Source organism: Podarcis erhardii (genome assembly GCF_964252035.2).
Source record: "Podarcis erhardii genome assembly, chromosome: 10".
Taxonomy (NCBI): Eukaryota; Metazoa; Chordata; class Lepidosauria; order Squamata; family Lacertidae; genus Podarcis; species Podarcis erhardii.
In genome coordinates, this window is record NC_138500.1 from 29,862,401 (window position 1) to 29,989,054 (window position 126,654).

Genomic DNA, 126,654 nt, shown 5'->3' on the forward strand with positions numbered 1-126,654 from the left:
TTGTAGAAGTCGGCCTTTGCCAAGCTGGTGCCCTCCAGATGTTCCAGACTACACATTTCAGAATCTGGTAACGGGCTCTGCAGGATTTATGCCAGCCTTTGCCAAGCTAGTGCCTTCCAGATGTTTTAGATTATGACTTCCATCAGCACCTGGATCCAGTGAGCCTGGCAGAAACGAAACACAACGGTCAGGCTCATATAGGCTGTGAGAAAAGCTCTGGGGAAGCCTTTGTGCGGTGATGCTAAGTCCAAGGGGAGCTGGTGGCTTTCAATGCCACGTGCAGAAGCATAGAACAAGAAGAAGTACTCAGAAACTTAGATGTCCCCAGTGCCTGCTAGCAGCCTGATCCTTGGCATGCCTGCATTTTTTGTACAGCTTGGGAGAGACGGAGGGGGCAGAATATGCTCTTTCCCCATTGGCTATCAAGATGGTTTTGTAAATACGTTCTTTGGCTGTAGCTGCAAAAGTGATCTTGCCACTTAAAAGCCGGCGGTAAAATATGCAGCGCTCGTAGAGAGGGTGTGGAGGGCAACCCATGATATATGGATATATATTCGCATCTTCATGCCCCTGGATCCCTGAAGAATAGAACCAGCTGTGTCAGGAAAGGAGGCTAGCAGAGAGATCAGATAGATAGACAGATAGGCAGATAGATAGGCAGATAAAATAGATTAGGTAGGTAGATAAGCAGATAGACATTTCGATTAGGAAGGTAAGTAGGTGGATTGATAGGCAGCTAGATAGTACTGGAGATCTGGCCATAGGAGGGTTAACACCCAACCAAACCTCAAGGAAAGAAAAAAAGGATCAATGGGCTTGGCACAGCAAGAGCAGGAGAGGGGGAGCAGAGATCTAGAGAGAGACATCAAGGGAGGAGAGAGAGAGAAAGAAGAAATCAGATGCAGCAAGGTGGATGCACTGAGAAGTAGCTAAGAGGAAGAGGCACAGGGAAGACCTACTGAGCACCTCAACTTGCAGAGTCCCCTCCGGGCAGTTTCTTTTCCCTTGGCACTGGAGAGAAGCAGGGCAAGGGCTTCTTCGTGTTGCCCAAGCATCGGTGCCGGATAGTGAAGACTCGAAGGAGGCCAGGAGGATCTCGCCTCTTTCCTAACAAGTGAGTACACAGCTTTTGAGAAGTAAAACAAAAAATAGAAATGGTATCGAAACAAGGGGAGGGTTCCCTGTCTCCCCCCAGTGTGGCTCAAAGGGAGTTTTTCAGGAGGGTGTGTGTGTGTGGAGTTCCTCCTAGAGTGGCCAAATTCAGTAGGCAAGGCTCCTGCCTGCTTTTAATTGCTGTACCGAAGGAAGAATTTCAGCAGATGCTGCTTCACTCTCTTGTATTCTTCAGAGGCAGGGAAGTAAGAGATCGGAAAGGGCTGCGTCTTTATTCCAGCTCAGAGACAGTTCTGTTCAGTGTGAGGCAGATGGGCTGGAACGGGAAGCGGGGGGGGGGGGGGAATGGCACCTTCCACAATGGGACAGGTGAACAGTCAGAGTCTGAGCATCTTCTCTTTGGGCAAGCGATGAGCAGCCGTGGATATGTTATGGCTTTACTTTAATGATGTATTTGAATGTTGGGTGTTCTGTAGCTATATTGTAGCTTCTATCTTATAAGCTCTGCCATATGATTTATAAATATACAGTTTCTTCATTGTGATACTTGGCTTACAAGGGTTATTATGTACGCAACCCTTTGCAATAAGGAAATGACTATTCTTTTAAAGAAAGAATGATCTTGTGGAGAGAACGAGTGCAGTCTGGAAGCAAGCGGGGGTGGGGGGCTCAAGAGAATTATGGGAAGGAGGGGCAAAGGCACAAACCTTGCTCACACAGCAATCTTTCTGGTATACATGCGGAAAGGCTTAAAGGCTAAAGAGGCAAATCACAGCTGAAACAAAACAGCATTCTTCCTCCTGTAGCAATGATCTATCCTTTCCCCCTACCCACTCTCAGTTTTGTAGAGGTTGCTAATGTTTTATATTTTAATTATGAGTGTAGCTGATGCATGACACAAACATTACAGTAGAAATTAAAAGCCATGTTCAATGTTAATCTTCAGCATGCTATAAAACCATGTGAGTTCCACCCAACCCCAGCTCTGAGTGATTCCCACCACCTCCCAAATTCCGAAAATGGCATCTTAACATTGCAAAGTCTTTCTGATTCTGAATCCTCTACTAAACCATATGTGATTTTATTGGCTGCTCGGATGGATCAAACTTCACATCTCCAAGCTGTGTGTGTTCTGTTGAAGAAAGCTGCCATACTCAACCCAGCTAGGGACAGGGCACACATTTGTGTGCAATCCCACATTCGCAACAAATGGGGTGGTTGGACTCATTTTGTCACAAGCAGCACCTGGAATATTGTACGCCACCATAAGCCACTTACATGTAGGTTGATTGGTAGTGTTCAAAAAATTCGCTTCCGCTTCCAGCAAATAAAATTATTCATTCAGCATGTGCAGGGAAAAGCAATATAAAAGCAGCTGCTACAGGCAAGGCAGTTGTGTGCATCAGATCATACTGCAGCCTTTGCCAAACTTGTTCCTTCCAGGTGTTTTGGACTAGAATTCCCATCAGCCCCTGCTGGCACGGGGTGCAGCTTTAGTCCCAAAACTAGTATAGAGTAAATGATTTACTACCACAGCCTAATGATGCTAAGATCGGAAATAGATTATGACTTTTTGTTTTTTTGTTTATTATTTATTAATTTTATATCCTGCCCAGGACAGCAAACTATAGGTAGGGGGAAGAGTAAAAATATCTTTAAAACAATTCCAATACAGAGGCAGACTGGGAAAGATTTCAACTTAAAAATCTTGCTGAAAAGGGAAGGTCTATAGGCATCAAAAAGACAACAGAAATGGTGCCAATCTAGTATTCTATTGCAAATATTAATATTATGCAGCTTGAAGCAATAGGATGAATCAAAACTCTTGGAATAAAAATTGTCCAGACCCAAAATATGGTTTTAAAGCTTTACTAACAGAACTTTGTTCAAACAGTCACAAAAACAAATAATGATACATCCGAATAGTTACATAAAATCATATGTTTGTCCAAGGACAGTTTCAGCTTCTTACAAATATGAAATACTATTTATAATCAGAGCTGATGCACAGAGCTCTCTCTCTCCCACATCCATTAACCTGGAGGCTGTTTTCTTTCCAGGGGAGACATTAGAACACCTTTGTCTTCACCTTTGGCTTGAGAACACAGACTCCCTCAAAATGGTGATTTGTAACTGAATAAACCTCCCATGTGATTTACAGTTAAACACCACGTGAGAGAGCAGCAGAGATACATCCTAAGTTAATGATCAACCTATTGCTCAGAAAGCTCTTCAGTGGAATTTCTCCAGTGTTCCCTTTAGCAATACATATTCAGAGTCATTTTCCATTTCAATGTACAATTAAACAATTCTACTTAACATATTCAAAAGGAAGGAATTCCAAAGGGTAGGTGCTACCATGCTAAAGTCCCAATTCCTACTTTGTGTGGGATAGTTCTCCTGATAAGATGGTATCTGCAGGAGGCTTCCTGTTTCCAGTGCGCCAGGAACAGAGTCTCCCAACACTGTGGCAGCGAGACAGACCAAGATAATCAGATAATGATGGGGGAATTTCATTATCTGCATTCCTCTTTGGTTGGAAGAGGAACCAGGCTCTCATCGCAGTTTGCCTGGCAGTCTGGCACTCGCTTCCCCATGGAATGTGAGGGCAGGCAAAGGCACTAGGTGCACGGAGCACTTCTGCTGCCATGACCCCCGCCCCACCAATCCCATTCCTGGAAGCACAGGTTACCCTGCAGGAATTCAGCAGGTTCAGATTTCCTGGATGAAGATACAGTCTGCAGGTGGGAAAAGTTGCATCTGTTCAACATGCCACTGTTAAAAGTGCAGAGGGAGGAAATACAACCTTAAAAGAGATACTTCAACTCCAGTCTATGATTAATCAACAACCTCAAAATGCAATCCAGGCCTGCCCTCCCTTTTCACCACCATTCTCTTTAAATGTTCTATTCCCTCCTTCCAGCTTTTTCCAGGCTGGTTGCAGCAGCTGAGTCCTGTCAAACAAAGGTGGGCATTTTAATTCACCAAAACAAGAGGCTTAAGAGCTTTGGGGACGTAATGAACTAAAGAGGGTCAAGTGGTGCTTGGCAGAGGCTTTCTCCACGATGGATTGGCGCTCAGGGTTAAGGCTTGTGCCTGCTGAAGGAGAAAGGGGTCTTGACCCCAGACACCCAGAGTGACCTAGAGTTAATCCAGTCTCATGCCAATGTAATCTGAGCCATTTACATCACAGAGGAGCTTTACAGATCCTGATGTCACTGTTAAATTAACTTGTTTCATGCTGGTACCCAACAGAGTCTGAAAAGTGCAAGTTGCCTGCCATAACCCATTCCTGAACATTCCGCTTTTGAATGCTCAGAATTTGACCAATCCAGGCTAATGGGCAAGTAAGGAACTGGGAACCAACTCTAGTATCTTGCCCTCACTGGAATTGCATTGGTGTTTGTGTGTGTGAGGGGATATTCGTTGTGTTTGATGCATCATGATCTAATGTAATCTTTCCTGCTTATTGGAGCTGTGGCTGGCATATGAATTCAGTTCTCAAGACACCATACAGAAGTTCTTAGGCAGAATAATAGCAGACTCTTCACTTGAGCACGGTACATTAAGGCTTGAATCCATTGTGTCTAAAATATGCTCAGATTGTCAATCCAGTGCATGCTTTCTGAAATGGCTATTTGTACAAGATTTGGTTGATAAAGAGATTCTTAGGAGTAAATCGCATACCCGATATATAAATTATCATATGAATGACAGAAGTATTTTGATACCTCTTATTATGATCCATGAAAAAAGTACAAGACCCCTATAAATCTCACAGTTCAGTCTGTATTAAGTTAATGGCATCAACTGATACTGGCCTCCCATTCTTAAAATTCTGAAAACTTTGGGCAATTAGCTTCGGGAATTTTAGTCCTTAATGTGAATGGTCTATTTGCCATGTACCTGCCAGGGTTTGGGAGAACCATTTTAAGGCCGTCTTTAACCATCATCAAAAGGTTCCTATAAAATGGTTCCTATAACTTGCAGTTATATCTGCCTCCTGGTATTCCTGAAGGGGCAATCAACAGGTCCAGATGATATATGAAACAACAACAACCTCTTGGTTGGCTACTCTTTTTTCACATCTTGATAAATCTGGGCTATTTCCCCACTTGTTAATAAAACGTGACTGAAAGCAATCCTGTGTGTGGTACAATTTTATGATGGTATATGATGGTGTCTTTATGAGTGTGTGTTTCTGTGTGCGCGCACGCACACGAGAGAAAAATGGAATTATGTGTATGTTTGCTGTGTGTGTGCTGGTGAAGAAGGTAGAGCTGGAGGAGTGAATATCCTGCGCAGGGATAAATTGGGATACAAGAGACAATGGAAGACAAGGCCCTGGAGAGCTTTGAAGGGACAAGAAGCATGTGCAGGATCCGGGCTCGGACAGGAAACTAGTGCAGGGATCTGAGGCAGGGCTTGTCCCATGATTTCCTACTTTTACCTCTGTTCATTTCATCTCTTCCTCTTTCGCCAGGCCCCTTTCTCTCAGATGGGGAGATGCCAGACAGCTGGAACACATCTTCAGACAGCGTAGAAGCTCGAACTGCAGGCATTATTGTGCCGGTGGTCTTCTCCCTCATCTTCTTCGTGGGCACAGTAGGGAACGGCTTGGTGCTGGCTGTGCTGTTGCGCAATGGACAGGTGAAATACAACACCACCAACCTGTTCATCCTTAACCTGGCGGTGGCAGACCTGTGCTTCATTGTCTTCTGTGTCCCCTTCCAGGCCACCATCTACACGCTGGATGGGTGGCTCTTTGGTGCCTTTGCCTGCAAGGCAGTGCACTTTCTCATCTACCTCACCATGTATGCCAGCAGTTTCACCCTGGCAGCTGTCTCTGTGGACAGGTAAATACAAGCACTCCTCCTCTCTGGCATGTCTCCCTCTCTGTCCTCCAAACCAATATATTGCTTGATCAGTAGAAGGATCCTACTTCTTCCATAGGAAGGAGTAGAGGACAAAGGACCTTGCTCCTTTGAATACCTTTCAGGGATGGGAGAGAAATTTGATCCACTTTGCATTTAAAGGTCAACCTACCAAATCTGCGCTTGGGAACAGAAACACAGCTCTGTTTCCAAAGTCACGCTTTTCTGAATTTTGCAGTCAGTTTTCCAGCGTACAAAGATGCATATACTAAAGTAAAGTGTGTATTAAAATGCACACATCACCAAAAATAGCATTGTGTTAGGGAAGATTGGTTATAAGAAAAGATTGCATGGAAAAATATTTATAGCAGGAGAAATTTTCACTAAAATGCTGACGAATTTCCATGATGATTTAAAATAAATGAATGAATCTTAAATTGCTGCAAACTGTGGAGAGCTGAATTTGATACCAGAAAAATGAAAGATCCTTCCAAACCTGCTCCACATACATTTTCTCAATACCCTTTCTCAAGTTTTCTCCATTCCTTTGTCCTTAACAACCTAATCCCACTTAGCACCTCTTGCTGTTTCTGCATAGGGGGCACCTTAATAAATTTGTGCCTGAACATGCAATCTCCCAGTTCACTTGGATTCTTGGCATTCCTCAGGCATATGTGTTTCTGCACTCAGTTTTCTGTATTGAAGGAGGAAGGAAACACATTGAAGGAGGAAGGAAACGCATTGTACACATATGAAAAGCTTTGTGAATTATGGAAGCTCTTCCTAGATCTGCATAAGTTGTTGTGGGCCCCAATTTGGAGTTTTCGTTGGCAGTTTAAGCTTAAGGAGTTTTGGGAAGAGCCTAGAAAATAACTCTGTTGGCTTGTCACCAAGGTCACATCCTCACCAGGCATTTAAAGCACATAGCCTCCCTCAAAGAATCATGGGAACCGTAGTTTACCCCCTCACAGAGCTACCATTCCCAACACACTCAATAAACAACACTTCCCAGGATTCTTTGGGGGAAGTCATGTGCTTTTTCAACATATGGTATGGCTGCGACCTGAGATAATATGTGGAAATGAGAATAAGGTGGTGAGGCACTGAAGCAACCATAGGAAAGGGAAGGTGATGTTTTGGGGGCTTCTCAAAATTTATTGTGTTCAAGAAACTAACCCCTTTACCCCACACCCACTCTGCTTCCAGGTATCTGGCTATCCGTTACCCCCTGAAATCCCGGGATCTCCGGACCTCTCGCAATGCAGCTCTTGCCATTGTAATGATCTGGACGCTGTCGCTGCTTTTTGCAGGACCGTATCTCAGCTACTACCAAATAGTCCACTACCAGGAGGTGCCCATCTGTGTCCCTATTTGGGAGGACCAGCGCCGAAAGATCTTGGACATCCTCACCTTCGTATTTGGCTATGTCCTCCCAGTCTTTGTTGTCAGCCTGGCTTATGCTAGGACCATTAAGTTTTTGTGGACCGCTGTAGATCCCATTGAGAGGATCTCGGAGTCCCGTAAAGCCAAGCGCAGGGTCACCAAGATGATCATAGCAGTGGCCGTCCTCTTCTGCCTGTGCTGGCTGCCCCACCACCTAGTGATCTTGTGCTTCTGGTTTGGCTATTTCCCCTTTAACCGGGCCACCTACGCCTGCCGCTTGGCTTCCCATTGCCTGTCCTACGCCAATTCTTGCCTCAACCCAATTGTCTACGCTCTCATCTCCAAGCACTTCCGCAAGAGATTCAAGCAGGTCTTCACCTGCCTCCTCATCCAGGACAAGAACAAGAAGAGGCGAGCAGGCAACAAGGTCCACGTAGCCAATGTCAACAATGGTTTAGCCAACCATACGGCAGGCTTCTGTGGAGGGAACACTGAGGTAACCCAACTCCATGAGGAAAATATCCGATGCTACCAAGGCCTGTTGCTGAAAGAAACTGAAGGAGGGGTGCCTGAGGCATGGTCTCATCAGTTAGAAGACACGGCCATCTCAGATCAGAGAGAGCTAATGAATGAAGAAGGTTCTGGGGCAACTGACAACAATCAACTGGCTGTGACAACACACGAGGGACTGTAACCTACTAATTATCCAAGGCAGATTATTGAAATGGAGGGCAGTGCCTCTTGGCATCACAGTCCTATCCCCATCAGCATCAGATGTGGAATGGGTTGGCTTTAGAAAGCTTTTCTCAAAACATGCAAACTACCCAGAATTTCTCAGTGAGAATGTCAACGTTTCCCAGCTGAGACTGCATTTTAATGGTTCCATTTACACCCTGTCCTTGGGTAATGGCTACAAAAACTATTAATGAAGCCACCAAATGGTTGTAGAAATAAGGGGTGCATAGGGATGTACCCAGCAGTGAAGGGATGGTCAGTTGGGTCAGAGAATTTATTAATGTCTCTTGACAAGAGTGGGTGGTCCCAGACGAGCTAATGGCGATGGCAGTAAAACATGAAAATGCCGTCCCTAGATCTGGAAGATCTAGCTGAATAATTACAAACTGGTGGCAAACAACCTCTTTCTCGGCAAAGTTCTTCAGTGGGTAGTTGCTGACCAGATACAGGCATGCTTGGGTGAGACTGCTTTTCTGGATCCAATTCAGTCAGGTTTCAGGCACTGAAACAACACTGGGCACCCTGTATGATTATCTTTATCAGGAGAGAGATGGGAGAAGGGTGATGCTGTTGTTCCCCTTGAACTCTGGTTTGCTTTTGATACCATTGAGCATGGTATCCTTCTGGACCTTCTGTCAGAATGAAAAGTGGGTGTCACTGTTTTGCGGCGGTTCCTCTCCTGTTTGGGTGGTCCACTCCAAAAAGTGATGCTTAGAATTATTGTTCAGTCCTGTGGAGCCTTCACTGTGGGCTCTCACAGGGATTCATCATATCCCCCCATGGATTTACTGAATCAGTGCCTGACTGCAGTAAACAACTGGATGAGGGAAAACAACTGAAACTCAATCCAGCTAAAACAAAATAATCCCCCCCCCCTTACAGTAGCACCTTAGAGACCAACTAAGTTTGTTATTGGTATGAGCTTTCGTGTGCATGCACACTTCTTCACAAAAGCTTATACCAATAACAAACTTAGTTGATCTCTAAGGTGCTACTGGAAGGATTTTTTTTTATTTTGTTTCGACTATGGCAGACTAACATGGCTACCTACCTGTAACTCAATCCAGCTAAGTCAGAGATACGGCTACTAGGTGGTTCCTTGGTCCAGGTAGGTGATGTGCAACTGTATCTCCCCACTGTATAATCAGATGCACAGATTGGGGATACTCCTTGTTCCATTGCTGTCACCGGAGACGCAAATGGCATAGAATGCCTTCTTTCAGCTCTACCTGTTGCCCCAGCTATGACCTATCTGGACTGGGATAACCTGGTGTCAACAGGCTATGCCCTAGTATGCTTATGCTTGGATTACTGCAATGCATTGTATGTGGAGCTGCCTTTGACAATGGTTTGGGGAAACTACAGCTGGGGCAAAATTCAGCAGCCAGTTTATTGGTGGAGACCAGGTGCTTTGAACACGTAACACCAATTCTGGCTTGATTACAGAGGCTACCAATGTGTTTCTTGGTCCAATTCAAAGTGCTGATTCTGACTTGTAAAGCCTTATACAGACTGGGATCCCATTTTCTACAAGACCCCTCTTCCCATACGAGCCTGACTGGAGCCTGAGGTCATCATCAGAGGCCTTATTCTGTGTTGTCCAGAACGTGGTAAGAACAGGTCTTCTCAGTACTGGTTCCCACGTCTGTGAGGTGCTTTCCCCAGAGTGGCTTGCCTGGCATCAACGTATTTTCATTGCCAGATGAAGGTGTCTTTCTTCTCCTGGGCAGTATTAATTTCTGCAGCAGTTGATGGTATTTTAGCTAGTTAATTCTTTGGTGGTCAGCCTTATATTGGGAAGCATGGAGTGGGGGGGGATTTGTTATTTTGGGGTGGTTGTTGTTGTTGAGGAACATCAACACTTTTTGATGTTGCTACAAGTATTTTAACTGGTTTAAAACATTTTTGTACTGTGGGCTGCTATTTTTGTAAGTTGCTTTTGAGATGTTCTGTGGAAAGTGACTGATAAATGCAATGAATAATGATAATAAAAACAAAAATACCTGGAAAGAGAAGTGGCTGTTGGGGTTTTTGTTTTCCTGCCCTGATACATGTACATCCTGTGGATTGCTGCTTCCTCTTCGCCCCACCACCTCTCTCTTCAGACATGTCTGCTTTGTTTCCTCCCCTCCCCACAAGAGACCACATGTCTATTGAACCAAACATTTGTTCAGTGCTTTTATTTTATATTTTTAAAGACTCTCTGCACTGTTTTTAAACACCAGGTTTGTGCTGTTCTGAGAAGCGAGGAAGTTGGCTTTCAGAGTGACATGGGAGACGGCTGATAGCACAAATCTTGTTCCTGCTGAAAGCCAGAACACAGATCCACAAAAAAATGCCATTGCGTGCATCCCCCAGTCCCTTACAGGACTATGCCTACTATGGGCTCCATATGCCCTTTTTCTTGTGCATTTGTGATTATTTGTGCTCATGACAGAATCAATGTGGTTATATGCGATCCCACTGCCTGGCTGTTTACGCTTGCAAAAGTTTTGAGGCGGGCACACTGCTTCATTTCCAAATGATTTGTGTCCCATAGTTTCCTGCTGAAATCCTGTAACTTTTCATACTGCAACCATTCTGGGTTTGTGTGCCCTGCTTTTGCAGCACTATAGTGTAAGAATGTCAGGTTGGCAAGAATGCAATAACATGGGGAAAGCATCACCGAAGAACTATGAAAGCAGAATGATGGATGGATGGTCCAGTATAAACCCACCACTAATGTACTTATTATCTTATGCATTGCAGCCTGCGTGAAAGACACCAATCAGGAGGGACCCAGAGGTGCTGAAGGGCTCAGGCTCAGAGCTTGAACATTTGAGGGGGGCGAGGAGAAATTTATGGGGAATAGGAAAGGAAAGTGTGTCTTCCCCACTCTTGCTTCTCTGTGTGTGCATGTACCATGCTGAGCATGTCTGCTTGGGAGTAGAGTCTTTTATCAGATTCAGTAGTATGCACTTAGGTAAGCATGTTTAGAATCATGCTTTGGGTTCAGATCAATGCAGCTGGCTTCCAAGTAGACATGGTTAGAACAAGTTTGGTAGATCAGGGGAAAGCTGTGGTCATAGCGTATCTTGACTTTTGACAAAGTCTCCCATGGCATTCTTGTGAGGAAGCTGGTAAAATGTGGGTTGAACAAGGTAACTGTTAGGTGGATTTGACTTACCGAACCCAAAGAGTACTCACTTGTCATGGTTCCTTGACATCCTGGGAAAAAGTGATAAGTGGGGTGCCGCAGGGTTCTGTCCTGGGCCTGTTGTTCAACGTCTTTATAAATGACTTGGAGGAAGGAATTGAGGGGATGCTCATCAAATTTGCAGATGACACCAAACTAGGAGGGGTAGCTAATGCTGCAGAAGACAGAATCAGAATTCAAAATGACATCAACAGATTGGAGAATTGGACCCAAGCTAACAAAATGAATTTCAATAGGGACAAATGTAAGGTTGTGCACTTAAGCAAGAAGAACCAGATGCACAAATATAAGATGGGGGACACCTGGCTTACTAGCAGTACCTGTGAAAAGGATCTAGGGGTCTTAGTGGACCGTAAGCTTGTCATGAGTCAGCAGTGTGATGCAGCAGCAAAAAAAGCTAATGCTATTCTATGCTGCATCAACAGAAGTATAGCGTCCAGAATCCAGATCAAGGAAAGTAACAGTACCACTCTGTTCTGCCTTGGTCAGACCAAATCTGGAATGCTGTGTCCAGTTCTGGGCACCACGATTTAAGAAGGATGTTCTTAAAGGATATTCCACAAGCTGGAATGTGTACAGAGGAGGACAACCAAGATAATCAAGGGTCTGGAAACCAAGGCTTATGAGGAACAGTTGAAGGAGCTGGGTATGTTTAGCCTGGAAAAGAGGAGGCAGAGAGATATAATAAAGGTAAAGGTAAAGGTAAAGGTAAAGGTAAAGGGACCCCTGACCATTAAGTCCAGTCGCAGACGATTCTAGGGTTGCGGCACTCATCTCGCTTTATTGGCCGAGGGAGCCGGTGTACAGCTTCCGGTCATGTGGCCAGCATGACTAAAATGCTTCTGGCAAACCAGAGCAGCGCACGGAAACACCATTTACCTTCCCACTGGAGCAGTACCTATTTATGTACTTGTTACAGATAGGTAGCCGTGTTGGTCTGCCATAGTCAAAACAAAACAAATTCCTTCCAGTAGCACCTTAAAGACCAACTAAGTCAGTTCTTGGTATGAGCTTTCGTGTGCATGCACACTTCTTCAGATACCTGAAGTGTCTGAAGAAGTGAGGTATCTGAAGAAGTGTGCATGCACACGAAAGCTCATACCAAGAACTGACTTAGTTGGTCTTTAAGGTGCTACTGGAAGGAATTTGTTTTGTTTTTATTTATGTACTTGTACTTCATGCTTTCGAACTGCTAGGTTGGCAGGAGCAGGGACTGAACAACGGGAGCTCACCCCGTCGCGGGGATTCGAACCGCCGACCTTCTGATCGGCCAGCCCTAGGCTCTGTGGTTTAACCCACAACGCCACCCGCGTCCCAAGAGATTTAATAACCATCTTCAAAAATATCTTAAGGGTAGTCACATGGAAGATGGAGGAAGCTTCTTTTCTCCTGCTCAAGAGGGTAAGACACAAACCAATGGCTTCAAGTTACAAGAAAGGAGATTCCAACATCAGGAAGAACTTTCTGACTGTAAGAGCTGTTCGATAGTGGGAGAGACTCCCTTGGGAGGTGGTGGACTCGCCCTTCCTTGGAGGTTTTCATGTACAGGTTCGATGACCATCTGTCATGGATGCTTTAGTTGAGATTCCTGCATAGCAGGTGGTTGGACTGATGACCCTTGGCATCCCTTCCAGCTATGATATTATTATTCTAATAATATCCAGTATATCTAAGTCCAGTATATCTGAAGGAGCATCTCCTCCCCCATCGTTCTGCCCGGACACTGAGGTCCAGCTCCAAGGGCCTTCTGGCGGTTCCTTCACTGCGAGAGGCCAAGTTACAGGGAACCAGGCAGAGGGCCTTCTTGGTAGTGGCGCCCGCCCAGTGGAACGCCCTCCCATCAGATGTCAAAGCGATAGACATCTACCTGACATTCAGAAGACATCTGAAGGCAGCCCTGTTCAGGGAAGTTTTTAATATGTGACATTTTAGTGTATCTTTCATCTTTGTTGGAAGCCGCCCAGAGTGGCTGGGGAAACCCAACCAGATGGGCGGGGTACAAATAATAAATTATTATTATTATTATTATTATTATTACTACTACTACTACTACTACTACTATTATTTCATATATGCAAGTGATACGCATTGCAATTCATTTCCTGCCTCCTCTCTCTTCTCTCTGAAAACTGCAGCATGATCGGGCCGCATTTGGAGGTTAATCCTTCACCTCTTCCATTTTGCTGCTTTGTATTGGAGGGCCTCATTTTCAATCCTGTTCCTACTAAGCCCTAACCAGAAGGAAAGCTGGCAGCTCATATAAATAGCATATTATTCCAATTTCACCCCGGGAGCTATGGCTCAACAGAATAACTGTGAAGCTTGAAGGGAAGGGGGGATATGGAAACCTTCCTGCTTTTCTTACATTTTGTTGTTGCCATTCCAACTCTCTGCTGGTTGATGGAAACAGAAGCTACAGACGGAAAAGGTCTAATCACTCATCAGGCTGACCTTTCCGCCAGCCATCTCCTCGCTCAGATTCGTTCTGAAGGCCGCATTGAACGCTTGGCTCACAGGCTAGAAAGAGGCAGGCAAGATTTTTATGACAGATGAAAGTTGTTTGAGACTTTGGTTCCTGAAGTTGCACACGTCTAGTTCTTTCATCCCACTGCTGAAGACATTCAAATAGGTTGTCCGGGTTTTGGAAACAACGCAAAAGCTTTTCAAATCTGCTGTGGCAAAAGCAGGATGAAAAGTAATCCCTTTTCCAAATCGCCTTCAGTTTGCTGAAAACGCAATCATCTGTCCTCTGCCTACAATTTAATGTCCCCAGCCTGTTCCTGTGCACACAATATTGCTTACTCCACATCCCGGTGTGTTCCCAGTGCTAGTTTTTGGAGTTGAATTCACAATCCATGTCAAACCTATTCTTCCTGTTGTTGTTGGCATCTGTCTTCAGAGACAATGGAGTGCACCTCCACAGGTGAAGTCAAACTGCTGCATTAGTAGCACTGAAGTGACCTCCCTGGGACACAAACCTGGACGGTGTATATGGAGGTCCTGGGCTGCCCAGATGACAAGAACTGCCCCTCTCCCTCGGCCTCACTGATGTGGTCCAAAGGAAAGCAGAGCAATACATTTGGCACCAGCTTGGCTTATAGGAATTGCTGGAAGGAGGCGTACAAAGCACCATCCAACCATCTTAGGGACCCCACTTTGGATTTGTGTAGTGTTTGCTCCTTAGCCTTTTCATCTCCCAAAGATACCCTGCAAGGCAGTGGAGGTTTAGGATTAAAGTTTTCCTTCTCCTAAATGGGCTACCTTCCCATGTTGACAAGCCACATCTGCCCCTGTAGTTTCTTGACAAATACGGCTGTTTGATGCATCCCCCCCACCGCAAAACCAGCATCAGTCTGCCTAGAAAAGTTAATCCTCTTTTGCTTTGTATTTGAGCTAGGTGTGCACATTTAAGATAGCTGTTGCAAATGCGCAGATAAACACAAATGCGCAGGTGACAACTTTGTGAATAGGAGTTTGGTGGGAGGTGTTCAGGAGCAGGGAAACCAAATAAGTCAGTTAGATATACTGAGGAGCTTCCTCTATGACCCTCATTCACACTATACTCTGAAAGCACTATGATACCACTTTAAACACTCGTGGCTTCCCCCAAAGAATTGTGGGAGTTGTTCTTTGTTAAGGGTGCTGGGAGCTGTTGGGAGACTACAATTCCCAGAATTCCTTGTAAAGAGCAATTGATTGATAAACCCCCTCAGGGACCCCAATAGGGGAATAGGGGTTCCCTAACAGCTCCCAGCACCCTTAACAAAGAACAGCCCCCATAATTCTTTGAAGGAAGCCATGAGTGTTTAAAGTGGTATCATAGTGCTTTAAATATACAGTGCAGGTGGGTTCTAGGTGAGGGATAACTCATGCTTCTATCCCAGGGGTCAGCAACCTAAGGCCCATGGGGGTCGTTTAACTGGCCCATGGACCCCCGCCACCTGATTGGGGAGTCCCAACACCCGCTCACTCGCCTCCTGTGCGCCGTGCTAAACCGGAGTGGAGCAGAGTGGGGACTGCCTTCCACGATGCTGGCTGGCTTCCCATTGGCGGCAAGAAGCTCCTGCAGCCAATGGGAAGCTGCGCACGCCTCCTCTGCGCCAAAAGGAGCACAAGAAACAGCATTTGTGCATGCATGCGCACACACTCTGGCCCACTGTGGCGTCTGCGGGACCGTGAACCGGCCCAAGCCACAAAAACTTCACCTATCCCTGTTCTATCCTCTGCCTATGTGGAGTGGGAGGTGGGCAAGCCAGCCTGCCATCTGGGATTCAGAGTTATAACTGGAACTGAGAGACACAGAGGCTTAGCTTGTTCTCCGTGATAAACCAAAGCTATCGCTTGGGTTTCTCCCCACCTTCACCCCCCCCCAATGATTAGGAGCAAGACCTCTTGGATGGAGCCTTCCACCTCACACTAAGGCTATATGTCTGTGTAAACAAACATTACATCTTAAGAAATGGTATTGGTGTTCACTGCAGCGACCTTAATTCCAGGGAAACAAAAACCAAGATAGACACTGGATCAGATCCCCAAGACCTCTTGTCATCAGAGAACAGTATGTGCACAACCATATGAAGGTAACAGGCTCTGTGCAGTTCTTCAAACAGCATTTTGTAGGCAAGCACGCTAAAGAAAAATGTAGCATATTTTTTATATTTGGGTGGCCATGTACAGTGGTACCTCAGGTTAAGAACTTAATTTGTTCCGGAGATCCATTCTTAACCTGAAACTGTTCTTAACCTGAAGCACCACTTTAGCTAATGGGGTCTCCTCCTGCTGCTGTGCCGCCAGAGCATGATTTCTGTTCTCATCCTGAAGCAAAGTGCTTAACCTGAGGTATTATTTCTGGGTTAGCGGAGTCTGTAACCTGAAGCGTCTGTAACCCGAGGTACCACTGTATATATCACCAAAAATAACAAATTAATCATCATAAAAGGACACAAATTCGCCTAAAATTTGCATATGCTAAGATACAGATTTTGAAACAGAAGTAAAGAAGAGGAATGCATGGTTTTAAAAAGAACAAAAGAAGACTCAGATTTGCATACCATTTCTATGTTCCTATCTGCATATACCACATTTGCATATATGCATATTTAGAAATAATTACTGTCAGGAGTAGGAGTAGGAGTAGCAATAAAACCACCAGTGTCAGTGAAGTTAACACTTTATTCAAAGAAACCAAACCAGCATAGGCCTAGTGAGAACAGCAACTCTTCCTAATAGGCCTTGGCCCCAATGAGACAGTTGTGAGGACTCAAGGTCCCCGCCTTCCCACTGGTCTCTAAGGCTCCTCTCCTGGGACTCAGCTATACACCTGCAAATAAAGCATTTAAAATGTGTTTTAAAGTGTGATATACAAATGTGGCACTAGATGGTGATAGTGAGCTATGCAAAATTCAATGTATTTTTCAAAAAAAATAAAAATAAAAAAGCATTTTCACATCGTTTTTTTTTATATATGTGTGTAGATTCCATCTCGGTTCCTTTCCAAGCAACCCAAAGCTCTGCTGCCTTGTATCTTGTTGCTCTGCCCTCTTCAAACCCCTTTGGATTCTGGGAGACCAGGGGGAGAGGGCAGCTGGTTACAGCAAGAGGGAGAGACTCCCTGGATTCTTCAGCAGCCTGCTGCATCTCTGTCTCCTAGCCCTCCTCCTGTCCTGCCTGTGTCTGCCTCTCATTCCAGATGGCTGTCACTGTAGTGGGCTGTGACCAGATGATGGATTTACCTCTGTCTGTTGTCCAGGCTCTGACTGCTGATAAGCAATTCCAAGGCTTCTTGGTGCTCTTTATCTTCATATTGGACAGCTGTTCAAACAGAGGTCTGTACTCTGCAAAATAAGATACAGTGCAACCCTATTGTATATATTTCCCCCCTGCTCTTCCTTGCTGTTGTTTAGGCATTTAGTCATGTCCGACTCTTCGTGACCTCATGGACCAGAGCACACCAGGCACTCCTGTCTTCCTCTGCCTCCCGCAGTTTGGTCAGACTCATGCTGGTAGCTTCGAGAACACTGTCCAACCATCTCGTCCTCTGGCGTCCCCTTCTTCTTGTGCCCTCCATCTTTCCCAACATCAGGGTCTTTTCCAGGGAGTCTTCTCTTCTCATGAGGTGACCAAAGTATTGGAGCCTCAGCTTCACGATCTGTCCTTCCAGTGAGCACTCAGGGCTGATTTCCTTCAGAATGGAGAGATTGGATCTTCGTGTAGTCCATGGGACTCTCAAGAGTCTCCTCCAACACCATAATTCAAAATTATGAATTATGAATCTTCCTTACTCATCCCCAATTTTCCTCTGTCAGTATACAGCTCCTTTGTGCATAAGGGTGTTACTCCAAATACATAATTATGAATTTATGTTTATTTTGATGATTGAGGGGCTTTGATGGTTTTGGTTTGGCTTCTGAATACTTCTTGTACAGTCTTCCCTTTTAATAATCAGACCTATGTGCAATAGACTTTCATCTTCTCCCATAATAAATAATTTCCTCTAGTCTTCCTCTGAATTGCAGCCAATTTTTTCAACATCCTGTGGCCAATATGATTCACACAGCCCTGTATATTGTATGTTTACTTGGAAATAAGTCCCACTGAGTTCCATGGGGTGTCCTCCCAAGTTATCATCCACAGTGTTTTGGTCTTAGATCTAGACGTGATTTTGCAGGTGATGGTTCCACCATAGAAAGATGTGTTCCTCCCTGCTCTGTGAAGTCTTCAGTGATGATATGCAGCCTCCCAGCTAGAGAACGCAAAACAAAAATCCTGGCTCCTGTTCATGTGCAAATGTCAGTTCATTTCAATGTATGCTGTTTTTCTTTCTGTATAAAAATAAAAATCAGCATGGGTTAGCATTTGGATAGAACTAAGGCGAAAACTGGAAAACGGACCAATTTAAATCTATCCGGCTGCCAGTCTAAAGAGATGCCCTTTTGTATCATCAATTCCTAATGATCTTGCCTAATCAAAGCAGTTGCTGAATGTTGCTTACATTCTCCAAATGGAATTCTTTGGGGAGGAACATGTCTCAGAACTGCAAAGTAGCTAGTTGTCACCATGGTGAAGCATTTTCAGATTGCAAGGGGAGAAGCAGAAAGTATCTTATTACAGGTATTATCCATGACTCATGGCTATTGCCAGGATGGTCAAAGATATGCACAGCAGCCCTTTGAATAAACGAGCCCTTTTTCATTTATTATTTTTTGCAATTTACAATTTTCTATCGTGCTTTTCCTCCCTAAGGAGATAAGTGTGGCGCACCAAAAAACAAAAACAAAACCCAACCCATTTTGGATGGCCACCTCTCATGGATGCTTCAGCTGATATTCCTGCATTGCAGGGGGTTGGATCACATGATCCCTGGGCTCCCTTTCAACTCTACAACTACCGTATTTTTTGCTCTATAGGACACACTTTTCCCCCTCCAAAAATGAAGGGGAAATGTGTGTGCGCCCTACGGAGCGAATGCAGGCTTTTGCTGAAGCCTGGAGAGCGAGAGGGGTCGGTGCGCACCGACCCCTTTCGCTCTCCAGGCTTCAGGAAGCTATCCGCAAGCCTTGGGAGCCCGGCGGGAGTTCCTGCCGGGCTCCCAAGGCTTGCGGATAGCAGCCTGCATCCCGAAGCCCAGGGAGCACTGCACAGCGCACCCCGGGCTTCGGACAGATATCTGCAAGCCCTGGGAGCCCAACGGGAGTTCCCGCCGGGCTCCCAAGGCTTGCGGATAGCAGCCTGCAACCCGAAGCTCGGGGAGCGCTGCACAGCACACCCTGGGCTTTGAGCAGATATCCGCAAGCCCTGGACCCGTTCTCGGGGCTGGGGTCGGGGGAAGCTGGGCTGGCCCCCAGCTAAAAAGGAACCAAGACAGCGAGCGGGATCCATTCCGCTCGCTGTCTTGGCTTCTGCCAAAGCCACGCGCAGCCTCTCCCGGCTGGAGAGGTTGTATGTGGCTAAAGAGGAAGCCAAGACAGCCAGCGGGATGGATCCTGCTGGCTGTCTTGGCTTCTTTGCTCTTTGGGGCTGGGGGAAGAAATATTTTTTTTTCTTTATTCCCCCCCAAAGAAACTAGGTGCGCCCTATGGTCCGGTGTGCCCTATAGAGCGAAAAATATGGTATATGGTTCTATATAAAATTACAAATGGTATTACCTGATTTTTTGACCTCCTGAATTTCAAAACATATATATGTTATATGCATGCAGTGCCAGATTTATGTATAAGCTAAACAAGCTATAGCTTAGGGCCTCACTCTCTTGGGAGCCCCCAAAAAATGCAAAGGAAAAAAAACCTTGATGCACATTTCCAAAATATAAGCTAGAAACAAATAAAATAAAACCTACATACAGCAACAGTGTTTTGTATCATGTAGGCTCCTATGATGTAAGTAATGGGCCCCACCTGCTAGCCTGCTCCCTAAAATATCACTGGTTTGCTCATTTCTATATATAGGGTACCTACATTCTGCATGGACTGGTTGCATGGCAGCATGTGCAAATGGCTTTAGATACCTATTAGGTCCATAAATTACCATATAGCATACATTCAACACAAAAAAGTGACAATTTGTTGTTGACAAAGGACAGCTGGACATATAAAGGGCCCCATTACCTCCAGTAGCTTAGGGCCTCATCAAACCTAAATCCGGCCCTGTATGTGTGACTGCATTTAACATGTTTGCCTCCCCCCCCCCCCCTGGTCAGTCCTGAAGTTCATCGGGTGGCCAGGAGCAAGGGAGCGCAGATGCAGTGATAAGTCTTCCCACATTGGTGTCGCTGATGTTCGCCAGGAGGTGGAGGGATGGAGTGTGGCAGAAAGTCAGGGATGTGCAGGCACAGCAGTGGAAATGTTGGATTGGCTCTGCTGGGGCAGCCCCAACCTCACGCTGCCTCGCCCCACAGCTTCCTTGGTAAGCAGCAGTGGCGTCCCTGGCAGGAGCCTGTTGCTGCAGCTCTTCTCCACTCGTTCAGCCCCTCCTGATCCAGGGTCACTGAGTGAGCTTCAGGGTTGGTTGGGCTGTGAACTGGCCTAAGTCCAATGTGCAAACCCTGACACCTCCAGAGATGGGGGCAAAATCCAATTCAGTTCATACCTAAAGGCAAACTTGCTTTCCAAAGCAAGATGTGAACCTAAACACCACCCTCCTCCAAAATTCATGCTAATTTGGAGTTTGCAGTACAGTGGTACCTTGGGTTACATATGCTTCAGGTTACATACGCTTCAGTTTACAGACTCTGCTAACCCAGAAATAGTGCTTCAGGTTAAGAACTTTGCTTCAGGATGAGAACAGAAATCGTGCTCCAGCGGTGCGGCAGCAGCAGGAGGCCCCATTAGCTAAAGTGGTGATTCAGGTTAAGAACAGTTTCAGGTTAAGAACAAACCTCCGGAACGAATTAAGTACTTAACCTGAGGTACCACTGTACAGTTAAGTCTGCAACTTACATGCATTCAATTTGTGTGCATTGTGTGTATAGCACACATATATATATGGGGGTGGAAAGGGGGCAGGCATCTGGGGAAAATAACTTTGGCAATCCCAGCCACTGTTGAGTCCAATGGGTTTTGACGATACATGATTTAGGTTTAGGTGTGATCCCTGGAATGTAACTCCTGCAGGCTTACTGTATATGAATGAGTGTGTGTGTTTATTAGTGTTAAGTGTACATATAAATGCACATATTAGTGAAAAGAATTAGTGTAAATAACATGCAAAAATGCTTTATAGTTGGGGAAATTGCATATGTTTATTAGGAGAAATTTGCACTAAAATTGCTGATGAATTTTCATGAGAACTTCTTTTTTCGCAAAAATTGCAAACTGGATTGGAAAAATGAGAAACTGAGAGTAACAAAGGTTGACATGTTTGCCCATCCCTACAAATCACCCTTTGCCAGCTCATAATTCTGTAACTGTCAGCTGAGCCTAATAAAATGGGTAATATGCTATATACTACTGGAGGGGTTTTTTTTTGGGGGGGGTATTAGTATAAATAATGTATCAACAGAACTGCCGACATTTTTGGACACACCTTGGGGGTATAACTATGGACTCCGCAGTGTTCAGCCCCTGGACTTTTTTACCAGGTACATCACTGGTTAAAATAAAATTGTACATTTTTTGAGAACCAAAGAAAATGACTGTGAAGAATTCAGTAGCTGCAGAACTGCAAAAGTTCATGCACTGTTCTGGGTTTTATGTAAAGATGACACACCAGTCAGCTAATTAACTGAGTATCAGAGAGGAGAACAAAGCTGACATCAGAATCCCTGGGGTGTGTGTGGATATTATAGGCTTTCTTTAAAGCCTACCCCGGGACTAGGACTGGGATTTGGGATCACACACATTGTACTGCCAGCCTTGATATGAATAATGCCAAAGACAAGGAGTAAGCAAACAGAAGCATGGGGAACCAAATGAAGGGGGGGAAACATGTGAATAATTCATTGATCCTGCAGGCTAGAATCTATAATTCCAGCTAATGCAATAGAGAGCAGAAGCAGTGACTGTAATTAGAAAGAGAAGAAAATGATATTCCGTACGGGAGTCTGAAAGAGAGTGTACTCCAGGCCCTTGCTGCTTTAAAGAGGGAAAAGATATTGAGGGAGGGATGTCACAATACGTTTACAACAGGATGCTAAACCAGTCGCCGTTGATGGCTCTATTCACACATACATGCTACCAGCATGGAGGCTTGTGGCTGCAGCTCTTGAGAAAGGAAGGAAGGACAGAAGGACTTTTATCAAGCTTCCTGAAGCCTCCTGTGTACCTGAAGGAGCATCTCCACCCCCATTGTTCAGCCCGGACACTGGGGTCCAGCTCTGAGGGCCTTTTGGCAGTTCCCTCACTGCGAGAAGTGAGGTTGCAGGGAACCAGGCAGAGGGCTTTCTTGGCAGTGGCTCCCGCCCTGTGGCTCCTGCCTTCCCATCAGATGTCAAGGAAATAAATATCTGACTTTTAGAAGACATCTGAAGGCAACCCTGTGTTGGGAAGTTGTTAAAGCTTGATGTGTTACTGTGTTTGGTGTTTTAATTTGTTGGAAGTTGTCCAGAGTGCCCAGGGAACGCAGTCAGATGGGCCACATATGAAACCCATTGTTGTTATTATTCCAACAGTGCAATTCTTTATGTGTCTAGATCCATTGGGTTCAATGGGACTTGTTCCCAGGTAAATGATTATAGAATTGCAGCCCACATCATTGTCTCCCATAGTCAGCTCTTGACTGCTGAGCACCATCCTTTCAGTCATAGAGCAGACTGGTAGGAAGGAGGTGGCCTGAATTTAATGTTCTGAACGGCTCCCCTGCAGCCTCAATTGTTTTTTTTGCACTTTCACAAAAGCCACTAATAAGTTGGTTACGCAACTGATGACAGGAGCAGCAGCATCTGAGCTGAAGAGCCATGGTCTGAAGTTTGCATTACAACTGAAGAATATTGGTGCTTTCACTATAATTACGGTATTTTTGTTTAAAGTGCAATCCTATACATATCTACTCAGAAGTGCACTTAATGAGACTTACTCCCAACTAAGTTAAGGTGTCCACACTTATGCACTGCCAAAAAAAAGAAGAAATGTAAAAAAGTACTCTGGTTTCACGTGCTAATTAATAAGTACAGATGCCAATTTATAAATAAATACTATAATTTAAACATAAATACAATGTATCTCACCAAAGTGGGGAAGACTATGGGCACTTTTAGAATATCACTACAGTGGTACCTTGGTTTAAGAACAGCTTAGTTTGTGAACAACTTGGATTAAGAATGCTGCAAACCCGGAAGTAGGTGTTTTGGTTTGTGAACTTTGCCTTGGAAGCAGAACATGTTCTGCTTCCTGTTGAGTGTGTTCCATTTGTAAATTGAGTCCCCCACTGCTATGGGAAAGCATGCCTTGGTTTAAGAATGCTTCGGTTTAAGAACAGACTTCCGGAACAGATTAAGTTCGTAAACCAAGGTACCACTGTATTTACAGGTGGGAGTCAATTGCAGCCTGTCAAGTAGGGATGCCATTCTCTATCGGGTACCTGTTTGTTCACTGTTCGTTTGAACTTTTGTTGACCCTGTTCTGTAGCTGCTTGCTTTTTTTGTAACTTCAGGGCTGTTTTGTTCCTGTTTGCTGCAGCTTCTGGGAGCTTCATAATTGGGTTTCGCCTTCTGTAATTATGTTTGTATTGTCTTGCAGTGGACACCAATGCTTCTTATGGAACCAATACCATCATCCGTTCTCTGTTTATGGTCTTTAACTAATCTTCTAGTTCCCACTGCACACTGTTTGCCTAGTCTTGGCAGCTGCAGCAGTGTTGACAATCCTACTCTGAGAAGCAATGCAGTGTAATGGGTATAGTCCCAGGCAACAGTTTTTGACTACAACTCCCATCAATCCCAGTCACAGTGGGGAAGGCTCCTCTTGGGCCTCTGAATACTTCTTGTTATCACCCAGCACCATCTCCCATGTACTCCAGGTTTTCCGACACTGCTTGCCCTAGGCCTGGGATAGTCAATGTGGTGCTCTCCAGACGCTGTTGGACTCCAACTCCCATCGGTCCCAGCAAGCATGACCAATAGTCAGGGGTGATAGGAGTTGTAGTCCAACAACATCTGGAGGCCCACAGGATCCCCGTCCCTGCACTGGCAAATTAAGACAGTCACTTCAGGCAGCAGATGTGGCAGGAAGTGACAGAGATGTACTGAAGAAGATCTCTTATAGCCTGTGATATAGCCTGCTTGCAGGTGTAGTGAGAGGAGGGCACAGTCCTGTTGCCAGCATCCAAGTAACCTGCCAGTTTAGCTGGCTTCTGTATGTGGAAGAGGAAGGGGAAGGGGAAGCCATTTTGTCCCTCGCTTCAGGCAACAAAATATATTGGGCTGTCACTAGAAGATGGGGTCGCAGTGGAGAAAAAGGAGCTGGACCACTGGAGTGAAAAGGAAAACGGTGGATGCCTTTCCCCCCCTTCCTGCAAATGCAACCTGCTCCCCTCTCCCACAGGCCTCTAGCTAGTAATACAATAAATTTTTGAGGAGAATCAATATTAGCGAGCAAAGGGCAGCCATGTTCCTGAGCTGCTGATAGTTTCTTTGGAAGAGGAGCAAAAAAGCACCACAAGGGTATTTTGTTGTTGTTGCCTTTGCCACAGCTGCTCACAGGGAAAAGAACATTTCTAATATTTCCTTTGGCTTCTGGAGAACTCTGCTGCTTCCTCTGAATGAATTAAAATGATGACGTTTCAGCTCTTGGGCACTGCCTTTAATTAAAATCATTTACTTTGTGGGTTGAGGTTTGCTGTTCTCCCGTCTCACTTACTAGATGAATGCAAGGAGTTCTTAATGCATTGTTTTACCTTGCTTTTCTGCTGAATCTGTTTGAATGGAAAATTTCACTCAGGAAAGTCATAGCAGAGCTTAACAGGCTTTATAAATCTTATTTTTAAGCCTGCAAACCTTGGGGATTTCCCTGAGGCTGCTGATACCTCTCTTTTGTGTGTGTGGGTGATGCTGTTTTGGTTGCATTAAAGTCTGGCACTGAGAGAATTGAATTCACTATTAGCATATACAAAAGGGACCTGCAACAAAACGCGGCAGTGCAGAGTCCTCTGGTGCCAGGGTTACATAGGAGCAGAAGACAAGATTGTTGGATCAGGCCAATGGTCCACCGTAATCCAGGATCCTGTTCTCACAGTGGCCAACCAGATGCCTATGGGAAACTCTGAAGTAGGACCAGAGCACCACATAACTCTGCCCAGCTGGGAGTCCCAACAAGTGGCAAAAGGAGGAATAATGCCTTCAACCATGAAGACAGAGCAAAACAATCATGGCTAGTAGTTCTTGATAGCATTGTCCTCCATGAATCTGCCAAACCCTCTTTTAAAGTCATCTAAGTTGGTGGCCATTGCTGGCTCCTGTGGAAGCAAGTTCCCTAGTGTCACCATGTGGTGTGCGAATAATAACTTTATTTTCTCCGTCCTGAATCTCCCAACATTCGGCTTCATTGGACGTCCATCAGTGCCAGTGTTCTGAGGGACAAAAACTTTCTCCATGCTGTTCATCACTTCAAAAACTTCTACCTTGCGTTTTCTCTCAACTAAAAAGCCTTAAATGCTGCAACCTTTTCGTATAAGTTCATAGAATCACAGAATTGTAGAGTTGGAAGGGACCGTGAGGTTCATCTCGTCCAACCCCCTGCAATGCAGGAATCTTTTGCCCAACGTGGGGCTCAAACCCATGGCCCTGAGGTGAAGAGTCTCGTGCTCGACGAACTGAGCTATATAGATTATTGTCGTCGTTATTTTATTTATATCCTGCTGGCCTGGGAGTACGTCCCACTGAACTCAGTGGATCTTGCTTCTGAGTAGACATGGAAAGGATCATGCTAATAACTACAAACAGTTCTAAACAGTGAAAATAGATTACTTTGACTATTTTCACAATCCAATGCCAGGCAGTGAGGACACTGGGTGAAACATTTTTCTGGGACGTCATGTTTTGCCAGTGCGCCTTACCTCTTTTCGCTGCTGGAAGTCCTTTGCAGTCTTTGTTCTCTGGTTCATCACTGTAACATCATGAGGAAATGGACCACCACCACCACTGCCATATTCGATGCAGAGTATTCACACTCTCTGAATAATTCTCCATTTCCTAGTACCCCCACCCTGCCCTTTGTTACCAGAGGATGCTTTAAACAAGAACAGCAAGAATCTGGGTCAAGCTGACCCGTTTGTCAACCTAACATAGCGCCATTAGGACTGTGAAAATGTACTGTGTGTAATAACTACGGATGATAACTTGCGTTTGTTCTGAGTCAGCCAGAAAGAAGGACCACGTAGTCGTAATACAATTCTTATCAGAAAAACTGTTGATTCACATGGCTTGCAATTCAGTTAATAGAATATCCTGCAGTTTCACCATCCAACTTGAGTCCAGCTTGCAATGAAAGATGTTTATTATTTCTTAGGCTCTTGTTTCCCCTCTTCCAAAGAGCTCAGAATGCAAAACTCTTCACCTCTGATACATATTTTATCCTCACAACCCTTTGTGAGTGACCCAAGATCATGCAGCAAACTTGAGGACTGAGAAGGGATTTGAATCCAGGGCTTCTTGGCCCGAACTGAAAACAGTTATCATTATACCACCAATTAAAGCTGTTTGTAATAAAGACACCTTTTTATTTTGTTCAGTTTCATTGGCCATTAGTATCAGTTCTTCAGTTCTTATTCTCTCTTCCAGTAGTTACTAAAACCATTAGGGATGTGATGAGCAATACATTCTGCCTCTTCCTTTACTCCACTGCCTCCAAGAATGTGTATGTATACTGTATATGTATCAGCATTTTTCAGTCTTCGGTGTTTTTGTAATACCTTCCCAGTTGGCTGCTTGGTGAACCCTTTGCTGACAGCATCATTGTAAGGGGCCTTAAAAATAATAAAAAAAGATGTTCTGAAAGCCTACTTTGTCAGTTCTTCCTTATCCACATGTTCATCAAATGCTTCTCCTCCACAGACTGGCTGCTCTCTCCCCGCAGTGTCCTTGCACATTGCAGTGAATAAGAACCTTGTTTTACAAACATGTTCTGCAATAAACAAAGAAGAGAGTTCAAAGAAAGGGTAGTGAGAAACGTGTCATCCCAAAAGTCGGACCAAAGGTCCAATGAGGGATAATGAATACAAATGATTGGAGTATGAAATTAACAGGAGGGGAAGACAAAGGTATATTTTGATTCTAGAAATGCCAGTTGTCTCAAAGCCTAGCTTAAATATTTCAGTAGCTGAGGAGCTGGTGGTGCTCATTTTAGGTTGTGTGGCTACATCTGCCGCAGTATCTGGAATTTATGAATTCTTCATGATAGCAGATGCACCCCAGATGAAGATAAACAGTGCGGCAGAGCTGGATTTTTTTAGTTATCTCTATGCTGATGGCCTATAGCAAGGGGTGGAGAATCTGTGGCCCTGTAGGGTCAGTGGTCCTCTTTGTATCATCATTGCCCAGCACAGAGTGTGAAGTTCACACAGGTGTCCTCTAAATCCCTGGGAATAGATTACACCACAGAACTACAATCCCTGCTCTCATTTGCTAGCTCTTAAGAAATGCATGCCCCACACTAACAAAGCAACCTGCAAATAACTGTGGGGAAATGCTGTGCTAGGGAAAGGGGAGATCTGTGGCCTTTGCTGCAGCTCTTGCAAAGCCAATGCTCAGGGAGGACAGGAGCTATAGCCTGGGGTTAGGAAATGGCTTTTCAGTCTGACAACTGCACTCCCCTTCTGGGTGATCCTCAGGAGGTAGGAGAGGCCAGAGGTGAAAGTGGGTGGAACAATGGATGTAAATTTGGCCTTGCTGCAGTAGGGCTACTTTCTACAGATATTCTGTCCTCCATCCAAGCAAGCAAGCAAGTCATAATCAGAGTTCAAAGGCACATTTCAGCCAGGCAAAAATAAAGGAGGATGCAAAGCATGGGGTGGTGGGTGTGGCTGGGAAGCATTCCAAGGGCCAGACTGGGGGCTGTATTTGGCCCCCAGGCCTGTTGGTTTCTGTGTGTTGCCACTGTGCTCTTGGAGTCACAAGACTCTGCTTACATTCCAGAGACATTCCAGGCTGTTGGAAGTCTCATGGAAGGCAGGAGACGGATGTGATGTTACTGGTTTCCTGTTCCTTTGCTGTTCAGTTGCTCTCTGCTCTCACAGAGAGAGCATTCTTATTTCTTTTCTGTCTGTGTAGTTAGGAATAAAACTCTTTGCGATGTAGCTCATACTATCTCGTCCTTCCACATGCATGAAACTCTGCGTAATAGGGAATGTGCCTGAAGCCTTATCAGAGGCTCAGGTCGTTAATCACTCTGGAGGCGATTCCGGAGGAGCTGGGTCAAACGCAGGTTCCAACAAGGCCTGAGGTTTCCAGACCCTGCACAGTCCAATAGCATGAGGGCTACTAACATTAAGTATTAAGTGCTATCAACTACCCCAATTTCCAGCTTATTTCAAGGTTGCAATCCTATGCCGTTATGTGGGAGAGATCTGAACACAGTGAAACTTGCTTCTGAGCAGACTCTCTCCCATCCCCATCATTATGTGTCCCCTGGTATTTGTTAACACTACATGCCAAACTGCCTTTATTATACCATGGTATATAGGATGTCCATACTATCTTTGAATCGGGAAACAGATCTACCTAGGAAAGGTGAAGCTTTCAGGCCCATGATACTAGAGATTCAGGTAGGTAGCCAAGTTGGTGTGACGCAATCAAAAGTAAATTAAAAAATTGTCCAGCAGCACCTTAGAGACCAACTCAGTTTGTTCTGGGCATAAGCTTTCGTGTGCATGCACACTTCTTCAGGCCCATGTTATGAATAAACAAACAAACATGGTAACTATGTCTATTCAAAGGACAATGGTGAAGTATGAAGCACCTGACATTTTCTGTGATGTCTATATAGTTTGGACTACTTCTGAAATGGAAGCGGTAACAAGGGCAAGAGCCTGAAATAGCATGCATGAACGTAGAACTTTTTAGTCTGTGCATTAAGTCAAGGATGGTGCAAATATACGATGTTGGAGCACTACAAGCCTCCCAGCATTCACACTGGAGGTGAACTTTTTAGTTGATCAGGTCCCCTGCATGCATGCCTGCCTGAGCTGAAGCCTGGATTTCATTACCCCTCCCCAACCCTTTTTCTTGGGAGTAAACAGTTGGTGAGGAGGGCCCAGTTCACAGCAGAGGCTAACTACACGGCAGAGGAAAGAGGTTGTTGCTCTCCTACACAAGGGTGTTTCAGTTTGCCTTGCCAACGAACCAGTTCGCCTTGCCAACGAACCAGGCTGCTTCCACTGGAGAGGGACTGTCCTCTGCTTTGTGGGTGGAAAGTTCCAGGTTCAATTTCCAGCAGGTTTCACACAAGGCTGGGGACGTACACTTCTCTGAAACCCTCAAGAGCCACTGCCAACCGCCTGACTTTGTGTGAGGCAGCTTCTTATGTCTTACGCAGCTCCTGTTCTTCCAAAGGGCTTGCACCGGAGAACTTCCCATGGAATTGTTCCCCATTTTCAATTTTCAAGTACGGATGGGTATCTTAAGCAGAAAGGCATGGTCATTTATTGCTTCCTTTACCCACATGGTGAGAACTTGCAGCGACCTTTCCTCGTTTTTATTTTATTTTATTATTTACAACATAAATCCACCACAACTCATATAAACAAATCCACCACCATTAGACATAAACATAACAAAAAATAAACATAACATAAAATATAACAAACAACAAAAGAAAAGACATGGCCGCCTTGTTTACTTCTTATGAACTGTTTCTTTTATGAGCTGTTATTACAATTTTTCAAATTATGACTTAAAAACAAACAAACCACGAAGTCTCCTACAGACATTAATCAAAACAAGTCCAGGTGTGTATTTTAGGGCACTGTTTTGTAAAGTATTCTTTACATTTCCCCCATTCTTTTTGAAATTCTTGTCTGGAGAGTCCCCTAATTGCCTCTGTTAAACTAGCCAATTTGATATAGTTTAGTAATTTATCCTGCCATTCCGTTTTTGTTGGCACAATTTTTTTCCCCAATTTCTGGCAATTAAGACCCTTGCCATGCTTGTGGCATAGAGGGATATTTTCTGATCCTCTCTTGTTATACCTGTGTCCGTTATCCCCAATAGGAAATCTTCTGTATTTTTCATAGTTATACTTAAAACTTTTTTTTAAGTTCATCATACACCATGTCCCAGCAGCTTTTGATTTTCTCACAGGTCTGCCAAATATGTATAAATGTCCCCTCTGCTTTACCGCACCTCCAACATAGACCTTTCCTCGTTTTAAAACAGGTGAACTACACCTCACACCACACTGAATGACAAGAGGTATAGTTTAGCAACACCTGTCTTAAAATGTGGCTAATGAGATGTTCTCAGAAACGAAGAGTAGGTTATGCTTCTTGTACTACACACTTTTCCTATCACCAGAACGGCCCTTTGTATGTGCTGCCCTTTCCTACTTGTCCTCCTGTTGAAAAAAACCGCCCACGTTTCCTACAACCTGGTGAATTGCTTTAAATATAAGGACATTCTGCACCCTCCTCTCAGCTATTCCCCTCCCCCAAACTGTGATTAATGTTTTCGCCGGCTGCACACTAAAGGAGCTCAATATGAAAATGTGATTCAGTTAGACAGCCTCGCTGTTTCCCAGGTACAGTGCACGTAAGTGACTGCCAGGAAACTAGCAGGGGGTAGCAGAGACATTGATTTTCATGGAGTCCTCAGCAAGTCTATTAAGAGTTAGGAGGCCGCAACCGTGGGATCAGAGCTGCAAACACAAGACGGAGGCAGCAAATTACATCAGGTCTACAGACTGCCTCAGCCTTTGAGCTTAAGGCAATGAGACACTGTCAGCTTTCATTTCAATGCAGTTTGCTCAAGTGAAGAAACTACCGAGTCCACCTCCAGGCCCCAGGCAGAGAAGACAACAGGGCGGTGAGGGAGAAAGAGGAAAAGTAGGCAGGCAGAAATGTGCAAAGCCACCCTGAAAGCAGACAGCACTTTATTGAAGTTTACAATGGAAAAGTTCAAATCACCTCCCACCCTCCTTGCACATTGTATTAAAGTTCTCCGTATTCACAGTGACAGCTCTGGCAAGGTCAGAGTCAAGTCAGTCCCCGACTTTCCTCCCCTGAGCATTCAGGATTTCTCCTATCAAAGCTGCTTAGCTTGTGAAATCGAAAACGTGGACTTCTGTCGAAAGATACGAATCCCATTAAATCTTGTGTTTCACAAAAGCAGCACACTTTTTAAAGCAACAACAAAAGACAGTCATAATAGCCTACTAGGCTCAAGGTTCAGAAGCAGCCTTGGAATTTCAATGATGCAGGAATCAGACCACAATAATGGATTTGCTACAAATGCCCCCTGCCTCCTCCGATTAAAAAATGTGGGTTGGCTGAAATAAAAAAATGCTGTTATGTGGCAGCAACATCCTTGAATCCGATGAGTTGGCACGTATCAGGCAAAACGAGTTCTTCTCTCATTGTGAGCATAAGGGCTGCTAAGTCTTTTTGTCTTTTTTAATTTTAGCGGCAGAATGAGAAGTCAAGCTTCCCTCGCTTCAGTGACAGGCAACTACTGCAAATGGGAAGACATACATTTCCAAGGCCCATTCAGCCAAAGCAACGTACAGCATTGTCATCAAGAAAGTATCTGTCCTAGGCATGTGCCCACACACTGAGAAAGCAACCTCTCTCTTCCCTTTATGGCAATATCCACATTGGGAGTACTGCCTTGGTTTGCTGCTGTGATCACAAACCTTGGGCTCACGCTCTTCCCTCTCTCTTTCGTGTGTGTGTGTGTGTGTGTGTGTGTGTGTGTGTGTGTGTAGGGATTTAAAGCTTCTGTTCCTGTTTCAGAACAAATTGTGATTTGTCACTGCGTCTAAACTCGCCAAACTGTGGTTTTCTGTTACTTCCAAATCAGTCCTGTCTTTGAAGGAAGAAAAGTAGTGTATGAAGCAGCCCTGAGAGACACCATTACTTCCAGCTCAGATTTTTGAGGACTGATATAGATTATGTTAACTGGCACAGAGAGCAAAAGAAAGTCCAAGGAACAGTAACAAGCAGGAGTAGGCAATGGGTAGCCTGGCGACTCATTATAGCTCCCTATTAGGCCTGAATCCCAGGCAGCCCATAACTATGCAAAAAAAAATCGGTGCAAGCTGACAGATGCAAGCAAGGAATTCTTTAAGTCTCTTACTCGCCCTCTCAGACAAGAGATTTTGGCAGAATTCTTCTCTTGCACACCTCAGCTACCGATGCAGGTACATGAGAAAGGCAGGAAATGATAATGATATGGTTCATAAGAGAGGAGCATAAGCAAAGAACCCTGTAAAAATCTTCCACTGCTATTCTGGAGGATAGGACAGAGGAGGGAATTAAATAGCATTTTAGTGGGCAAAGCTAGCATTGCTGGCCCTTTAGCCCTTTCTCAGTTTAAAATAGCCCTCCTTTAAAACTTAGTTGCCCAACAGGGTGTAGTTTCTCACTGTTTATGCAATTGCTCAACAATTCATGTCCTTAGAAGTCAGACCACTCGTGTGGGATGCTGTGCCCAACAGCTTCAGTTTCCCCAAATGTTCTCAAAGCACGTTGGATTTGTCACTTGTAGGACCATGGAGATGCTTCTGAAATGGGGCAACTCCCCTGTACAAGGTGACCGCATTTACTGAAACAGTTGTCACTGATGCATTAAAAAAAAAAAGAGTGGTTCATTGTTCTGAAAGTCAGGGCCTCAGTATGAACCTCTTGTCCTGAAGGAAGCTTCCACGGCAGTAATAGTGGCCCAACAAGTCTTGGGCAGCTGAGCAAATATATCCAATAGGAAAAGCATGCCTGGTACCAGCAGCAGCAAGTTTGAAGTCTTGCTGAGGAGCTCCAGTTGCTTTCTCCCAAGGCTTGTCCGTTTGATTGAGGAAACAGTGGGAAATCCCGTTACCTCTTCTCGACCTTCTGCTTCTGCAAGCTGAGGGAGGTGAAGCTGGCCAGGAGGTCAGTAACCTCGTCCACCTTCCAGAGGGGAAGGAAAAAAGCATAAAAAACATGTTACAGAAGTCAGATAAGAATATGATGAAGGAAATGAAATTTGTGAGGTGACAGAATTCATTAATTCACGGAGAATGGGACTTGGTATTGTCCTGTTGAGCAAGAGAAATTTCTGCTATGAAGGACAGAGAGTAAAGAGAAGTATGTCCACAAAAGTACAAGACCTTGAAGAATGGGCCAGAGGGTAAGGTCAGGAAAAGAGATTTTTTTTTAAAAAAAAAAATCATTTTTCAACAATGACCATTTCAAGCTTTGAAAATGGTGCAATTCATCGACAAAAGCCACAGTTTAAAATTTGGTCCCCAATTCATGAGGGCTGACAGTGAAACTTGGGACTGTTAAGAGGATCTGCTGCCATGCAGAAGCAGAGTTGCACAGGCTTCCTCCTGTACCAGATCTGATGAAAAAGAAATCAGGACAATGGCTTTTCCTTCTAAGTGGAGCCACAGCTACTAAATAATTTTATTTTCACAGCAAAGCTATTGCGACATTGCTTCTAGCAGTAAGAACCACGTGCATGTGGAGTGGGTAATGCTCTGTTGAAATCAGGATAGCCTTTAAAATTTAAACTTCTCCAACTGTACTGATGGATCTTGAACTTTTCATCCTTATGTTTCTAATAACAGAAATTAATGTACTGTTTGATAAAGTATTATTAAACTAAAGCTTTACCCTCACAATGTCTTGTAACTAAATAGTGTATCATTTAATAAATATATTTTTCTCTACCCTTCAGGAGTCTCAAAAAGGCACTGTCATTTTGCAACACTGAAATATATTTAAACTCTGTTAAGTCAGATTTTAATTAAATATACAAAATTCCCCCTGTCATTCATTCACCTGCTCTTTTGTACTAGTCCTCTGTAGCCTGGAGCAAAGATCATCCAGCTGTTCCCGATGTTCGTGGCGCCCGAGGCGTTCAAGGTATTCCCGCAACATCTGGATGATCTGAAACAAGCAGCATAGGAGAGATGGGATTTACTATGAGCAATGGAGAGGGTTCACACTTCTAAGTACCAGGTCAAAATTTAAGTACTGTAATTCTGCTATAGGTTTTGATGAATTCTGAAATAAAATGGAAGCACATTTGAAATAAATAAAACAGAACAAATGAGAACTAAATGGGGGCAAACACCATGGCTTTTCCACTGGCACAGAAACAAACTAAATATACTTTTCAGATCAGCAGACTGCTTTGCTACTATTAAGATTGGACTTTCCCCCTATTTTATATGCATATTAAATCTGACAGTAGATGGCAGGAGCCTATTTTCCTCAAGGGTTCCTGGGGGGGGGAAATGGCTTTTATGGAAAAGGTTCCATAAGAAACTTATTTGCACAGAAGATCAACATTTTGCAACCAGGCTCTATTATACTGTATTATGTATTGGATTCCTTGCCCACCCATTCTCCTTATCCTTATTACCTGCTTTACTTCCAGGCACACAGCTTCCAGACTCTGTGAGAGGCCCTCCTGCAAGATGTTCAGCTTCGACCTGGCCAAGTGCAGAGGGGTCCGTCCAGCTCGATCTAAGGCGTCCACTCGAGCTCCTGGAAGATGCACATGCAGAAGAAGAAAGGGTGTTTTAAGGATGAAGATAGCCCCCTCTGGATATCTATAAACAGAGAAGGCAGCTTTCTAATTGGCATTACCTCCACGAAGCAGTGTGGTGATGATGGGTACATGGTTCGTGCAGGCAGCTGGGGAGGGAAAACACGAGACACACAACTAAGTAGTTACAGTAACTTGGTGGGGGACAGACTCTGCTTAATGGGGTAAAGGTTGGAGCATGGCACTCTCACAAAGGTGCCAAGAAATCCTCAATTCAAATCTCAACTTTGAATTCCTAGGCGACCTTAAACAAGCCAATACTGCCTCAGCCTCAGCAATCACTTTCAGCAGTATGGAGATAAGGATTCTAGAGAGAATTGGCATGTAACCTAAACCATGGCTTTTAGTGCTACACCCAGAAGCCGGAACAATTCGGAGCAAAACCTCGTGCACACATCTTTCGTCCTCCTGCACAGCCAGGAGGAAGTCTTCACCTGCATTTACTTTCAGTTCCTCCTAATGTGTTTTGTGTCTTTTATATTGTCGTTTTATGTTGCGAACCGCCCTGAGATCTATGGGTATAGGGCAGTATACAAATCTAGTCTCATTTTGGCTTCAAACTCCCTAAGGCAGAACAGTTTCTTTTAACTCTCTCCTTGTAGTGCTGAAGAAAATCCAAATATCCTTAAGCACACAAGTTGCTACAGTGAGGCAAAGGAAGGAAAGAAGATATAAAGGAAAGAAATAGGCAGGTCAAAGGTAAGGCCAAATGTGACAACATTGCTGCAGTCCGGTGGGTGTGAGAGACGCTTACCCAAATGCAGGGGGGTGTTCCCCAGCCCATCGCGCTGGTTTGGGTTGGCTCCATGGTCCAAAAGCAAGTGCACTAAAACACAAACAGACCCATCCTAAGTGTGTCTTGAACTTGATGGGCAAAGAAAACCCACCAGATCTGAACTATTTGCCTCTACAATCAATAAGACTGGCTATTCAACAGAGCTGACTCATTAATGTTACAAATATGTTACCATTCAAAATTTAAAAGCATATATAACATAAAACAATGCTCTAATCATAGCAGCAGTGAAACATTTCACTTTTTAATGATTGGTTTCTTGCATTTAAACCCCACCCTTTAGCCAAAAAGGCTCTTGGACTGACTTACAAATATCAATACTACTTCTACTTCAATTCCATCAGCCATCCATAAAAAACCAAGAGCCCCCTAGCTCTTATATATGCTCACTAAAAGCAGACATTAAGAAGAACATTTTTAGAGCCCTTCTAAATGATAACAAGAAGGGGAGCAATCATATCTCTTATGGCAAAAGTACCCTTGCCTGAATCTCTCCAAATCCATCCCTCACAAAGTGCTCCACAGGAACTAGGATCTCCTGTAATAAAATGCCTATTTTATGTCCCCTGAAACTCTTTTTAAGTTTGCACACAGAGTATTAAGAAGCCATCATATGCACCAATGTGCCATTCTTCCTTGGAAGGAGCTTCTGGTGTTTTCAAAGTTCCTTCCTATTCCTGCTTTCTAAGATTCTTTTAACTAAACATTTCAGGACTCATAACACAAAACTTCAGCTCCTCTTGAAGTTGTTCAGAAATATTCTGACAATCTTGCGTGACACCACAATATTTTAGGAAGAATATTCCAAAATTTTATCAGTGTGCATAACATCACTCCTCAGTCTCCTTGCACATGCTGGGTGGGATGTTTGCAAAAAGGATAAGGGTGTTTTTTTGTCTTCTTAAGCTCAGCTTTTAAAGATAGAAAGAAAATGATTAGCAATCTATCCTGGAGAAATGGGGCCAGAAGCTGACAGGCCCACCTCATTTCAATGTGACTCACCAATGCTGTCATTTCCATTGCAGGAAGCAAAGTGCAGGGCCGTTCGACCTTTGTCGTCAGCTGCACAGGGGTCCACCCCATCTTCCAGAAGCTGCTGCACTGGTGCCACCAAGGAAGACAAGACAGCAGTCAGAGAGCTGTTCTGTTGGTGATTCATCATTCATATTCCAACTTCTGTGTCCGGGCTGTGGAACTGAATCTAGCTGGTGGGCTAGATTGTTATTCCCCCCCCCGCCACCCCAACTAAGTCCCCTTGAGCCAAATCTGATAGCTGGGCAGGACAAATGCACACTTCACGAAGTGCCTTTCAAGCACTTTACAGGATCTGTCAAAGATCCAAGTCTTTTGAAGCCCTTTGCATGAGGTTTTGCCTGCAAACCCCTTTCACCTGCCCCACACAGGATGTCAGATTTGGCAGCAGGTACAGGGCAGGTGGGCATGGCCAAAATGAGGCGGCAGGCCTTGTTAGGTGCAATGGCCAGAGGTTTCTCATCTCTTTTCTGCACAATGGATTCTGGCTTGAGGGCACTGGCCTCCTTAAGAGGGACTGTTGTAAGCTACTCTGAAGGCATTTGACAGGTGAAGAGTGGGTAAAAATGCTTTAAATAAGTGAAGCTTATAGCTTGGTCACTAGATACTTCCTCAGTTCACTAATTTCCTTCAAGCTATTGACAAGAGTCTTTTAAAGGTGTTCCTTCCAAGGGGATTTTGAAACCACCGAAATCCACAGTTCAAAGCATTCTCCTTACCATGCAGGAAATCACATTCTTGCTGGCCACATTTCTAGTTTACAAGATGCACATCACCAGAACTGATGTAGAAGACAACCACACACGAAGATATATACACTAGGGCCCAAATCATGTGACCGTACCTGTTTCTAAATCATTAGAATTGGCAGCTTCTCTCAAGCGTTTCAAAGCTGTGGAAAAAGAGAGGGTGAGTTTTTTGGAAAGCAAAGAGGACAAGAAGAACTGCTTAATTCCTGACTCCTAGGCTTGTTCTAAAAAAATCAATAATTTGGGTTTTGCAAAACAGATGCTTATTCATTTCTCATTTCCTGTACACAAGCCATACCTTTTCACAAGGCTGAACTTATTTTATGGCATACAACCTTTTAAAGTTAGCAGGAACTATATGTTAATTAACTGCTCTAATACTGACGGGGGAAATCTGGAAATGTCAGAAAAACTGGAAAAGTCAACAATCTCCATTATTAGAGGAATGGAATAGAAACTTTCTGAGCATGGTGTTGATGACCAAATTAAATTATAAGAAAACCTAGAGAGGGCTTTGGACTTGTTTTATTTGTAGTATAATTTTATATAATATTAGAAACAAAGAAGAAACTACAAAAAATGGAATGGCATTTGTAATTGTTTAAGGGTAAGAACTTAACATAATGCTACGTTATATGCATGATAAAAGTTAGGACTGATTATACAAATAATATTTCTAATTTATGTCTGCATTTAAGATTTTTACATAATGCAATTTATTTTACCCAGCTAAATGCAGTTTTTGTCTAGCTAATCTTCATTGTGACTGCCATGCAGAAGTTGCTTGTTCAATTCCCATTGACACTAAACTGGGTATTTCCTGCATTTCAACACTATTCTACTTTCATATGCACTCCTTTAAAAAAATATCTAAAGGCCATCTGCTTCCCCATCATATAATTCCTGTGCAAGAGTGCTCATCTGTTAAGAAAAAAAACTACAGGTGCAAACAGCAGCAAGGCCTCCCCTACCCTGTCTGATAGTCTCATTATTTGTAAAGTTTTACAAAGGATTTTGAAGGTTTTGCACTGCCCCATCTTGTACAGGGGAGTGTAAATTTGCCCACAGCCTGGCTGCATTCATGTAGCCAGTCTACCTGCAAACTGTTTTCTCTCTCAAATCACTTCCTCATTTTGCACCCTCTCATACAAGTGCACTCTGAAGAAACTCTTCAAGTGATCTGTATTTGTATAAAGAGACAAGTATGACTCGACAGGGTATTCCCATCTCTTTTCTTCCCATGCAGTGACCCAGAAGAGAGCATCTTTCCCCCTTCTCTTTTGCTTGCTATTTCTCCAGGTTCTGCAAAGCCAAAACTGACTTCACTTGGGCTGCAGTCCTATGCACACTTACCCAGGAGCAAGCTCCAGTGGACTTTCCACTGCTTAAGCATGCTTAATAGTCTTGCTCTTGTAAGGCTGCATACTCAGAATTATTCAAAACAGACCAATTACTCCTTCACAGGCTTCAGGTACCCTTTTTACTCCCAATCAAGACAGCAACATGCCCCAAACCTTCAATAGGTAAAACAGGTAAAATGAAGGTTCCAGTTACTATAAAACCAAGCCACTATAGTTAATTCATATTTGAGTATCACAATTGCATCCCACCCTTTTTCTGGGGAGCTCAGCATGGTTCTTTGTGCCCCATAAGCACACGCTGGTCGCTACACTACAGTGGGTCCTCAATAGAGCAACAGAAGAGCTGAGGCACAGTGGATCACAACTTCCAGGCAGTGTAGCTGAAATACCTGACCATGTGACCAAGCATGAAAGCCCAGTCGTGTGGCTGTTTATTCAGTGCACAACAGGCCTCACTTCCTAGAAAGCACATTTGGGATGAAAGCCCAACTCTGTGCGTGTTTATTGGGGCACAGCTACCCGGGAATCCCCACTGAAGTTACACTCCCCTAATGCATATTTGCATGGGTGCAAGCCTTGCTGAACCCATTAGGATTTCCTCCCAGTAAAGCATGCCACAGGTTGGGCTTGAAGAAGTGTGCATGCACACGAAAGCTCATACCAAGAACTAACTTAGTTGGTCTTTAAGGTGCTACTGGAAGGAATTTTTTTATTTTGTTTTGACTATGGCAGACCAACACGGCTACCTATCTGTAACAGGTTGGGCTTGTTAGTCGTGCAATAATAATAAAAAATAATAAATGTATTATTTATACCCTGCCCATCTGACTGGGTTGCCCCTGCTACACTGGACTATTACTACCAATTAATATGAAGTTTATTATTTCTACCCCGCCCATCTGACTGGGTTGCCCCAGCCACTCTGGGCTACCAATAATAAATAGTAATATTAAAAATATTCTTATTTCTACCCCGCCCATCTTGCCCCAGCCACTCTGGGCTACCAATAATAAATAGTAATATTAAAAATATTCTTATTTCTACCCCGCCCATCTTGCCCCAGCCACTCTGGGCTACCAATAATAAATAGTAATATTAAAAATATTCTTATTTCTACCCCGCCCATCTTGCCCCAGCCACTCTGGGCTACCAATAATAAATAGTAATATTAAAAATATTCTTATTTCTACCCCGCCCATCTTGCCCCAGCCACTCTGGGCTACCAATAATAAATAGTAATACTAAAAATATTCTTATTTCTACCCCGCCCATCTTGCCCCAGCCACTCTGGGCTACCAATAATAAATAGTAATATTAAAAATATTCTTATTTCTACCCCGCCCATCTTGCCCCAGCCACTCTGGGCTACCAATAATAAATAGTAATATTAAAAATATTCTTATTTCTACCCCGCCCATCTTGCCCCAGCCACTCTGGGCTACCACCGTCCCCCCCATCTCCTGGACCAATCTTTCCAAGCACAGGCCCGGCGGCGGCCTGGAGGTTCCCTCGCGCGGCGCGCCGACAAGGCGGACGGGGGCAGCCCCCTTCCGCGCCCAGCCCCTCACCGTGGATCTCCTTGCCGGTAGGCCCCACCTTGCGGTGCAGCCGGGCGGCCTTGCGGCGGCGGCCGACGAGCTTGCACACGCGGTGCTCGCACTGCCACGGCAGCTGCAGGTAGTGCAGCGAGGCGGGATCCGGCGCCTCGGGGACGGCCCGCAACGCGGCGCCGAGGCCCGTCAGGGAGAACATGTTGGCCGAGGCCGGACTCGGGTCTCCCGCGCTGCCGCCGCCGCCACCTTCCATCCCCGCCGTCGAGGCGCCACTGCGCGTCCGGATCTCAAGCGAAGCGGGCCCAGGCTCAGAGCGCGAAGGCGGGGGCGAACTCGCGTAACCATAGGAACAATAGAACGTGGGGCGGGGAGGTGGGGGAGGAGGAAGAGGGAAGAGGAGCGAGTCCGGCCGCCGCCGCCGCAAACATCCACTCAGGAGCTCCGCAGAAGCCGCCGCGTAGCCAATGGCAGAAGGCGGGCGACTCTAAGAGGCGGGGCAAATGACGTCAGAAGAGGGGTCGTGCGCCAAAGAGATGTTTTATTTGCAGATAGGTAGCCGTGTTGGTCTGCCATGGTCAAAACAAAATAAAAAAATTCCTTCCAGTAGCACCTTAAAGACCAACTGAGTTAGTTTTAGGTATGAGCTTTCGTGTGCATGCACACTTCTTCAGATACACTGAAACAGAAGTCACCAGACCCTTCTATATAGTGAGAAGGTGGGGAGGGGTATTACTCAGAAGGGTGGTGGGAATGGGTGATTGGCAGATAGCTGTGATGAGCCTGTTGACGACTCTTAACGACTGCAATAGGTCTAACAGGAAAAAGCAAGGGGTGAGAAGGTGAAAAATGGCTTTGTCATGTATAATGAGATAAGAATCCAATGTCTTTATTCAAACCAGGTCTCTCCATAGTTTTAAGTTTGGTGATAAGTTGCAATTCAGCAGCTTCTCTTTCCAGTCTATTTCTGAAATTCCTTTGTAATAGAACAGCTACTTTGAGATCTTGTATAGAATGTCCTGGGAGATTGAAGTGTTCTCCTACTGGTTTTTCTGTCTTGTGGTTCCTGATGTCGGATTTATGTCCATTTATTCTTTGGCGTAAGGTCTGGCCTGTTTGTCCAATATAGAGAGCTGAAGGACACTGTTGGCATTTTATGGCATACACAATGTTAGACGATGAGCAATTAAATAGTCCCGAGATGGTATGTGTGATGTTGTTGGGGCCAGTAATGGTGTTGTCCGGGTGTATGTGGCAGCAAAGTTGGCATCTGGGTTTATTGCAGGCTCTGGTGCCAGTGTCCGTGTTAAGTCTGGTTATAGTATTATTGTGGGTTAGGAGTTGTTTAAGATTGGGGGGCTGTCTGGAGGCAATGAAAGGTCTTCCTCCCAGAGCTTGAGAAAGAGAACTGTCATTGTCCAGGAGAGGTTGTAGATCTCTGATGATGCGTTGTACTGTTTTAACTTGGGAGCTGTATGTGATGACTAGAGGTGTTCTGTTATTTTCTTTTTTGGGTCTGTCTTGCAGCAAGTTCTCTCTGGGTATCAGTCTGGCTCTGTTGATCTGTTGTCTAACTTCATCTGCTGGGTATTTTAGTTCTAAAAAGGTTTGCTGTAGATCTCTTAGGTGAGAGTCTCTGTCTGTAGAATTGGAGCAGATGCGGCTGTAACGTAGTGCCTGGCTATATACAATGGACTGTTTGGTATGTTTGGGATGGTAGCTAGAGGCATGTAGATATGTTTGTCGGTCAGTTGGTTTACGGTATAAGGTGGTGTCTATGCGCCCATCCTGTATTTTTATAGTAGTGTCCAAAAAATGTATTTCTTGCATAGATTGATTCATTGTTAGGTTGATGGTGGGGTGAAAATCATTGAATTTCTGGTGGAAGGTGTCCAGGGTCTGTTGACCATGTGTCCAGATGATAAAAATATCATCAATGTATCGCAGGTACAAGAGAGGTTTGAGTGGGTAGGAGTTTAGGAAACGTTGTTCTAAATCCGCCATGAAGATGTTGGCATACTGTGGGGCCATGCGGGTGCCCATTGCTGTGCCGCTGATCTGAAGGAACAGGTCATCACCGAATTTGAAGTTGTTGTGGGTAAGGACAAATTGGCAGAGTTTGGTAGCAAAGTCCGCTGTGGTTTTATCTGAAATGGTATTCCTTATAGCTTGTAAACCATCGTTGTGTGGGATATTGGTATACAGAGATTCCACATCCATAGTAGCTAGTATAGTATTGTTGGGAAGATTATTTAAAGATTGTATTTTCCTCAGAAAATCTGTGGTGTCACGTACATAGCTGGGAGCACTGATGGCATATGGTTTCAGAACAGAGTCCATATAACCGGAGACACCCACTGTAATAGTGCCAATACCTGAAATGATGGGGCGTCCTGGATTTCCTGGTTTGTGTATTTTAGGTAGAAGATAGAAAGTTCCTGGTCGAGGTTCTGTTGGTGTGTTTGTGAGGATCTGTTCTTGGATGTGTGGGGGTAGCTCCTTAACAATCTTGTTCAGTTCTTTTTTGTATTCTTGTGTGGGGTCTGAGTCCAATTTTATGTAAAAGGCGGTATTGGAAAGTTGTCTGTGAGCCTCCTGAATGTAGTCAGTTTTGTTCATGATGACGACCGCTCCACCTTTGTCCGCTTCTTTAATTATAATGTCTGGGTTGTTTCTGAGATTATCTATGGCTCTCCTTTCGGCATGGTTTAGATTTTGTTGTAAGCGATGGTGTTTTCTGGTCACATCTGTTTGGATTCTGTGGCGGAAGCAGTCAATGTACAAGTCCAGTGTGGTGTTGCGTCCATCAGGAGGGGTCCATGTGGAGTCCCTTTATGTGTAACACTTTTTCGGTGGTAGTTGGTGGTCAGTGTTCTGTTGGGAGGGTGGTTGTTGTTCTGCAGTGGGTTGTGAAGTTGTTGCTTGTTCTGCTTTGTCTTGTTGTTGTGTGTGTTGAAAATACTCCTTCAGGCGTAAACGGCGGAAAAATGCTTCCAAGTCCCCACAGAAATAGACTGGAAAGAGAAGCTGCTGAATTGCAACTTATCACCAAACTTAAAACTATGGAGAGACCTGGTTTGAATAAAGACATTGGATTCTTATCTCATTATACATGACAAAGCCATTTTTCACCTTCTCACCCCTTGCTTTTTCCTGTTAGACCTATTGCAGTCGTTAAGAGTCGTCAACAGGCTCATCACAGCTATCTGCCAATCACCCATTCCCACCACCCTTCTGAGTAATACCCCTCCCCACCTTCTCACTATATAGAAAGGTCCGGTGACTTCTGTTTCAGTGTATCTGAAGAAGTGTGCATGCACACGAAAGCTCATACCTAAAACTAACTCAGTTGGTCTTTAAGGTGCCACTGGAAGGAATTTTTTTATTTTGTTTTGACCATGGCAGACCAACACGGCTACCTATCTGTAACTGGAACTATGGAAGGCACCACATTGAGCCGCATGAAATGGAAGTCCATCAACCTCACCAAGAAACTTGCACAGGTACAGACTGATATCTTCTTTCTTACTAAATGCAAGAACCTGGACATTATACCCAAGGGTCTTAGAATTAAGAACCCTCTACAATCCACGTATCCCACTGAATATGCAAGAAAACTATGCAGCACTTTCTCTAAGAAGCTGCTCAAACATCTGATCAGCGTTCTCTACTCTAAACAGAAGCTAATAAAGGAGGAACTCCTTGTATTGGACAACTCTATCAGGAACCACCAAGCTTGGCAAGAGTTCCAAAAGGAAAAACAGAACATTTACCACTCTCAACTGGAGCTACTGAAAAAACAGAAAAACAAGAAACTCTCTAACCTTTCCAACCTACAGGCTACTAATCAAAACAAGATCAACAATATTGTCAATCTCTCACAGCAAGCACTCAGCCCAGCTGAGGAATCAGTCCTTTCACGTGGACTGTCATTCTGCCCTGCCAAATCCCCAGACATGATTCAGTTCTGTGGGGACTTGGAAGCATTTTTCCGCCGTTTACGCCTGAAGGAGTATTTTCAACACACACAACAACAAGACAAAGCAGAACAAGCAACAACTTCACAACCCACTGCAGAACAACAACCACCCTCCCAACAGAACACTGACTCAGACCCCACACAAGAATACAAAAAAGAACTGAACAAGATTGTTAAGGAGCTACCCCCACACATCCAAGAACAGATCCTCACAAACACACCAACAGAACCTCGACCAGGAACTTTCTATCTTCTACCTAAAATACACAAACCAGGAAATCCAGGACGCCCCATCATTTCAGGTATTGGCACTATTACAGTGGGTGTCTCCGGTTATATGGACTCTGTTCTGAAACCATATGCCATCAGTGCTCCCAGCTATGTACGTGACACCACAGATTTTCTGAGGAAAATACAATCTTTAAATAATCTTCCCAACAATACTATACTAGCTACTATGGATGTGGAATCTCTGTATACCAATATCCCACACAACGATGGTTTACAAGCTATAAGGAATACCATTTCAGATAAAACCACAGCGGACTTTGCTACCAAACTCTGCCAATTTGTCCTTACCCACAACAACTTCAAATTCGGTGATGACCTGTTCCTTCAGATCAGCGGCACAGCAATGGGCACCCGCATGGCCCCACAGTATGCCAACATCTTCATGGCGGATTTAGAACAACGTTTCCTAAACTCCTACCCACTCAAACCTCTCTTGTACCTGCGATACATTGATGATATTTTTATCATCTGGACACATGGTCAACAGACCCTGGACACCTTCCACCAGAAATTCAATGATTTTCACCCCACCATCAACCTAACAATGAATCAATCTATGCAAGAAATACATTTTTTGGACACTACTATAAAAATACAGGATGGGCGCATAGACACCACCTTATACCGTAAACCAACTGACCGACAAACATATCTACATGCCTCTAGCTACCATCCCAAACATACCAAACAGTCCATTGTATATAGCCAGGCACTACGTTACAGCCGCATCTGCTCCAATTCTACAGACAGAGACTCTCACCTAAGAGATCTACAGCAAACCTTTTTAGAACTAAAATACCCAGCAGATGAAGTTAGACAACAGATCAACAGAGCCAGACTGATACCCAGAGAGAACTTGCTGCAAGACAGACCCAAAAAAGAAAATAACAGAACACCTCTAGTCATCACATACAGCTCCCAAGTTAAAACAGTACAACGCATCATCAGAGATCTACAACCTCTCCTGGACAATGACAGTTCTCTTTCTCAAGCTCTGGGAGGAAGACCTTTCATTGCCTCCAGACAGCCCCCCAATCTTAAACAACTCCTAACCCACAATAATACTATAACCAGACTTAACACGGACACTGGCACCAGAGCCTGCAATAAACCCAGATGCCAACTTTGCTGCCACATACACCCGGACAACACCATTACTGGCCCCAACAACATCACACATACCATCTCGGGACTATTTAATTGCTCATCGTCTAACATTGTGTATGCCATAAAATGCCAACAGTGTCCTTCAGCTCTCTATATTGGACAAACAGGCCAGACCTTACGCCAAAGAATAAATGGACATAAATCCGACATCAGGAACCACAAGACAGAAAAACCAGTAGGAGAACACTTCAATCTCCCAGGACATTCTATACAAGATCTCAAAGTAGCTGTTCTATTACAAAGGAATTTCAGAAATAGACTGGAAAGAGAAGCTGCTGAATTGCAACTTATCACCAAACTTAAAACTATGGAGAGACCTGGTTTGAATAAAGACATTGGATTCTTATCTCATTATACATGACAAAGCCATTTTTCACCTTCTCACCCCTTGCTTTTTCCTGTTAGACCTATTGCAGTCGTTAAGAGTCGTCAACAGGCTCATCACAGCTATCTGCCAATCACCCATTCCCACCACCCTTCTGAGTAATACCCCTCCCCACCTTCTCACTATATAGAAAGGTCCGGTGACTTCTGTTTCAGTGTATCTGAAGAAGTGTGCATGCACACGAAAGCTCATACCTAAAACTAACTCATGTTTTATTTGAGAAAGGAGCCACCACGCAGGAATCTGCCATATGCGGGGCTACATCGACGGGCCAAGCTGTTAACGTTAATAATAGTTTTCTTTTCTTTTAATAAAAAAGCTTGATGTGGCTGGGTGGGAATGCTAACTGTGGAAGGGAAGTAAAATGGAGTATCTTGGGAGGATGGGATAGCCGGCTGGAGCTCCAGACATGTGCAAAGTGCTCCTTTTGTTGCACTTTTCACATGTAGGAATCCACAATGATTTGCATTATACAGCAAGGTTAAAATACCCTTTCGCTTTCTCCCTTAAAAAAACCTATTTTTGCCCCATTTCAGAAATGCTTTCAAAGCAATTGCAGCAGAAAGAAGCCGTAAGGTACATTCCTGGGCCTTTGCTTGTGCAAATTCAACCGGTAAAGTTTTTAACATTGCGGCATTTCTATCTGCAGAATTGCTGCCTGCCATGATGTATTTAAAAACGCCATCAGGGGGTGGGGGAAGTGATATTCTTGTCAAGTTTCTTTCATACTGTGACAGGAATTTTGAGGTCTTCGATATATGTTAAATGTTCATAAGTGTACCAACCAAGCACGTACATAGATCAGCACAGGAAGACTGACCTGAAACCATTTTGATTACCAAAATGACCAAATGTTTTCCCTGCAAGCAGGGAAGGGGGGGGGGGCAGGGAGCCTTTCCATTGTCTCAGGAATTGAGTAATCAGCATTTTAATGGGAGACAGACTATCAGGAAATGCAATCAGATAACCTGGCAAACAGGAAAAACAACATTCAAATTTCTGTTTTAGACCACCTTTTCTGTGATGTAGGCATGTGGGGGGTGGCCCTGGGTTACACCCCTTCTGTGCTGTATGTATGATGTATGGAGCGGTGCTCTTGAGCTCCAGGGCAGGGAATTTTAAATGCCTTGTGCGCCATTGTTCTGGGTTCCTCCTCCCTCCTGCGTGTGGTGAGTGAGGACCCTGTTGCAACAGATCAATAAAGATCAGGCTTACTGGCTGCTTTGCTTCTCAATATTCTCTGGCTGGCCTCTCTTATTTTCTCCTCCAAATGGGGAACCTACGTAAGGACTCTATATGGACTCTTGGATACCCCATATGGGGAAAAGGGCAGATTTTTGTTTTACAGCAATACTTTTTAGTGATAAAGAACATGGCTATTTGAAAATACTAGAACGAAAATGAACCGTAAACCAAGGGGTGGCTAACACCGGAACCTCCAAGAGGTTTTTGTGGTCTCCAATACCTTCCAAAATTTGTTTTTTGGTGTGTTTTTTTAAAGTATCTTGTGGGTCCCAGCACTATGATCACCATGTTGCAAAAAGGATTTTTGTGGCCATTCCAGTGACCCCAATAGATTCCCTGCTGTAATAACGTTTAACCTGATTTGCTTTCTTTCTTTACATTAATTTTTCTTTCTAGAGTAACTATGTTAACTCGGCACCTTGATACTAAATTTAATTGTCATGTTGTCATTAATAAATGCATTATTCTTTTAAGATGTCACGGGACTCTCTTCTTTCATATTGTTACGGTAAAATCTGGGTGCGAGGCTGCTCTGCCACCCAGCTCGTCGGACTAAGTCCGCAGATCCCTGCGGAGGAAAATGAGCTCAGCCGGAGACAGGAGCAAGCTGCAGAAGATCCAAGTTTATTGCGCAACAGGTTCAAGGCGAGATTGAACAGTGAGAAAGGGGTGACATGAACTTTTGAAACTTCCCTCCATGTCCCAGAATACAGTGCAAAATACATCCCAGTTACATCATGAATACATTAAGAAGAGGTTGGGTTACACAGGATGTGCTTATCTGCCCATATCTCCAGCTCTGCATATTCCCCCCTCCCTCCTACACAGGATTAACATATGGAGGAGGGAGGGGGGAATATGCAGAGCTGGAGATATGCGCAGATAAGCACATCCTGAGTACTGGTGATGAGAAGACAATGGTCCATGTACTGGCATTGCCCGGAGGAAAGGCTTGCCAGAGTGATTTGACAGGATTAGGGTCTTGACACCTTGCTTGAGGGATTATGGAGGACAGGGGCGGTGTCATGGAGTCCTAGAGAAATTGAGCAAACTGGCACGTTGATTTCCTATGAATTTTATAGATTTTAGTCCCTTTTGACATTGACAGTTGGAAATAAATGGATATATTGTAGCGAAGAAGGTGAAGAAGACATGCCCCCCCTTCCGTATCAATATTTATACTGCTCTTGTCCTGCACATGGCGGGTCTTGCCAGCTGCCATTGGAAACTAGAAGTTTGATCAGAGAACTATTTTGACTAGGCCGGGAGTCGGACGGTGCTCAACCAAAGTAGATTTCCTTTACGCGTGAGGCCTTCGCTTGACCACTCCCAAAATGACGAGAAAACAAGGAGAGGATTGACACCTGCAACAGCCAATGGTGATCCAAATAAATTTTAGTCCATTCTTTTATAATTGCCCTGCAAGAATGGCGCTACTGAAAAGTCGGGGTGACAACTAGGATCCCACGACATAATCAGACAGCATCGTTTGCCTGTTTTATAACCACTCAATTAGATGGCTTTAAATGGGGATGGGCCAAATCTATGCTGGATGAGTAAATTTATGGCCATCTTTACAACAAGGCAATGGAGCCTCCAGCTTCAGAGACAGTGTACCTCTAAATGTCTGTGAAATAAATAAATTAAGGTCCTATGTATATAATAAAGGTTCATAAATGTACCAAGCAAACACATACATAGATATATGGGCCAAATGTCTGAAGCTGCACAGGAGAGCAGCCATGGAGCCATTTTGACTCCCAGGCTGACCAGGTGTTTTCTCTGCAAGGTCAAATGGAGGAGCCTCCCCATTGTCTTTTCCTTCACAAATCCTGTCTTAAGGGTATGTCTCTGTATGAATAGGGTGACCCTGTGACTTGGCTCAGGAACTAAGTACTTATCATTACAAAAGACTGGCCAGGTTCCCCAGGGTATCAATCCAGTAAACATTTAACAGGTAAATTGCCAGACAGGAGGTAAACAACCCACTCAGATTATGAGATAAACAACCCACTCATATTTCTGCTTTAGACCACCCTTTCTGTGATGTAGGTATGATGTTTCTGGAGGTGGTCTTTGACTCCAAGGTGGGCAATTTACCTTGGTTCTGGGTCCTCCTCCTTCTCCTGTGTGTGAAGGGGGCACCCTGTTGTAACAGTTCAAAAGAGATCAGGCTTAGAAGCTGCTTTGCTTTTCAATATTCTCTGGTTGGCCTGTTTTTTCCTCCGACCGATGGAGAACCTACAAAGGACTCTATAAGAGCAGATTTTTCGTTTATTACATCTGATACCTTGTGAGAGACAAGATGTTTCTCACCAGTATTCCTGGATCTGGTTGGTGGCCACTGGGAATAGGATACCGCGCTAAATGCGCCTTTCGGTCTTTTCCAATAGCACTCTCCTCATTCTTTTAACCCCTCTCGTGCCAAATATGCGCCAGCGGGGCTCATCCTCAGTCGTGCTGCGCCACAACAATCTGCGTCAACAAACCGCGCTTAAACCGAACCGCTTCTTGCGTTTCCGTCCCCCCCCCAGCCAATATTCAGCGAACACCCGGAGTACTTCCGTCGACGGTTTCCGGTCGGCACCGGAAGTAGCGCGGGTTGCTGACCGGAGCTCTTTCTCTGCCGCAACGCTGCCTACCTGACGGTGTGCGTTCCTCTCGCCTTCGCTCCGAAAGCCTCGCCATGTCCTACCCGGCGGAGGATTACGAAGAGGTACCGGCCTCGCCTGCTCACTCCCCACCCGGGGTCTTGGTCGGCGGGTGGAAATAACTCGCCTGGCCGGCCTTGGGGGTGCGAGGGCAGCCTAGCTGGCCTTGGGAGGCGGCGAGGGTGGTTTTTGACGGGCGGCCGAGCAGCCCCAGGAAGGCGAGGCCGTGGTGTGTCGCCTTCTGGTTAGCTGGCCGTCCGCATCTGAGTAGGGAAAGGGCAAAGCATCTTATGGGTGTGTCGGGTGCAGGGCTGGATTTAGGTTTGATGAGGCCCTGAGCTACTGAAGGTAATGGGGGCCCCTTATATGTCCGGCTGTCCTTTGTTAACAACAAATTGTCGCTGTTTTTTTGTGTTGAATGTATGCTATATGGTAATTTATGGACCTAATAGGTCCACACACAAAACAAAACACTGTTGTTGTATGTAGGTTTGATTTGATTTTATCTTATATTTTGGAAATGTACATCCAGGTTTTTTTCACTTTTAAGACCACCCCCCCCCCGAGAGTGAGGCCCCAAGCTATAGCTTGTTTAGCTTATACATAAATCCGACAGTGGTCAGGTGTGTTGATATTCTGGTCTTTCTCTGTTTTCAGGGCTCATATGATCCCTATACTTATCCAGGGGAGTATGATATGCACACAGGTGAGTCCTTTCGTTCTTATTTTATTTGTTTAAAATATGGTGGTCTGCTCTTCATCAGTACTGATGCTAAATTGTAAGATCTTTTGGGGTTAACCCCCCCTTTTAAAGAAAGTTTTTGTTATTTTCTCATCTCAGACTGTAGTACGACAACCACCAAAATCTGGGATTTTTAAACACCAGGAAACACTAGACTAGAAACAAATAAGCAGAGGAGAAGGTTAACCCACCACCCAATCCTTTCTTAAAAATCCTGAGTAGACAGATATATGTCTTCACTTGGTGCCAAAATGGAAATGTAACAGGAGGGTAGTCCACAAACAGGGTGCTGCTTTTGAAAAAGTGTCAATATGGAATGAGCCCTGCCCCCCCCCCCCAGTGCCTGGAGTACCAAGAAGACACATGGACCTTGCCCACTCCCAATGCAAAATGGATGCACTACACAAGATGTTTCCATGATACATTAGGGACATTGTGGTATATGCACAGGCCAGAACTTTAATAAAAGAAGGGAGTGCTGTACAAAAGTTGCTAAGCGAATTTTACCAGCAGCAAGTGCTGCATCATAATTCTACAACATTGTTTGGAATTTTCTGTTTTGGGCCACTATTAAAAGAACCAAACTTTTTCCTTGGTTGAATTTGACAACCCCGTGGGAAGATTAGATAAAGCACTTTTCTGATTAAGATTTGTATTATCCCTGACTATTGTCAGGGATAATTCCCTGATGGAAATTGTAACCCAACATCTGGAGCACCATTAATTCCTCATCCCTGAGGTTATTGATGGAGGGTCTTCTTCCTACTTTGCTACCCTCAATGTTGTCCTCCTCTATTAGTAGTAATTAATAGGAAAATCTTGACAGAGCAAAGTAACTATTAAACTTTTACTGAATTTGTATTCTCATATTTTATTTGGGATGAGAGGGATTAACTTGAGTTATATCTATTTACCAAATTAATGTATTGAGACATAATTTTTTTCTTTTTAGTAAACTTTTTTTTGTTTGTTACTTGTATTTCTTGGGTTAAAAACGATCTTGCTGTTCCTGGGTTCCAGTATTCTTTTATGTAATGTGTATGGATGTTTGGAAATTAAGCATGTAAAGTAATTATGAAGGGAAGTGGGTTTCTAAGTGCCAAGTGCTTTTGAAAGTTGGAGTACTGTTTCCTATTAATCTACATCAAAAGTGGGGAAACTGTAGCCCTCCATGTGTTGTTGGACTCCAATTTCCATCAGCCCCAGCTAGCATGACGATTGGCAGAGATTATGGGACTCACATCTGGAATGCCACCTTGTTCTACATTTTCCTGTTCTCTTTTAATATTCTTTCATCTCTTCTGTCTCACAGGAGATCCAAAACAGGATCTTGCCTATGAAAGACAGTATGAGCAGCAAACCTATCAAGTGATTCCTGAGGTGATAAAAAACTTTATTCAGTACTTTCACAAGACTGTGTCTGACTTGATTGACCAGAAAGTGTATGAGCTTCAGGCCAGTCGTGTATCTAGTGATGTTATTGATCAGAAGGTTTATGAGATCCAAGACATCTATGAAAACAGGTAAGATTCAGTTTTCTCAGGGAAGTATGAAGTTTGCAAATATATATGTCTTGTGGTATCATCAAGTCCCTCACATCAACACCTGTAAGAGAATGAATAATTCATGGGACAAAAATGCACAGCAGTTGCCTTGTTTATAAATTCTGGGAAGTTAGCTGAGGAAGTTATGAATTCTGGGAAGTTTGTGTAGGAAGTTGGTTTATATTGTTGGTCCAATCATGCAACTAGCCTAGTTCTGTTTATTTTGGCAAAACATCTCAGGGAGTGGCTGTCCAAGACCTCTGGCAGATTGTTTTCTAAGCCATAATACTGAGGATCTTTTTAAGCAGAGATGCTTGGGGTTGAACCTGGGGGTTTCTGTGCTGCAGAGCTATAGTCCTTACAGAAGAAGACTTTTTTTCATTCCATTCTGAAGGGGGTCCTTCAGGTCTCACCAGCAGACATGTGTAAATGAAAAGTCTTGCTATTGCTGTCTATAGATGGTAGATTTCTTTCTCACAGCAAATCAGTAATCCATTTTTACATATGCTTGATTTTAAAAATTTGAAAAAGCAATGCGAGTTGCAGCAGCAATGACTTAATGACTATTGACCATGTTACGTCTTGGTTTCTTTAGTACTGATGAGTGAGGCACTTGATTTACTAAACATTTCTGTGTGTTGCAGTTGGACCAAACTGACAGAAAGATTCTTTAAAAACACACCATGGCCAGAGGCAGAGGCTATTGCGCCGCAGGTTGGAAATGGTAAGTATTTTCATTTCCCTTGGTCAGCTTAATAAGGAAAAGTAATGGGGAGCTTGTGGCCCTCCAGAACTGATGGAGCTCTGGAGGGCTGCAGGTTCTATTATCACTTCTTTAAGGTAAAGACTCATTGTGGCCTTTGTCATACATTGGAATAGTTAACCTATTATTAAAAATAAATAGAAATGGAACCATGACAGTTTGGGCATTTGCAGTGAGCTGAAGCAAGCTTTACTTACTCTGTGCTGCATTTTCACCTCGGCCCCCCACTTATGCTTGGAAATGCTTAGTTGTGTTTGACATCTGTGATACTGTTATTCTGTATTGTAATGGCCAATTGGCCGACAATTTAACTGCAAAAAGTTAGATTGGGGAGGTGGCAGGAAAAGAGACCAAAGGCATCTGCACTATGTAATCTAGATACTTAGACCACCATTGTGTGGGTTCTAAGAAACTTGTTTCTGCTTGGTTACAAAGGAGCCTTTAGATTATGTCTAGATCCTTTAGTATTGCAGATTCCTACTTCTTTCATAAATGTATGAGCGCAGAGAAGAGAGTTTTTAATAGATGGTAATTTTGAGAGAAACACTTTCCTCTCATTTTCATCATGATACTTTATTTCCCCAAGCTTTATTCTGTTACGTTCCTACTGCACCTTTTCAGTCGTATTACTGCTGTTGATTGGAAAGGTTTATGCATCTAGATGTGGTTTTGATCTTGTTTGGTTGTTCTGTATCAGCCTTCACCAACTTGGAGTCCTCCAAATATTTTGGATTTTTTGTTGTTGTTTTGTTGTTACTATCGTTATCATTATTATCACCTTTTTCCCCCAATGGGACCCGTCTGCCATCAGCCCCAGCCAAGTTGGTGAGCAGCAGGTTGGCAAAAGCTGTCTGAAATTGAATCAATTCTTTGGGTGAAAAAAATAGGATGCAAATATTTTAAATAAGATAATATATCTATTTTTTCTTGAAGATGCTGTCTTCCTGATTTTGTACAAGGAGCTGTATTATAGACACATCTATGCTAAAGTCAGTGTAAGTACCGTGATGAAAAGTGAATTGACTTATTCAGTTGCTTATCCACTTTGAATCCCTGGGTTGTCTTGATTTGGGCATATCATTAGGTGAGATGCTCTGCTAGTATTTGAAGCCCAGAAAATTAAAGTTCTAAGCTATATACCATCTCAACTCTGATTCTTTTTTTAATTACAGGGTGGTCCATCTTTGGAACAGAGATTTGAGTCATATTACAACTACTGCAATCTATTCAACTATATTCTCAGTGAGTTCCTAGAATCTGTATATATAACTTCTTTCTTCTACTGTAAAAGAGAAAACAAGGATAATTTATATACCAGGGTGTGTTTAATCAACCTAGAATGCTATTCTGCCCACGCACAAAATAATGTTGGTGGCTGTTTAGCTGAACTTTTCTGTCCAGCAGATCCTTTTATGTTTAATCCCCCTCACCCACTCACACATACTGAAAGCAATGGGGGCAATTAGCTATGTCACCTCAAGTCAGGTACAACTAAGGACCTAAATTGGGCCCCTCTTGGGGGAACAGAGCAGCTGTGGATCCATAGCCAGCTCTGCTGCGCCCCAGAACGCCCTGTTGTGAAGCACCATTCTTTCTACCACTTGTGGGAATACCACCGACGGTAGCTTTTCATCTGCCAGTCTCTCTGTGCATGCAGGTTGCTCCCTCCAGCAGACAACATCAAGGGGGTTTGATTGCTCTTTCAGTCTCTGAAGCGCTATAAATTCTTTGTGAATGTTCTACTCTAGATGCAGATGGACCAGCTCCCTTGGAACTGCCCAACCAGTGGCTCTGGGATATCATAGATGAATTCATCTATCAGGTGCAGTAGCTTCAAGTTTGAAAGTCACAAGAAATAGAAACCTGGCTATAGTCAACTGGAAAGTGTGTGCACTAGGCAATATGGGCTCAGGACTTCTCAATGAGGGTTATGTACTTTCTTACTTTGCTTGGCTCTTAATACTTCCGAGACATCTGATTGAAGCTGCAATCTTATATACACTTTCCCTGGGAGTAAGTTCTGCTGGACTCAAGAAGCCTACTTCTAAACAGACATAGGCTTGGACAGACTCTTGCATGGCTTACATGTTTTCTGTATCTAGAATCTGATTTTCTTTGATACAGAATGTGAATATATTGAACAGAAAATGACTTAAGTGAATTTCTAGCTGCTTTGGGTGAGATTTTTACTTAAAGCTGGAATTTGATTCCATGCTGTTTTCCCCAATCCTCCATTATTGTAGCCACCATTTGATTTCTGGGTAAAGAAACCTCAGGGAGTTTTTTTTCTTGCTCAAATTGCTCATCTTTAAAATACCATTTAGTTAGAGACCTCTGCTATTTGGGCATGCATGTTAATAAATTGCCTTACCTCCAGCCTTGCTCTGGGAAACTCCTTTATTTATTTGGGATTTGTATTCTGTCTCTATGCACAAACTATTGGAGGTGAACATAAATAATGACCCAGTTTTCTTCAACATTGTTCTCTGTATTCCTTCACAGTTCCAGTCCTTCAGTCAGTACCGCTGCAAGACAGCCAAGAAGTCAGATGAAGAAATTGATTTCTTGCGTTCAAACCCCAAGATCTGGAATGTCCACAGCGTTCTCAATGTGCTGCATTCCCTGGTGGACAAATCCAACATCAATCGGCAACTAGAGGTCTACACTAGTGGAGGTAAGAAGGAATCAAAGGTGCATGTTAGAGAGAATAGAAGTGGTTCCACGTTGTGGTGTGAAGGCACATGAAGAACCATGTATTCACCACAATGTGTTGGTTTCCATGATCAAGGAAAGGCAAGATATAAATAGATTAAATAATAAAACAAAGCCTTATTCCCTGAGTCCCTGCCTGACTGGAAACCTGCAGAGGCTGTAAGTTCTCTTGTATAAACTCACTTGTATAAAACCAGCTCTGCATGTGTGTAGTTCTCTACAAGTAACATAATTTGTTGTGGTTTTAACCTCCAATACCTTTATTAGTATTCTTTCTGCAGAATCCTATCACTGAGAGGCTTTGAGCTATAGCTCTCCTTATCTATGTGATAGGTGCAGTTTAATCCGCAAGCCTGTTAAGCTAATTCTATCCTGCTCACTTTATTTACATGAAGCTAAATAGTCTTAAATCTAATGCTTGGGTTTAGCCAGTGTGTAGATTAGCCAGGAAGGAAACTGCAGTTTGAATATACAGTGGTACCTCGGGTTACATGCGCTTCAGGTTGCATACGCTTCAGGTTACAGACTCCGCTAACCCAGAAATATTATCTCGGGTTAAGAACTTTGCTTCAGGATGAGAACAGAAATCGTGCCCCGGCAGCAGGAGGCCCCATTAGCTAAAGTGGTGCTTCAGGTTAATAACAGTTTCACGTTAAGAACGGACCTCCGGAACGAATTAAGTACTTAACCCGAGGTACCACTGTATTTGTTTTGTTTTGTAGGTCGTTTAATCAAACATGAGTCTTAGCAGTTTACATAATTGTATAAGATACTCATTTTTTAAAAAAACAAAAAAGCAGACTATAAATGATAAGATGAAAAAAAATATACATAAAACAATCAACAGTTCATAAAAACAATTTACTAGTGGTAAATTACTTCAGTTGAATTGGTGAACTGCATGCTTGAGATTGCATAATATGGATTATTTTCATTCCAATGCATTTATAGTGCAGTTTTAAGCAGGTTTACTCAGAAGTAAGTCTTGCTGAGTTCAGTGAGCTTACTGAATGCCTAACCATGTCTTCTCAGAAGTAGTTGGATTGAATTTAATGAGGTTTACTTCCAAGTAAGTGAGGTTAGGGCTGCAGCCTTAGGTTGTAATTCAAGGTGGGGAAGCTGTGACCTTCCAGATGCTGTGGGACTCTGGTCCATCCACCCTTGTCTACATGGTCAGTGATCAAGGATGATGGGATTTTTAGTCCATCAACACCTGGAAGCCCACCGGTTTCCCACTCCTGACATTATACTTGAAAGTAATCCCAACTGAAACCATTGGTTTTATTTCTGAATAAAAATAAATCAGGCTCTTTGTTCCTTACTCTTACATTTTTATATATGTTGAAACTGAATTTTTTTTACTCCATTTGTGTATACTGATGCAGTAGTGACTGTAAGTACAAAACCAGAGGATGGTACTTATTTCGGATAGATTAATGTGCACAATAGGGATGTTTGTTCAGACGGGTGGATCTGATTCTTCTAACGTCTCAGTGGAACTAGTAAATTCTCAAACTCCTGTAAGAGTTCTTAAAACACTTTCAGGTCTTGATCTAGCCTCTACTACCATAGATGAATCCAAATTATTTCTGTATGGAAAGTCTGATCAAGCTGATTATAAAACAACATGTTGAAGGTTGCATTTGGTCTCTTCTCCCCTGTCCTGCTATAGAACGCACAGTAGTACTTTCAAATTCCTATTAAATATGCAAATACTATTTTCCTCCCCTAGGTGACCCTGAGAGTGTAGCTGGAGAGTATGGCCGCCATTCTCTCTATAAGATGTTGGGCTATTTCAGTCTTGTGGGCTTGCTGCGCCTCCATTCACTCCTTGGAGATTACTATCAAGCCATCAAGGTTCTGGAGAACATTGAACTTAACAAGAAGGTAACGGAGCACAGGACTCAAATCCTGCCAGATGCTAGAGCATTAAAATAGAACATTCCTTTTCTCTTGGGTGTTACATTCATTTTTGTTGTTGAGGAATCCTCTGGATTTCATTAGGTTTGAATGCTCTTCTCTCCTATGCTGTCATGTGTGTCAAATATAAATCTCTATTGCCCCATTTAAGTTCTGTGTGTAGAGCCATTTTGTGTAAAATGGAGGGCACTGTGAAAAATCTTTCGTTTTCAGTTCCATGCACAGTCAAAATTTTGAGTTTTTGAGAATCCAGCTCTTCTTAAAAAACCCTTTTCCCCTCTCTAAATTAGAGGTGTATATTTGAAAATATGCAAGGAATCTCCTTCAAAGCATCTGTTTTGTCATTTTCTTTCATTCCCTGAGTTAATATTCTGAAGTACCTGAGTGCTAGGTGTCCTGTTATCTTGGATGTCGTATCCTTTGCACCATGATACTATTTCTGTACTTCTCCAATATTATTCAGAGGACCAAGAGCATGTTTCAGAGAAGGCAAGCTACAAATATGACCTGCCCATTTCTCTATGTTGCCAGTCCTGTTTTCCACCTCAGGAATTACCTGCACTCTCTCATATATATATATATATATATATATATATATATATATATATATATATATCATGCATGTTGTGTACACACAAACATGCTGGTCTCAATAAAAGCAGATAAATCTATCAAAGTGCTAATTGCATTGTCAGCCGTTGTGACCAAGTACAATGAATTGAGAACACAACATGGGATCTTAGCACATGGGATCTAACATAAGGAACTTGAGCAGAATCCCTCCACCATATCCTTTGGAAGAAAGCTGTCCTCAGTAGTGCTTGAAAATTATTTTTTTCCTGGCATCTCACTTGAATCTTTTCCCTTCCCAGAGTATGTATTCACGAGTACCAGAGTGCCAGGTCACGACCTATTATTACGTCGGCTTTGCATACCTCATGATGCGACGCTACCAAGATGCCATCCGTGTCTTTGCAAATATCCTCCTGTATATTCAGAGGACCAAGAGCATGTTCCAGAGGACAACCTACAAGTATGAGATGGTAAGGTACCCTGAAGCCATGTGGAAAACAGTTGCTTGTTGCTTCTGTTCCGAGCGCCTTTTCTTGATGCTGTTGATTATTTCCTCCCAGGCATAGACCTTTTTCTTGATGCTGTTGATTATTTCCTCCCAGGCATAGACCAGATTTGTACACAATGCTAAACTATTATTTGTTTGAACTTCCATTTGTCCAATTAACCGCAAGTTGTCTCACAAACAAGCAGACAAGTCATGACTTGTTTTTCTAAAGTATGGTTTGTTTTCCAGCTGCCCTTTTGTAGCATGGTAAGCTGGTGAGGTGGCACCGGATGGCACTGTGGTCTAAACCACAGAGCCTAGGGCTTGCCGATCAGAAGGTCAGCTGTTCAAATCCCTGCGACGGGGTGAGCTCCTGTTGCTCGGCCCCTGCTCCTGCCAACCTAGTAGTTTGAAAGCATGTCAACGTGCAAGTAGATAAATAGATACTGCCCCGGCGGGAAGGTAAATGCGTTTCCATGCGCTGCTCTGGTTCACCAGAAGCAACTTAGTCATGCTGGCCACATGACCCGGAAGCTGTCTGCGGACAAATGCTGGCTCCCTCGGCCAGTAAAGCGAGATGAGCACCGCAACCCCAGAGTCGTCCGCAACTGGACTTAACGGTCAAGGGTCCCTTTACCTTTACCTTTTTAAGCTGCTGAGGTAGCCAAACATAGCAGGGTGGGGGAAGGCATATTTTTTGCCAACAAACCATGATGGTTTGTTTACACGTAGCGCTAAGACATAGTTTATTTAGCTGGGCTGGGTGTGCACATTCAGGCAACCATAGTTAGGCTAAATAAACTATGTCTTAGCGCTACGTGTAAAACAAACTATGCTCCTCTACGTCGAGAGTAATTTAATGCATTGTCTACCCAGACGTAACTCCCATTGTATTTAATTGGACTACACCAAGATCACTGCTTTATTGTTCTTTCTAACCAGATTATCAAGTTTTCTCCCCCCCCCCTTTTTTTTAAAAAAACACCATTTTATATTACCTGCAGTTAAGCCTGATTTGGCCACAGACTTACTGGCCTTCCTGGGGACCTATATCTTCATCCAGAAGGCAACTGATTAAATCTTTCAGGAGCCAGTTTCTCCCTGGCTCCTTTCTGTCTGCCCCAAATACATCAAAATTAGTCTTCACCTTCAAGGCTTTCTTCTGCTAATCTGACCTTGTCTCTTGTTACATTGCTCACACACTTTCCCCTGCCATTAATACCAGCTGTGATGTTCTCTCTCTGTGTATTCGCGCGCGCCCCCCATCCCCACCCCTTCACTGTATTAATCCTCCTTGCAATAGTAGGAGCCAACTTTGAAACCGCTTCATCATTTTGATCTGCCAAAACCGTTGCTCTCTTTATTAATTGTTGAGTTTGTTCTCTGGATCCCTAAAACCAGTAAGTCAGTATTGAGTATCACGCATGATGAATTTTTGGGTGTAATTGTCCCACTAGGGCTTATTTGCAGTGTTTCAGTCAGCTAGCAATGTGTGAGTACAATGGCCTTAAACCTCACTGCTTTACACACACTCTTGCTGCTTCACTCTATAGTATTTTAGAAGATTTTATAGTACCTGCAGGACTCACATCTTCTGCCAAACTCCTCCAGAATGCAGCTGATTAAATCTTTCAGGAGTCAGGGTGCAACTCAACACAGGCCATTCCACTTCTGGTTATTACCTGTCTCATTGTAGCGGGAAGAGTCTGTTTGGGATGCTATTATCATATCCGTAGGTACTCCAGGTTCTCTATCCAGAATAAACTGTACAAATTAAACTTGTTTACCAAAATTGCATGTATCAGTAACTTTTGTTTTGAGTGGGGAACTGAAGGGTGAGGAGAGAAGTAATAGAGAGTAAGAATAGGTGGGAAATAGCCAGAGGAAGCTTTCTTGACATCCTCCCCCCTCGGACAACCTATTTCTAGGCTTCTTTCTGTGGGTTAGTAACATGCTTGTCTTTTATAATAATGCACCATTATATTTGCTTAGGTTCACATAGTAATACTTGTAGAAAATGTTTCATGTACATTATCTCAGTAATTTTTACAACAGCCCTGTAGATCAGTATCATTATTCCTGTTTTGCAGCTGGGAGGAAGAGACTCAAAGATTGATTTATTACATTTCTATTCTGGGGAAGAGAGGAATAACAAATTTGCAAAATAATACACTTTATTCTGTGTATTTTATACTAGCAGCCTCATATCCAGCATTGCCCAGAAATTCAAAGAAACCAAAAAAAAGTGCAGTTTTGAAAGGTTCGGTCTGCCATATAGATTCAAAACTGCATCCAATTGTATCCAAACATAAATGCAAATGTGCACTTGGATCTTGGGAACAATCATGCAAAATTTAGTTTCTTAAAATATATGGCAGCTAAGACATATTGAAAACATTTTAAAAACATTAATAACACCTAGAAATCTCTAAATAGTAGCTTACCTAAGGCCACCAAGAGGGTATGATCCTAAGGCGCTCCTAATTGGCATTTCTGAAGTTGGCACTCTTCAGTTACCAGTGCAAGGGCACATAGGCCTTACTATGGAAATGCAGGGTAAGAGTGACTCCATTGCCTGAATCCATGTAGCGAAATGGCCAATGGCAGCTTTCAGTTTAATCCTGGCAGTTCAGGCTGTGTGCCTTTCTATTCTGTTTTGGTCTCCATGAAAGTTACCTGTCAACTCAAAGCAGGGGTGAGATTTGACTGGAGGCTTCTGTCACTCAGACTTTTGGCCACTGTGCTGCACGAGTCCTTACGTGGAAATTTGAAAATACAGAGCGGAGTGTTTCTATCGAGCTTTCTTTGTGTCGCAGATCAACAAACAAAACGAGCAGATGCACGCCCTGCTGGCCATTGCGCTCACCATGTACCCTATGCGCATTGACGAAAGCATCCACCTGCAGCTCCGAGAGAAATACGGGGACAAGATGCTGCGCATGCAGAAAGGCGACCCTCAAGTGTACGAAGAGCTCTTCAGCTATGCCTGCCCCAAGTTCCTCTCCCCTGTGGTCCCCAACTATGACAACGTTCACCCCAACTACCACAAGGAGCCTTTCCTGCAGCAGCTGAAGGTCTTTGCCGATGAGGTCCAGCAGCAGGCCCAGCTTTCTACCATCCGCAGCTTCCTGAAGCTCTACACCACTATGCCGGTTGCCAAGCTAGCCGGCTTCCTGGACCTGACAGAGCAGGAGTTCCGTATCCAGTTGCTCGTCTTCAAACACAAAATGAAGAACCTGGTCTGGACAAGCGGCATCTCTGCCCTGGATGGCGAGTTCCAGTCTGCTTCTGAGGTGGACTTCTACATTGACAAGGTCTGTACGTTCCCGCCAGTCTGTTCACGTCTCCCCATCCCTTACGAGAAGCTTTCCGGGTTGGTCAGATTGCATAGGTGACGTGGGGAAGGACCATAACTCAGTGCTAGAGCATCTACCTTGCATGCGAAAGGGCTCTTGTTCCATCTCTGGGGTCTCCAGGTAGGGCTGAGAAAAGCTCTTGTCTGAAAGCCTGGGTTCGCTGCCACTAAGAGTAGGCAAGACAGAGCTAGATGAACTAGTCGTCTAACTTGGTAGAAAGCAGCTTCCTGCAGAGTTCCTAGAGTGCCCATCTCCAGGCAGACAGAGGTACCTGCTAGGAATGAGCTCTTCACTGCAGAGTTCCTGGAGTGGAAATGAGCTTTAAGCCAGGAGAGGCAGAGGTTAGAGGGTCTCCCAAGAATAGATGCATGCTTTTTAAAAATTCATAGTGCCACCTACTATAGGAGGTACTTTGTTTTTCAGTACCATCAGCCCCCCCGCATTTCATTCTAAAAGGGACAAAGCTATGAATCTTGTCCCAAAGAGTTCCATTCACTCCCACCTTTAGAAATCAACTACCCTTACTCACCCAGTTTTCTCCATCAGTTCACCTTCTGCAAATGCATCAGATTAAAGGTATATACATTAGTGATTATACACCAGGGTTGGGAACCCTGTGGCTCTCCAGATGTTGTTCAACTTTCAGCTCCCATGAACATCTGGAGGGCTATATCCTGATACACTATCACCAAATCAGTTCCCATTCTCATATGCTTGGATAAAGTTTCCTAGGGAGAGGGGTGAATACAAGGACAGTTTTCAATGGAGAGAGTATTGGTTGAAGCATCCTGTCTTAATACCTGACAGGCTTATCCTTTTCTTCTTTATAAGTATGGAGTAGTATTATGTTTATTTGTGGCATCATGAAACAGTCCGTAGGCAACTTGCAGAAAGTGGGGAATATAGTTATAGATATAGATATAGAAACAAATCATTGATAGCCACTTGGAATTAATAACACATCAATAATGCATCAACAAAAAATAAACATCACAGTGCTTATGGACCAAGATAGCCAAGTAATCAGATTATTTCAAATGCCTGGGAAAAGATGTAGATCTTATCTGGCACCAAGAAGACGTTAATGTTGGCCTCACTCCTTCAGGAATGAAGGAGCCTATCTGAAAAAATATCCCTAGTTCCAGGCTAGAGTGAACTTCATACGGAACTGTTGCCTGTTAGCACCCCTGGGCTGTTCCTTACTGTTGCCTATCTCTTGGCAGGACATGATCCACATCGCAGACACAAAGGTTGCTCGTCGCTATGGGGATTTCTTCATTCGCCAGATCCATAAGTTTGAAGAGGTAAGCTACTTGCTGAATGAGCAGGCGAAATATACTTTCGAAACCGTTTGCAAAATTTGATGGGGTGACCTATCTGCACGCTTTCAGCCAGGGTTTGAGGAAGAGCTGTGTCTGTGTGTCTATCTGTACAGGAGAGAGTGAAATCTAAACAGCATTGCCATGAATGCCAGAAATGAAAACGTAGGTGGCAGCAGTGCCATCTATCTGTGAGTGGAAGGAGTTCTCCCAATGTCACCTACCCTCTTCTGTCTCCTGCTGCTTGCAAGGGGGAACACAGTGTAGTTGTTCCAGCTCTCCCACAGAGGGCACTGCATCACCAGGAGTCCCACCTGAAGGAATGAAAGCTCTATGAAGGGGAAATAGCCATTGTGTTGTTTTGACTCACATGGAGAATGCCACTTTGAACCGAAAGCACTGAGCACAGCACCACAGATGGAAGGGTGCCCTTCTTGGTAACAGATGGGCATCCTCTGCTGTACTGTGCATTACTTAAACATATAAGAATAAGGATAAATACAAGATTTGCAGGTGAGCAGTAAGTTAAGGGTTGAGTTTTTTAAGATTGCTAGGTTAGGGATTAGGGAAAGAACTGGAATATGTAGCACAGAATGTCGGAGAGGCAGAGATAGTAGTAGAGTGGTATTTGGCATTCTAAAATGCAGTCCAACAAAGCAAAAATACGTTGAAGGAAGATTCTGGAGCCATGGGTACAGGTTTTATGCAGCCTACTTCAGTCTGGCTGGCTGCTTCCCAACTGCAAGAATATGGACAGGGCATGATTTTGTTTAAGACTGGGCATATGAACGCTAGGGTAGGGGTGGGGAGCCTATGGCCCTCCAAATTTTTGGATAATAACTGAGTATCCCTGTCTGCCGGCTCGGGCTGATGGGAATTAAAAATCCAACAGCACTGGAGGGCCACAAGTTAGCTTAGGGGAGCCTTTTGCTGCCTGTTACTAAATACTAAATTACTCAATATCCTTGCAATCCTTTGCAACTTACGCAGTTATGCAAACTTCTATTTGATGTTCAACTCTTCTGTGTTCTGACCTCAAATCTCTCCATCTTGGTAGGGTCTAAGTGGTTTAATTTTCCCCATGTCTGCACTTGGGATTCTTGCATGGTGCCCAAATCCTTGAGTGAACAATGCATAATTTGGACAGTACCGTGTGTGTGTGTGTGTGTGTGTGTGTGTGTGTGTGTGTGTGTTTTTTTTCTACCCTGCCCCCAAGAATTCCTTTGTAATTAGATGTCTGTCTCTTTCAGCTGAATCGCACTCTGAAAAAGATGGGCCAAAGACCTTGAAAGTCGTCTTGAACTCGTCATCAACCGCCTGGTTCTTTCTGTTAAGTGGGCAAGCGGGGGGCGGGGAGAGAGAATGAGCTAAGAATTTTGGAATTTTCTGTAGGGTTCTGCAGTTTTTACTTGGATAGCAGACAGATGAGCTCATATAAAAGGACTAAGAAATCTAATTAAATGAGTGAAATATCTCTTGTGTCTCTGGAGTTCTAGTTCATTTGTCCCTTCAGGGGGAGGTGACCAATTTCCTAGCTTCTTTTGATATCTTAACTAAGCCTGTTGAGAGCACCCACTTCCACTCTGTGGGAGGTGTGTTGGGATAGCTGACAGACAGAGCACACATGAGGACACTAAGACAGCTGTCCACTACTTTGAAAAGTGATCTGTAGATGCTGTCCTTTTTTCTTTTTCTTTCTTTTTTTTTAAGAAACAACCTACAATGAAAAGCTTGCACCTGCCCTTTCCCCTGTTGCTTTGTTTCCTAACATAGGAAGGAGACCTGACATGCTGTATACTGTTAAAAGAAAGAGAGGGCTTGGCTATATCTCTCCTAGGCATTTCTAGGCTGTCATGTGAGTTCCATCCAATTTGCTAGAGAGTATTATCCCGATCTCAAGCTATTCACTGCTTACCTTTCAGGGGTGTTACTATCACTAGGTGTCCTTTTGGTAAATGTACGCTAAGCACTGTAACAGTGGACTGTTATGAGTTCTACAATATCAAAAGGTTTTCAGACTTCCTTGTGTTGTATAGTTCATGCTGAAACTGAGTTTTTACTGGTCCTTCTTTAAAGAAGTCTTTTACAGCAGAAAATATAGCAGCAAAGGTCTAAATGGGCCTTTCAGTTTCCCTTTGTATAAAATAAAAGAACCTGTGGCTGGGGTGCTGTCGATGCATACGTGGCAGTAACTCCCATTAAACTCATTGGGGTTGATTTCAGAGTACTCATGCGCAGGATCAAGCTGCACAAAGCACAAATCTATCTTATTTATATTTGAATCCAATGTCAGGATAGCTTTCAGAGTGTAAGTGAGGGCAACAGGTGTTGGGGAAGGCTTATTGCAGTGATGGAACAATGTGCTGAAAGAACCATGAGCACATTGTTCAAGTTAGACTCCTTCCTAATTTCCCCAGCAGGAGCAAGTATGTGAAACTGACTGCAAATAGCTTTCATCCATCGTCTCAGTGTGAGGTTAGCACCTGTTGGAAACCTTGTTTGCATCCTGTAAGAGGCGTCTTATAATGAGCTCTGTTAATGTATATGCTGCAGCCTCCCAAGGATTTGCTTAAGAGAACTATAAGTAGGCCTATGTTTATCTCTCACTTCAGAGGTTGCCACAGAAGAGCAAAGTTGGATCCTTCTTACAATTTGACATCCAAAGAACCTGCATCTGCTCTCTGTTCCTTTTTTTAAACCTTTTTCATTCCTGGCTGCGGAATAAGGCTTGGTAATGAATGGGTGATGCTTGAAGGCTTTGAAAGCAATTTTGGACAGAACACAATTGTCTGTTTCTAGTTTCTGCCTCCTGTTGAGGGTTTCCTTGTACTGTTTGCTCACCTCCAAAATGGAGGGAGATATCAGAGCCATATAAAACCAGAGTCCTGCAAACACTGTATTTCACAACTTTGCTGAACACATTTCATATAACTGCTTCTTGCTGCTGTGTGATATTTATTTGGAATGCATGCAGCAACTTTGTACAGTCAGAGAAGACTTAAACCTTCTAGCGTTCTGCATAAGCTTAAATGGTATTAATGGGTGGTTGATGTACGTATTTGCAATGTATAATGACTCTTGACTGAAGGTCCTGTTCATTAGTCTGGGAAGATCTGTTTATATGAACGGTGTCGACCGTTAACAAACTGGTTCTCCAACTTTGTTGTAGTGAGCTTTCCAAAGAAAAAAAGAGAGAGAGAAAAGAGAAAAGCCAATGTAACAGTTGGCTGTAGTCATGCACATACCCTCATGATGACAGAGGGAATAGGACTACATACACATATATGATCAGGCCAAAGGCCCGTCTAGTCCTGCATCTTGTTCTCACAGTAGCCAGCCCAATGCCCATGGGAATTCTGCAATCTGAACCTGAGCAGAACAGCACCCTCCTCACCCGTGATTCCCAGCAACACATTCAGAGACATACTGTTTCTCACAGTGGAGGGAGAATGTAGCTATTGATAGCCCATCCTCCATGAATGTCTAATCCTCTTGCGTGTCGAGACCCCACAGCCACCCCCTTGTTGGAAAATAACTCACACAAGGACACAGATATTAGGTTTATGTTATTGGGTAAATTTGGCCACAACTTTATTGAATTACAGAATGTGAGCGGTATTGGTTTAGGCATTGATTGGACCCGACTATATCTGACTCCTGCCCTCTGTGCAGGAAGTCCAGAAAGGGTAAGCCACCGGTAGGGGGAGTCCTGTTGATGCAAACCAACTCAAGCTCCCCCGGGTGTTCCCGTCGGGGTCGTATCAAGGCCCTAGCCCCTGACCAGGCTTCGGACAAGATGAACACCCCCGGATTCCTTTAACGGAATATTCTTAAGCATGGAGGGGTGGATGATGGTCACACCTCCCCTCCCCCACACAAGGTCAAACAATGCCTAACCGCAACCCTAACAAAGTTGTGACGATTGGTACGAGGTAGGTGAAAACCAAATGGCCAGTGCCAATTTGCCAAGTGGAAAAATTCCTACCAGGCCCCTCGGACAACCAAGGCGACCAACCGAAGTCCATAGCAAGGCCAGTGCCTAACCTGCAAATAGGGAGGGAGGGCGGGTGATTGAGGAAGCGAGCCAAGAGGAAGTCCTCCGGCTTGCTCCTCGGTTTAAACGGCCCCGGCCACGCCCCCCGGCCACGCCCCCCCGGCTCTGACATGGCCGGGATCCCCCAGGCAATGGGGGACAAAGTCCCCCACCCCTGGTGGGGAGTTGGTGACCACGCAGTCCACCACAACTTCTCCCCACTGGGAAGTGGAGCAGTTTTCTAATGCCGTTGAAGTGGCAATCACAACCTCTGGTGGGTGTGAATTTCCTTTTTCTTTCTGAGGTGAGGCGACCAGAACTCTACCCAATATTCCAAGAGCAGTTGCATCATAGATTTTTATAATGCCTTTACGGAATTGGCAATTTTTCAGTTCTTTTCCTAATGATCCTTACTTCTACGTGTTGCGTTTTCAACATGTGTGATAAAAAAAATACACAAAGCAGCCTTTGCTTGGGGCTTAAATATGGAACTTGTGCATCTTGCACCTGTTACGCATTCCCGGGAATTTAGTAGGGAATGGCTTATGTCATGCGTTGCACACTTAAGCCACTGTGATCCCCCCACAAGCTGCTAAAGGTTAGGAGAGATTCACTCCACTCACCACAGTTGACCTCCTGGAAAGAAATCAGGCCAGTTGCTCTTTGCTGCGAGAGGAAGGCTGGGCTCCGTCAAGAGTCTGTGCCTGGCACCGACAGAAGGCAAAAGGAATTTGGAGCACGCAGCCACATCAACAGAGTCCAATTGTTGAAATGCTGGTGAAGCCTTTGTGGAGCAACATTGTTGTTGCTTCTCCTCTCCAGGCTCAGCTGCTGTTATAGATTCTGAAAGTTGGTAGCCGTTGGGTAGGTAAAACACTCTTGTCAGATCAGATCATGAGATTTTGGAGTGAGGTGCAAAAAGCAAAGGTGTTAGTCCATTTAAAAAAAAAATCTCCAAAATCAATCAACCAAAGTATGACTAAATAGCGACGAGCTCTTCAAGACCTCTTGTGTCAGCAAGAGGTGACACAAAGGGGGGCGGGGACGAAGAGGTGCTGCAGAGCAACCATGATCCCAGATCAGGAAGAAGCACTTATCTCCACACCATGCCACACTGCTCCTGGCTTCATATTGTAAATGGAGCCATTGGCCAACTCTGCGTCCGGTATTAACATGCTAGCATGGTGCCTGTTCAGACATCTGATCCCTGGCATGCTAAAATTGCATGCACATACCGAAGCGACTCTGTCTGAACAAGACACGCTGTACGAAGTTCATTTATTTATTTGTTGCACATTTAGCATTGTGGTTTATTTTTCCGGGCGATGTAGAACAACAGGTATACAGCAATACTTAAGATGTAAAGCACCCTTAAAAACAATACAAAACAATCAGTTTTAAAATTCTGCATAGACCCATTGGCATTAAAAAGTGTTCAAGAGATGCTTGAAAGTCACAAGTGAGGATGCCTATCGAATCTCTGCTGGAAGAAGGTTTTCACAACATGGGACCTGTGAGGTTAGTCTGGCCTCTGTAACATGGGACAACTTAACAGTGCTTCTCCCAGCAGTCTCAGTGATAATTAGCTAAACACCGTAGGCCCGGTTTGCTTTCAGCAATCACTTCATAACTTTTGAAGTTGGAAGGGATTCCTGAGGGTCATCTAGTCCAGCCCCCTGCCATGCAGGACTCTCAATTAAAGCACTGTTTCTCTCATTTTTAATCCCTCACAGGAATCCAACTGAAGAAAAAAGAGCCAACAGCAAAGAAGCTATCTCTCCTCTTGCTTGCAGTCAAATGAAAAATAAATACTTTTGCTTTTATGTAAACCATTCTTAAATTCCACATACAGATCATCTTATGTGGCTGCTGAGTCCCTTATTTATAACAATAGAGTGTAGAACAAGTAAGTTGGCTGGAAATAAAGGTTCTCCTCAGGAGTGTTCTGTTCTCAGGTTAAGAGCAGCATAGAGAACGAGAAGAAAGGACCCTCTGTGAAGAGTTTGAGACATGTAAACCTCATTACCTGGATCAAGGAAGCCACAAAACTGTTTGAAAACATGTGAAGGGGGGCAGTCTGACTGCAGCAAAGGGGATCTTTTCTGGCTTAGCTAAGGCCATAGCATCTGCAGCTATCTGGAAGGAGCATGTCATATTCCGAATTGCTTGGCCTCCAGCCTTTCTGCTCGCCTACTCCTGCCCTTTCGGCTTTGGAGACCACAAAGAACTCATTGTATCCGCTGGTCTGAAAATGCCGCTGTTTTCCATAGCTCCTTGCAGCAGGGCTGGTTCAGGGCACCGCTGCCAGGTTACTGGCTGTTAAGAGCCCCAAATCCTCTTGTGTACCTGTAAAGGTGAAGTCACGGCTTTGCTTCGATGCAGGACACACCCTTCCACACCTACCTTGCTTAGCTCCTCATTCCAGTTCCCCTGGTCTGACCAGTTTTTGCATGTGTTTCTTGGGAGACGACTTGGACTAGCCGTGTTTGCTTTCCCAAACAACTGATCCAATATTATGTTATTTGAGGTTTTATTACCGTCAAGCAGAATATCAAACTTGTGGGGGGAAACAAACGGTATTGTTACTGTTTTTAATTATTCCTTTCTCACCACATCATCATCATTTTACCTAGCAATATGTATGGTGCTTTTAAAAAGAACCATGTATGACAGGTTTCTGCCCCAAAGGGCTTACAATCTAAAATAGACGCAGGGAAACTGAGGAAATGTTGGGAGGAAATGGGCAAGCAAGAGATAAATATGTGGTTCTTTCAATCACATATTCCTTAGCTTAATTCAGTGTGGAGAACCTTAGCCCTCCAGAGGTTTACACAATATTGTTTAGTTTATGCCTGGTTTTGATAATTCTGAATGAATGGCTAGTGACTTTTGATCACAAGAATGCTAATGCTCCTTAATAGCTGGGTCTCCCTCTCCAGCCCTTGGAATGGAATACTCCCAGCAGATACTGAGAAGGTGAAATGGTTTAGAGCCAGTTCTGCAGTATGAATTTCAGAGGCAGAGTATGTGTTGATTTGGCTGAAACATCCTTGGTGTACAGTTGCGCCTTTTGTAGAGTTCATGAAGGATTAGTAGCTCTCACCTCCACTATGCTTGGCTTGCCTATCTGTTTTAAAAGCAAATATTACCAAAAAAATTGCCACAATAGTCCTGTGCTCTCTCATTCAAAAGAAACTAATTCTGTTGTGCTGTCCCTGGAACTTCTCAACGCTTGGCAGCGGGGAACATGTAACAAAATGCACATTCATTAGTGTCACAGCGTGGGACCAAAATCTCCTTCTCTTTCATTCCCAGAGAGGATGGGCAATGACGTTTTGAAAGATGCCAACTGGAACTCACTAATGCCAAAATGTATGTGATTTATGTAGATTTATATAGTTGTTTAGAAGAGTCCTGGTTTTTCATCAGGGGGTCCAAAGCCACAAACAAAAAGCAATATATGCTAAATACGGCCTTCCTTTCGATGCTAAATTTCTGTCTTTCAGATGCATTCAAATGATCAAAAAACAGGCAGTACAAGCTCTGCATGTTCTAGTGAGGTAACTGTCTTGAGTGTTAATGGGAGGGTTGGAGTTAGAATTTTGAAAACTTTAGCCTGAGCCATCAGGCTAAAGTTTATTTGCTGCATCATTTTGGGGAAAACCAACTAGTGTAAGAATCAATGAATGGGTCCCCACTCCCTTGCCTCCTCTATTAGAGCCTTCCCTGAGAAACTGGGTCAGATATTCATTCTATCCTCTGAAGCAAGATCAGTGACAGATGTGGCCTGGGGAGAGTTCCAAGGGGCAGAGAGAGCCTTGGAAGTCTTCATTTGGCTCCCAGGCCAGAGGTTCTCCATTCTTGGCTTATATAGGCAAAAAGGCAACGGCACCACACATACACTTGCTGGAGGTTGGGGGAAACCCCAAGGTTTGCAGATTTTAAAAATACAAAAGGGGACGACGACACAAAGAGCACATTGAGGACCAAGTTGTGGAATGCTGACTTGACTATTTCATTGAAAAACTGGATTATCAGGTGAGAGTAGAATGGAGTCGTATTGCACTACTACAGCCGCCCTCTTTCCCCACTGGTGGCTGGAAAGCTCATGCTATGGTTGGCAGGCAGGTTGGGCTGGTACAGACCAGCTTGGCTCTTCAGTGCAGTTTGAAAAGAAATGCCCCGCAGGTTGGTATAGCATTGTGCAGACATATCATGCACTGGGCAGCCCTAGACTGCATGCAGACCACAAAGGGCACACTTCCCTAACCACAAGAAGTCTGATGTCTCTTTTTTAAAGTGAATTTGTTGTGCAAGGGCAACAGAGCACTTTAAGCTACTTAAATTGCACAGACCTAAATTTCCAGCTTGTACTTGAATCCCTCCTGCAAAATAACCAGAGTCTGAAAGTGGCCAAAGGCTTCACACATGGCGCTTGTGACTCCTTTTCTTCCTTCACACTTGTACCTTTTTTCTGCAGTAATGCTCACTCTGATTTAGCTCAGCTCTAGAGGCCAGGCAATTCTCAGCAACTTTTTAGAAGTCACATGCTCCTCACTTCCCTGAACTGTGAGTAGTTAAAAAAGCAGCACTGCCAGAGTTCGGTTTCGTTTGGGGTATGTGTGTGAGTGGAGAACTGGAAACTGTGTTTCTGCAATATTTTGCTTATTTACCATTATACAGGTAGAACATATCCGGGGGCACAGGCACTCCAGAGGGATGCACCATGCAACTCACTGGGTGCCTCCAGGGCACAACTCCCCTCTCTCTCTCTCTCTCTCTCTCTCTCGTTGTCTGCAACCATTATTAGCGCTACCTGCCCAAGGGAAGCAAGAGACAATGGTTTAACTTACTTTCTTCTTCTGACACACACTGATGGCTTTTTCAGCCCCAAATATTTCTGAGAGATCTCTACATCCAGAAACCATTTCCTGATAATTACGGTAGTTCTCCTAGAGAGATTTCCCCCATGGCCAACCTGGACCATTAACAAACCGTCTTCCTAACAAAGGAAGGTTTTCCAGACTCTGCAACAATAATATGTGCCAGGCAGGTAGTATCTGTGTTGTAAATTAATGTGAAATGACAACCTGAAATTAAGTGGTCCAATATGCTTACAAGTCTTTGAGTTGGATCCAGACTAACTAAACTAGTTGCCTTTATGTCCCATGAGAATCCATGTGAAAAAAATAGTTATGATGACCTGCTTAAATCCCACTGATTGCAAAGGGAATTAGGTGCAAGTATCTAGGCTGGATTTCCCCCAAAACATCTGCACTGGTTGGCCAGAACCCTAGAGCTGTAAATAGTAGATACATATACCTGCACATTTCCCCCTAGTGTAAGGTTACCAGATGTCCCTGTTTCATGGGGACTGTCCCCATACAATCCATTGAAGTTGAAAAGTGTCCCAGGATTCATTGGAAAAAATATTGTAACCTTACCCTAATGACTCTGTAAGGAAAAAAGGGGGCAGGATTTAGTATTATTTCAGCTTAATTTGGGGGCATTTCAGTAACAGGTAACCTTTGTGTGGCCTTAGGCAGTCACCATTTTACAGAAAATCAGCTTAGCCTACAGGACTCATTCTGTGTCTGGGACCTGATATTACAGATTTGAGTTTGGTCTGGCATTCCCAGGAGGACCGCTGAACTCTCCAGCGCTCAGGCCTTCCCTGCCACAACTACCAATCCTTCAGCACCAAACTCCTGCTTGTATGCCTGGTCTCCTCCAGCCCAGCGTCATGTCATGATGGCGCAGACCAAAATCCCAGCTAGCCCCGAAAGTGGGGAACCTGAAGCAGCTAAGGGACTCAAAACTCCCACCAGCCCGAGCCAACAGAGGCCGATGGTCGGGGTGTGAGTATTGGGAGTTGTAGTACGGCAACACCTGGTGGACCAAAGGTTGCCCCCCCATCTCTAGCCCAAATATTCCGCTTTCCACAGAAGCCCCTTCGGTGCTTCCGGGAAGCTCACAGACCCGTTTCCCGCGGATGCAGCAGGCGCTGAGCGGCCCGCTGCCTCTGCCCATGGAAGCTCCATTTGGTGTTCCTAAAAATAAACTGCCGCATCTCCAGCCAGCGCGCTCCGCTGCCGGAGTCCGTCCCCTCTCGGCTGCCGGGGAGCGAGGCATGCCCTCCTGCTCCTCTCCAGCCCGGCGGCCGCGCCGCACCTCCCTTCGCCCGCCAGCTCGCGGCCCAGACGGGCTTCTCTCCCGGGGCCGCTCCACGAGTAACCGCTCCGGTGGGGTCGGCGCGGGGATCATCACCATCATCATCATGGGCGGAGAAGCAGCGGCGGCGGCGGCGGCGACAGGTCTGAGCAGAGCCCGGCGGTGTGGCTGGGCGAGAGAGGAAGGAGGCGCCCCCCGGGGGTAGGAGGCGAGCCGGGAGCCGGCAGAGGGAACCTGAGCGCGGGCCCCGGAGCTCAGCCTCCCCGCCCAAGCACGGGGCAAAGGAGCCGCGCCGGGCTGGGAGGCACAGACCCGCCTCGAGCCGCGCAGGAGCCGCCCGCATCCAACCAAGGCGCGCGCCGGCCTCTCCGCCCCATCCATGTCCCTCGGCCGGGCCAGGGCGGCGGCGGCGGCGGCGGCTCCCTGAGCCTGGACCCGCGCCCCGCTGCTCGGCTCGTCGCCCGCCCCGATGTCGGGGCCCCGCAGCGCCTTGCAGGCCTGGTGCCGCCGCCAGTGCGAGGGCTACCCGGGCGTGGAGATCCGAGACCTCAGCAGCTCCTTCCGGGACGGCCTGGCCTTTTGCGCCATCCTCCATCGGAACCGGCCTGATTTGCTGTGAGTACCGGGCGAGCGCCTCAGACCCCCGACCCCACCTCACCGCGCCCCCCTCCGGGACTAGGCCCAGCAGCCGCGCTCTCGCCTGGGCAAGCAGCCCGCCCGGGGAACGACTCCTCTGCGGCTGCGGAATGGAGATTTGAAAAGAGGGCAGGGGAGGAACAAGCCGTAGAGAAGGAAGGAAGGAAGGAAGGAAGCCCCCTGGCCATGGGGTAGATGTGGGGTAGCCCTCGAGTGGGATTTAGACGCTTTAGGAGAGAGGAGAGGGAGCCCAGGTTGCCACACCTGGCAGGTAGGAGGGGAAGCCTTGTCAACGGAAACATGCACTCAAGCGCACACCCTTCTGCTCCATATTCATTGATCCTGAGTGACTTCTGTCCTTTGCTCATTACAGTTGCCAGTACAAATTAGGGCCTCGCCTCAAAAATGGGAGCCTAGAAAAGGCTGGAAGGAGAGTCCGCCCTTTTAATCCTTCTTTGATCACCCATAGATGTATATAGAGATTAGGGTAGTTAAAACGTGGGAGTAATTAATCTGCCTAAAGGTGATCTCATGACCCAGGTTGTGTGTAACCATGGTTTAGCCTGAACAAGCAGACGTAGAAGTTCCTAGACCAAAGATCATAGCGGCAGCTGCTGTACTATAGCGAGCAAAGCCATGGTGTTATGCTTGAACCTGGTCTCATGGTTCGGTCTTGCTGCAGAGGCACCGTGCGTTGTAACCAAAGTCTGTTTTTGGTTTATCACTCTCTCTTTTTTGAGAGCGGGAAACAAACCATAAACCTGAGTCTGGAGGGGACACTAATGTAAACCATGACTTAACTATGGGTAGCGTATTAGGGCTGGGAAAGGAGCACTATGGCTGCAGTTAGGCTGGGAGGGACTTGCATGTTTGATCATTCGTGCTAAGCCATAGTTTGGCTCAGTTTTATGTGCAAACTAGGCCCATATATAAGGGAATACCAGATGAAGTCCTCAATCCATATCAAGGAAGAGAGGTTGTAGACTTTTTCTGAAGTCTGGGGTCTAGTTAGGCAGTTGAAAACATCCTTATCAAAGAGGACTTGGAGGGAGCAGATTGAACCTGATAATGGGGCTCCTCTTTGTTTGGGCTGCTCTGATGGGAGTGGTGGCCTCAGACTGCCATTGGTTTAGCTGCTTTGACATCATAGAGGAGCTTTCCAGCCAAAAGAGAGGCATCTGATTATTGGGATGCTGGTGGTGTCGTCTTAAAATCTGAATGCAACCTTTCATGTGCAACCTTTGATCGGTTCAGCTTCCTTATCTAACCCAGTACACTGAGGGGTTTCTTTATCACACACCTGGTTGTTGCAAACTGGTTGAGCCTTTTTCTTGAAAGAGAGACAGATTGCCTTTAATATGTGATAGTGCCAACTTCTCCTGACAATTCAGTATTATCATTGCCATTTAGTGTAGTAATTAATACTTCACCTTCTAATCTCATTTTGAAAGCTTCCTGCATTGTCTCAGACAACGTGCTGCTTCCTTCCATATTACTATTTATAAACATGACTTGTGAATTGCAGCACTGGAGAATAACACCCAGAGACAAAAGCAAGAGATTGATGAATGTGACCTAGTTTGTGTCCTTCAGTGACTTCTGTGCTTCTATTACAATGGACGGTTGCATCTGGTCCTGCTTCCTTATGATCTGATTAAGTGCCTGGGGAGAAAAATTGGTGCCGTTTCAAGAGGAAACTTCCTTATGTAGAGCTTTGAGAGTGTTCAAATTCAAGTCTTGCTTGTCAAAGATTTTAATTTAAAATAAAAGTTTTAAAAATTAACTAGCATTTCAAATAAACATGTAGGTGAGAACTGGGAAACATGACCTTCCAGATGTTGCTGGACTATGAGCCCCATGATCCCTGACCATTGGCCATGCTGCCTGGGGCTGAAGGAGCTGGAGTCCAGCAGTATCTAGAGGGCCCTGCTGCAGACAGGGGATGGCATTTTTTTTAAAAAAATCTTGAATTAGGACCCTTATGGTAGTTTGGGACAAACAAAAACACAGTCTAGATATGATAGAAATTGAAAATAGTAAAAATGTTATAAAAACAAATTTAACATACAGTTAAAACTCATTAAAAACTTGACCATCATTATTTTTAAAGAAGTCTTGTCTGACAACTGGGAAACTATGAACAAAAGGGCCAACTGAACTTTTGGGAGAGAGAATTCAGCAATTGAGTAGTTACCAAGAAGGTCTTTTTACTGTTAGCCACACCTCCTTTGGTGGCAGAACAGGGCTACTGATGGCAACAGTAACGGACAGTAGGTTCGTTTTCATCATGCTCTGCCTCAAAGGTTCCTAGGGAATTTTACTGACCTCTGCAGGAGACAGATTGCTGGGGTAGATTTTCCAGAAACACATGAAGTCTCTGGTTTTGATTTTCTTGCAAGGCGGCCTTACACAAGCCAGTAGTCTCTCAGCTTCAGACCCTTCCCTCTCTGCTATTTGGAATCAAGAATACTGGCCTACCTTACAAAGCCATAAGGATAATTCGTTGTGGTAATGTATGTAAATGGTGCCAAGGTGTGACCTGAAAGTGCATGAGACTTGCTGAAGTCTAAGAAAGTCTAGGCAGTTGTCTGGATAGGTGACCATCTGGGCACCTTATATACCCTGCATTGGATTCCATAACAGAAGAAAAGCAGAACGTAATTTTTAAAATAAATATTCCCTTCTTATATGTGTGTTATATTATCATCATCATGATTGGCCCTTTTTTATGAGAACATTTGCTACTCTTCAGAATGGAGACTGAATTGTGCTAGCACATTATCTTGGTGATTTCTACTCTAATTCTGAGATGTTTTCAGTGTAGACACAGAAGGTTAGCTGCTAATTAAATCAGCTTTGGTTTAGCACAGGTCCACACCACATGCGAGAGAGTAAATCCACAACCTGTAGGAAACAAGGGTTTGTTGCTAGGACATTGTTCTCTCTTCACAGGTGGAGAAGTTCTTGCCAAGGGTCTCCATTCAGTACTGTGTGACATTGACATGTGATGACGGACAGGCATGAGAACAGTGAACAATTCATACACTTTTTAGATGTGTGTGGCAGCTGTTAAGGGTCCAAAAAGCAGTTGTTTAAAGAGCATGTGGCCTAAGCCAGCATCTGAACAAGTGGGTCAGAAGAGCTACATTCAGCAGTGGCAAACTTCTCCTCCAAACAGCTTTCCTATCCCATTAAGCAGAAGTCGTTGCTGCTAAATATCCAGGACATAAATCTCTTTTCTAGCAGATGGTCTAACTAAGCACTTCTCAGTTTAGTGAACTATACTGCAGACTTGACACATAGGACCTTACAAGGACATGGCACGTTAAGAAAGGATTTTCGAAGCAGCATCTAAGGGGAGTGTTGAATCATTTTAACCACTTTAGTATGCCTTGATTTGGAAGCAGGGGATCTAAGAGTGGAAAGAACCACTCGAACAGATCAAAAGCAGACCCTCTCTCCTTCCCTTCATATTAATGGGTTCTGGCTGTGGTTGCAAGGTCCTCCACATGGACTGGCTGTTTCAGCTGAGGCCTTGGAGAACTCAAAGAATCTGCTTAGACTACAGTGAATTCTATAAAAGCCCTGAATGCTCACATGCAGCTGTGCTATTAATCATTGCCACAGCTTCCACAGACCATATGATCAGGGCTTTGTGTGGTAAAAAGTAATAGAATTGTTGAGTTGGAAGGGACGGTGAGGATCATCTAGCTCAACCCCCATTCAATGTGGGAATCTTTTATCCAAAGTGGGGCTTGGATCCACAACCCTGCGAATAGGAGCCTCATGCTCTACTGACTGAGCTATCCCAGCTGCGCTACCACCAAATAAATCAAAACTCCACTAAGGAAAGATTTCTGTGACTTGAATAGAATACTTTTAAATTCTTATTTTGCGTATTTTAGTCTGTATGTTTACTGACTTATTCAGCTTGCACTAGTTATAGGGGAGGGATGTTCTGCCTATTGGCCATGTGGAATCTTGCAGTCATTTTGACCTGAGATTTCACCAGGGGTTGTCAATGTGCTTTTAAGCATATCTTCACAATCTTAAGGACTAGGAACTTGATTTTTTTTTAAGTATAGGCACCAAAGAAGCTGAATTATGTTATTTCCCCCTTCCCTGCGCACCATTGTGGAATACACACAGCTCTATTTGTAGGGGGCACTGAAACTGCGTATACATCATTGGTGGTGAACTAGATATGGGTTGAGGAAGAGGATGATAGACCCCTCCACCCTCTCTGTTCATTGTGGCCATTCAGTGAAGGTGATGTGTGGCAACCCATATGTTCCTTGTCATTCACTCGCACCTGGAATAAGCCTTGCCCTTTTGTTTTCAGGGTAGTCACTCCTTTTTCTGACTACACAATGAACCAGAGGAGCCTGGGATCAGACACAGCTTTTCAAACCCTGGGCCAGTGAGTTGCATGTTGGTTCAATTTGACCAATGAGCTCTCTCTCTCCCCTGTATCAATATTAATACCATCCTTGGGCTCAGTGAAGTTTTCTCTGGGCTGTGGTGCCTCTGTACATGCCAAGCATTAAGACACCTTTTATATACGAGCAGCTAGTCAATGTTGTGTCCTGGCTGCATATAATTCCCGTGCTTTATTTTTTTGTATGTGAGATGATGACAGAGGAGGTGTTTCATATTGAGATTAACAAATAAATCACAAAGAGAAATCCCTGCTGCTTTAGAGTTAGCAGCTAGAAGCCCTGGGCTAAACCTGGCTCCTGAGAGGCGCTGCCTGGCTCTCTGTGCTGCCAACCTGGGGGCAAGATGGATATACAGAAATCGGCATCTGTGGTACGGGATAGGGATTAAGGCCCATCAGCTAGCCCTCACCTCTCAAAGTAGGTTTCTAAGATTATTAGTTGCACAGAGAGAGAAGTTTGCAATATCATATGACCCACTTTTGCCTCTGTGTTGCCTAAACCTGCTCCAGCTTTGAGCCGAGCCCCTCCTGGCTGTATCTGTGCTGAAATCCCATCCTTTCTTAGTGAGTAGTTCCTGCAGTTGAGTCTCCATTGGATGGATGAGCTTAAAAGCAGTACTGCTAGGAGGCCTTGCTGGGAAATGCACAAACCTTGCACAAACAAAAAAGTGTTTTGTCCTCTTGGAGAAAAATGAATGTTTAGCATCACGTGTCTTTGATTATCCAGTTGTGAACTTCCTCGACTCCGGCTATAACTAGCACATTTCACACCGTGTTTCTGAGCTGCTGCTCTCAGCTGCATCTTTTCCTTCATTCCTCCCTCCCTCTTTCACTATTGCTCAGCAAGCTTACGTTGCTCAAGGAAAGCTCATGCAGAACAGGAGTGCCTTATATTCCATCTTGCCCTGAAGGATCTAGTAGTTAGCCAGTGGCCAGAAGGTTCTTCTCTGAGGTCACCTCAGTAATGGGAATACCCACACCGTGCTAGCTAGGTTTGCTTAGGCTGATTTGAAGATCAAACTTTTTGGGGCCTGAAATGGGTATCTCTGAAACAGATGCAGTAATGATACTGGGTGGTGCATAAAAAGCAACATTTACTCTAATGTCAGAATGGCATGAATGAATTCTATTTCTATATTCTCAGGTCCCTCTGATTTCCGAGACTTGCATATAAGGCTAAAGAAATACACCTTTTTTTCTCTTGAGGGCACTCGCTCAGCAATATGCCAGTAAGATGGCAAGGTTCGCTCTGTGTTTTGTGTGAGGAACATTGCTTGGAAGGGCCCACAAATTGAAACTCTTCTTACTTTTCAGTTTTTATAAGTAACATGAATAACAGGAAAAGAAAGACATGCATAGACCAGACCTACATATGTTTGTTCAGGAAGTTAGCCATATGGAGTTCCTGAGAAAGTATTCATAAGATTTCAGTCAAAGTTAGATTTTGTTATCCTTAACACAGGACATGTTGCATAGATTGTAAGTGCTAAAACTCTTTAGGGTAGCAGGAGAACAGACTAAATTAAAAATAAAATCCTTGTGCAACTGATGAAATGCATCCATGTGAAGAAAGGGAGCGTAGCCTCATCCTTAACCAAAGTGCTTGTTTTCCTGCACATGAAGCAGCAGGGGGTTGGACTAGATGACGCTCTGGGTTCCTTCCAGCCCTACAATTCTATGATCTTTGACTTCATCTCAGGAGCATGGAGATGCCTAATTAAGGGTTTAAAATACACACACAATTGCTGAGATCATTGGGCAGATGGTGCCATCATAACCAATCATGGTTGCTGTTATGGTGGATGTGCAATAGCTCAGACATTTGCAGATCATGCCCTAGCTTGTTAAGTTTCCTCCTTTGCGAAAGGCACTGGAAATCTTGGCAAATGTTACCTCTTTTGCTGAACAAGCATCCACACCATTAGCAATTAAGTGCCACTGGGTAGTTTTAGACTCTGGATGTAATGGTCTTACACCCCACCTCCTTTAGGTGGAAGCACTAACTTACTTCACAGTGTGGCAAACCACAGTCTCCCCTTACGATGTTGTTCATTGGTGTACACAAAGTTTTTCTTCAACCACAGGATGCTAGGGTAGAGTTGCCATATTTCAGAAAGTGAAAATCCAGACACAAAAGTTGTTGAGTTTTTTTGGCAAAGGTTTTTTGTTGTTGTTGTTGTTGTTTTGGCCAAAATCTCCCGCCCAAAATTGACGTTTTTGAGCTGTTTTTTAAAGGAAATTTGCCAAAAACCCAACACTTCTGACATGGGTTGCCATACACCTGGGTTTTCCCTGACATTTTTACCAATTTTGGGAAATTGTGCCCAGATGCTATTTCCAAAAGACAAATCCCACATATGTCCAGAAAATTCCGGATGTATAGCAGCCCTCTGCTAGGGGAAATGTCATGTGTGAAGCAGTCCACATGATGGTATATTCCTATTTGGATAGACTGAAATGTCATACGTGCACTGGCTAAGAACATATTGGTGTAGAACTGTACACTACCTTTGTGGAGCAGCAGTGGAAGTGCTGGTTTTCTTTTGAAAATAATAAGAAGAACCAAAGCTCACTTTTTATCTTTGGTTGCCCTAAAATCGAGGTTCTATGGCCTGCATTTCCTGCCTTTGTGTTTTGTAAAATGCCGTAGTCGGAAGCTTTCTTTTCCTGCCTGTAACATCAAGGACAATTACACTACAAAGATTCTGTGGTTTGAAAAGTGTGCTTTGAAGTGTCTCTATACTAATGGTTACCCAGAGATGCTGCCTCTCAAATCTCATGTGTGATCTGGTATAGATTGAACTGTGCTTCCTGCTCCTCTTGCGTCACCTCCTTTATTTATTATTATTTTTTTCTTTCAGGGACTTTAATTCGCTTTCCAAGGACAATGTATACGAGAACAACCGCTTGGTGAGTCCCCACCTCTGTCTTCCCTCTTGATTACTTCACTTAATTCTGACGCCATTCTGGTTTACAGCAGGGTTTGAAAAAAATCCCAGGTACCTGGTTGCCCAGGTGTCTAGAAAATACGATGCTGGCACTCAGATATTTTGGCAACTGTTTCCAACCCTGGCTGCATGATTGTGTTTCTGATGGCTGCATTCACTTCTTGAAGTACAGAGGGGATTATCCCTCTTATCTCTTCCCACCTAAATATAAATATGTTGATATCCAGCAAGTGAAGATATTGAAGTATAAATATAAATAGTCATTAATTAATAATAAATATAGAATCACCCAAAAGATCATCTACTGTGCCCACCAGGATGATCTTGTTTTTGTGTTCTTCTAAGTACCCAGGTTCTGCAATTCACTCACTTGCAAATTCCAAATGTTCAGTCTATATAAAGAAATGAGGATGTTCCCTTTTCATCTTATGAATGTCAACTGCCTTGTCCAGTAACTACCAGCTTTTGCTTCTGGAAAGTGTTGGACCTTCAGTTTTCTGTAAAGTTTAAATGGATGCGTGCAAGGCATGTGGACCAAAGTTTATGATCGTGAGCTGCTTAATGTTTCTGGGATAGAGATGGGCCTGGCAAGGGAATTGGTTTGTATAGGAAAAGGAGCAGAAATGAAACTGAAAGCAGCCAGTACTGAAAAGAAGGAAGAATGTGTTCACTTAGGAAGTTTGTATGACTTTATCTCAGCTTAATAAGATGAAATACGAATTAGACTTTTGGCTGCACACACAGACTCTTGGATCCTTTCTTCCTTGTACAAACAAACTGTTAGCTATAGTTTCCCATTTTGTCTGAACTAGGAAACTATGGTTAATAGCTTCAGAACAAGCTGGAATTATGAAACCTTTTAGCTAAGTTTTAATCAGTGTAGAGCCATGGAATTTAATGAACATTACTAAGTTGGTGAGGGGCAAAAGGGGCTTGGCAACCATCTAGGAAGAGGAAAATTCTACTCCTAAACCTCCGCTGTCTTGTGGGATATCTTTGGGAGAAGAAAAAGCTGAGGAGTAAACCCTAGACAAATCTGGAGTCCTCAAGATGGTTGGATGGTGCCTTTTACACCTCCTTCTGGCAACTCCTGCAGCCAAGCTGGTACCAAACATATTGCTCTGCTTTCCTTTAGACCACATCACCGAGGCCAAGAGAGGGGTTTTGTTGCCTGGGCAGTCCAGGACCTCCATACATACTGCCCAGGTTTGTGCCCCAGGAAGATCATTTTGGTGCTGCTAACACAGCAGTTTGCTTTCACCCTCGGAGGCACACTCCATTGTCTCTCTAGACAGTCTGATGCTGACTAGACGCAAACTGAAGACTCCCTGACATGTTTGCTTGCTTGTGTGAAGGATGGGGCAAAGGCCCCAAAGGCGCTCTCTCCTTCCTTCCTTCCTTCCTTCTTTCCTTCCTTCCTTCCTTCCTTTCTTTCTTTCTTTCTTTCTTTCTTTCTTTCTTTCATGTTATTTTTATTAATGTCATATGCCACTATTCCTCCCAAAGGAGGCTGTGACTTATTAAGATGAGATATGGCCATCTGAATGTGGTCAGTGTACAGCTCCATCCTTATTCAAACAGACTGAATAAAACTAGTTGCAACCAGACTGTATTTGTTAGAAACTCTCTCCCCCCCCCCACTCTGTTCCTTAAAAAAGAAATCAAGTTCAGATTTCCAGGGTAGCATATGAGATTCCACATTTGCACAGCAAACTTGCAGACCCAAATATGCAGCCCAGCATGATGGACTTGCCATGACAGTGGAGGAATGTGCTTAGATTTCTCTTTGCGGCCTGCCAGCGATACCAAGCAAGTGTAAATAATAATCTCAGCTGGGCAAACAAGCGTTGATGTAATTGCAGACTTCTGCTGGAGATGGGCTGGTTCTGACATAATCCTTTGTGGTTCCATTCTGGAAAACGCCAGAGCAAACCATATGTACCGTATAAACGTTCAGGCATACTTAGTCAAGAGTGCCTTTATCAAAGTTTTGCCTTTATGTTTCCCTTGGCGCTAAAGTCATGGTACCAGGCTTTCTTACCGTGTTTAAACTCCCATCCCAAGACCAAATGGAACCATTTGCTTTGCAAGCAGAAGTTTTCAAGTTTGATCCCTGGTATCTCCAGGTAGCAAGCAATTTTAAGCAAACAAATAAATAAAATATACTCCGCACAATATGATTTATGCTTTATATTTGATAAGCGCCAACATTCTCAAACTGAGGGAGAGAGCCTCAAGGTCGCCCAGTAAGTCCTGTGGTGCAGCTGAGAATTGGTCAGAGTCCAAATTCTGACTAATGGGCCATGCTGGAAGCAAATATAGCGTCGTCATCTCTATTACTTCTGCTTCATTCTCTGTCCCCGAGCAATTGCTAATGACTGGAGAAATTCACTTTGCCATACCCTGGCAGGGGCACTTCTATTGCCACTAACTTCTCCCCAATTAAAGTGTGTATGTATGTAAGTAATATATATATATATAGAGAGAGAGAGAGAGAGAAAGAGATAATTTGGGGGGGGGAGGGGGGTGTTAAACTAAAATGATGGAAAGGATCATTGGACCCTTGCTGAAATTTTGGAGGTGTACAATAGAAAAGCTTTGCTGGTTCAGGCCAAAGGCCCACCTCTTCTGGCACCCAATGCCTATGGGAAGCCCGAAAGCAGACCTGAGCACAGCAACACTCTCCCAACCTGTTATCCCCGACAACTTGTGATCCCCTGGCATTCAGAGGCATGCTGCATCTGACAGTGGAGGCAAAACATAGTCATTGTGACTGGTAGCAATGCCAATGGAAAGAGGAGGTATGAGTGGCCTAAGTCCCAATATGTGTCATCTTCCTTATTAGTTCCTTCTGTACTGCAAGTTTCTACTTGGCGACTTCTGCCCTTATTTTGTTCCACCAGTGGTGCGTGCCTGTCTCTTTCTCAGAGTCAGCTTCCGCTTCCTGATTGTCTGCTCTTTGTTGCCTTTGCAGGCCTTTGAGGTGGCTGAGCAAGAGCTGGGGATCCCTGCCCTGCTGGATCCCAGTGACATGGTCTCCATGAAGGTCCCCGACTGCCTCAGCATCATGACCTACGTCTCTCAGTATTACAACCATTTCAACAACCCCAACCAAGGTGAGAGCTCCGAAGCGGGGCATTTTCCTACAGTTACCCCTCCAGGGATCTCAATGACAAAGAGGAGGAGTTGTGCTCTCCACCCCACCCCACCCCCCGTTGTTCGCAGTGGTGAGCACTGACTTCTCCAAGCTTGATGAATCCATGCCCTTCTCCTAGAGCAGGTGTGGAGAACCTTTAGCCCTCCAGATGTTGCTGAACTACAACTCCCATCATCCCTTGTCTGTGGCCATACTGGGGCTGATGGGAGTTGTAGTTCAGCTGCTGAGTCTTGCCTTTCGTGAGTGGGTTAGTAGATTCCAAAGTACCATACTGGGAGCAATACACCATCACCCTTCCTGAGACTGGCGTGGGGCAGGGCACAAACACTTGCCTGCTCCTAATTGGCCAAATTTTGCAGATCCCCAGAATTGCTTATGGGTTTAATGATGCTGCTTAATGTTTCTGGGCTCTGTGCTGAAAGTTGAGCTTAAGGGCTCATCGCAGCTTTGAAGTATAAAGGAATGGGGTGAGTAGTTTGCCCAAAACAACCGGAAAGATTAGAAACTAATGTAGGCTGTGTGCTGCCACCTCTGTCTAGGTGTTTTCAACTATGAGACAGTGAGAAAATCCAGGTAGGCCAATTCCACCTTGTCAAATGCAGTGATTCTCTACAACCTCTGGCCCTGAAAGCATGAAGGCTAAAAGGGGGTGGGGGTGGATATGCAAATCCATCTCAAGTGTCCCTGCATTTACCAGCTCTGCTTCAGACCCATGTTGAGAGGGAAAGTCTGGAGATTCTAAATGCATTCACCCAACAGGCCTAGAATCCTCCCCATGAGCCTCTCCATGCCTTAGCTGGTTCTCGATCGCAAGGAGCCTAAGCACGCTCACCCAAACACATTAAGACTCCCTTTTCTGACTTTCCCTCTGGTTTGTGTTCAGAGATGTGCTTGGGTACATGTACTTGTCCCCTGCCCACTTTTAGCCCACATGCTTTCAGGTGAGCACCTGAAGAGGGCTTCTATCTTTTACTTACTCAGCAGCCACCATCATGGATTGGTTCTCATCTACAGATAGGTAGCCGTGTTGGTCTGCCATGGTCAAAACAAAATAAAAAAATTCCTTCCAGTAGCACCTTAAAGACCAACTGAGTTAGTTCTAGGTATGAGCTTTCGTGTGCATGCACACTTCTTCAGATACACTGAAACAGAAGTCACCGGACCTTTCTATATAGTGAGAAGGTGGGGAGGGGTATTACTCAGAAGGGTGGTGGGAATGGGTGATTGGCAGATAGCTGCGATGAGCCTGTTGACGACTCTTAACGACTGCAATAGGTCTAACAGGAAAAAGCAAGGGGTGAGAAGGTGAAAAATGGCTTTGTCATGTATAATGAGATAAGAATCCAATGTCTTTGTTCAAACCAGGTCTCTCCATAGTTTTAAGTTTGGTGATAAGTTGCAATTCAGCAGCTTCTCTTTCCAGTCTATTTCTGAAATTCCTTTGTAATAGAACAGCTACTTTGAGATCTTGTATAGAATGTCCTGGGAGATTGAAGTGTTCTCCTACTGGTTTTTCTGTCTTGTGGTTCCTGATGTCGGATTTATGTCCGTTTATTCTTTGGCGTAAGGTCTGGCCTGTTTGTCCAATATAGAGAGCTGAAGGACACTGTTGGCATTTTATGGCATACACAATGTTAGACGATGAGCAATTAAATAGTCCCGAGATGGTATGTGTGATGTTGTTGGGGCCAGTAATGGTGTTGTCCGGGTGTATGTGGCAGCAAAGTTGGCATCTGGGTTTATTGCAGGCTCTGGTGCCAGTGTCCGTGTTAGGTCTGGTTGTAGTATTATTGTGGGTTAGGAGTTGTTTAAGACTGGGTGGCTGCCTGTAGGCAATGAAAGGTCTTCCTCCCAGAGCTTGAGAAAGAGAACTGTCATTGTCCAGGAGAGGTTGTAGATCTCTGATGATGCGTTGTACTGTTTTAACTTGGGAGCTGTATGTGATGACTAGAGGTGTTCTGTTATTTTCTTTTTTGGGTTATTTTTTGGGTTATTTTTTGGGTTATTATTTTGGGTTATTTTTTGGGTTATTTTCTTTTCTCATCTGTCTTTGCAGCCAGAGTCCTCCCGCCTATGAAGCACCCTGCAGTTGCCTCCTCACCTACTCTGCCAGCACACAAACCTGTGCCTGCCTCCGAGACCACATCAGCCCCCAAGGTACTGAGCCTGCTCCTCTGATCGGTCAGATGTCTCTAACCTGCTTCAGGTTCCAGTTTCTGAATCGAATCTTTCCAAAAGTGAGCGATTCAAAAAGTATGACTGATCATTCTGTCCTCTTCAGCTTTGAAGAATTTATGGGTCTCCTTTTGTGGTTACTGTGGCAGGATTTATATTGTTTATGCACTTGGCACAGAGATATGTATATTTCAGGAAGGCAGTGTATATGCAGTGTATAGAGCAGGTGTTACTCACAAAGTTGGATGCAGCTGTTGTGCCACCAATAACAGCCCACAAAGGCAGGGGTGGCCCTTTAGGTATTGTTAGTCTTCCAACTCCCATCAGCCCCAGCAGCATGGCCAATGGTCAGGGATCGTGGGAGTTGTAGTCCAATCATATCTATAGGGTTAGAGGTTCTCTTGTAAGGGTTTGCTAAACCTTATGTTTATGCTACCTGCCAGGGATTGCAAAAAAGGGGTGTTTGAGCACCATGCATGCCACAATACTTGGGTTGTAAATTGTGCAGGTCTGGTGTAGAGAGTTGCTGTTATTCCTGATATCCGAGGGCCTTTTATTTATTTTTTACATAATTGAGTATTTTGAAATAACTATCCCTTAGCTCACATCAGTGGTTGCTGTGTTTACAGGATATCAGCCCTACATATCTTGTTTCACCTTGGGATAAAAACAATTCTATTGTAAACAACCTTTTTTCCTGTGACAGGGGTCAACATTTTTGCCCAGGGCAAATAGCAAACCTGTTAAACCTTGTCATACACATTTCAAACTAGGATTTAGTTGCACATAGAGACTGTGAAACAGAGCTTGCCTCTGGACAGGGTTGCTGTATGATAAACACCTGTCTTTCTCCAGTCAGAAATAATGCATGAAGACAAAGTACTGGCTTCTTCCATGACTTCTCAGTATAACACTTTCTACTGCCAACAGTTCCACATGATCATGTCAAACAATAACACAGAAGCCTGCAATCATCCGGGGAATGGAAACATGCATGCGAAGAAGGAGGTGACAGTGAATTGGAGATCCTGCAAAGTTGTGCAGCACATTTGCTCAGGCTTAACAATACATTCAAAATCCAAAAGAGAGCATAGCATGCCTCTCTGCTGAAACTCAGAAACTTTCATCTTTACAAGTGAAAATGTAGACAGATCTTTTAGCATAACTTAATCAGAAGGTTTGGGGGGGGGGTTGCTACTACCAGAGTCCATAGAAAATTGCTTTGGTGTGTGTGTGGATGTGGCATGTACCCCTCTGGTTGGCCACTCCTGATTACAGAAAACAAACCAGTTATCTGCAAATTGAGAGTAAGCCAAATAATGCAAACCAATCGGAGGTAACAACTGGATTTCTGAAGAAGAAGGAAAGTCAAGATACGGCTTCTATTCTGAAAAGAATAGTGTAACCTGGATGCTATATATGTGCCTCTTTCAAGGGTCTTGAGAGATTTAGTAGTTCCCATGAGCTGTTGAGAATTTTACATTATTGAACTGGTATTGGAAGATTCCCCTCTTCCTCCTTGGCAGTCATCATAGGAAAGAGCATCATGCTCCATTCATTCCAGGACTGGCTGAGAGCCAGAGCATCTTGCTGAGATCTGGGCTGCGGATGTTGGATAAGTCGCTTCTTAATACTTTGAACTGGGTGGGGCAGGAATTTGCAGCACAGTGGAGCCCTAAGTTGGTAAGCAACCCTAGTACCTGAATAGATCTTTCTTCAGGTTTGAGGCTCTGCTGTGCTAGACAAGAGTCGTCTTGAGGCCAGTCCCAAGAAAGTCTGAATCTCTTTGTTTGTGGAGGCATTCTTACCCCGCCTTTCTGTTGCCACAGGATGAGGATGCTGCAGGCCTGGCAGAGCAGTCCCAGCGAACCACCCTGAGCAGCACTTGCGCAGCTTGCCAACAACACGTCCACTTGGTCCAACGCTACCTGGCTGATGGCAAGCTGTACCACCGCCAGTGCTTCAGGTAAGCTCTTCCTCCTCACTGAAGACCAAGTGGAGCCACCTGCTCTCCTGTAGCCTTATCCTTCTTTGCCAGGCATGGCCTTCTAATTATGCTAAGCCCACAGAGATCATCTCTGTTCTCTGAGTTGTGAGAACATACTGCCTGCATATTTTTGCCAGCTACCATGAGGTCAGTAACTTCCTTACGAAAAGAAAGAAATAAGCAGCAACCTAAAGCTTCTGTACTTGAGTGGGTCCCATAATTGCTACTGTTCTGAGAATCAGGCAGAAGGGGCTTTCCTTGGCTGATGGTTGTCCTCTATTTGTCTATATAGGATATTGTCCTCCTATATCTATATCTATCTATCTATCTATCTATCTATCTATCTATCTATCTATCTATTTATCTATCTAATTGTCCAGCAGCACCTTAGAGACCAACTAAGTTTGTTCTTGGTATAAGCTTTTGTGTGGATGTACACTTCTTCAGATACGTCCTCCTTTAATTAGTATTTAACTTAAAAGCTTTCTTTTTAAGGCTGCATTTCAGTACAATAGGAGGACTTCTGTTTCATGTCCTTCTCCCCACGCACCCCCAGAATCTGCTCCTGAGGGTCCCCCCAAACCTCCAGAGCTGATTTTGATGGTACGAAGGGGTGCTGGAGAGGACATTGCACACACAAAAGTCTGTTGTAGTATCGGAGCTGCCACATTTGATACAGCTCAAGGTCCTCTCTTAAGAGATGAATCCAAAAATATGACATCAGGTAAAACACAGATTGCAACAGCAGCCAGTGAATAGTAGCTACAAAGTAGTCAGACTTTTAAACAATGTACAGCCCAGCATAAAAATAGCCAGAATCTCCAGATAAACTGAAGATTAAAACCCAGTCCTCTAAAACCCAGCAGCCTAAAAAGAAAAAAGAAAGCTGAAACAGATGGGGCTTCAAGGCTTTTTCACATCACTACTGTAGGTTAAATGATGAGGTCATATCATTTTTTTCAAAAATATGGGCAAGTGTGGGAATATAGAACTCTACTGTGATGTTCTGCAACTAAATCCATGAGGCTCATAAGTCTCGCTCTCATTCCCAGGTGTGACCTGCTTTCCGTGTTACCGGCGTACGACTGTAGTGTAGAAAAAGTGAGGGGCATGTCTGTTTCTCAGGAAAGAGGCATATTTTCCAAACCAGCTTTGATTGTTTTACTTAGTACTGTATGTCTTTTCTCTGAGGAATAAAATGTACTTGATTAACTTTATGGTGTCATATTTGCCCACACAAAAAGGGAAGACAGATCCAGCGCAAAACTGCTTTTGAGTTTAAGTTGTGTGAGAGAGACAGCACCAGTCTCTGCTCCGAAAACCTTATAGCCTGAGCTAGAAGTGCAAATCATTTGTAATTTCTTTGTGGACAAATGGGGAATCAAGAAACATAGAAGCTAAGTGACTTAGCCTAGAGTGTCATAGGGCATCTTCAGTGAAGCTATAAACGGAAGTTTGTTCTTCTAAGGGTGCCTGTGATCACAACTCTGCAATTCTTGCCTATCTCCAGTGTTTGGTGACAGGCTTTGCTTGTGTCTCTGGCAGGTGTAAGGAATGCTCCAGCACTCTCCTCCCTGGTTCTTACAAGCCTGGACCTGAACTGGGCACATTTGTGTGCACCCAGCATCGTGGCAAGTTGGGTCTGAGCGGGAGGATGGAGCGCAGGCCAAGCCCAGATCTTCAGCACGCGGGGGAAAGCGGAGAGGCTGGGATAGTGAGCACTGGTGCAGAGGAAGAGAATGGAATACTGGAGGAACACCCATCCACAGTGGAAGAGATAGGCAAAACGGGGGAGAGGGTAGCTGATGGAGTGGAGAGTGAGATGCCTCTTGCGCAGCCAAAGAACGAAACACTCGCCCCTGCTCCTGGATCTGAAACCTGCTCCCAAACACCCCCCAAACCTCCTGTGCCAGCAAAGCCACCTCTGCTCATGCAACACGGGCAGCTCAAGGAGGCTCGGCCCACGCCTGCCCCCAGGAAGAGCACAGACACAGCAGCAGCCTTGTCACCGCCAAGCTCCCAGCCTGTTCCGAAGCCCAGAGCCAACGTGCAAAGCGAGGGATCCAGTGAGCCTGGCACTGGACTGGCCAATGGTAAGGAAATGCGTGCACAGAGGGAAGTAGTGAAGAACCCATCTGCAGCACCGTGGCAATAGCCAAACTGAAATGGGAGCCCTCATTTGCAGCTTGTGTGGATTGGAATCTTAGAATCACAGAAGGAACCTCAAAGGCCATCTAGTTTGACTCCTGAGGTAGGAAACCTGCTGCTACAACATCTCTGGTAGGTGGCCCACCCGTGATGTTGCAGGAGCAGATTCCCTGCTTTCTCTTTTTTGTAAACTGCACTGCAGCCATTCTTGTTAAGGGGCAGTATAGAATTCTCTGCATAAATAAATACAATTGGCAGGGAGTTGTATGAGAAAACCTTTGGAGGTACCTTTCAGTTGGAGCAGTGGGCAGCTTGGCGAAAGCCCTTTTGTCCTGTGAAACATACCCTTCTGATGGGACAGATAACCTGGATTCTGTGCCCACGAATTGACTGCGTTCGCTCCTTGTGTGATACTTCATTCTTCTTCCACAAGCACGATTATCTGGTAAGGACCAGTGGAGTGGATGGAAAGAAGGGCGTGGAGATTCAAGGCTGGGTGTGCCTTGGGCATAGATCAGAGAGCCGTAGCCAGGATGGAGGGAAAGGAGCTGTGTGGCTGTGCAGTCATGCTCCCAGAAGGCAAGAGAAGATTTATTTGGCCACTTTCCTAGTTTCTGAGGTTTCGCAAGATGCTGCACAGCTGCATGTTGGGAGCTTTCATCCCTTGCTATAAAAACAAGTTATCCCAGCATAATGGATTTGGACATCCTTGCTAGGAGATGAGACACATGGGTATGTTAAGAGCATCAGGAGAGCCCAGCTGGATCAGACCAAAGGCCCATCTAGTCCAGCATCCTGCTCTCACAGTTGCCAACCAGAGGCCTATGGGAAGCCTGCAAGCAAAACTAGACCTCAAGAGCAGTCTCCCCACTTGTGGTTCCCAGCAGCTGTTATTCAGCAGCAGATTGCCTCTGACAGTACAGGGGAAAAACATAGAGCTATTAGCCATTATGGCAATCTGCCATGACTTTGTCTAAGCCTCCATTAAAGGCACCTATTTTGCTGGCTATCCCTACGTCTTGTGGGAATGAATCCCATAGATTTAACTGTGTGCTATGTGAAGAAGTATTAACTGTCGTCCTGAATTTTCCAACAAATTCAGTAGTGCTTGAAAACTGTTGCGAGAAAGGGAGAAAAATCCTTTCTCTATCCACTTTCTCCAAACTGTGCATAATTGTATACACATCTATCATGTTCTCCCTTACTTGCCTCCCCCCCCCCCAAATACAAAAGCCCCTAATATTGCACCCTTTCTTGTGTTCTTCATTTCTGGATTAGGTAAGCCTCCTGAGCCCGGTCCTCCTGTTCCGAAGCCCAGAGGCAGACCCACGTCCTCCGAGCGGTATGTCCCTTTCGCTTGCAAATCACACACAGACAGCAAGATAAATGTCGACCTTCCCTCCAGTTTCCTTTTTCCCTATCCATGCAAATTGAGCTGCAGGATGGGCATTCATTGGAGGTTTTAAGTGAGGGATGGGGGCTCATTCAGAACTTGTTATTCTGAAGTAGTGACACCCCCCCCCAATCTATTGAAGAGAGAATCCTGGGTCCTTGCAGAGCAATACAGACCGCAACACCCCCCCTTCAGTCTGTGTATCTCTTGTCAAAATGCAAGTTAACAAACAACTGTGTAGACCACACTTCTCCAACCTGGTGCTCTCCAGATGTTGTTGGCCTGCAACTCCCACCATCCCTGAACACTTCCTGTGTGGTCTGGGGCTGATGGGAGGTGGAGTTAAAAATCATATTGAGGGCACCCAGTTGGGGAAGGCTGACTAGATAGTAAATCATACATGCAGGTGAACCCTGTGTAGGAAGAACAGCATGTCTTGATTTCCAAGGGGTAGCTATGTTAGTCTGTTGCAAAAAGTCTTGTGGCCCCTTTAAGGACTAGCAAAGCTAAGAAACCGGGTAGTTTTTAAGGTGTCACAAGACTCTTCATCATGCTTTAAGCAGCTCTTAGCAATTTCAACCACATAGAGGGGAAGATGGAAAGGCTCAGGGTCATGTCTGAGTCACTTGATGTCTCCCAGTCCAGCACAGATGGAAAGGGTTGTTCTCAGTGCATCAGACTATTCTTAGCTTGAGAATACAAAGCTGCTGCTCAGTATTCCTGCCTGAAAGATTGGAGAAAAAAATAACAGGGCTGTGTATATTCTAAACATAACAACAAAAGTCATGATTCAGTACCAAGAAAATCTGCTTTCTGCTTTTCAGCCTTCAAAATATACATGTGTCTATCTTTTTTCTTTTTTTTAAGCAAAGGGTTATGAAGTAAATTAAGATTCTGCGGGGGGGGGGGAGTGAATGTTGTGTTCAGCATCAGCTTGTGGTCTTGTGTGGCACGCTTGCAGAATATGTGCAGCCTTGGGCTTCAGAGACCGAGCGTCTTGCTTTCTCTCGAGCGACAGACAGGTGGGCCCCTCCCTGCTTGGAAGGAGCCTCTTTTCCATTTCGTACTCTTCCCCCTTCCTTACCCCATATATTTTCTCCTGCCAGAACTGGGGAATTCCCGCGGCCCAAAGACCCTCCCTGGATTGCATTGGTCCAGGGAGAGCCCAAGAAGAAGCCGGCCCCTCCGCCTCCCCCACCAGGTAGTTGCAAGGAGAGCCCCTCGAGGGTTTCGGAGGAGGATGAAGGTGGAGAAGGGAAAGTGCAAGGCAGGGAAGGCAGGCCCGCTCCGGAGGAGCCCAAGCCGTATAACCCCTTTGAGGATGATGAGGAGGAGCAGCAGGAGGAAGAAGAGGAGGGAGTCATCACACAACAGAGCACGCCAAAGCAAGATCAGAGTGAGGGCGAGCCCGCCTCCAAGGTGGCTCATCCCTGGTACGGCATCACCCCCACCAGCAGCCCCAAGACCAAGAAGCGGCCAGCTCCAAGGGCCCCCAACGCATCCCCTCTTGGTGAGTCTCCACCCTGCCTTCCGACAGGAAGGAAAAGAATGAGCTCTCTCTCTCATGGCTTGCGCCGACATGGCTTGGATGTTTGAGCCCTGGACCTGCTATGCTTGCTGTGGCTGGGGTGCCCTCAGGGCTTTGTTGAACTCTAGCTCCCATCATCCCTGACCACTAGCCATGCTGGCTGAGGCTGATGGGAGTTGGAGTCCAGCAATGTTGAAGGGGAGAGATGCACAGGTTCCGCATCTTTTGAATGGGCCTGTCTGGAAAAAAGGTGTTCTGTCATGCTATAACTTTTTTTCTTCCCAAGTGCTGCTTTCACTCCTCGGTGCTTTGTGGTGGGTGGGGCCAAATTGGCTGGGGCAGCAAAGGTAAATTTTGCCGTTGGACCAGTAGGCTAGGTTTTGCGCACACACATCGTTCTCTGTCCTCCAAATGGACAATCAAGAGGCAATATTGGAGTTCAAGGACACATTCCATGCAGGCAAATTGGGGGCCAAAGCAAGGCCAGTGGGAGGTGTAGCATGGGAAGGGTTCAGAGGGCTGGGCAGAGAGGCCTAAAGGGCCATGCTTGGGCCTGAGTTCCCCCACTTTCGTCTCACCTGTACTTTCCCCTTGTTGCAGCTCACCACCCCATCTCCCGACTCTCCCGCTCGGAGCCATCTTCCTCCACCCCCTCGCCCGCCCTGAGCCTGGAGAGCATCGCATCTGAGTGTTTGGCCAAGGGCGCAGACGACTTGGACGAGACCTCTGTGCCCAAGAGCTCCTCGGAGCCCGCAGTCCACGTCCCGGCCGCCACTTCCGTCGTCTCCTCCTCAGGCCCCCCGCTCCCCCGCCTCTCCTCCTCTGGGGAGGAGTGTTCCACGGCCCTGCCTGGCAGCTCGGCCAACTCCTCCTTTTCGTCCTCCAGTGATATGGCTGGTGATGGCAGCGAGGCACAAGGGGGACATTCACAGACTGCCCAAACCTCCTCATCTGGGAACTTGAAAACCTCCCCTGGGGGTGCCTCCCCCAAGCCTTCGGCCGGGGCCATTCCCACGCCTATCCTCTTGGCCTCGGAGCTGAGTGGTGCGGCTGACAGGAGCTCTCCATCACCCAAAGCACAGCCAAAGGTAAGTTGGATTCGCTTTCCTAGGTTCTGGTCATGAGACCCATCCTTCGTCCCTGCAGGTTTTTGAAAAGCAATGACCTTTTGCCTTGCTCTGTTACTTTGAATGGTCCCTGAAATGAACTGAGAAGTTTTCGTGTGTGCATGTTCATGTTTGTGTGTGTAACAAAGCATCTGGCCCGGAAGTCCCAGCCAGAGTTAGGGCTTCACTGTCTTCGTACAGTGGTACCTTGGTTTGCAACCGCTTTGGATTACAACCGTTTTGGATTACAACCACGTCAAACCCGGAAGTGTCTGTTTGCCTATTTTGGATTACAACCCTTTTTTGGATTACAACCAATTTTGGGGGGGAGGCCCCACTGGCGAAAGCGCACCTTGGGTTACAACCTGTTTTGGTTTACACCCGGACCTCCGGAACAGATTATAGTTGTAAACCAAGGCACCACTGTATTCCCAGAGACATGACAACTTCTTGGCCTGCTCTCCACTCTCGCCTCTAGCACCACCCACTGGTTATGTTATGTACTGCTTATTTTGCAGCCTTACAAATAATTAACCTGGTAGAAGCTGCTGTTATGAAGTATTGCACAGGGTTTCAGATCCTCTGTCAATGCTGCTTTAAAGATAGCATGCACAACAAAGGCTGCTCTCATGGGAAAAGTCTGTTAGGGCTGTGTTTAATGGAGCTTAGGGCCAGATCTGATTGCGGGGCTTCTGATTCCCCCACCCCTGCTTTATCTCTCCATCAGTTTTGGCTTTTTGCTCTATTCTCTCCCCCTTCCCATTAACATAGGCCTAAACTGATCACATGCAGAGGGCTTGAAATGAAGGCTGCCTGTGGCTCATGAGCTGCAGAGGAGGGGGCTGACACGAATCTCCCCAGCCACAGAGTGCTGCAGGGTTTCGTGTCAGCCCCCCTTTTACCCCGGGAAATGTTAAACCCACTGCTCCACCATGCAATTCCCTGTTCCACCAGGATCCCTTGAACTGCAGGGCAGTCTTACTGTGGCTGGCTTGTCCTCAGTTGCTGAGCATGGCTGTCAGGAGTGTCCCCAGCATTTGTGATTTCTCATGTGCACTGCCTCATTTCCCTTGCTCAGAATCGGGAGCCCCTGGCCTGTGTCTGTTGCAAAAGAGGCCTGGCTACTACCCCCCCCCGCCAGAGCTGAGTCCCTGCTCCAGAGATATGGTCCTCAAAAGTGCCAGGGTGGAGTGGTAGGTTCAGGATCCCATTGTGGTGCAGCCCAAGAGGTATATTTTGATATTGTGCTTGGTGTGTTTGTCCCCAGTCATCCTGCAAAGAGAATCCCTTCAACCGGAAGCCGTCACCTGTCACCTCCCCCTCCATTAAGAAAACTCCAAAGGGACCCAAGCCAGCGAGGCCTCCTGCTCCGGGACATGGCTTCCCGCTAATTAAACGGAAGGTAATGAGGATTGGGGGCTTCTGCCTTGTTTGCCATGCTACTTAGATTCCCACAAATCGCTCACAAAAGGAGTATTTAAATTAACTGAGCTAACTCAGTCGTGTTTGTTAACTTCAGTGGGTTCTACTCTGAGTAAAACTTAATTGAATACCACCCCTGTGAAGAGGGATTGCATACTTTCTAGCGGGCCGATTGAGAGCTAAGGGCTGGTGTGAGGCATTTGTATGCAGTGGTTGTGGCTTCCTCTGAAAGCTACACTGTAACAAAAGCTGCTGGGGCAGATTCTAAATGCTGAGCCTGAAACCTGGCTTTAAAGGTGCTGAAGGCAAGCCTCGCTTGCAGAGGAACAGTTATCTGGGGTCAGGTGTGGGGCAGGTGCTGGAGCAAGGCTTGGGGAAATGACAGCACAGGCCAAAGTGGGGCCAGGACATGTTTAGTTAGGCCTGCAGGCTGGAGGTTCCCCACCAGTGCCTTATGTTTACTCTGTGGACTCCAGAATTTGTCTCCTTAAGAATGTCGGCCAAAACAAGTTTCTGTCCCTCATGATTGTGTAGGAAACCATCTAAAACATTCAGTAGTGATAATTTTAGGTAAGGAGGCTAGGAGGGATTTTGGGTGGGACACCCCTGCCAGGTTCTGCCCTACATCTTGCCCTAATTCACAGATACATATTTTTAAAAATGTATTCCCCATGACTCTTATCTCCCTACTCCCACCCTGGAGTCAGTAGTTATCTTCTAGAAAGCCACGCCTGCCTTGTTAGAGACAGGAAGCATGATCCTTGGTTCCTTGCCTTTTTACAGGTTCAGTCAGACCAGTATGTTCCAGTGGAGGACATCTATGGTGAGATGGACAGCATTGAGCAACAGCTGGATGAGCTGGAGCATCGAGGGGTTGAGCTGGAAAGGAAGCTTCGCAGCATGGAAAATAATGGTAGGGTGGTGGATCGCTGCCTGTGAGGCTGCGCAGGGCGAGGCAGAAGGCAGGAAGAGTTGCAGGATATATGAGCATCATCTTTGGCCATGCTTGCTGGGGCTGCTGGGAGTTGTAGTTCAGCAACATCTGGAAGGCCAAAGGTTTCCCCGCACCTGATATAAAGCAGCCAAGTTTGCTTTTCCATGGCTTGGACACCACCTGCCCATCTTTGCTTATCCCACTGTGTATATTCATGGGGTGAATGTTAAAAAATATTCTATGTATCTGAATTATCCATGTTTGTTAAAATATATACCATGTAATACTTGGTTAGGGAACTTTCAGGCAGAAGGGTTTCTGTGTTCAGAGGAAAGGCAAGGAGGGAAGAGGTTAAGCGTTGACAACTTGGAAAAGATGGGTCAGGTTTAAAAACAAAAGCCAACCCTCCAGGATGTTTGGTATTTGTGTCCGGAGATGGAGGTGATTGAGGAAATGCCTCTGTGCGTGTCCTGGTTGTGCTTCTGCTTCAAAAATAGCATTTCTAGGTTTCAGGTGCCCTGAAGCTAATGTGGACTCACAGTAAGAGCTGCTGTAGCTGCCTCATCCCTTTGCCTCTGTGGTGGGCAGATCTCAGGGAAGGTCTCAGTGGTAGAGCACATGCTGTGTGTGGCAGAGATCTGGGTTCAGTCCCTGGCATTTCTACGTAGGGCTGAGAAAGTCCCCTGGTCTGAAACCCTGGAGAGCCACTGCCAAGGTAGATGAACCAATGGTCTAATTCAGTATCAGTGTCAGGCTCTGAAGAGTGTGTGGCAGAAGCAAGGGGACAGGGGAGTGACCCTGGAGAGGGACCAGTGATTTATGGGATGCCATGCCACCCACAAGGCAGGAGCCAGGGCAATTCAAGGCAGAAGAAGAGACGGTTCAGGCGAGGGACAGGTCAGTAGATTCCCCACCTTCCTCGATCCCCCCGGCCTGTTGCCCGGGAGCAGGAGGGGCTTGAAAGGGGAAGAGCAGTGACGACTTCTGTGCAGGTCGTCTCAGATTGAGGGCACGCCACCCGTCAGATAAGCCTGAGGATGGGAGGGGGCCCCACTGTTGCTGCAACTTCTCCGTAGGGCCCAGACCTATGGACAGCTGCGTAGAGGCTAGAAGTGTGTGAGTATGTGTATCCAGAGCACGATGGAAGCTGCTGTAAGTGTTTCTCTAGCGAACAAAGAGTTAACTGTCAGACATGCATCTTTCTTATCTGAGATAGTCCAGGACAATAAGGTAGCTTCATACCCATGTGGCCTTCTCAGCTCTTTTCCTTCCTCCGTCCCTTTGACCAGCAGATATTCCTGAAGATGGCTTGCTGGTCGACTGGTTCAAGCTCATCCATGAGAAGCACATGCTGGTGCGCCGGGAGTCTGAACTCATCTATATGTAAGTACACATGGTTGATGAATGGCCACACACTTTCTAGGGGGCAAGTGCCGCTCTTTGCAGGCTCAATCCCAAGCGCCAAAGGTCACCCCAAACAGGTAGATCAGAGGTTCAGGGGGCGCCATATGTTGTTGGGCTCCATCTCCCATTGTCTCCAGCCAGCATGGCCAGTGGTCAGCAATGATGGGAACTGTCATCCAGCAGCATCTTGAGAGGCTCAGATTCCCCATCCAGGAGCGGATCTTCCAACCTTCTGAAAGAATCTGAGTCGGCATAGGGAATGCCATAATGGCAAGGAGTATTACAGATGCCACATAATATTAGTTCTGCATTTGTAATAAGTAGATCTTGCAGGGAGGCACCACCAAAACTCTGGAACTCCCTGCCTATTGACACCAGGCAGGCGCCTTTACTGTACTCTTTTCAGCACCTGCCAGAAACTTTACCCAAACATGTAAAAACTGGCAGGCATTTTAACCTGCCATTTTAGCCTAGCTGATTTTATTTATATATATTTTATTTTTTTAAAAAAACTTTAACCTTTATAAATAATTCTAATGTATATTTTATGCCTTTTGTAAACCATTTCGAAGTTTTACTTCCAGTTAAGCGGTGTATGCAAATTTTGTTAAAAATAAAAAACAAATTTGCCTTGCTGAAGATTCCCATCTCACTGCTCTCACATCTTGGTCCTGGCATGTAACTCTCCTCTTTTCCTTCCTTTTAGTTTTAAGCAGCAGAACTTGGAGCAGCGTCAGGCTGATGTGGAGTATGAGCTGCGATGCCTCCTCAACAAACCTGGTACGTCTCTCAGAGTGTGATACGAGTTTTTTAAAAAGCAATATTTGCCGTAGCATTTGAGAATGACTTGAAAATGATTTTGGATGCATTTGAAAGGAACAGTGTTACAGGACCTACGTGAGGAGACCATGCCAGGCAATGTGAGCTGTTTCTTGTTCCCCTGGTGTGCTCAGGCTTTGCTGGGATCGACAGTGCTCCAGGCTGCTCACGTTGAACATTAGCCTAAGTATGTTTCTTCATAAGGTGCTTACAGTTCCTTCAGTATCCTTAAAATTGTGTATGCCCGTTTGTTTGTTTGTTTGTTTGTTTGTTTACCCTACTCTTCAGCCAAAAAAAGATTGAATAGCAATCAATAAATCATTCATCCAATTTATATCCTACCTTTCCTGCCGAAAAAGTCTAGGACTGCAGAAACAGCCATGATAAATCACAACTAAAAACAGTCAAAAACAGTTACAAGCATGTTAAACGCATTCTAAAAACCAGCTAAAGACATTATTTCAGTCGGTGACCTCAGGGTTGCCAAGAGCAGTGTCTTTCAGCCATCAAATGCCTGGAGAAACAGGAATGTTTTTAGAGTTCTCCTGAAAGTCAGTAATGAAGGAGACAGACACACCTCACTAGGGAGAGCATTCCACAAACACCCCTGTCCCTAGGTTTAAAATTTGAAAGACACAACACAAAGGGAAAAAGGATTGGGCAGGAGGAGGAAGTAAACGAAACTCAGAAACTAGTTCTTAGATATGGAGTTCTTTTGACTAGTTGGAAGAGAAACTGCTCAAGGAGAGAAATAGCCAAAAGTTTCTGATTTTTCATCAGAGTCAGTAAAGTGGTCCTGCTTCCTTTCCCTTGGCTCTGCTGCAGTATGACACAATGGCAAGATGGCATTTGAGGGAGAAGGAAAGCCTGCTGGAGACGGCTTTTCAGTGGAGCTGATGGAGCGGTCCTTTCTCCCGTATGCTTCAGGCTGATGGAATGGCAGGCTAGGAAACTGCCTAATACCTGGGGCCTAGGAACTGTTCTTCCACTATGGCCTGAGTGTTGCTCGTTTAGACAACTGATATTACTGTGTCAGCTAAGAGGAGAACTCCCTAGTTTGAACCTTTCCTCTGCCATGGGCGCATTAGGTGGCATTTGGCAAGCCATAGATTCCCAGATTCATAGATTCAATCTCATCTGCAGTATGAACAGAATAATAGCAGCCTACCTTACAGGGCTATTCTAAGGCTTGCTGAGATTGAAGGATTTCAGAGTTTCGACATGTAGGCGGAATACTACCCAGAGCAGAATATTATCTCAGCGCACGTTTACTGCCAGCAGAGAGCACTGTTCAATAAAACGAGAGGTTCTTTCCCTACTGCCAGCCTTCAGTCGATGGCATTTCCTGCCCTAGTTAGTTCATGAAAGTCCAACAAGAGGGAAGCTCTCGAAACAGGCTCAAGACACGGATGATCTGTAGAGAGGTATGGGGAAGAACATAGTGAGCAAAACCCAGTGTTTCTTGAGCCACAATTGACCCTTTGTGAGGAGAACTTGGAAGATGTTCAGCCTCACAGGCAAGAAAGGAACATGGAGCAGTCTTGTTCTGAGTCACTGCCTTACACATTGCTTTGCCCAGTCTAGTTCTGTGTACTCTGAAGGGCAGTGGCTCTCTGGGGACACAGACAGAGGTTTTCCTTAACTCTACTACCTGAGACCCCTTTGACTCAGGAGTAGCTAACCTGGGTCCCTCCAGAGGTTGCTGAGCTACAACTCCTCTCTGTCCTAGCCAACACCCCGTCATGGACAGTGTGGGTTGTAGTCCAGCAACTTCTGAAGGACACAGATTTTCTCATCCATTTTATCTGGAACTGACACACTCTGTCCCACACAATCCCACAGGTTGTGCCCCTTCATAAGGGCCAGCTTTTATCCTTTGGGTGGCACATTCTAGGCTAAAAAGCCAGAACTTTGCTCAGACTTTAGCACTGTTCGTGTTAAAAGGAGGAGCACGATTACTTGTCATGTAATCCTTCGCAGAGCAGAAGTGCGACCGTCTAACCCTAGGAAGTTCCACCACATAACTCCTGCATTGCTCTTTGCTGCTATTCTGCGCTGATGTTTTGCTGTTGGGTGTTCTTGTGCTTTCATTTTATGATTTTAACGTAAACTGTACTTGTTTAATTGTCACCTTTTTTTGTAATCCGCTCCTGGACCGTTTCAAGGAAGGTGGGCTTATAAGTACAAACACCTAGTAAATAAATAACCGCCTACTCACCTCTCTCTTTCTTGGCGGATAGAGAAAGACTGGACAGATGAGGACCGTGTGAGGGAGAAGGTGCTGATGCAAGAACTGGTGACCATTATTGAGCAGCGGAACGCCATTGTCAATTGCTTGGATGAGGACCGGCAAAGGTAGCAGAAGGGGAAGTGGTTGGAAATGGCCTGCCTACTTCTAAATAGTAGGGCTGGGGTGACTATAAAGATGGCTGTAGTTGCATGGCCCCAAATGCCATTTTTATAGTGAACATCTTCCCTAGACAAGACACAAGAGCTATGTCCAAGGGAGCTGGTGCTAGGAGCTTGCCCAAAGATGTGGTGCATTTGGGATCTGAAAGAATGGCTTTCCTACTTGGGCCAAGGATGGTGAACCTGTGGCCTGTCAGTTGTTTCTGGACTGCAGCTCCCATCATCCCTGACCATTGGCCATGGTGGCTGGGACTGATGGGAGTTGGAGCCCAACAGCTTCTAGGGGAGGGCCATAGAGCCCTATCCCCCAGCATAGAAACTAGTGGCTGGGCAGGATTGGAAGAAGAGCAGCTTCTTGTGTTCTATGGCATAATGACATCTTTTTAGAAGCTTCACTTCAACTGTTCTGGCAAAGACCGAATCTTACTATTCCTTCTCCTTGTTTTACCAGGGAAGAAGAAGAGGACAAAATGCTGGAAGCCATGATTAAAAAGAAAGGTAAGAGAGGTCCAGGCATTGGTTCCTGGAATATTCTTTATTAAAATATTTCTAACCCACCTTTCATTTAGATAGTTAAAACGACTGTTAACCAGGACACAATGTGCTTATGTGTCCTTTCCATACTGAACACACTAAAAGTATGCACCCAAGCAATTTGAATTCTGCTCCAAGGAAAGCTGAATTGTATGACTTAAATGCAAAATTAAGTAAATTTGCATAATTTTTCTTTTTTTTTGTAATCCTGCTGATCACTCAGGAAAGTAGCCTTCTGCTTGCAGATGCAGTAGGGGCAGGAAGCCGGGGGGGGGATTTGGGACGGAAAGGATGTCAAATGCTCCTCTGCTTTCTCCCCAAACTGCCTTTGGCCATGGGTAGTGCATGCATGTTTCCTCTGTTGTTGGGGAATATCGCTCCCAGCACAGGGCAGCACATAATCCCTATAGCCCAGGTCTTGTTCTTCATCTCGGAAGCAGTTGCAATACAGAAGGAGGAAGCTCTGAGACATTGCACCTAAATCTGAATCCTTCCCTCTTAATAGTTGCCTGGGGGGCAAAGGGAATCTAAGTTTTCCCTTCCCTTCTGCAGCAACTATTTTAGAGGAAGAATGAAAGCCATGGAAATTCTTTCATGGATGCATGCTTGTTTTTGCTAATCTGCTAATTTAGTCTGGTTTTGCTAGCCACAGGGCAGGGCAAGAAACTATGTAAGGCACTGAAATCCCTGCCCCCAAACATAGGAAATTCAGTCTCCTTTATGGCTTCTGAGATTTTAACTCTGCATTTTCAAGCATTTTCTTCACATCCGAAAAGGCTAGAAACCTTTTTCTGTCCTCCTGGTTTCTTTTTTCTTTTAATCAGGAAACTAAATTCAGTGACTAAGAAAACATTATGGGTTTTTTTCTGGACTCCTGCAGAATGGCAGGATATACACAGCTTTGGGATCAACCCCTGAACACCCAGGGATAATTCCAGCTTGAGACTGTATCTAATACAGTCATCTAATACACCTTTAGGTGCATATTTGTTTTGGCAAACAGCAAGGGTCACAAATTTATTTAGTGGTTGCTATTCCTCCCTTTTTGCATTTTTCCACAGGTGATGATCCTCCTTTCTCAATTCCTTGCATAATAATAATTCCAGATTCTGTAAACAATGCTTGTCCTGACTTGACAATTGGCCTGTTGTATGAAGCATGCAAATAAGCAGATTTATGCTAATTTAGCTAATGTAATCCCTTGAGGCATTTGGATTTTCTGGTTACTGAATCTAATTTTAGTATAGAACTGTAGCATCCATGATGTTACAAGCATTTGCCAGGGTACGCTTTGTGTAGACTTGTTGCATGAAGATCCTGATATATATGGGAGGACTTCAGTCCCTGGCATCTCCAAATAGTGTTGGCGTCTCCTGTCTGAAACTCTGGAGAGCTGCTGCCAGTTGCTGAGCTCCTGTCTGACTCAGCTGAATACAGTTTCTCACCTTCCTCTCTTGCCCAACCCCAGGTGCATTCCACAGAAAGTGATCACTGTACTTTCTCTCTCCCCCTCCCTCCTTTCTCCAGAATTTCATAAGGAGACCGAAGCTGAGAGCAAGAAGAGAGGGAAATTCAAGCCCATGAAAGTGTTGAAACTGCTTGGGAACAAACATGAGTCAAAGAGCAAGTCGCCCAAGGAGAAAAGCTAAAGCAGGAGGCAGCCAGAAGCGGGGAGGGACAAAACCGGTCCTGTTTGGCCGGCCACCTGGCAAATGGGGCTTCTGCCTCCTGCCCCTTCCCAGCCCTCCCGCCACCACCAATGCTGTGCCTCGCCATACACCAAAGCTGGCTTCCCTCGGAGAAATTCCATCAGCTTCCATCAACAGAAGCTCCTTTGCCTAGTAAAAGGGGAGAGAGGTGAGGCAAGCCTAGTCAGCACTGAAATAGTTGGAGGGACAGACTGGAGGAGGAAGCTACTTGTCTCTTCGGCTTCTGGGTAGGGGTGGGAAAGTGAAATAGCTTTAGGCTTCCTCGGTTGTACGTATGTACTTCTTATTACTGGTTCTGAGCAGTGCAGAATTTGGGTGTCTGTGGGAAACTTGCACTAATTGTCCCCCTCCCGTCTCTCAACTGTGATAGTCACATGTGCCTCGTACCCCTCTCCTTCGGGGAGGAGGAGACTTTCCATAGTAGTCCAGGGACGGGGACTCCTCTCCCCTGCTCCAAATCCCTTTTCTCATTAGCCTGCTAGTCAGAAATCCCACTTGGGTCATTTGGAAAGGTTTTGGGCTTTTGGAGCACGGTTATTTTTTTGTTTTGGCTTAAAACTGTTAAACTGAGTATCATGGGAAACGCTTCCATGCCATAAGGGTGGATAGAAACAGCCAAGAGCCTAACCAGTGGCCTATTTCTCTCCTGCTGCCAATGTGCTGCAAATGCTGAGTCTCTTGGAAACCGTTTTTAGCAATGCAGGGAGGAAAGCTTAAAGGGATTGGATTTTCATGTACTTGGTAAGGTCTGAATCGGACACTCATTGGGCCTTTTCACCCTCTTGGTTGCTGCTGCTAAATTTCATCCATGGTGCTCTTCAAGGGACACAGTGGGCTGGGAAAGGGGCCAACGTTCCCCTCCACTGTGAGGGCATAAGATCTCATGCTGTACTCGATGCCAACAAGGTTTGCCTTGCTCACCAGTGCTACCCTTAGCCCATTTGGGAGGGATTCCAGCTTCTCCCCCCTCGGCTTGACATGTATATACTTTCCTAAGAGTGCAAGAGGGCTCCTTTCTATACTGCTTCCTTAGCTTGAATTTCCACCTCTCCCTTCCAGCTTTGTTTTTATTTGTTTGTGTGTGTGTGTGTGTGTGTGTGTGTGTGTGTTTGCGTGTGTGCTGGGAGGGAAGGGGCCTTCCCACCTTCCTTTCTGCCTTCTCCTCCAAGTGGAGGAGCTATTTATTGAGATGTTTGTTTGGTCTGAGTTAAACACTGATAGTATTGTAGGTGTTGGTTAGTCAGCTGTTAGTCTTGGGTTCTTGTTAGCAGAGTAGACTACCAGCCCAGAGCAAATTGCTGTGCTGCCTTATCCAAATATGATGGAATGTTTGGCCAGTCCCTGGCTATGATGCTCAGCCTACGCTGTCCCAGAAGGGGATCTGAGTTCATCAGTGTTGCCAGCACTGGTTCGGGGCCTTGTTATCAGTCCCCACAAGTGGATGACAACCTCCTGCTCTCCACAGAAAGGCCACCCTGGGGTTTGATCCCAGAGCACAACATTCCCCTCTAAAACGAAACTGTTACAAAATGCCACCAGAGACGCTCCCATCACAAATCCCCTTAGCCCTGATGGACAGAATTACACTGTATTAACCACAATCTCCACTTACATGCAGGGAACAAACAAATGAAATAAAACTATTGTATTTAGCAACAGTGTTGGTGTTTATTTCTCCGTTTTGAATCACAGTAGAAACAAAACAGACCCTCTCTTATAAAGGTAGTCCCAGGGCATATAAAACAGAGAAGTCTCAGGTATATATTTCATACCAGTCTTATTTTTAAAAATAATAATAATCTGAGAAGAGTATATGAGGGGTAAACTTGAGGGGGCAGCTGTATTTTGTATTCACACTTCTGCCCCACAACTAAACTGGAGTGGATGTTCTTTTTACAATAAGAGGTAAGGGGAGCTGGTTGCCTCCTCCCTCCCCAATTTACCTCTTTCCACTCTTGTCACTTCAGGCATTTGCCTGGGTTCCAATACCACCATGAGCTAAACAGCCAGAAAATGTTTCAAGTGACAGAGCACAGTGAGTTAAAGCAAATAAGATATCAGTCCTCCTTGGCCCCAGCTTTAGTCATGAATGGGGTAGGCCTGTGACTAAACAAACATGGGTGCCCTCTGTTATATCTAGGTTGGTCCTGACATGTTCCTACATGCTCCCAATCTCACTGAGGTAGCCATAAAATTAAAAACAAGTCCTCACAGTGTTCTTACTAGCTCTGAAGCAGCAGGCAACATTATTTGTCAGGTATAATTGTACACAAGATTGTAAGAGACTTTCAGCTTTCACCAGAAAACGTGTGAAAAGTAAAGGATATGAGTTTAGACAGAAGCTTTTGACCCAAACACTTCCTATAATAGGTTGTTGTGATTTTAAGAAGCAGAAGCACAACCTTTCTAGAAAACTGCATACTGTTATGTTTCACATTGAGACTAGATAGGTGTGTGGAAGTTCTACCCCTTGCTGGTCTGTTTAAAGAGAAAATGCCATTCATGCCCTTTACTGTAGCCAGGCATTAATCCTATGGCTACTTTTAAACCACACCCTCGAAAAGGCCTCTTGCTGTTAAAGGCGATGAAAATAGAATGTTTTGAGTTCCTGCAAAAACAAAGCCCCTGGGGGCACTGAAACTTCCATTTGCCACTTATGGGCTAAGAGCCATTTCTGAAACTCTTATGGAAAGTCTAGTTCTGGCACCCTTGTGCAATAATCATGTTCTGGAGTGGGAAAGGACTACTGGTCTTCTTGACTTGTGTATTCAGGGTCAGGTTTGTTGCCTATATTGGAGGATTTAGCCATCGCCTCTTTCAGTTCTGCACTTCTCTGTTTGTCGATGATCTCCATCTCTCGAACCTTCTGCAAAAAGCAGGGGAAGGGGAGGCAGTGAGAATTCTAGACACTTTCATCACAAAATTACATGCAACAAGTGTCAGAGATTTACTCCCACACCTGTAGCATTTTTTTTAAGGCTCTTCATGTCTTTCATATACCTGGCGGTCAATCTTTCCCCACCTTCTCAAAATACATTGTGGCCAGTTATCAGACTAGAACAGCAACACTCAGTACTATACATGGCAGAATGTCCAAACCAGAAGAGGTCACATACCTGTGATATTTCAGTGAGGATGATCCCTCGGTACAATTTGCCTTGTCCCAGGGCCTCCATTTCTTCCAGAAACCTCTTTCTATCTTGAACTTCATTAACCACTGAGTATTTTATTGGGGGGGGGGGGAGGGGGAGAGAAAATGAAACAATGGAATGAGGGAGCCTGAAGGCAGGAACACATAAGTACTCCCGGAACTCTGACTCATCCAATTTCCTAATTACTACACATATTGTATTCATTTTTAGTATGCTCTTTAAACTTGGAAAGGACCATTGGTCTCTTGGAAAGAAGCTTGATGACTGAATTGGTTTATTTACGTGTATGAAAAGGAAGTCTTCCCACAGTACCTAATTAATTTATCAAATTTGCTTGCAATATAAAAGTGGCGGTCAGAGCCTTAGGTAACTTTAAAATGGGACTGAGCAAATTTATGGATATCAATTTGCTGGCGTCCAATATACATCAACCCCAGGCAGCATGGCTCAAGGGCCAGGGAAGATGGGTGTGGTGCCCTCCAGATGTTTTGGACTACTCACTTGGTGAAGGCTGAGCTATAATAACTAAATGGGAACTCCAAATTCAGAGGAGCTGAGCATATAAGCTCTATTTGCTGTGGTTGGAGGGCAACAAGTACAAGCCAGCAGTTGCTTGCCAGAACGTTAGATTGGATGGCCCTTACGCTGATCCAGCAGGAATCTTTCATCAGAGCATTTATATTCTGCCCATCTAGTTTTGATACACCACACAGGGGTGCCTTAATATACATTAAAAATACAATCCTATTAAAAAATGGTATAAAACAATTACTTAAAAAATGGTATACAATTACAAATATTGTAAGCATACTGTCCTAAAAATTTAAAATAGCATTTTGTTTCCTTTTATTTTTATTTATAAAAGTATTTAATTTTATACCATCCTCTCACCAATCATCAGAGCAGTGTACAGCCCTGTTTATGAAATGACTTTTGCCTGATCACCACCAATCAACATATTTGAATGCGGAGGAAAATATGCATAGCTTTCCCAACTTGCATGTATATATATCACCTACTCAGCATGTTTTCCAAATCAAATATGAGAATATTCCCCCGCACCATTGGCAGATGCTTTTCAGAATGAGCTCAACTCAAGGTTTTTGATGCCCCAGCTGTCACTGGCACTGTGAAGGCGTTCCCATGCAAATGGGATGCACCTCTGGGGCTCCTAAACTAATGGGAGTCAGCAGTGTGAATTCACTTTACACAGAGGACACAAGCCCACAATACATGTGCTGTTTCTATTGTGGCAGGAGTTCATTTAACTAGGAAAACTAGGCTGCCTGCCTAGTCTGCTTGTATATTTGGACAGCTTTACTGAGTCAGGTCTGCACTGTATGTGCTCAGACACGAAACTAGCCCTTGTAACTCATTATACCCATCTTAAATATGTATTAATCTTGTATCAGACTGCTGTAGTGCCATCACGGGGAACAGAGGGCACTACTGACCATGTTTATAGGGCGGAATTTGTCCTGCACTCTATAGTTCCTACTTAGTGAGGTAACCTTTGACAAGACACAATAAGGGAGATTTCTTTACTTAGGGCTCTCCCTGAACCCAATAATGCAACCCTTACTTTCCTCTGACCAGTTCCTATGCTTCAGAATGGGAGAGCAGCCTCCCTACCATACATAGAGCATCAGATCACTGCTTTCAACCAAGGCAATCCATTGTACATACATTCTTCAAACCGGTCTGGTTCTGGGACCTTCTCTTCTACCTTGGCTGGCTCTTTCTTCGGCTTTTTTTCAACTTTGTCCTTTCCTGTTGCAAAAATGTTTTGGAGTCTTTCCTTTTCCTTCTCCAGGTCTCCTACAAATGCCAAAGCAAGCAGATGATGTACAACATGTGGGAGAAGTGCTTTCTTCTATTGCAAGCTCTTCAGGCAGTTTCTGTGCTAGATATTCAGAGCTCCTACAAAGGTGTCTGCATAGGAGACTTATCAAAATCAGGCACCACAGACTGTAGGCTGCAGAGGCCATGTATCATGAAAATGACAAATATTTTGGGTAGAAGTTCTGACACAAATCAATCAGCAATGGTAATGTGAAACAACCTGAACACAGCAAGGTATGGCAGGCACCAAAACTGGTAAGAGGAGGGCAGAGGTTGCAACACAATCCTATTCATATTTACTTGGCAGTAAGTCCCACTATGTTCAACATGGCTTGCTCCCAGATAAACATGCATAAGGCTTGTAGCCTTAGTAATGGAAACTAGATTCTATTAAGCTTTTCAGAGGAGAGGTGTGAAAACTGGTTTAACACCTGGAAAATTTCAGTGTGTGGTCTAAAAATTCTGCTGAGCTTTCACAAACAGGAACTTTCATAAACGTTACTGCAAAGAAAACTTGTGAGCTACTGCACTGCAGTGGCTAGGAGCTGGAAGCCAGAAATTTCCCAGTTCAAATCCTGCCCTCAACCATAAACTTATCCTGCCCTCAACCATAAACTTATTGGTGGCCCTAGGCAAGTCACTTATCCATCCGCTTCAGCACAAACACACCCACCCATTGCACATGGAAGGACTGTTAATGCTGACCTGACAGGGCTGTTGTGAAGAGCGCTAAATCCATTTTACATTCTGAAGTGCTACATAAATGCAAAATGTTACTTAACTCCCATTTCAAAATTAGTCCCCTGGGAATGTTATCATTTGCTTCCTTACGGGTGGCCTGGGGCCTGAATTTCTCCCGGATGTATGCATCGCCTGCCCGGCACATCTCAGCAGGCCGGAGACGAGGTCTTCCATATGGACTGATGGACAAAAAAGCCTTTGGTGGTGAGACAGGCTTGGAAAGCTCTGGTTCCTTGCTGGATGTTGGGCTGCATTTATCAGGAAGGGAGTCACCTCCTAAGGAAGGAAAGACCAAGAGCAGAAGATCAAGGAAGTAGATCTTGTGACTTACTGATAGAAGCAAGTGAATGTAATCCTGAGGCTTCAAAGGTATACCTGGTAAAAACCAAGCATTTCAAGAGCTCAGATTTGAACCAAAGGCCTAACACAGCCAAGCAGATGCACAGTGCTCTACTCACAACCTCTCAGCAGCGGCTTTGGCAATTGGTTTGGCTGCAAATGCATGGTGCAGCATGGTAGATGACATTTAACGTTCAGAATCTTTTGATTCTCAGCTTTTAATAAAAACTACCCAAATCTAGTTTTACAAATCTAGTTTACAGTATATGCAGTGACCAGAACAATAAAACAGCCTTTATTATGTCCCTACAGAGACAGCTGGATAGAACTAGTATCTGTTAGGGAATCATCCATGACTCATTTCCACTTACATTCTGTTTAGCTGCTTGAGTCAATGCTAATTTCCTTTCCAAAGGGATGATTTGTTTGTTTGTAAATGGATAACATGAATGTGACTAAACCGTATTTGGACTAGTAACAACCAACAACTCAGCAGCAATGCTAAGTGTAACGGCAAGGCTGAAATTAGACATAACTCACGCTTTATGCAGTTTGTGAGATGACGTTGCTGGAAGTTGGTAAGTTTGGATTCTTGCATCATCACTGAAAAACAGAAGCTATCTGTAAATATCATGGCCTGAAAATTCCTAGGACATCATCACCTTCACAGGATTAGTTTTAACATAAACAGGAAGAGCAATGGTCCTACAGATTCTTAAAAGATCTTAGGTAACGTGTGTTTTTTTGGGGGGGGGGGTTAAAGTATATACAGCAAAATAACTACTTAAATCTTCAAATGTGTGATTCACCATCAGCTCCCACTGATCTCAATAAGTGGAATTCTTGGGTGAAATGGTGATGACTATTTGAACTTTTCAAGAGACCCCCAAATGGAATAATTGATTTTCCCCATATTTCTGAAAAAGAATACAAATGTTTAAATACCTTCTGAACCACAGAAATCCAAAGGAAAGAGACACTTTTATGAGTTTGTACTGGATCTTTCATTTTAAAAAGTATTATTCAGAAAGGCCGTTATACAGAAGCTTTTTTTTTTTTAACACAAAATTGCAGATCAGTTTAGAATCTGTTTCCATTAAAACTTCAGTGGACAGCAGCATTGAGATAAACCCAATCTTTGCCGACATGGAGCTAACTGCAGAGCATGGCAAATGGGACACATGCACTTGTCCCCATGCGTTGGGAGCTTGGCCAGCTTATGGTAGTGTGCCAAAAGCTGCTTCCACTACATCGTGGCAGGTGTGGAAATCCTTCCTGGCACATGCTAGGCAAAGAAGGGACTTGATGTAGGTTTGTTTCTGTAGTCATCATTTATGAAACTGGTTCTGGAACTAGGCCTTTACTTTATAATCCCGATTTGCACTTTCAACACCATTAAAAATTATTTGTATTATGACGTAATATATATTCTTTGGCTTGTGCTCTTAAGTGTAGACTTGGATAAAGAGGGCTAAATCAGAAGCCCACAAATTAGATAACTCTGAAATGCATGTCCATTTTCTTGCACTTATACAATAAAACTCATGCCATGTGGGTTGTATTTTTAATCTTTGTTGGAAGCCGCCCAGTGTGGCTGGGGAAACCCAGTCAGATGGGCAGGGTATAAATAAATTATTATTATTATTATTATTATTATTATTATTATTATTGGCTCAAAGAAAACCTGTAGCACGGTGGTAGTATGCATGATGTCAGCCCCTTGTTTGTCCAAGCAGTCTGGGTAAGACTCCTGCCTGAAACCCTGCAGAGCAGTTGCCAGTCAGCATAGAGCAGTGGTGGGGCATCTGTGGCCCTCTAGATGCTGTTGGGCTCCAATTCCCATCAGGCCCAACCAGCATTGACAATAAACAGGAATGGTGGGAGTTCAGTAACATCTGGAGAGCCCCAGATTCTCACCCGGCATACAATCTTTGCAGACAATACTGATTGAGATGACTCAATGATCTGACCTGGTAGAAAGCACCTTTCAGTGTTCATGTAACTGCAGAGACTTTGCTGTATCTGCACTTGCTGTTGCCCGAGGTGTAGACAGGCCGCAAAAGAGGGGCGATGAGTGCTAGATGGACTGCAGACTGTGATAGTGAATGTGGATCTACAATCTCAAGGACCTATGTGCGTGGGAATGCATTCACACAGAAGATTATACAGCGCAGCATGGCCAAATGATCTGGTGCATGAAGCAGGGTACAGAGTTGCTGGGCAAGGTCTACGAAAGCTCAGTCTTGTTCTAATATCTGCTTAACAGCCTTAATTACCTTTCAACAGTTTCTGTGTTTCCTGGCTATATTCGGTTACAATGGGAACATGCCAGAATCCAGAGCCTTTTGCCACAGCAGGTGTGGTCCTTTCTCGGGCAGCCATTGCAGCACCTTTAAAAGAAAGGTAGGGAAATGCATTTTCTGCATTGGTTAGAACTACAGCTCTAAGACATATTCCAACACCAAATATAGTTTTTCAAATAAACGTTGGTCAACATCAACAAATTTTACCCTTTCACTGTGCTGTCAGGTACTACTGAAAAAAAGATGGGGAGTGAAAATTATACTTTGAGAAGTTACAGGTAATGGTTTAAATGAATTCAGGATTTGATTGCCTTATATGCAGTCCAGTCCTATGCATATTTACTGGGTACTGGTTGCTAATGTGCTTCCAGTCCATATTCATGGTGCTGGTTTTAACCTTGAAAACCCTTTGCATTCCATCATTGAAGGGGATGGGAACCTCAGTTGGTAGAAGCAGATTTTTTACAGCATTTGCTCTCATCCTGAATAATGATATCAGACCTGAAAAGCTGCAAATCTTTGGCTCTTTCAAATGGCTTTTGGTTTGGGTGGACAGGAGGCAAATTACAAAAAGCAGCTGATGCTGTTACAGTTCTGGGGGTTTTTTTAGAACTGTGTTTGAGATGCTATTTTAAATATTGATTAATTTATTATATGCCTCTCTTATGAATAAAAACCACATAAAAACTCATAAATCAGCCCTTCATACTTCAGTGGGGCTTAGTACCAAGTAAGATCTAAAGGGTTGTCACACAGAAGATTGCGAAAACTTGTTTTCTTCTGCTCTGGAGGGTAGGACTCAAGTCAATAGATTCAAGTTACAAGAACAGATATTCTGACCAGTGTTACAAACTGAGATATGAAAGCTAGGAGCTAAATGGCACCTTAAACCTAGGTTATGGGCACCACAATGGAGTGTCTAGACACACTTTTTAATAAGAATACAAAGCGCCTAGAACAATTGGAATTTCGAACGCTGATTCCGACTAAACATCAGGAAGAACATTAGGACAGTAAGAGCTGTTCAACAGTGGAATGAACTCCCTCAGAAAGCGGTGAACTCTCTTTCATTGGAGGTTTTTAAGCAGGATGGTCATCTGTCATGTGATGGAGGGCTGAACTAGCGGATTCTTTGGTCTCTCCAGCTCTATGATTCTAGGAAGCCAAATATTTCAGGTATTATTGCAACATAGGAGTTTCTTACCATATATTTAAAGCTGACATGCCTACCCCCCCCCCGCAAAAAATACTGGGAACTGTAGTTTGTTAATGGTGCTGGAACTGCAGCTCAGTGATGGCTAAACTACAGTTGTGGTGCTTTGGGGGGGGGAGGCACTCAGCCAGAATTTCTCACAAGACCAATTTAAAGACAAAAATGATATCTTTATTATTTTATTTTATTAAATTTGTATACCGCCCTTCATCCGTAGATCTCAGGGCAGTTCCCGTTATAAAAATGCAAGATAAGAACACGTTTCATAAACAATAAAATACAAACAAAGCAGCAATCCCATAAGGGAACACACAGCCCCTCGTGCATGTTGCTACAACAATCCGCGCGCATTTCTTATTCCTGACTGGTTCTAGGGGGCATTTTGGCATCGCACGTGATGCCACGGAGCAGCTTGTTGCCTCGCAAACAACGGAGGGACAAAACAAAACAAATTCCTTCCAGTAGCACCTTAAAGACCAACTAAGTCAGTTCTTGGTATGAGCTTTCGTGTGCATGCACACTTCTTCAGATACACTGAAACAGAAGTTTCCAGACCCTTCTATATAGTGAGAAGGTGGGGAGGGGTATTACTCAGAAGGGTGGTGGGAATGGGTGATTGGCAGATAGCTGTGATGAGCCTGTTGACGACTCTTAACGACTGCAATAGGTCTTACAGGAAAAAGCAAGGGGTGAAAAGGTGAAAAATGGCTTTGTCATGTATAATGAGATAAGAATCCAAGGTCTTTGTTCAGACCAGGTTTCTCCATGCATGCACACGAAAGCTCATACCAAGAACTGACTTAGTTGGTCTTTAAGGTGCTACTGGAAGGAATTTGTTTTGTTTTGACTATGGCAGACCAACACGGCTACCTATCTGTAACGGAGGGACAGTCTTCTTCCGCCTTACATATACCGTGGACGCCCCAATTCCACCCTTTTACCTTTAAAAGAAAAAAGTTCCCTCATAGGATCTTAATTGTTCCCTTCATTTGTAAGGGTAAGACGAATCCCTCACATCCTCCTCCTCCTCCTCTTGCCCGAGCTGGCGGCTCCCGTCGCCATAGCAACCGCCTCCGGCGTCCACTTCCGGTGACGTCAGCTGCGACCCGGAAGGACTTGCAAAATCGTTGCCGGTAGAACGTTTGCGAGGCTTGTGCGCGGCGGCCGGGGTGCCGTTTGGCGTTTCTTGGCTCCCTCGTGCTGGGCGCCTCGCTTGTCGTCGGAGCCTCTGGTATCGCGAGAGGTCGCGCCGAACCCGGAAAAGCCTCAGCATGTCTGACAACGAGGATAAGTAAGGGACCCTCGTGAGGGGAAAGGGGTGGGGGTGGGTCGCTGGGGTTTCTGTAGGCAGCAGCGGTGGTATTTACGCAGGGCGCTTATTTTGTGCTGTGCCGCTGGATTCCCAAATATTAAATGACTATATTGACATTATTCTTATTACGTCCTCCCTCCAGGGAACTCAGGGAAGCCTACCTGGTTATTCCTGTCCACATTCTATCCACACAAGAACCCTGTGAGGTAGGTTAGGTGGAGAGAGAGGGACTGGCCAAAACTCAACCAGTGAGCTTCATGGCTGACCAACAGTTTTGTGGTGGTGATGGCCACAAAAGTTCGATGATTTTAGAAGAGGATCGACCAAATATTGCCAGTGACTATTGGCCACAATGGCTATGCCCTGCTGTCACAGTTGGCACCAGTAATCTCTTTCAATACCGGTTTGTAGAACTACAGGTGGGGAGCATGGGATCTTTTGGGGGGGAGGACTTTTGTGAGGGGAGAGGGCAGAAGTGATGTGATCGGTCAATTAGTTACGTACAGTGGTACCTCGGGTTACATACGCTTCAGGTTACATACGCTTCAGGTTACAGATTCCGCTAACCCAGAAATAGTACCTCAGGTTAAGAACTGTGCTTCAGGATGAGAACAGAAATCGTGCTCTGGCGGCATGGCAGCAGCAGGAGGCCCCATTAGCTAAAGTGGTGCTTCAGGTTAAGAACAGTTTCAGGTTAAGAATGGACCTCCGGAACGAATTAAGTGCTTAACCCAAGGTAGCACTGTATTTCTTATTTTACTTAATCGGGGGGGGGGGGGGCTGCCCCCCCTGCCCCCTTTGGCTATGTCCATGGAGGGGAGAGCAGTCTTGTGCTTGAATCCAGATTTTGGTAGGTGGTGGTTGGGTTCTTTCCTTTCCCTTTTTCTTATACTGTATTCAGGTGAAAAAAACTGAAAGGCTGTGATTTGTCTGTGGTCGCTCTTTAAACTAGTTGCCAAGCTGAAACATAAGCCAAGCAGTCAGTTCAAACTCTCAGAAATTAATATGACTGTTAGCACATTTCTTCCAAACCTTCTACTCAATGCAATCTAAAGGATTGTGAGAATAAGGTGCATTGTTTACATGGAGGTACATGCTATGTATCTCATGTCATGGCAGCCATGCTCATAAGTTTCTCACCTCACATTATGTAGAGTATTTTGAACTGGTCCAAAGTGTCTTAAAGTTGGAAGGAATCCAGTGAGTCACATTAGGCCTTGAAGCAGGACTAGTGGCCCACAAACTTTGACTAGCCACTACTGCATGTTGCCACCAACCTTTCCCCAAGTCTTCTGCGATATGCAAAAGATTCATGCTGGGATTTGGAGATTCTTGGAAGATGTACGAGAGCTGTGATGGCAGGTTTCAGTTCTCCAATCTTGGAGGCCTTGTCAAAGGAGATGAGTTGAACATATTTTGTTGATGATTTTGCAAAGGGAATCTTGCTGTTAGTAAAGTTTAAGCAAGATACAGTAACTAGCCAATTCCACAAAAAGTTATTTGAGTATTTAGTGGCTATTCTGAAAACAAGCATGAGAGTATTTGAAGACAGTGATGTAGTAAGATTTGAGCTCTGAAATTTTATATAAGCCTTTGATACATTTCTTCCTCCAGTTTTGATGGAGATGATTTTGATGATGTGGAGGAAGATGAAGGACTGGATGATCTGGAAAATGCTGAGGAGGTAAGTGACTTCAGTATATGATGTCCTATAGCCTATGTAAACATCCCAACATTTACCTGCAGTTCTTGTATCTGTGTCTGTAACCTGTACCTGCACGGTTCCTATGTCTAACGTCAACAACTCCTCCAAAACTCTCGTGATGAGAACAATAGAAAAAGATTAGGGAACAAGTTCTAATCTATTAAGGTGAACATATCTCATAGGTTTTTTGTTTTTTTTTTTTAAATGGTAAAACTTAGTCTTCTGTGTTAATCAAATAAATACTTCTCTCTAATGGTTTTCCTCTTTCAGACCTTTATTTTAATATATTTTATTGAAATCTTCTCTGTAGATTTGAATTTGATCTCAAGTGGCTCTAACAACTAATACACATATAACTCTGTGAATATGGTTATAATTCCTTATATTTGTGTTACAGGAGGGTCAGGAAAATGTAGAAATCCTCCCCTCTGGAGAACGCCAGCAGGCAAACCAGAAGCGAATCACCACTCCTTATATGACCAAATATGAGCGTGCCAGAGTTCTTGGTACACGTGCCCTCCAGATAGCGTAAGTATGATTTTGGTCCAGGAATATGGATATTCGTCAATGAAAATTGGTAGAATTTATTTCATGTGTTTAAAGTTACTTCTGTTTAGATCTACACCTAGTTCTTACCTCAATCCTCTCCCCCTCAGAAGATTTGGCGTTCCAACCAAGGATAATACCCTTGTGCTATAAAGCAAGTTAGGTGTTTTAGCCAAATCCCAGAAGGTTTTAAGCTTTTTCTATAATTTTCTGCCCCCTTCTTTTGCCCCATTGTGCAACAGTGCCCCTCCAGAAAGCAATAATAAAATAACATTTGGGAAGCATTTCAAAACAACTAATGAAGTGGAATGATGTGTGGATGGGCCAGTAACACACGGTTATTGTGACAGTGACATGTTGCAGAATACACCCACACAAAACTCTGGTCTTGAGGGGCCACATGTGTGTCAACTACACATGCAGTGGATCACCAAAAGAAGTAAGCTGTGCATAAGGGGTGACAAAGAACAGGTTGCATATAATCTGCCACCTACTGAAAGCTTTTCATATGAGCATGTGAAATTTGCACCTTTTACTCTGGTTCTAGGTTTTCATATAATTCCTGTCCCTTATATTGTCATAAAATGTAGGTATCTCATTTTTCTAGAGTGCTGTTATGGAGATGTGCTTTAAAGTATCTAAGATGGGGGGGGGGGGTTGGTTGGTCTTTTTTATTATGGGTCCACAAACAAGCAAACAATAAATGCATTCTAAACAACAAAAAACTTGAAAAGGTTAAAACTTAAAATAATTTAAGCATCAACTCAATTAAAAAAAATATTGTTAAAATAAAAACTGTCTTGAATTTAAGGTGTATTGTCTAGACCAGGCATCCCTAAACTCAGCCTGCCAGATGTTTTGGGACTACAGTTCCCATCATCCTTGACCACTGGTCCTGTTAGCTAAGGATAATGGGAGTTGTAGTTCCAAAACATCTGGAGGGCTGAGTTTGCGGATGCCTGGTCTAGACATTTTGTATGCTCTGAATAAATGATGTGTGGTCCAAGTCTCTTAAGTTTCCTGGTAAAACAATTTTTTCTAGTACATTGATGCTACTTATATTAGCACATAATAACTTCACTGTTCACACAAGGGAAGGTATGAAGGGCAGGAGGTGGGATATCTATCTAGGCACCAAAATTACTACATCTACTCCAGTCTACTGGGCAAAGAGAAAGGGAAGCTTTAGGGTAGGTACTGAAAGTACCTTGTTCCACCTGTGTTTGTTGTTACTTGAGATACCTGATGTCTTGCAGAAGATGGAGATTTTCCCTGCTTGGCATTCTGTAAAATCTGGAAGTGAAAAACAGCCCTTCTCTGCTCAGGATTAACTGGTCACTGAAAGTGATGTGATGTCCAGTGTTTGGCAATATCTTCTGTTTAGGGCTTCAGGGAAGCACATGGAATCAGTGTAATGCAATACAGTACTCCTGAGCTGAGCCTAACAGTATCTTTCCACAACATTGAAAGGGCAAAAATAAATGTAGTTTGTAGATACAAAAGATCCCTGGACTGCTTTTCTCCCTGAAGTTAATAGGAGTCCCACATAGCGCAGTTGCTTTGATAAGCCAGCTGAGACATGTTTGCTGGCGCCTGTCAGAATAATGTGTGTGTCTGACAATTATACTCTCTGTTTGCTTTATTTATTTCAAATATTTCTATTCTGCCTTTTTGCCCACAAAAGGGCCCCTAAGGTGGCTTTCAATTTAAAAACTACAATAGAAAATTTAAAAAACACAATCAAAACATCTCAAACAAATAAAGCAAGTGGTATTAAGTGACCTCAGTTAAAATAGCAGCAAGCAGAAATCATGAAACTAGGTCAAAAAGCTAACAGTAGAAGGATAAAAACACAGGTTAAATAAAAAATATGATGCAAGATGGAATTCACTGCCCACTCTGAACTGAGAATAGAGTTGCTACTGCCACACAGTATATCCCTATTGCTGTAATGATTTTGGAATTGTTTCCCTTCCTCCTAGCATGTGTGCCCCAGTGATGGTAGAGCTAGAAGGAGAGACAGACCCGTTACTGATTGCAATGAAAGAACTCAAGTAAGTTGGAGATTTTAACCATGTGTGCGTGATTTGTTGTAGAATGCTCAGCCCTGAAAGAGGAAAGTTGATATAAAGCAATGTGAAGAAGAGGGCTTCATCCCATCTCTTAATATTTGCTGTCATTTCATTCACACGTAGATTACAGACAAGGCTGGTATTGATATGGAGTTTAAATGGAAAATTCATTTTCTTATTAAAAGTGCAGTAGAACCTTCATTAGCTTGAAAGCCATAGTGCCACTTCATAAATTATGTAGGAGTTGTGAAAGCAGTGCTGGCGACTTGTGCTCCTGCTATAATACAAGTGAGATTCATAACTTCAGCTTCACACATTACAGAAGTGATGAGAAAAAGCAGGACAAATCAATCAACCTTTCCTCGCATCTGTGCTAGACTTTTATATATTTCATTTATAGCTTGGCTTTCTCCGTAAGAGTCTAGAGATTTGGCTCTTGTTTTCCATATAATTTAGCATCTGTACATCTGTGTCTATATAACTTCATGGAAACAAGTTTGAATAGTCCAAACATTAAAAGTATGTAAGCTTGTTTTGTTGTAAGCTTGTTTTACTGCATGTTTGAGCTGTGTGGAAGGAGTCAGTGATGAGGGGCACCAGTTACGCCATTCTGGACACGGCTATGTAATGAATTCTGATTTTTAAAGATTTTCATGTGGGGTTTTTTTTACTGTTCATGTGCTGCAAGATTATAAGCCTGATGTCCTGGACAAATTCCAAGCTGGCTAATTACATTGTTGACCTAAAAAGTCGTACTTAGATTAATCTGGATTTGAGTTTCTTTCCTTTCAGTCCTGAAATGTTCACTTTTCCAAATGCTTTTTTACAGCCATTGTATTCCACTCAAAGGTGGGGCCGTTTCAGTGGTTGATGAGGTGTGTGAGCTCTTTAGACTCTGCTAGACAGATGTGTTATAGATAGGTCAACATGTGTCAGATATTTGTGTCATCCCAGCAGGATCTTTATTCAATTGTTTCTTCACCTCGGGGGGGGGGGGGGGAATGATCCATTGATTGGGATTCAGTATTACTAAATCAAACCATTTCCTGCTGAGCTGTGGGGGAACTCATCACTTAATGTCAGAAGTTTTTGTAAACCTTTTGTGTGATCTTACCCCACCAAAGTGCCCTTGGGTGTGAAACTCCATGATGTGGCCAAAGTGCCTTCTTCTATATACTTTTCTTTCCTCCCTGCAGAGCCCGGAAGATTCCCATAATAATCCGCCGGTATCTGCCAGATGGAAGCTATGAAGATTGGGGTGTGGATGAGCTAATTATCACAGACTGATCAGCTATCCTTCTGTGCTCTGACTTCACTTTGACTGCAGATGTTTTTATTTTTGTGTAAATAAATACTAAAACCCCACTATAAATGTTTAGTTGCTTACTTGTTCCTCTTACAACTTAATTCCGTGAAGAGGTCGAGGTCGTAGTATCTTTTTTTCCTTTCTGTTTTTCTGGAGCTTCTAGGCTACTTGGCCTATTGCTAGATTTGAGCTTTGAAATACTACATCAGCAAACTAGTTGAGGGCCACAAGAACAGACTCTCATGTACTTGTTTCTGACTGCCATGTTGTATATTTAAGTGTTTTTTAAAGTGATTGTGCAGCTGCCAGGCTGCCAGGTGCCCTCTAAGGCAATTGAGAGACACCCTCCCCCCTGCCCGACCCACACCCTTTTCCAGGGGCCTGTAGTAGAGGAGACCTTTCTCTTGTCTGCCAGCAGACAGACATGCCTTTGTGCCTGGGAACAAGTTGCCTTGGAAACCCCCAATTTCCCCTCTGATCAGGGCTGGCTCTGTGGGCTTCTCAGGAGTATCACAGAGCAACTCTCATCAAATCTCCCATTGTTCCCTTCTTCTGCCTCAGCTTCTTATCAATCAACAGGATCCCCTTACAGTGGCAGTTCTGCAGCAGAAAGCACAGTTGCCTCTATGAATCCCAACCCAGTGAGGCTCTGTTTTACATCTTTAGGTATAAACTATGATTTACGGTATGTATCAGTGCACCTCTTTCCCACAGATCCCATCATAGCCTTAATGTAAGTACATCTGGTCCTCCTATTGTAAGGAAGTGAGGTTCTTAAATTTTAGTGAATCAACCACTATTGAGGCAGGGATCTGTTTGAGGCACTCTGTTGGTAACAAATGGAAATATTCACTTTTGAAAAAAACAAAATAGAAAAGAGCAGCTATTTGGATGCTTCTGGATGGGTTTCTGTGTTAGTCTGTTCTGGAAAAAATAACAGTGTCTTTTGGCATCTTAAACACTGACAAATTAATTGTGTCTCTTCATTGTTTTTGCTGTGTATCTTAGATGATCTAAAGATCTGCATATAGCACTAATTCCAGATTTTAGGTACTGAAAGCAGATTTTAAAGCAACAACCATCCTTTAAAAACCACCCTTTAAAAACAGCACCACCTTTAAATTGCTGCACTGCAAGTTTTAAAAAGCAGTTGGTGGTAACCTGTAAAAGTGTCAGAAACAAAACATTGTAAGCGGATGACAAAGCTACAAAGTGGGTGGACAACTGAAGTTCCCTGGGCAAAGAATTCCAGAAGTGAAATGTTAATAATTTGGGGTGGGGGAAAGAACCACCCCTAACTATACTATGCACTTACAGACTCCACCAAATGTAAGCCGCTCTGTGATCATCAAAGGAAGGGTGGTATATAAATGTAATAAATCAAAATAAATACATGACGAGTTACAGAGCAGAGCTTAATTTGCTGATCTCAATGTGAATGGAAGTACATGAGGCAGCAGGCACTCCCTAAGCATGTAAAGTGGTTTTAAAGGTCAACAGCAGCACCTTGAATTGGGGCCGAAAAAGAAGTGGGCAGACAGATCAGCATCAGAATAATATGATCTGTCCTAGATAAAGCTGCCAGTAGGTGGAAAGTGCATTCTGTATTACCTTTCCAAACAGTCCAGGGCAGCACGTTACAACAGTTTAAACCAGACCTTGCCATCGCAGAGACGATAAGAGCAAAAATCTGGTCTAAAAGAATGTCTTAGATGGTTTGCCAACAAAAGGTGATGGAAAACATTACTGGACACTTTCTCCACCTGAGAATTAATCAGCCATGCACAGTCAAGGAGCACTTCCAGACTGCATGAATCAGGAGTGAAGAATCTGTAGGACTCAAGAGGTTAATCCCACCATCCCTGGTTATTGGCCATGCTGTCTGGGCAGATGGTAGTTGTAGCCCAACAGCATCTAAAGAGCCACAGGTTTCCTACCTCTGATCTATAATGGTGAAAGTCACTGAGGTCAAGAAGCACTGTTACACTCTGTCTGCTGAATTCTAATAATCTAGATCTGTGGTAGCCAATGTCCCCTCCAGATGCGGATACAACTTGCATCAGCCCCAGCCAGCATAACTATTAGCCAGAAATAATTGGAGTCCAACAATATTAGGAAAGCACCAAGGTGGCTACTCCAGATCTAGAGTCTAAGTGTAAACTTTAGTTAAATTCTGCACAAATCTACCATCGCTTGTACTCAAGTTGCTATGTCCTTGCAATTTCATTGCCAAGAACTGCTCCAAGTAGAAATCCTTGTTAGCAACATGAGAGATCATGGCAAAATACTTTTTGATTTCAATAATCAACTTGGCTACAAACCAAAACACTAGTGGGAGCAGCTGGCAACATCCCCAGAATGTTTAGAAACCAATTGGATTCATCAGTCCTAAGAGGAAGACATATCTGAATTGATCTCATAGGAGACAACTCCTAGGACCCCTCAGCCCCTCCTCATAAAATATTTGAGGGAGCCAGGCCCCACTCCCAAAATTGATGGGCATTGCCATTCAAATGGTGTGATTGCACCGCATCATGTGATTGATTATTGTGGGGCAGAGCTCACCTGCCCCCCTCCACCAATATTTTTTTCATGTTGGCACCCCTGATTGATCTACCAACGCTGTGTAAGTGAAGGACTTTCACGACCTGCGCCCTGACCAGGTTTAAGTTTGTGCATGACAGCTGCAAAACGGAAATGTTGCCTTAAAACCCAGCAGTTGAGCACATGCTTTGTGTCAGGAGCTGGAGCCCAGTGGAGGTCAGCAATTCAAATAAAGCAAAACAGTGCAGGCCTAGTCACCTCAGTAGGTCTTGCCTAAGTCCCCTCCTCTCCAGGGTTTCCCCCAAGCAATTGGAATTGTGTCTGCATGCAATCTCTACCCTGCTCTTTTCATTTCTCTGTGTGTTCTGGCAGACCAGTGGCGAGGGGAGCTGGTCGCATCAGGATGGGGAGACTTCCTGGATTCTTCAGCAGCCAGCCTCCTCTCTGTCTCCTATTCCCCCTCCTCTACCTCTTCTGAATAAGGACTGCTCTCTGCCCCAGCCTCTTCCTGCTCACTAAACCCTGTTGCCCCTTCAGCTTCTTCCTCCTCCTCCCAGACTGTCCCATCGTCGTCGTCATCCCACCACCGATCCCCTAGCTCTGAACCTTCTTTCCTTGGTTCCTGCCACTCTTCTGCATCTAGCCAGTCCATGACACTTTACTTGCAAAACATCCCAGGCTCTGTCCCAGGTATCTGCAGGAAGGGTTATGGAAAATACTCCTGCCGGAAACCTTGCAGAGCCAATGCCAGCCAGTGGGGATGGTATTGAGCTAAATGGATCAGTAGCCTTGATTTCGGTCTAAAGCAGCTTCCTGTTACTCCTCATCCATGTGACCAGTCTAGGGTATATGTGCCTTGCCAGTGACCAACAGTTGCCGTGGGTGCCATGAAATCCTGAACTACATCTGACAAGGCAGATTTGATATGGCTGTATCCCCCCACTCCAGCCGCAGCCCTCAAATACCAACAGCCTTCATCCTGTGTTGTGTGTTGCTTCAGGCAGCCCATCAATAATGTCTTCCCATGTGAAAATGGAATGCAGAGATGCGAATGGCGATTTAATCAAGGGAGCGGTTTAAGAGGCAGTTTTGAGAAATGACCGCTTTAAAGGGGTATGATAAGCAGCTGTCAGCAGGAGCAGGGCACTGAAGCCACAAGGAATGTGCTGTGTGCTCGCAGCAACCTGGCCAGGAAAAGGTTAATCCGTGGAGTTAAAGCTTACAGGCCTCCTTGTCCTCCCCGCTCCCCCTGGCGTTTAATCACGTTGGCGTGATGAAATTTCAGTAATGAAATGTGCCTTTGTGCGATCATTTTGGCATCTGCAATGGAGCGCGGGAGTAGTTTTCTTGGTCCTCTTTTTTAAAAAAAGCTTCTTTGTTTTAATGCTCCCCCCTTCCCCCAGCCCAAGCCTTGCATCTATATCAGATACAATTAAAGGGATAGCGAGGGACTCTAGGCCAGCTCCCACCAGACTGCGAAAGGGAACGTGCAGCCCCTTTGTGTCCAGTGTGGAAGCCGGTGGGTGCCGGATCCTGCTTTTGCTGGGAAGACAGAAGTGGAGTCGTTGGCACTAACTCCTGCCAGTCAGTGACCAAGAGAGCCTGCCACCGCTCTCTTAAGCAGTCTTCTTCATAGGGAAGTCTGGGGACCACTTGAATTAGGCTGGGTGTTTGGTCTCATGTGCATCACTTTTTTGCACGTTCCCCTAATCCAAATCCCAGCTGTGCTTCTGCAAAGGCAGGATTTGAACTTGCACTTTATTCTTAGCTAGCTATCTTAACTTTTAAAAATGGCTTTTCTCCACCGCTCTATTTAAAATATTTTCTCTGCCTTGGATTTTCCAAGGGCACGTCTTCATGTGCACTTAACCACAAGGCAATTTGCTCTGCTGTTGCTTTTGCCTTCATATCCAGGGAGCAACTTCTAGAGGGGTAGTGTGTTGCTGCAAAAACAGTCTTTGGGATCTTAAAAGACGAATATTTATGTTGGCATAAGCTTGGGATGCATCAGATGAAGTGGGCTCTAGCTCACCACAGTTTATGCCACAATAAATCTGTTATGAAGGATCAAGTGCCCTCTAGAATTAAGCAGTATCCTAATTTCTGTCTCATTTGCCATCTGAAGGCATCTGAATGTGTAGTCATGTCTGGTACAGACTCTGATTAGATTCCAGTGCCAGCCAGAGGCCACATTTGCCCAGGTGTTTGCTATGCATTAGCACTTGAGCCGTATTTGCTTACAGTGGTACCTCGGGTTAAGTACTTAATTCGTTCCGGAGTTCCGTTCTTAACCTGAAACTGTTCTTAACCTGAAGCACCACTTTAGCTAATGGGGCCTCCTCCTGCTGCTGCGCCACCGGATCACGATTTCTGTTCTCATCCTGAAGCAAAGTTCTTAACCCAAGGTAATATTTCTGAGTTAGCGAAGTCTGTAACCTGAAGCGTATGTAACCGGAAGCGTACGTAACCCGAGGTACCACTGTATTAGATTTTACTGGGTATTTTAAGTTTGTGAATAATATTATTTTCTTAGTAGTTTATTACACGTGTTGCATTTTTTTAAATGGTGAAGGAACTCTGCCCTGGGCTTGTTTTTACAAAGAGAGATGGGGTAATGCATACATTAAGAGCAGTTCTTCATGTTTCCGCTTGCTGACCTATCCCTTCATAATCCTCTTTCTCCTCTTCACTTTAATCCATGGGTGCAATGGTGGCTACGTGGGCACTTAACTGAGGCAGAGTACCTCCCCTCACTTGATTAGGCAACTTCTGGCACCATGATGGAGGCATGGTCCAAATTGCTTAATTTGGCTGGGCATTTAAAGCATTTGAACTGGAAAGACCCTCTGTAGGCGTGGAGCCAAAGATTCCCATTAAAGCCAGTCGGGATAATGCCAGGCCAAATGCATAACCCACTTGCCTACTGCATTTTTGCATGTGCCCACGCGCAGAAAACGGGCAAAGTGTCTGCTCTGTCATTCAAAAACGTGGCATTTCCTCTTTGAAGTGACCTCTGGCTGCGTATCCCCCCCTTCTTACCTTTTGCTACCCTTGGCCTTGCAAAAAGATATTTCAGAGTGAAGAAAGGATGTGTCGTCTGTTCGTCATCTTGAAAGGCTGGCTGTGGAACCATGTTATCTGATGGATTGGAAAAGCCGGGGGAAGCTTCTGTAAATGGTGTTTCTTTCTCCTCCTGACTACTGTGCAGTATGACAGCTCCGAGATCAGAGGGTATCAGTTGCCTTCAAGGGTAGTGCAGAGGCTTGAAACAAAGGAATCATGGTTTGGAGTGGAAATGCCAGTGGTGTGGAGCAAAGGATGGGTTGTTGCTGCCATAAGCAATCTGCTGGAGGTGTGCAGGCAGCGATGGGATGGAGGAGGCAGAACATCCTCTTTTACTTGACCTTTGGCTTTAACTGAGCTATGCATGATAAAGGCAGGTTCTCTGAGTTCCCTCTCTCTCTGTATGTGTTTCAGTACTACTAGAATGTGATGCTACCCAGTGGAATAGATTAGAAGGAGGCTTACAAAACGA

At 44.5% G+C, this 126,654-nt stretch overlaps 6 protein-coding genes across 12 annotated transcripts; 4 read left to right on the forward strand and 2 right to left on the reverse strand.

Moving 5' to 3' along the window:
• The first annotated feature begins 498 nt into the window (after nt 1-498).
• Nucleotides 499-9,022, forward strand: GALR3 (galanin receptor 3). 3 transcript variants are annotated; one of them, XM_081878761.1, is made up of 4 exons: nt 499-1,114; nt 4,037-4,080; nt 5,597-5,969; nt 7,194-9,022. In XM_081878761.1, the coding sequence occupies exons 3-4, from the start codon at nt 5,620-5,622 to the stop codon at nt 8,062-8,064; spliced, it is 1,221 nt and encodes a 406-aa protein (XP_081734887.1). In that variant the 5' UTR covers nt 499-1,114; nt 4,037-4,080; nt 5,597-5,619; the 3' UTR covers nt 8,065-9,022. The 3 variants fall into 3 exon arrangements, with proteins under 3 accessions (XP_081734887.1, XP_081734888.1, XP_081734886.1); XM_081878762.1 differs by lacking the exon at nt 4,037-4,080 and having other exon boundaries at nt 5,597-5,763; nt 5,848-5,969; XM_081878760.1 differs by lacking the exon at nt 4,037-4,080.
• A 21,773-nt stretch (nt 9,023-30,795) lies between these two features.
• Nucleotides 30,796-40,383, reverse strand: ANKRD54 (ankyrin repeat domain 54). Its single transcript, XM_081879365.1, has 8 exons — nt 39,978-40,383; nt 37,144-37,191; nt 36,270-36,368; nt 35,226-35,297; nt 34,513-34,560; nt 34,286-34,410; nt 33,700-33,807; nt 30,796-32,823 (listed from the first exon to the last, which is right to left on the reverse strand). Exons 1-8 carry the CDS (start codon nt 40,213-40,215, stop codon nt 32,749-32,751), a joined length of 813 nt encoding a protein of 270 aa, XP_081735491.1. The 5' UTR covers nt 40,216-40,383; the 3' UTR covers nt 30,796-32,748.
• A 9,205-nt stretch (nt 40,384-49,588) lies between these two features.
• EIF3L (eukaryotic translation initiation factor 3 subunit L) lies at nt 49,589-64,567 on the forward strand. Of its 3 annotated transcripts, XM_081879359.1 has the most exons (13): nt 49,590-49,742; nt 50,335-50,383; nt 51,732-51,942; nt 52,608-52,687; nt 53,660-53,721; nt 53,899-53,968; nt 54,475-54,548; nt 55,229-55,400; nt 57,171-57,325; nt 58,231-58,401; nt 61,235-61,732; nt 62,998-63,078; nt 64,344-64,567. In XM_081879359.1, the coding sequence occupies exons 1-13, from the start codon at nt 49,713-49,715 to the stop codon at nt 64,380-64,382; spliced, it is 1,692 nt and encodes a 563-aa protein (XP_081735485.1). In that variant the 5' UTR covers nt 49,590-49,712; the 3' UTR covers nt 64,383-64,567. The 3 variants fall into 3 exon arrangements, with proteins under 3 accessions (XP_081735486.1, XP_081735485.1, XP_081735487.1); XM_081879360.1 differs by lacking the exons at nt 62,998-63,078; nt 64,344-64,567 and adding an exon at nt 62,116-62,135 and having other exon boundaries at nt 49,589-49,742; nt 61,235-61,760; XM_081879361.1 differs by lacking the exons at nt 49,590-49,742; nt 50,335-50,383; nt 52,608-52,687 and having other exon boundaries at nt 51,733-51,942.
• A 9,150-nt stretch (nt 64,568-73,717) lies between these two features.
• MICALL1 (MICAL like 1) lies at nt 73,718-105,700 on the forward strand. 2 transcript variants are annotated; one of them, XM_081878526.1, is made up of 16 exons: nt 73,718-73,912; nt 81,233-81,281; nt 84,294-84,435; nt 86,533-86,633; nt 88,481-88,617; nt 90,184-90,731; nt 92,065-92,128; nt 93,286-93,689; nt 94,308-94,795; nt 96,081-96,215; nt 97,019-97,148; nt 98,459-98,552; nt 99,280-99,353; nt 101,633-101,747; nt 102,253-102,299; nt 103,863-105,700. In XM_081878526.1, exons 1-16 carry the CDS (start codon nt 73,767-73,769, stop codon nt 103,982-103,984), a joined length of 2,796 nt encoding a protein of 931 aa, XP_081734652.1. In that variant the 5' UTR covers nt 73,718-73,766; the 3' UTR covers nt 103,985-105,700. The 2 variants fall into 2 exon arrangements, with proteins under 2 accessions (XP_081734652.1, XP_081734653.1); XM_081878527.1 differs by having other exon boundaries at nt 73,720-73,912; nt 98,462-98,552.
• On the reverse strand, nt 105,135-114,747 carry LOC309351157 (UPF0193 protein EVG1). Of its 2 annotated transcripts, XM_081878529.1 has the most exons (8): nt 114,576-114,712; nt 113,463-113,576; nt 112,395-112,508; nt 110,659-110,721; nt 109,870-110,055; nt 108,883-109,014; nt 107,161-107,261; nt 105,135-106,910 (listed from the first exon to the last, which is right to left on the reverse strand). In XM_081878529.1, exons 3-8 carry the CDS (start codon nt 112,498-112,500, stop codon nt 106,788-106,790), a joined length of 711 nt encoding a protein of 236 aa, XP_081734655.1. In that variant the 5' UTR covers nt 112,501-112,508; nt 113,463-113,576; nt 114,576-114,712; the 3' UTR covers nt 105,135-106,787. The 2 variants fall into 2 exon arrangements, with proteins under 2 accessions (XP_081734655.1, XP_081734654.1); XM_081878528.1 differs by lacking the exon at nt 113,463-113,576 and having other exon boundaries at nt 114,576-114,747.
• Nucleotides 114,748-114,762: 15 nt separating this feature from the next.
• On the forward strand, nt 114,763-120,641 carry POLR2F (RNA polymerase II, I and III subunit F). Its single transcript, XM_081878530.1, has 5 exons — nt 114,763-114,925; nt 116,561-116,630; nt 117,049-117,179; nt 119,180-119,251; nt 120,466-120,641. The coding sequence occupies exons 1-5, from the start codon at nt 114,906-114,908 to the stop codon at nt 120,554-120,556; spliced, it is 384 nt and encodes a 127-aa protein (XP_081734656.1). The 5' UTR covers nt 114,763-114,905; the 3' UTR covers nt 120,557-120,641.
• The last annotated feature ends 6,013 nt before the right edge of the window (nt 120,642-126,654 follow it).

Coding starts and splice junctions, on each gene's coding strand:
- GALR3 (XM_081878761.1), top strand. CDS start 5,620: ATGCCAGACAGCTGGAACACATCTTCAGACAGCGTAGAAGCTCGAACT. Junction 5,970..7,193: donor GCAGCTGTCTCTGTGGACAG/GTAAATACAAGC, acceptor CTCTGCTTCCAG/GTATCTGGCTATCCGTTACC.
- ANKRD54 (XM_081879365.1), bottom strand. CDS start 40,215: ATGGAAGGTGGCGGCGGCGGCAGCGCGGGAGACCCGAGTCCGGCCTCG. Junction 34,411..34,512: donor CACCACACTGCTTCGTGGAG/GTAATGCCAATT, acceptor TGCATCTTCCAG/GAGCTCGAGTGGACGCCTTA. Junction 32,824..33,699: donor GGACTAGTACAAAAGAGCAG/GTGAATGAATGA, acceptor CCCCTCTGGAAG/GTGGACGAGGTTACTGACCT.
- EIF3L (XM_081879359.1), top strand. CDS start 49,713: ATGTCCTACCCGGCGGAGGATTACGAAGAG. Junction 58,402..61,234: donor CAACCTACAAGTATGAGATG/GTAAGGTACCCT, acceptor TTTGTGTCGCAG/ATCAACAAACAAAACGAGCA. Junction 61,733..62,997: donor TGGACTTCTACATTGACAAG/GTCTGTACGTTC, acceptor ATCTCTTGGCAG/GACATGATCCACATCGCAGA.
- MICALL1 (XM_081878526.1), top strand. CDS start 73,767: ATGTCGGGGCCCCGCAGCGCCTTGCAGGCCTGGTGCCGCCGCCAGTGC. Junction 81,282..84,293: donor TATACGAGAACAACCGCTTG/GTGAGTCCCCAC, acceptor TTGCCTTTGCAG/GCCTTTGAGGTGGCTGAGCA. Junction 97,149..98,458: donor TCGCAGCATGGAAAATAATG/GTAGGGTGGTGG, acceptor CCCTTTGACCAG/CAGATATTCCTGAAGATGGC.
- LOC309351157 (XM_081878528.1), bottom strand. CDS start 114,600: ATGAGGGAACTTTTTTCTTTTAAAG. Junction 112,509..114,575: donor GGAACTTTTTTCTTTTAAAG/GTAAAAGGGTGG, acceptor TTTCTTTTAAAG/GTGCTGCAATGGCTGCCCGA. Junction 110,056..110,658: donor TCTCACAAACTGCATAAAGC/GTGAGTTATGTC, acceptor TTCCTTCCTTAG/GAGGTGACTCCCTTCCTGAT.
- POLR2F (XM_081878530.1), top strand. CDS start 114,906: ATGTCTGACAACGAGGATAA. Junction 116,631..117,048: donor ATCTGGAAAATGCTGAGGAG/GTAAGTGACTTC, acceptor TTTGTGTTACAG/GAGGGTCAGGAAAATGTAGA. Junction 117,180..119,179: donor ACACGTGCCCTCCAGATAGC/GTAAGTATGATT, acceptor CCTTCCTCCTAG/CATGTGTGCCCCAGTGATGG.